The sequence below is a fragment of the Poecilia mexicana genome, unplaced genomic scaffold (assembly GCF_051168715.1).
Source record: "Poecilia mexicana isolate PSO_F unplaced genomic scaffold, ASM5116871v1 scaffold_4, whole genome shotgun sequence".
Taxonomy (NCBI): Eukaryota; Metazoa; Chordata; class Actinopteri; order Cyprinodontiformes; family Poeciliidae; genus Poecilia; species Poecilia mexicana.
This window is the reverse complement of record NW_028263373.1, coordinates 5161813-5305991: the sequence shown is the minus strand read 5'-3', so window position 1 is coordinate 5305991 and position 144179 is coordinate 5161813. Positions and strand designations below refer to the sequence as shown.

At 37.3% G+C, this 144179-nt stretch overlaps 3 protein-coding genes and 1 non-coding gene across 4 annotated transcripts; 2 read left to right on the top strand and 2 right to left on the bottom strand.

The window, feature by feature from the left end:
* Nucleotides 1-302: 302 nt before the first annotated feature.
* cunh1orf52 (chromosome unknown C1orf52 homolog) lies at nt 303-2865 on the bottom strand. The gene is made up of 3 exons (XM_015008564.2): nt 2415-2865; nt 1250-1460; nt 303-1101 (listed from the first exon to the last, which is right to left on the bottom strand). The coding sequence occupies exons 1-3, from the start codon at nt 2697-2699 to the stop codon at nt 944-946; spliced, it is 654 nt and encodes a 217-aa protein (XP_014864050.1). The 5' UTR covers nt 2700-2865; the 3' UTR covers nt 303-943.
* A 758-nt stretch (nt 2866-3623) lies between these two features.
* On the bottom strand, nt 3624-3696 carry trnak-cuu (transfer RNA lysine (anticodon CUU)). Its single transcript has one exon. It is a non-coding gene; the product is annotated as a tRNA-Lys (tRNA).
* A 21940-nt stretch (nt 3697-25636) lies between these two features.
* col24a1 (collagen type XXIV alpha 1) lies at nt 25637-111155 on the top strand. The gene is made up of 60 exons (XM_088004846.1): nt 25637-26225; nt 34811-34881; nt 38350-39716; nt 45108-45161; nt 47032-47085; nt 50850-50903; nt 53436-53489; nt 55881-55925; nt 56568-56621; nt 56898-56942; nt 58746-58799; nt 66094-66138; nt 66647-66700; nt 67246-67290; nt 69108-69161; nt 69355-69399; nt 69850-69903; nt 70414-70467; nt 71954-72007; nt 74389-74442; nt 74523-74576; nt 75252-75296; nt 75398-75451; nt 77046-77090; nt 80051-80104; nt 81259-81312; nt 83278-83331; nt 83604-83657; nt 85244-85297; nt 85534-85578; nt 85823-85867; nt 90887-90940; nt 91560-91613; nt 91740-91793; nt 92006-92059; nt 95176-95229; nt 95743-95850; nt 96515-96568; nt 97045-97152; nt 97335-97388; nt 97584-97637; nt 97763-97819; nt 98321-98374; nt 98902-98955; nt 99052-99105; nt 99640-99693; nt 100301-100408; nt 103165-103272; nt 103390-103497; nt 104979-105032; nt 105116-105178; nt 105567-105620; nt 105752-105787; nt 106513-106548; nt 106792-106818; nt 107260-107319; nt 107577-107748; nt 108697-108806; nt 108960-109190; nt 109844-111155. Exons 1-60 carry the CDS (start codon nt 26173-26175, stop codon nt 109988-109990), a joined length of 5157 nt encoding a protein of 1718 aa, XP_087860972.1. The 5' UTR covers nt 25637-26172; the 3' UTR covers nt 109991-111155.
* Nucleotides 111156-112738: 1583 nt separating this feature from the next.
* znhit6 (zinc finger HIT-type containing 6) lies at nt 112739-141343 on the top strand. Its single transcript, XM_014967234.2, has 10 exons — nt 112739-112946; nt 113274-113339; nt 114813-114919; nt 115494-115579; nt 116422-116525; nt 130431-130499; nt 130620-130700; nt 132532-132612; nt 138402-138526; nt 140725-141343. The coding sequence occupies exons 1-10, from the start codon at nt 112831-112833 to the stop codon at nt 141162-141164; spliced, it is 1275 nt and encodes a 424-aa protein (XP_014822720.2). The 5' UTR covers nt 112739-112830; the 3' UTR covers nt 141165-141343.
* Nucleotides 141344-144179: the final 2836 nt, after the last annotated feature.

Genomic DNA, 144179 nt, shown 5'->3' with positions numbered 1-144179 from the left:
TTAGGCTTGAAAAATATTATAGGATTTTCACATAATGTCCTGTGTTCATAAGAATTGTTGAAGAGGAAGAGCTTTAGTGAAGTCGTTTCATCACTGGGCTGTTTGCCAAATGGTATCATGATGCATCCAGATGTTCTTTTAAAAAAATGTTTTTTTCAAAACATATTTCACTAAAAATTCTTCTGCCATCACTGTACAGGTATTCACTAGTTTCCAAACTCGGCACAGGTATGGCAGGAGTTTATAAAGCAGCTCAAGTGCGCCACCAGGTGCTCAAATGCAGAAAGAATAGGTTTAAAAACTGATATTATTAAATTTATTCCCATTTAAACATTTGAAGAAGAGTCACAATACAATACTGAAAAAACACTCATGATAGAAACGACTAAGTACAAATAAAGCCAAATAATCAAACACCACAGTTATGTTACATAAAATACTGGAGGCAGACTGTCAGCATGCCTTTAAATTCAAATATTTGAGCTTTTTTTTGGTTTTATTCTTGCTGCTTAGAGCAACAATGTATTCATCTGCTTTACGGTCAAGTCAAATGAACTCAAATTGCGTGTGTAAAAGTAAGTCTTCAGTCCCTTCCTTTTGTAATATTTATAAAGCTATATCCAGAGAATTTGATATTCTGTAGTTACATTTTGAAAATCAGGAGCAAACTGTAAATTATTACATTTTTAAACAAAAAGTCTCAAATCAGGTTTTATTCTAGACATTTTAACTTCTCATACATACTCCTCAGTGACAGGAAACCTAATTAAAACATCTGAAAACAAAACCAACAGTTCTTAAAAAGCAAGACATCAGACATCACACCAGATAAACACTAACAAACACTAACAGTATTTTTGCAGGACTCTACTTTCTTGTCCAAAATGATGACATCTGTGAATGTTCTGTGGTGACATATTTAAATCATAAAGCGCTTTGTGCTTCACTCCACCTTTTGCCTGAGAATTCTTTTCTCTTCTTCTACAAAGTTCTTGTCAGAAGTGGCTTGACCCAAATCCCTCTTCCTTTTCTCCTTCTGCTGAAACGTCTCCACTCGTCGTTTCTTGGCAGACATCGAGGACTGTTGAGACTCCTCCTCGTCTTGTAGGCAGATTGGAAGGAAAAACGGGAAAAGAAAAGTTTGAATTCGCATCAACGACAAACTTAGAATGTTGCAAATGAGGTTTTATGTCAGAGTGTTCCAGGAAATCATGAAAAGTGGAAATGAATGTCATCCTGCAGGACTCACCTGAGTCAGAGGGCTGTTCTTCTGCAGGTAAGAACCGGGCTTTGCCAGAATAAGCTTTGGGCGCGTCGTCACCGTTGTCCTCATACACACTGGACCATTTTATGGCCATGTCCATTCCTGGTGGAGGCCCTTTCTTCCTCTCTGGCTCTGGAGCATAGGTCTCTGGAGGCGGCACTGCATTTGTCTTCCATGGCTTAAATTCTCTTGCAGGCTTCAGGAAAAAAAAAAGCACACAAGGAGGAAAAGGTTAAAAAAATTGTAAGCTGAAACTTCAACACATGTCCTATCAGTGCTGTTACTGTACAAGACGAGATTTGTTGCAATAAAGCTGCAGCATGAAGAAGGAGCCTTAGAAAAAGCTATAATAAGACAAAATGGTAAATCGGTGGTGTCTCTTCTGAAAAAAAAAAAATTCTCAGAAAGTATAAAGTAACTACAACATAGCAGTGACCATGAAAAGTTTCATTTCAGTTGGAACAGACTAGTTGAAGATTTCATGGACCTTGGGAAACAGAGGACATTAAGGTTCTGCTTACAAAGTCACAATGACGTTTCCAGTACAAGAGTGAAGATATGTGGCAGCATAAATGCTTATCAGACAATATTTACTTCAGGCTTTCAGCCTCTACAGTTTACCTTGACCTTCAAATGGCGAGTTCTTAAATGAAATAAAATGTACTGTTGCAATATTACTCTTTATGCAGCCCTAAATGACATTTAATAATTGATATAGTTTGTATTCACACCCCTTTAAGAATTTTGTTACACTGCAACCACAAATCTCAGTGAATTTTATTTGGAGTTTAGTTGATAGAAATAGCTCAGTCAGATTCAGTACAGTAGAAACCTTAAAATTGTTTTTAATTTTTGATGCATTTTCTCATTTGAGTCTATGTCTGGAATTTGATTTCTAACAAATATGCTCTCATCTAAACCATTCTATTGTACCGCTGAATGTCTTCTGGAGCCATAACTTCTCTCTTGCCATTTTTTAAATGACACTGTCTAAAAATAATAATAAAAAACAGAACATAGAATATTAGCAAATAACAAACACAATACAGTATTATATAGAATTTCATTACATTGGCTGTAACATTTCTAATTTCTCCTCCCCCACTTATTTTATATTATAGAATTTTAAATTATAGCTTTCTATTTTTACCTCTTCAGGGGGTTTGACAGTCAGGCTGTCCCAGTCTATCTCCTTGTTCAGTGGGTTGTAAAGGAAAGTGGGCTTGGACACGGAGCTGAACAGCTCGTCGGGCCTTGGTAAAGCAGCTCCACCGGCAGTCCGCTTGGCGGTGGACTGCGCCCCGCTCCCCTCAGCTTCTGTCCCCGCTTTCTTCTTTCGACTGTCTCCCTCCTCGTCCGAGTCGCTGCTGCTGTCGCTCAAATCGTCGTAACTCGAGAAGAACCCCAAGGAGCCCGATTTATTGTCATCTGTCATTTTGTACGTGTTACTAGTTTTAAACGAGGAACAGTCTTTTAAAGTTTCACAGCCAGTGGGTCGAGGAAAAACTGGCTTAAGTGTGCTTAGCTTGAGACGCTGCTCTGTAGACTACTCCATTTTGAAAGAGCCTCCAAAACAGTCGTAAAGTATTTCGTCACTGTCGTGCAGCAGTCGTAAAGAGGAAAGGGACGGACATTTAACTTAAAATCAGAGGTGTCGAAAGTACATTCTCTACGTAAGTAGAAGTACTTTTATTTGTATGAAAATACATTCGACTAAAAGTAAAAGTACAGGGTGAACTATTTTACAAGTTTCTCTAAATTATTCTAAAACTCTAAAAATGACACATAAGCTGGTTTGATATGGAAGTAAATATTTATTAAATATTCCATAGCTGGTTCTCAGAAAAAATGTACATTTTGAAAACTTAAAATATCTTCAGGCCCTCATTATAAAATATAAATATAAATTACAATTCAAAAATTTTTATCGTAAGACTATTTTAAGGATAGACTATGGATAAAACATATACGGCTATACATGCTTTATTAGACGAATCTGTTCTTTATTAGAGGGTTGAGAGTTAGGATTGTTTGTTTGTTTGTTTGTTTGTTTGTTTTTTTGCAGTTACTTACTCTTAGACTGGAAGCTGTCAAATCTGGCAACCCTGAACGGCTCAATTTTTGTTTGTTTTTTTATGAGCGTGAGGCGCATGCGCCCATAGACGTGAGCGCCCACCACTGTGCTTTCTGCAGTGGTGAGCATGTTGACGGTTAGCTGCGCGTCTCCGGAGAAAATGACGGCTTTTAAAATAACACATTTATCTTGAAATGTACTAAGCAAAAGGCATATAAGCATGTTTTGAGTGTAACTGAAAATGCATGAGAATTTCTTTTTTCTTCTCAAAGCGTCGAAAAAGTCCGCCCAACGTGGGGCTCGAACCCACGACCCTGAGATTAAGAGTCTCATGCTCTACCGACTGAGCTAGCCGGGCTGACGTGTCTGCAGAAAATTTGTTGCGTTCTTGTCACACTTAAGTCCGAATTGGATTTTGCAGAAGTTTTTTCTGAGAGAGCGCATGGTAATCAGAATTCCAGTACCACCAAAATAATACTCCTAATAATTATTCACGTGCAGTTGTTAAACTGTAGTCAAGAAGTCTACCACTTGGTAGATTGGAGAGCAATCTACCAAGTGAACTGAACTTTATGATTCCACATAACCCTTAGACTTAATGAACAATTTTCTTTACAAGGGGGAATACTTTTAAAAAATACAAAAAATAGTTTCGCTAGCGCACTGCCCAGGACTCGAAACGGATACTAATAAGTAAAACGCCTCATAAATAATCAGTAACTGACCTCACCGTTTTCTCCACTCGTACTTGCATTCCACACCAGCATCTTAACACAACATAAGACGATGAGATAACTTTACCACTAGAGGGCAGCATAGTCACACAAATTTATGGAAAAAGTTGTAGGAAAAAAGCAGACTGGTGAGTTTACGATGGCTACAATTTAAAGTAGCTTTTTCCCATATGGTGAATTTGCGTTTTAGGGCCTGGTATTGATAATACAAACCATTTTTTTCTTTGCAAATGGCCACCAAAACTGATGAATGATCAAGAAACTTTTCAACTTAAACACATTGTATATTATATTAAATTTTCACCACAATATACGAAACCTCCTGCTTATTCTTAAATATTAGGACCTCTCTCTTCTTTATGCCCCCTTTTTTGTTAAACATTAGGCATCTCACTGTTTAGGATTTTGTTGCACCATTTGGACAAACGTTGCATTTATCATCCCATTATTGACATTTGAACGTCTTAAGGATCCAGGTACTCTGGACATTAATAAACAGGACAGCATCTATTCATTGGATACAGCAATTCGCTCTTCCTTCTCCACTCTTTTCCCTTACTGTCTGGATGTGAGAAATTCCACATGGAGCTGAAGAGCCACACTCTCTACCTCTCCAACTATTCATAATATCAATATAAGTACACAGTAATTTCTTCAGATTTAGACTTAAAATAGATTTTTTACAATCAAGAACTTTGATTCTAACAGGAAATGAGATAAGAATCATAAAAAATATATCAATAAAAGAATCCAAAAGAAGTATTAATTTTGAAAAATAAAATCTGTTTAAATTAAAATCAAACCGCTCCTATAATTGCTGACCAACGTTTTGCATGTTTCCACTGGTATTTTGAAGATTTATATCTGAAATATCTCTAATGATGAACTTTTAAGACTTTGAGTTATCAAATATTTAGATGCAATTCTATTTATTTTCTTTAGATGCAACTTGACAAATAAATTGATGCATATCTTTTAGCAAGTTAACAAATTACCATGAGCTTAGTATATATTTTTTAAACTGGGTAATTTTCTGGGACAAACTCAGCTGTTAATAGCCTAAGGATTTCCTTCCCATGCAATTCTACCTGTTTCTCATCTCCCTTTAGTCCTCTGTCTGAGTTTTCTCCCATTGAAGTGGATTTCTCCGAATGAATTTCAATTGGGCCAATCAGCAAAAACAAAAAAAAAAGTAAATTGTCTCCAAGTTTCAACCATCTTGTCCAGACTGTTCCTTATAGATGAAATGAATTGGATAAGATGTTTAGCAACCCAGGAACAGCCAAAGGTCAAGCTGGCTACCAGGCGACTTCTTCAACACTACCGTCTGTCGTTTAGTGGCCCTGGGTTTTTCTGTGGAACATAACTCCACATTTTTGTGGAGAACTCACCTGACAACAAAGCAGCCAATGTATTAACACCACTTACTTTCATTGATGCAGTCTGACGATGCCCTAAGAGCAGAGAAAAGGAAGACTGTAGTTTTTCCAGTAGTGTGAAGAAGGTTTCCACTGTGCGTTTTAATGCATGTTATGATATATTTGCTGTGTGAACGTTTAAAACAGTTGGTTATAAGTGTATATAGTGGGGTCTTAAGTATTTTAGCTATTCACCGGTGGCTAAGCCATGAGAATACCACTGTGCTGTTTCCACTAAAAGCTGCTTGGCATTGTCAGAGGGAATTTGGCAAGAACTTCAGGGGTACAAACACATTTTTGCTCCTCAAACAAGGAATATATTTTTCTTACAAATGTGGCACTTTTTAACAGTTTTTTAATGCTTTAAGTTTAATGGTAGAAAGAGGAAATATTCCTTTATAAATACTTATAAATTTTAACCAGTTCTTTTACTGGTTATTTAAGAACCTGTATGTCAAGTTTATTCCAGGTGGAGAAAAGAAAAAAGTTGTGAATGAATTAACAGTAATACATTGAAAACAACAAAACAACTTTTATGGATAAATAACATCCACACAGAACTGTTTCAGCTGTGCTTTTCTCTAAATTATAGATATATATTCTCTTTTTCTCTGTTGTTAATTTGGGTTAAGCATTTTCTATGAGAGAAATTACCAGAGACGTTTATTGTTTTAGATGTTTTAACTGCTTCACCTGCAAATATTTAAAATTTCTGAGCATATTCTACATGTTAATCATTGTGATCCTGTTTATGGTTTACGTAATTAAGCCCAAAATTACCATCTTGAAGCTGCCTAACAACACCTGGAGGATAAAAAAAGTGGCTTGGTGATGTACTCATAAAACCCAGATGTTCCCTGTAATCTATATCTTTATTCGTAACCATCTGTAACTTTAGGATCAGCAATTGAAGAAGTACATTTAAATATTTTCATTCCTATGCACAATTTAATTTAAACTTACTTAAAGATTAAAGAGATAATAAAAGTACTGGCAACATCTGGTTGATGCAACTGACCTTTCACACCAGACAGAAGATGACAAAGGTGCAAGAATCATGACCAACAACAGGTTAATGGAGAGAACAGACGCATCCCATCATGGTCTATATTCAGTTCACTGGGGAAGAGAGCAAAAAAGACTCATCTGTTTGGATGTAGAGATAAGATATTCCTGTTAAAACATGTAATGTCACATCTATAAATGCTGCTTTTATTCTTGCTTCTGCAGACTTTGCGTAAGCTACCTTTCTTTAGCTTCAACATGTTTCTGATCCTCCTTTCTCCCTCTTCCTTTTTTCAGTTTCCTTTGATTGCATTTCATTCCTCAGCCTCCTGTTTTTGTACCCTGCAGACACACCAGATCTCACATAGACTCCAGCATTGTGTTTTTGCTGGTCATCTAATACTGCTCCATGCAATTTCAAACCGGAGAGGTGGCATTCCTTGGCTCATTACATTAACTACAGGCTCTGCAAGCACCACGGCCTGTTGGGGCTCGTGGCTGGAGGCCGGAACAGGATCCAAACGGTTTGGATAAAGGAAGGAAAATTCAGAAAGTAAAGGAAAAAAAAGAAGGCAAAAGGAAAGGTGATGGTGGACTGTGAGAAGGTGTGAGACATCTGGGTCAAGCGGAGAGTCAGTGGGTGTCTGGGGTGGTAGTTGGGGGTGTTCATCCCCTTCACGTGTTCAGTGGTGTCCTGCAGCGTACACGGCTCTGGACTAAACACACACACAACTCAACCTTTTGCCCTTTCTGATGCTTTGATTTTCTCTATAGCCTTTTTGCTCTCAGACCCTGCAGCTCGTGGAAGATTATTTTGTCCAAATGTGCAGTTTTAAGTGGATGACTGAGATATTGAGAGAATTGTGAGTGACAGCTTCTTTCACCCTCAAAGCTTTACATCTCTGGGTGAATGTCAGAATGATAAATGTGATAGTATGAGGTAACCACACAGTCAGCGTTTGATTGCCTCCAAGCTCAGCTACTTGGAAACACGCAGTTGAAAACTCCACACAAACAGACAATTCCAACTAAACCTCAAACTTACAAATATTTACCCTATCAGCTGCATCCACAGCTTGTAAACATATAGATATAAATATTCACAAAATAATTCTTCATTGCGAGAGCTTTTGTCAATAATGCTTTCTTGTGGTTTTGCTGCATGAAATGTCAAATACACGGTTGCTTTTGCAGGATATATCTTGGCTTTCAACTTTCCTATTTGAAGGGCATATCTAATTATTTTTAAGCCTTTTCCTTCAGTTGTGTTCAGACATGTGGCGCGATAGTTGTAGTAATTTAAATGTCCAAAATTGAGAAATATGTCAAAATGTGTGAAGGAAAACATAAAAAGAGTTTATTTTTACTGTCTTTATGATTTATTTGTTAGATTGGAATTTTTTAAGGCAATGTATAATTTGCTGTTTCTAACTTATGTAATATGTTTTCATGTGTCAGTGATTACAGATGGAAATTAGCTTTGAGACCTGGAATCTGACATAAAATATATTTTCCTTTGAGATTAATGTTCATATACATGGTCCCTGTTAGGGATAAACTAATTGAACAAACAATCTCATGATATTGGACAGCAAAATCTAAAGTTCCTGAAGCGTGCTGAGAGCTAAAGAATGACACGTAGACGACCCTAAAGAAAAGCAGATGTCAAAGTCTCCAGAGAGATTTATATGCAGAGCAGCAGGTTGGTGACCTTGCAAACCAAAGGAAGAGGAGCTTAAATTTTTCACAGATTATCTGACTCAGATCATATTGCCACAACATAGACGGTTCTAACTAATATGTAAAAACATATATTTTGTAAAAGTTACATGTCAGGATCAGAGTTCTCTGAATCTATGCAGGAGTGAATGAATGCTTGTGACAACAACAACAAAAAACCTTGGAGCATTCAAGCAAAGGTTGGAATTGTCCTCCATTCTGCTACTCTGATGTGCATGAAGCAGCTCACTATCATCCAATAAGCTTCTCAACAGGCTACTTTACATTAGAGAGCTATGAAGTCTCACTTTTTCCCACATTCCCACTTTTACTAATGAGAGTTTTGTTGCTCTTCGGTGGCTTTGCATTCTTCAGGTACATTAGCAGATGTTTGTTCAACTAACTGATAAAGCATAAAAAATTAGAAATGATGGTAAAATGACAGATTTTCTATTGCTATCAACTTTATGCTCACAAACAACACCCATGGTGGCCTCTGAGGTCTGGTAAACATCCGTTTGTAGCCATAACATGAAATGTGTCAACTTCCCTCAGGTTTTATTTTATTTGCTTAATTCTAACATTCCAATTGTTTTATAAGTCTTTGGAAAAAAGTGTTTCTAACACCATTCATGGTGTTTTAGGAGAAGTCCAGCCTCTTGTCCTGTTTACTTCCATGGAGATTACACATGTTTCCAGGGGAGCTGATGTTTGGGTCTGTACTGTGTAATAAAACACAACATATCCATTTGACATGTCCACATTTCAAAAGAGTTATTAAAGAAAAGCCTCTGTTTTGTTGTATGTATAGTATGTATTATATTTGGCTTTCAATGTTTGCAACATGTCCTGGAAAGTACTGGCGATTGATTGTTACCTTAACTAATTATTACCTTACATCCCTTCCTTGTTTTGCTACAAACTATTACATTTTTAGGGACATTAACAGATACACTTGATCACAGAGAATAACCTCAAAGAAGACATCCAGACAGGATGTACAGCAGAGAGAAAAGCACAAAAGTGCTCTGCAAAGCACTGAGGTCACCAAATGGAAAAGCCTCCCTGTCTGCGTGTTCTGCACATGTCACAGAAGAATGCTTTGAGCTGCAGCCAGTAACAGCTACTTTTCAACTGCATCATTTAAATAGCCCCATTAGGATCTTTCTGCCAATTACATCCCCAAGATAAAGAGGATTTTTTTATAAAGTGTAGATAGAAGGTTATCATGTAAAAATGTTCTTGTCAGTGTAGGTTTGTGGTTTGTTTCTTTTACATTATGGAACTTTTTGTTTTTTTTTCCTTGTTTTTCCTCAGAGCTGGTGATTTTAATGCCAGGTACAGGAAAAATGTTTAATTTTTCCTTTTAGAAAGAGAGACAACAAGAGCTGTCAAAGCCTTGTTGGTTTGAGTAGAGGTTTAAAAAGCTTACTGTAACAAGATTTATGACATTTTCTAACTTTAAGCAAAAAATGTTTTCTTTATTATTATATTTTATATACTAAGTTGTTCCTAGGCTGGAAACATCATCAGCTGTCAATGAGGAAGGTGAATCTTGGCCAGATTAACATGATATCAAAAGGGAACACAGAGAGAAATGAGACAATAGGACTGCGAGGAAGCAAGAGTACCCAGAGAAAAGCCACTCATCCAAATGGAGAACACATAAACGCTACACATTAAGAGTCTGCCTAGAATTTGAAACCAGGTTGAGACATAAATGTTTGTTGAGAATTGGAGCATTAATCTGTCCAGCCACAGGTTCCCAAAATGTCAGAAATATTGTCTCAGTTACGCTTTTCTTTCTGCCATGGTCATAAACTTTGGTTTCTGTGTCTGTGATTGTGCCAGTGTTGTCTGGCTGGAGGTGTAATGTGTGACTAGGCATGTAGAAAAGGATCTGGTGAGACATCTCACACCTTGGGGGCGTCATAATGGGGGATTGACAACTGGTTGATAAACAGAGTCCACCTGGCTGAGAGCTGAAGCCCTTCGCACAGTCATGGTTTACAGATCAAAGGAGCAAATCCCTTCAGCCAATCGCATACTCCACATCCTACGCCTTCTCCTCTCTAAACTCCTCAAATGCTTCAACTCTCAAAGTGTTTGACAGTTTGCAAAATCCTCTCAATGAAACACTTCTCACCCTTGCTCCATTGGACGCCTGTAGTACCTGTTTCGCCTGATTCCAATGGCGAACCCTGAAACCCCGATTGTGGGATTTTCCAACTCATTAGCTCTGCTCAGTCAAGTGGAGCCGGCTGCAGATTCCTTCCAGCCCAGGTTCATCAACATGGCCTGTGGCTCCCGCTGCGAGGCGATAAGAGAAAGGAAGGTCCAGCCATTAGACACTGCTGCGATTTTGTTTGGTGTGAAATCAGATGAGAAGGGGGAGGACGAGGCTAGAAGATGGGAGTGCTAATCAGAGGTCGCAGATGGGTTGGGATGCGGTCGGATGTGGGCAGCAATGCAGCACCTCGCCTTAATGCGGTGCAGAGTATTAGCACAGCTTAGCAATGTAGTTACAGGAGTGTTAACGCCTGTCAGTTACATGGCTATTGGTCTTTGCAACAGGTGTCTGTTTGACCTGATGCTCTCTCAGGATTTGTTTACACAAAATCGCTGTCTGGAAGCTGCTGATATTTTTGGATTGTTGATTGGGGAAAAGTTTCATATTTGGATGGCATTGTGTTGAAATCATCAAAACACATTGAATCCAGTGTAGATGTCATACCAGGGTGGATTTAGCATGATCTTCTTTGCCTCAGTATCTGCATAAAACACAAAGTCCATCTCTGTTGAACTTTGCAAACACAATATGATATAATATGATTTTTTTTTCTAACATCTGCCTGTGCATGCGTAGAACAAACCTGCAGCATTTCATTGTGTGCATGTGGGCTGGGGATGTTCCTGAATAGTTCCACTGGTTTCAAGGAGTATCAGATATTTTAATCACTGAGGAAGTGCAAACAAGCAGCTGGATCACTACAAAAATCCTATCACTTCCCTGAAAACCAGCTTAGTGTAACTGGAGCCTTGGTTTTCTCGGTTTTCCTTTATGGTTCTCAAGATGTTTAGCCAAAGCATTCATAGCATGATTGGTAATATAATGTAACTTTCTCTCAGGAATCAGACAGAAATCCTGAATATTCTACCACTAATGATCTAACTTTCCAATACATTTGTTGTATATATGCTAAATAAATATTGGGGCGGCAAAATAGGGTGCTTTCACAAGGTTCTTGATTTTTAACAATAAAACTTACTGTAAATACATCCACTCTGTCCAGATATGAGTGCCTTATAAAATAATTGTTAGAACCGCAAACTTCAATGAGATGCTAACATGATATTGAAAATCATGGAAGTAAACAGTTACATGAGATATAGTCAAATTTCAGCCATCAGAAGAAACGTTGGCGTCTGAGTCAGGTGTTGGAGTGACATTCCCCTTACACCCTTGTAAAAGCTGTCGTTGGTGATTTTACAGAAGAACTATGGATTCAATACATTTAAATAACAAACAACTTTTTATAAACTGTCTGATGCTGTGAGAACTTTGGTGGAACCAACTGCACCTTGTCATAAAAACAAAAACAAACCATCAACTTTCTACTACTTCCTGTCGCCTTCTTTGTTGTGTTTGCCTGCAGTAATATCCAGCCGTTGATTATGTGTGATGCAAAAAGAGTTTTTCCATTGTAGTTTTGCGAAAAACATCTATTTTGAAAAACCATCTCACAAAAAACATTTTATCAAAAAACATGAGCTTTTTCTAAACTGGCACGTTTCCATTCAGCAAATTTATTTTCTGCATTTTAATTTGCGCTATTTTATGGCTAATAGAAATGAGGTTACTGTCATGGTTAAATGTGAATCCAAACCTCATGTCTCAAATCTTCTCTAAAAGGTCTTATTCCAGCGTCAGCCTCTATTTAGCTCCTTTCACCTTCCCTTAAACTCTTACCGTCTTCTTGGAACTAAGCACTTTCCATTTAAAGTTAAACAAGTTTACGTTTTTGTAAGATCAATGTTTTAAATCTGCAGGACAGAAGTGAGTCAGCCCAGCCTCTTTAGTTAGAATTTGTTAAAGCTCTTGAGCTTTTAAAGGACTTGCTGAGAGAAACTTGGCAAATATCTCTGAAAAGACTTTGTCCAGCAATGTGTTACTGCAAACCTGACCGATCAGTAAGTGCTAAACTCTAAGTAGTATCTGGATTAGATTCCAGGACTCATTAGTTAAACTATCTTCATTTGAATGTTTATCCAAAATTACCAAATAAAAAAGATTTAAATGGTATTTAACAAATGTATGGCTCCTTGTGGAAGAAGCTCGTGATTTTCTTTTTTTTTCTTGGTTAAAGCCTTTGTTGTTCATGTATTTTCTACTTTTTCTGGATGTTTTTGTTATAAATGACAAAAGGGACTTTACATGGTCTCTTAAAAGAAGCAGATTAGGTACAGATGAGTCAGGCTGGAGTCAGAGTACCTCAAATGATAATGTCATATTATCTAACTCTGGAACATAATGATGATCCTCTAGGCAAAGAGCAACATTGTGAACAAGTCGACTCTAGGCAGGATGCATAATGGTGTAATCCTGAAGAGCTTGCTCTCTCTGTGTGTGCGAAGAGTTATTTATTTTTTATTTGTTCCTACTGAGCCTCACAAGGAACATTGAGAAAACGCATAAAAAAGTAAACTCACGCTTGCAAAATCATGCAAATCTTCACAATATCGAGTTGCCTTTGCTTGATGTGTTACTTTGGTCTGCAATTCTATTTTGACACGGTTATCACCAAGGCGAAGTTTACGTTTTGAAGAACTAAAGATATGATACCAAATCAGCTACTTATGGTGACATGCACCTAATTAATTAGTCTAATTAGGTGAAACATCTCAACAGAAAACACAGCACAGACCTTAGTAACACCTGCTAAACTGTCCTGATTGCTGCAGATGGGCCTTAATGAATCCAACCAAAACTCCGACGTCAGAGTAGAGTTTGCATTGAATGAGTCTTTGTGTGCTAAAAACTCTCTTGAGATTTCACTCACTCTTATGAAAACAGCATCTTCTGCCAACCACTGATTTAATGTGTTTATAGTTTAGGCCAAGCTCAAAATAAAAATCTATAAATTTCACTCATGGGTGTGTGTTCTCCATTGCTGTGGTTGTATTATACGTCTCGTAATTTACCATAATTACATGTTAAACATTTTTGCGTGATCTTGTAAAAAACTTGCTAAACTTTTGCAGGATCTTGTGAAAGCAAAGTCAGGATGTTTTTTTCTCTCCCCTTGTGACTCAGTTCCTTTTCTCACTCCTGAAACCTGCAGGTTTGGCTAACCGGTTGTACTAACTGGACCCTAGAAGCAAATCTGAATGTTACAGAAGTCTTTATGCACTTAAGGTATATTTCACAAAGATTACTACAAGATTACTACACTTTCATACTCAAGGGATGTAAATGGTGCTGGATGGTTGAAAGGCAGAGGAATACCAATTGGAACTAAAGGTGAGAAGAAAAAGGAAATGTTGAGTGTTGACATGAATGCAGTAATGTCTGTTAAGTGTTCAGTACATAACCCAATATGTCTTATTGCTGATTAATATGTTCCATTACAGATTCTCAATTTGAGTCTGGTCTATTCTTTAACTAGGCCATTCGGATAAATGAACACACACTGATCAAAATTGCTCCGTTATAGGTCCAGTTGCCATGTGGTTTCCATTACGTATCTCTGAAGCTCTTCTTGGCTGGTCTGTAATTTTAGAAGGACAACCATGCTCTTTTTATTTTTGAATTGTGTATTGATCTGTGCTTCATGAGACATTTAGTGCTTAGGGTGTTGCTTTAACATAAGTTAAATGTTTGTAAATTAACTTCACACTGTTAATGAGCGACAGGGATAAAATACGGTTGAATTATTCTGAAGCAAAAAAAAAAAAAGTCCTTGAAAATGGGCTACAGTCATGAAAACACAGACAGATAGAGGTGGGTCATCTTGTTCTATTTAGGCTGATTCCCTACAATTTAGCTCGGTGTTTTCCAGAAGAGAATCCACTACATGTGGCGAACCACCAGCAGGCAGTGTGCAACATGCAGGACAGAGGATAGTTAGATACCTTCTCTGCCACAGGCGGCTCATTAGAGGATAATTATTCACAGATCCCCATTGTCTAAACAAAAATGTCTCTTTCCTCCCTGAAATTACTGTTTGACTTTGTACTTCACCTTGGGGCTGTCCTTATTTTTAAGTATGACTCTGTTCTGGACTTTTTGTATATTTTCTTAGTTTAGAGGAAACTGGGTTTGTCAGCGTGGAGAAAATTAAGTCTTTTTCATTACTTTGTTTTATCTCTGGTATTTTGGCTAAATACTCTGACTAACACAAGACAATTGTCAGGTGACATGACATTTCTTGTGGAAATTTAAAAAATGTTCTAAGTTGGTTTTTAATGCATTTTTTTAAACAACCCCTTGTTGCCACTTTTAACATACAAAGTTTCTACCAGTGAACACTTTCAGGGGAAACTCATCCCTTTCCTTTGCTCAGTCAGTCTCATTACATAATACGTCTACATCTGATCTGCACACTGTTGTGGCTTTTCAGTATTTGGGTTTCCAGTATCCAGCAGAGCCAGTCAACTAAAAACAGTGCAGAAGTCATGACATTGTTGAACACAGGCCAGTCTCAGTCTGGTGCACTTGTACAAATTATTATTTTTTATTATATTCCTAACAGGATGTGTGACAAGGAAGAAAACAACGTTCATGTTGTTTAACAATCGATGTTATTTTAAAACCTAAGGTACATGTAAGAGCAAGAGACTGATGTGAAAAGTTATTTACTTCATGCTCCAGTTTTGGTTTTGTTTAATGTCGTGTATAATATTTTTATTTAACAGATTCAGCAAATAATTTGATGAAAATATTAGCAGAAGTCCTCTTGATCGTCACCATTCCCATATTTATCAACTTCCTTTAACCATCTAGAATGATATATTTTCATCATTTAACATACTCTAACTAATTAACTACGGAAGAAAATACTAAATAGTGTGTTTAATATGTCCCTTTAATTTTGCTAGGAAGCTTTATAGTGTAAGAAACCTTTGAGTTGTTTTAGATGTTGGCATGCATGTTGGTCCAAAGTGTCATTCTTGGTGGGTGTTCCTTCAGTAATGAGGTTCTCTCAAATAAAATCCCTGTTCTTGTAAAACAGACCTCAGTAATCAAACAAGATTGTTTTAATTAAAGACATATTTGCACAGATTAAAAGACAGAATTTCAGATTTGAAAAGAAAAATGCCACTTTGTAATTCTGAAGAACAAAGCGGTTTTCCATGTGCAATTTAGGGAGTGTGGCGACTTTAATCATGATTTCATTCTCAAATTGTATTTGACAATCAGAGTAAGCATTTGCTAAGTAGAAAGACTGCAAACGTCTTTATAGAGTTTGGTGGAAAGCATAATCAAAAGCCGTATGCCTAGCCAAAAATGTGCAACACCAGCGTTATTCCTAATTCTTTGTGTAGAAACAAGCATTTACTTAAGTTAGGAAAACATCAGAAAGATTGGGGAATGACATACAAAATGCAAAACATAAATAATTATCAACAAAAATTATTTGTTATTTAATTAATTTGTGAGGATGATGATGTACTTAAGCAAAGAGAAGGGACTTTCAAAAGTTATTTTTAAGAAATCTATACCAAGAAACTGATAGGCTCAGTGAACAGTTTGGGTCTCAGTCTGATTAAAAACTCATAGACCGTGACGGGGCTGTAGACTGTTTTTTAGACCAGGACACTGAGCTGGGAAGTGAGTATTCATGAGATAACGGATCATGATAGAAAGAAACAGATTCTGGAAACGTAGATAAAATCAGCTTCCTCCTTAGGGTTCACTCAGCCTTAGTGATAGGCTCGAGGTGGATACTTGGACTACAGCCTTTGTAGCTCCATTAAAGAAAAGTCAGTCTAGATGGTTTGAGGATCTGAACAGAATGCCTCCAAAACGGAATTGGATGATTGTTTTAGGACATATCCTACAGGAAGAAAATCATGAGTTATGTCCAGAACCCTGAAAAGGTGTTGGGATCCTCCATAATAAGCAATGAATGGTTCAATGGAGAGGTGAGATAATCTAAAATATATTTTCTTTGGATGCAACACAATCACTGTTGAGGCAATTCTTAAACTCCCATCTTTTTATCCTAGAGTTGACATTGATCATTGCTCTTCTTGCTTTTGTAAAACTTACACGAGCCCAGGCGCCTACACATATGAGGTCATGATTGTGAAGTGTTTCGTTCCCAGGCAGTCGCACCAAAGCTGGCTGTAACCATAGCAGCAAACACATGAGGTAGTGGAGATTGTCCATGACTGACTGTTGCTTGGCTTTTTATCTTGAGCTCTGGCTGACAGGTGGTTCAGCTTTGGTCCGTCAGCCTGCAGGGAAGGAAAGTCGGAGCTATTTTTGTCTTGGTGACAACAGACTTTGACATGGGGCAGTTGATGGATGAGTGATAGTCTGATTGTGGAAAGCATTTAGCCAGACCTGGTCATCTCCTTCTACAATGGACCTGAAGCTCCACTTCCTTCCCCTCTCGCTCCGTGTTGCACCTCAGTTGAGACTGGGAACAATTTCGGGGGCATTTGTTTTTAATCTTTATAGGAACACTTTATTTTTTGTGTTCTCCCATGAAACAAAAGGACTGTCTGCTTTCCATTTGTTTTTTGGTTTGAAGTGTTGGTAACACTTTATTTGAAGGGGGCTGAATAAGGCTGACATGACACTGTCATAAAAAACCTGTCATGAACATGAATAAGCCTTCATGAATATTTATGAATGTTGTCATAAAGCGTCATTCGGTAAATTATGACACTTTTAATACAAAGTTGACATTATTCAAAATGTCTTTGTTATGACATCTTGACATTAACCAAGAAATCATTACTGATGTAAATTTGTTATAAAAGTATTACTGATTGCACTTTATAAATGAGGTAACTTTATGTTATTAAAGGTAAAGTTTAAACAGTGATGATTTATTGGTTAATGTCAAGTTGTCATAACAAAGACATTTTGAATAATGTCAACTTTGTATTAAAAGTGTCATAATTTACCGAATGACGCTTTATGACAACAGTCATAAATATTCATGAAGGCTTATTCATGTTCATGACATGTGTTATGTCATGTTTATGACAGTGTCATGACAGTCTTATTCACCCCCCTTCAAATAAAGTGTTACCAAAGTGTTCAACAATTACATTTTCAGTTTCTAACTGCTAAGTAAGGCTGTAGTTTTTGCTGCAGGTAAAAAAGTGGAGGCGATCTAAAGATAGGAAGATCAGCTACATTTCCTTTAAGTGCCAAAAAAATCAATCACAACATGAAAACTGCATGTTTCTCACCATGTTTTTCTTTTTTTTTATTTTGGCATCTTGAACATCTTTTAGCAAGGCTTCTTGAGAGCAAGCAGCTTGTAAAACCCAGAAGGAGTTTTGCTAACCTCACGTTTCCTGTGGTAAAAGGATGATGGTTCATTTGCAAGTAGCAACCAAGCAACTAAGTTCCATGTCTGAAGATTGATTTTTTTTTCTTCAAAATAAATGGAGAATCACCTTCTGCTAAAATGAATAATTACATGATGAATAATAGACATAATGACATCCAGACTGACAGAGTGGGCTGGATGGGCGTTGACCTCTGATGTGAAGCAGCTCTGGGGTCAGAGCAGACATGCAAAATATTTCTGTCTCCCTTAAAGTGAGGGAATGGCAGCAGTAAGTTGATGTGAAGACCTGTTTCTCTGACCAGGGAGGATGTATTGCCAGTAACAACAAGGTTACTGCCCTGCACCACTCCATCTGCAGTCTTACGCTGTCACTCTCATATTTGCACCATCCCCTCTAACGTATTCTACATGGATTAAACTCAGAGCAGCAAACACAGCAAGGGTATAGATGTTAGAAAAGTGACGTCAGAATACCAGTAAATGTGTCATTTATGGTCTAGTGCCCCATTTACCGAACCAAGAAAGGGATGTGTTCCTAACAACTTCCCTGATAAAACCTCTGTGGTGAAGTTGCAGTGGTTTGTTATTGTTGTGGCATTAGATCAGCATCCACATGCAAATCCTGGTAAAGCATCAGTGGTTAATCCACAGTATGAGTCTGCAAACTCCAAAGGGAGTTATCCAGCGGTGCAACCTAATTACTCACAGACTGGTCTTGGTATTTTTCCAAGCAATTTAATGCAACATTTCTGGTCCTACTACAGCTTTGGATGCAACCAAAAAGATCTCACCAAGGAACAAAAACAAAAAATCCCCAATCTCCTTACCAGCAAACACAAAGCCATTATCACATAGCATTTGCTCTATAGAAAAGTGATCAGCTATGACAGCAAGCTCCTTGATTATTCAAGAAATATTCAGAAAAATTATATAATCTATGAGAGGTTATTGTGTGTTTAAGGAAAGCTTTGCCAAACTGTTTGACTATATCAAGCATATATCTTGCCTAAATGCTGGAAATGGCTTTGGAGGGAATGTATACACATAGGAATAAAATGCAAAAATTATGCAAAGTGTGATAACACCTGCCACAAACACTACATGGACACATGGTTGATGAGCAGGAACCCATAAAATGATTCGTCTTTGACCCTCTGAGGCTTTATCATCACTTTATCATTGCATAAAGATTAGCATCACCAGCCCTGGCATCACTTCACACATAGAAAAAGACATGGGATTAGGCCAAAATTGCAAGGAGACTATTAGTATCACTGAGATATGAGTCAACCTGCCTTTCAACCTGCTCTCTCAACCCTCCGCTTCTAAAAAAAAAAAAATTAAATAGGATTTTGTTTGAAGCACATTGTAGTAAGCAAGCATAAAGCCAGTCTCTGTTCCAGGGCCAGCTCCTTTGAGACCTCACGCCAGACAGAGGATGAGCCCCAGAGATGAAAGTGAGGTCAAGGTGGCTTTTTTTTCTTCTTCTTCTTCTTCTCTGGCTACTCCTCTCTTCCTTTCAAAGTGGGAGAAGGCAAAGCTTTAGAAAATGTTAGATAGATGAGTGTTGATAAAATTGATCTTAGCCATTCTTGGTGAAGTGCAGAAACACCAGACTTTCCTAATTACAAGTGAGAATCATGTTTCCTGTCAAATTAGATCAGTTTTACAAAATCCAGACCATAACAAAGAGACAGAAAAAGCAACACTGATAAGCAAAACAAGTTTCTTTATCTGTTTAATGGCCACACAACAAATTTTGAAGACTTGTGTAAATAAACACCCAAAACTTAGATCTGGTGAAAAAATGATTTCTAATAAATATTCTGGAGTTCATGACAAAAATAGAAGGATAGAGTGACCTTACATTAAAAATATTAAGAGTTTCTTGCAAAATAATTCAGAGTCTTAGGTATTTCCTAAGCATGTCATGTTGCAAGCTTGGTGACATGCTTAATTACAGCTGAAGGTTGATTGGGATACGACTACAGCAGCTTTAAAACATATTGCAATATAAGTGTCTGTGAACAAACTATTACCCGTTGGAACCATCCAGCTCAGTTCACATCATTTACTGTTCAATACATTTTATTTCAGGCCTCTTTGTCTGCTGTGAAGTGTCTGCATGTGGCTCAGAAAACCACCATCAAACAAGACAAGATCTGTGGCTGGATGTTAGGGTGTTGGTTTTGCTGTCCAGTCTGAAATGCTTTGCAAGCCTCTAATTGGTTTTCATCAAACGTTACCCTGCATTTAGCTCCATTTATCTCTCAGTAAACCCTTACCAGCCTCACTGTCCCTGCTAAAGAAAATTATAACCACCACATTATACTGTCAATAAACTGAACTTGACTTTCTCTCAAAAATGGTTTCATACTTTCATGAAGGTTCAATTTGTGGGTGACACAATTAATATTGGCTCTTTCAAGAGATCCTTTCTAGTTTTAAACATGATTTTATTGGGTTTGTTTAGGGATCTCTGAATAAAAGTGGCTGAATACAAATGCACCCTGCGGTTTTCCTGTTTTTATCTTTAAAAAACTTTTATAATACTTTTTCCACAATTTATTTTGGTCAGTCATCTAAAATCTCAGTTTAACACATATAGGTTAGTTGTTGTAATGTGAGTAATGAGATAAAATTAAGGGAATTAATAGCTTTGCAAAGCACCATACAGAAAGTTTGGTGTCTGATTTAAAGGAAGACTCCAGAAATTGAAGAAACTGAAAGGAGATCGAGGATTTAAAACTGGACAGAAACCAGGTTTAGGTAAAACATACTTGACAGCAACTTGGAACCACTTGTGTACCTTTATTTAAGGGCTACGAGAGGAAAATCTCTGATCTAATGAGCCAATAAACTCAGAGGACTGGTGGAGATCGTATGACAGAATTTCTCAGCAGCCGCGGCACAAAAACTAATCAAGATAAAACAGGAATTAACTCCTAATACAAAGAGTTCCTTGAGAAAAAAACAACTCCTATGGGTCAGTGATTCACCCATCAATACCACGATGACCCAAAGCAAACGGACAATCCTGCATGAAGCTGCCGAAGGATTAGGTGGTTCAAAGAAAGCACAAACTCAAAACTCAAGAACATTATCATCACCTGTAGAGCGACCTGAAGACGGAAGCCTGCAGGTGTTTCTCATCCAGTTTCAGGAAGCTTTGGAATATTTGCCAGAAATAATTGAACAAAGATTTAGCTATGCAAAGCCTGTACAGACCTAACCAAGACAGCTGGAAGCTGATGTACAACGCAAATCCAAATTCATGAGAGCGCTCCACAGAGCAACTTCCTGCCCGGGTTCCTCTGAAACAAAACATTTGCTTAGCTCAGAGAATGCATACTTTTTCTTTTCACACTACACATGGGAAAGCCGAAGGAATTCCACTTTAGGTGAGGGCCGGTGACGCAAAAGTGGAAACGAGGCAGGGAAAATAAATTAATTACATCTACTGTAATGGAAAAACAAGGTTTGACTTTTATCGCTCCTGATTTTAATTTCTTGTGTGTCAGGCATTTATTTTTGTTGGAGGCGTGATGAAATTCATGTGCAGACACGGCTCTGGTTTCCTGCAGACGCTAATTGATGTTGTAGAAAAGACTCACTTATTAAACATCCAACGTGAGCCGGGCTAATTTATGGAGCCGTGTGCATATGATTTGGGTTGCGCTCGGATTCCTCTGGTTTTTAAAAGTTGACAAATGAGCTTGTTTTTGTGGGCTGAGGGCCGACTTCCACTCAGCATGTGCAAAACTAATTACACATACACAAACGTTTCTTCTGCTTCAGCCGCACAGTACGTTTTGGAAAGCAGTCTCTTTCTGGTGAACTCCTTCCAATAAAGAAAGATTGTAAAAGATGTTTACACTTAAACAAGTAAAGAGTTTACATAAAGTAAGTGAAAATTGAGTTATGATTTTTAATGAAGCGTAAGCTAACTTGGAGTTGTTTCTTGAAGCCAGAACTGTCAAAAAATCGTTACGACTAAAGTAAAAGACGCCTTTCCAGTGGACGCCATGTGTGTTCCTCATCTGTGCCCTCCTGACCCCAGTGGCAGCCTTCACTTTCCCTGCATGCCTCCACACTTTCTCCCTGCCTGAACACCCCCTTCGCCCTGCACTCCCCCGGCCCCTCTCTCCCCACTTTCCCATGATCCCTTCAAAGCACTGCTGCCCACCACACACACACACACACTCACTGCATCTCGCTCACACACGTGCCCTTAGATAGAACATTGTTTCAGCTATCCGGCGCTCCATGTTTCACCATCTGTTAAGCACTCCCCCAGCTGTTGCCCACTCTCTCCTTTGCTGGGGAAAATAAGAGCCTTACAAGGCGGTGACACGCACACAGGACAGAAATTACACATGGCCCTGTCTGCTAATTAGAGACAAAGGCAGGTTCAGGATCTTGTCTGTCTGCAGGTAGTCAGCATTTAAAGAGACACATGCTGCATTTAAGGCAGACGCTGAAAAGATGTTGTGTTTATGAGGAACACTTAAAGTGCCGTTGCAAACATAATTCAAATTTGAAAGTTGCAGTGTGTAGATTTTATAAATAATATTAAGGATTTTAATATATTTGTTAAAACTGTCACTATTTTGTTACAGTACAATAAGACTAATAATCTGTGAGTAAAAATCAAGCTCCTCTTCCTCCTCCCTGTGGTCCTACTGCCATCTGCAGAAATGTGACACTCCTGATCAGAAACAACCAATCAGAGCCAGGAGGAGGGACTTAGCGCTGTCAATCAATAAGTAGTAACACCTGGTTGTTCAAAAAAGTGCAGTTTAACTGTAATTTCCATACAGTTAAAAATCCAACTCATCGTTGAATTGAAAACATGAGTTTTTTTTTAAATTGACATGCTTCCATTTAGGACATTTATTTTCACTATTTCAGTTTGTGCAATAGAAACGCAGCTACTCTGCTCTGTCACATAAAATTGTGAGTTAAATACATTGAATTTAAAAGAGAATGTGAAAAAGCTGATGGGCTATGAATACTGGAAAGCGTTTTAAATCCACTGTGTGTGCTGCGTTTTGTTCAAAAGGCAAAACACAACCAAAAAAGGCTACCAATTCTTCCCCCACTTTACAACTGACAGAGTCTCTTTTCATCCTGACTCTTCCTTTGTCTTAACACTGCTTGGATAATTCACCAATGAGGTTGAAAGTCATGATGCTCCTGAAATGTACAAGCTGTGGCTTAATTTGAAATGTTATTCTGAAAGACAGGACGGACTCCTTCCAGGACTTTTGGATCAAGGCCCTCCAATAGGAAGCTCTGAAGCTGAAAGTGTTGAAAGAACAGGAATTTGCTTGTAGGGATATGTACTCACATCTGGTGGGACAGAGGCCTCAACCAAGCCGTGTCCAAAAGCACAAATCATTTCATTCTCGTTTTCATAAGTCTAACTCTAGCACTCTGCCAGTAAATGCAACATTTAATGAAAAAAACAATAAATATGGAAAGATCTGTTTTTAAAATGCAACTGATGTCAGAGCTGTTTATTATTTCATAATATCTTTCTGTTCTTAGGATGTTTGCTGTGGCATTTGATCATCTCGGTGTGCAGACCACATGCTGAGAGAGCAGCATGTGATCAGAGGGATGTCTGGACATTGGGCACTTAGTGAGGCAATGGCTCTGCAATGTGACTCACATTTAATTACAGATCGTTGTCTGGTCACCTAACAGGAAACACCTCTGAGACTCCAGGAGGAAGACACCAGACGTCCCAGGAGGATCAGCATTAACTCATCTGCTTTTGCAGCTTCATCACGAGAGAAAAATGAGACGAGAGCTGATTGTGATTATCTGTCACTGTTTGGGTCCTGATGCTCGGCGCACGCCGAACTGATTAGCATGCATCTGGACACAAGGCGAAAAGAAGCAATTCGTCCTGAAAAGTTTGCTTTTAAACTAAGGATTTTATTTTTTTCCCCTCTGAAAACATTTTAGAATATAATAAAAACGTTTTACAAGTGGCCATATGGGAATCTGTAACTTTATCAAAGGTCTATTAATGTAGTCCACATTGTTGCTTCTTGCTCTTTTTTTGCATCCCAGAGTCATGGTTTCCCAGCAATGCAGACCGACATCTGCTCAGAATATTGTTACCCCCAGACAGGTAGATGGCAAAGAGCGCAACCTGTGCACATCTTCTTTTCTAGGAGACCATCTTCTTTGATGAATTTGATAGATTGACCCAAAGCAGAAGACGTTTAAACATCTCTGCTTCGGTTGCTGACAACATAAAAGCTTTTAATAACCTCATGGTTTATGCAGACGGTACGTTAGCCTGACAATTCTGTGTCAGCCTGACCTTTTATGGATTTGGTCATTAAATCTACTTATTCTTTTTGTTGTAACCAAAGTGGAAAACCGTGTGAGTTCCATCTGGCACCAGAATCGGACACTGTAACATCCCACCCACCTCCTGAACCGCAAACCATATGGACCGTCTCTCAGTCCGGGCCGAAGTGAACGAAGTGTCGGCCGTCCAGCGGAGGATGCTGAGTTGTGTTTGATGTGTGTGTGGGGGGTGATGGGCTGGAGGTCGGATCTCCTCTGGGGACTTACAGAGCTGTGTTTGGCTGGAATTAGAACCTGTTTGGGCAAATCTGCAGCAGAGAGTGGTTTGCAGTGATGTGAAAAGGAAACAAAAAGGAATTATTTCAAAAATGCATCAATACCAGCAGAGATGTGTTATGGCAACATTAAAATGCAATCACTAAATGTCTGCAGCAGGAGCTGTGAGAAGATCCAAACTCCTCGAACTAGGTTGCCTTGAAAAATCATTTACTTTGTGATATTTCAACCACAAACATTTATTTCTTTTATTGGGATTTTATGTGACCAAACTAGCACATAAAAAGATGTGTGGTCAAACAGAAACTAACTGGCAGGTTGTGGATAAAGTTATGGAGAAATTTAAATCATCATCTCAAAGTTCAATCAATAATCTGAAAATGGAACGAGTTTGGCACAAGCACACACTCACCCAGACTTGGCGGCCCACCTGAGTTGGCAGTGTGTGCAGCAGAGCATTAGCAGTAATTCTCTAACTATAAATCTGTCCTCTGAAAAAAACCGTTGCAAGAAGAAGAGTTATTGTGAGTTACTGTATCGTTAAATGAGAACAAAGTTAAACTTTACAACTTATATGAGCAGAAAGCTAACACTGCACACACAACAAATTCTGCAGAGTTAAATCAACACTATGCCGAGTCTGTTTCGTCCTATCAGAATTGGTGTTAATTTAACACTTGCAGAGTTATTTCAAAAATAGTTTGAGTAGTTATTGACACTGCACATGAATCTGACCTCCTCTCCATGGTGAAGCATGGTAGTGGCTGCATCATGAGGTGGATGTTTACCTTCTGCAGAGACAGGGAAGTGTGGTTATGGATTGTTCTGTTTCTGAAAGAAATGGAATCTACAGTATGGCCTCTATTTTTATTTTTGTCTTATTGTTACAACTCATGTCAGTATTTGTTAGGTTGTAAAAAAGAACATTTATGTCTTTTGACACTAACTCAAAAACTGACAGGGTTTTCAATCAGCACCATTTGTGCTAGACAAATGTGTGCATGTAGCATATTAAAGAACTTCATCTTCAAACGTTACAGTTAGATGTTGAATCATCCCCAGTCCTCCCTACAAAGTGTTAGATTGCTTATTACATTATCAGGGGTTGTTAATAAAGATCCTCATTTATTGTCTGCGTGAGTCAGACACGAGTGTTCCCTGAAAGTTGACTCTACTCTTTGCAATTTGCACAAACAGCGGAAGCGCACTAACCGCGTTTTAATGTTACAGTAGATTAATGAAGACATCAGACATCCAAAGAGCACAAGCCAAAACTCTACGCGTGATGTCACGGAGAAGTCTGATGAAACCCAACACCACCAGCTGGTTTAGAGTTGTGATGGGGTGAATGCGGGTGCACTCGCATCGCTGCAAGTCGAGGCACATAGCTGGAACCAGCGCCTGGAGGAGAAGACGCACACAAGTCCGTCTCATGTTGTGGTGATAGACCAAACCGAAGACATTATCTGCATCCGTCAGAGCAACCGCGTCGATCCAGCCACAGATCTACTTGCTGTCAAAGCCGCTTCCGTTTTTTATCCTCCCCCAAGTTTGCTGTTGTTGCGCGTCTTCACTTTGGATAGCAACAGCCAGATTATCCTCCTGCGCGCCGCAGAGCGCACTAGGTTGTTTTTGGACTTTTTGAAAAGGGGGAGACATCTCACCTCAGGAGTGCGGTGCGATGAAGAATTTCTGAGGGCTTCTCCGTCCATTTAAACGCTTCCCTTTGAGCGTTTCCGAAGGGTCAGCCCATGTGCAGGCATCCCATTGAGTGTGATTCTATTTTCGCCCAGATCTCTGCTTCCTGGACAAATGCATACAAATGCATTTAGGAGCCCAACGGACAAGGAGTGGACACGTTTCCGCGGCTGCAACGTAAGTTTCAAAGTACAGCAATGCATTTCCCTGCCTGTTTGCACATTTTACTGCAGCAGGTCCAGGTTTCTGATTAAAGAACACTGATCTGTAAAAAAGGTGCCATTCTCATCTTACTTTATTTTTAAAATTAATTTATGATTTTTTTTTTCTGTAACTACATTGCCATCCCCATTTGGAGCTGATAACTGCATTTCTGTTGTAATTGCATTTGAACTTTAAACGATTTGGAAACCTTTTTGTCACATAATATTTCATACTTGACTACAGAAATCCAGGACCTGCATAATCTGTGAGAAACTGTGGAGTTGTGTAAAGTTGGAATTAAACGCAGAGGCTGGAGCAGAAAGATGAATGAGCACGCCTTGGGAGGAATTAAAAATATTTCTAGCATGGGGATAAATCATTTGGGTGGTGAGTGTTTGAGGTCGAAAGAGTTTCATTTTGGCAGCCTAACAACTAAAATTCCTCATGGAAGTGTGTTTCGCATGTAAGGTTTTGTTGTCCTGTTACATGCAGCTGCCACTCTAGAATATCAGGACTGTGTTGGAGCAAAACGGGCATTAAGCAGCAAATTTAATGTCCTTTATTTGAAGTTAGTCCAAACTGTCTTGGAAATCTCTTCCAGATAACATCTGAAAAAGGAAGATGAGATCAAAAAGGCCTCTGTTCCGCTCCGAGACACCCAAGTTTTTTCTTAATAATTAAGAGTAAAAATGAGCAACCTGATCTGACTGGGACTGACTGTGTGGCTCCTGAAACCCCCCTCTGTTGGAGGCATTGCTCCTCCACTACTACTGGCAACATTTTAACAATATACAGCCTTCCCTAAGTGATGAGCAAGTGTTTGCTCATCACTTAGGGAAACACTTGCTTATAAGTAAATTGAGTCTTTATATGTCTGTGGGACATATAATGTGCTTTTCAAAACAATTAATGACTTTTGAACACCTTGTTTTGTATGTTACAACCAGAAACTTCAATATATTTTAGTGACATTTTACATGATTGGCCAAAATCAATTAGCACCAAAGTATGAAGTGGAAGGAACATTATAGATATTAAATGTTTTTTGCAATACACATTTAAAAAGTCAATGGAAATTTCCAAATATTGCCAGAGTTTTTGTTGTGCTTTGCTAGCAAATGAAGCTCTGCTCCAGTTTTAACCCCTAACTGGTTTTCTTCCATGATTGTCCTGCATTTGGCTCCATCAGTCGTCTCATAACCTTTGACCAACTGCCCTCTTCCAACTAGAGAAAAGTTGTTCCCACAGCATGCTGCCACCACCCTCGTGTTTCATTGTGGGGATTGGTTGTCAAGTGTGTAGTTTTCCACCACAACTCGTGCGCCACATGTTGGTAACATGGTTCAAGTTTGATCTAATCAGATCACATTCTTCCGCATATTTGCTGTGTCCCCTGCATGGTTTGTCGTAAGCCATAAATGGGTCTCCTTATGGATTTTCTTCAAAGCTAAATTTACATTTTTCATGCAGTCATAAACACCGGATTTGTGGAGTGAATGACTGGTTTGTCAGGTGAGGTGAATGAGTGTGTCTTGGTGATTTATTGTTTTTAAAAGCAACAGAGTATAGGAGGTTAAGTTCAAATGCATATCGCACTCTTTTGATTTTTATTCATTCTGGCTTGTCTCAATAAAATACAGTTGTTATAATGTCACAAATCTCACAGACTGAAGAATTCAGAGGTTTTGAAAACCTTTCCACTGAGAACCGTGACTGTCACTTCACCCAACTTCCCACAACAAGCCTATGAAGCTGTTGTAAAGTGTAACAACAGTTGTATCATAACTAATATAATCTTTTCTATTTTTAGTCTGATTCTGGAAGGTCGTTGCAGGGTTTTCTATTTGTAAAATCCAGGTCTGATCCCAGAAGTACCATTTGTAGGAATGAAAATTAGTGCTGGATTGAAAATCAGGTGACATATTACATAATACTTAAGAGGAAGTTTTTCATTACATTGGTGCTCATTTGGTGACTCTGACACATTTACTGTTTGACTTTCCTGGAAAGTCAAACTTTCCTGGAAAGTCAAACAGTAACGTGATTTTTTTGTACATTATGTAACCACCAATAATCCTGCCGTATTATTTAATGCAAATACTGGAAACAAGATGTAGTGGACTTGTTAAGTCACTGCTGATTTGGAAAACAAATAGTCATTAACGGTTGTGATTTTTGGGAAGTATTGTGTGTGGTACTCTGAAAGTTTTTCCACCTTTTATTGCACAGATTAGTGTGTGTGTGAGTTAATCTTTTTCCGCCGTCCTAACATCTGGAACTGGAAAGAAGGCAAACCAATAAAGAGTGGTAGTTTACTCACAGCTCTTTGTCTGCTTACTTTCTTGTGGACTAAGTCAATCTTTGCTGTGGCCAGTGCTGACCTTTTGACTTCAGCTGAAAGGAAATTACATGCTAGCTCTTGAAAATCACTCTAATATTTGCATTTATTCAGCATCTTTTTGAATTAAAAGTCCTTCATTTTTCATGCCCTGCAGCCTTGACATGTTGCAAATATTAAAATTTTTGCTGGCTGTCATTTGGAAAAGCTCATTTAGTTCTTTCATAATGAAGTCGCTCAGATAAGAAGACAGATACTGAAGCTGAAACGCAGGCAGCAGGAAAGAGATGCTGGCTGCAGATCAGTTAGTTCTTCATCTCTTGGAAAGTTAGCAAAACATGCAGCAGCAAACACCTCGTTAGCATGAGACGTAAATGGACTTCCTGTTGAGTTAGCATCAAAACGGAGAAACTTACCGGTTTTAAAGATAAAACCAGTTCCTGTTTGACCTGTTCAAAAACTTTTACTAGTTCAGTGTTCATTTTCAAATTGAATGCGTTTTGTATTCACTACTGAATTCTCTGAAAATGTCAAGATGCTAACTTAGATTTAATAATCACAATTCATGACTCAATCTCTGTCACAGCACCATAGTTGACACCAGATTTTTACATACTCTGTATAAAAAGACACATGACCAGAATAGTCATTTGTCTATTTTAAGATTTTAATATGACTCAATAACATCTACGTTAATTTTCCTGTTTGGTAAAATTGTGCTGAAATTGTCCGGCTTTAGTTAAGTCCTTTGGTTACCCATCCACAAGCTTCTCATTAATTTGTTGTAATTTTGTCCCATTCCTCTTGAAAGTAATTGAGTCAGGTTTGTAGACCTGCAAATTCATAAAAAATGTTAAAAGCAAAAGCAAGTAGGCAAGTTATTATGTGAATCTGAAACATCTGAAATCATTGGAAAGACGGCAAAGTCAATCCAAAACTCTGTTGAGACAGGATAACGGTGGAGCTTCACCTCTTTGACAGCTACTAAATAAAATCTGAGATGGTTTTATTGTGACCACTACAAAACATTGACATTGTTGTCTTTTAGCCATTTTGTTGTAACTACTGTGATGCTGTGATTAAAGTCATTATCCATTTAGAAGATCCATTTGCATCCATTGTTCAACATCCTGGCTGATAGCTTAATATAATGCTTTATTATTTCCACATTATGTTCTTTTCTCATCATGTGATCTATTATGTGAAGTGCACCGGTCCATCCTGTTGCAAAAAACCCTCACATCATGCTGCTGGAAGTGCTGTAACTCACACTTGAGATGGTGTTCTCATGCTGCAAAGCTTTCCCTTTCTTTTCACTCATTACGTGAAATGACTCATGGTCATTACAACCAAACACTTTATTTATAGTCTCATTAGATCACATGTCTCCAGAAATTAGGCTATATTCTCCTGAGTAGATTTCTAAATTGTAATCTGACTTTTTTATGTTGCGTCAGAATATTGGCGTCTTTTTCTCTGGTTGTGATTTCAGCTCATGTCAGCCAGGGACTTATTTCGCTCTCTTACCATCTTCAGCTGACATCTCTACAAGATCTTTTGCTTTCAATCAAAATGCATGTTTTGTACCTAAACAGGTTCAGGTAAGAGACATTCCCTGTCTCCTTCCTGAACAGTATGATGTCTGGTGTTAATACTTGCACATAATTGCCAGCAGCACCTACAGTCAACTGGAAATGTTTTAGTTTAAATGTCAGTTAATTAAATGAACTAATCCATGCCCGACAAATCCATGATGCCGTAATCTGAGTTTATCAAAATAGTTTGAAGGCATCATAAACTTAAATGTTTTTCTTCTAATTTATGTCAGAGTCAGAATCATAAGCTACCAACTGTATGTCTGAGTTACTGTTTTTTCCTTCTGTTGTCAAGTTCATAAACCAGAGGCAGAGCTTTTACACTGGGTCTAAGGCGAAGCTTCATAAACCTTAATCACATAATGACTGTAACGATGTGGATCGCCTCAGCTGCTGGGATGATTTTTGCTAAAATAAATAAATAAATAAAAATGCCACACAGCAAAGTGGGTTGAATTTTGGTCAATCAAGCATCATGATATTCAGGTACTGAGTAAGAACAAGCAGAAGTTCATCTTGTGTCCAAAACCCCCAATTAGTAGAATAATACAACGGGATCAATTACTACTTAATGACTTTAATGTCTTAAAGCTGCTTGGGGTAAATCAACAGCTTCACATACTTTGTTTCTCATTAGCAGATTCATTTGATAGGCAACCTGCCAAATCACTAACAGGCTCTGAAGTTGGCATCCTGACTGAAATCTCTGATTAATGCAAGTAAATTAATGAACCTGGAGCTTGGCCCGTTTCTCTCCTGAATGAATCATTGTTAGAGATCCAAGCTAATTCTGAAATGGGGACAGTCGAGGTCTGTCACTGCTGGAATGGGAGTTTAAAGTTGTGATTATTTATAGTCTTGACATGACACCCACTCCCCACATATTGGTATTTCCCTCAGTCAACAGAGCTCTGTTTGGGGAGCTTTGTGCTGCGTTCAGCAGCCAGCTCCATTAACTGCAAGGCGCTGGGTAGCATTCTTCACTGTACTGCCAGGAATTACTTTCTATGCAAAGTAAGAACAGGAACAAGGATTCTAGGCACATAAGACAAAAAAACTGCTTTGTCATGTCCTGGCGACGGTTATGGAGGATGTCCAACACCTTGTCTGCATGTGTTCCTGTACTTGTGCTGAAACAATGACCCAAGCTGTTTGATGTAGTGATTTAAAATCCACAAAATGGAGCTTGTGTAAGAGATAATACTAAGAGAATCTGAATCACTATCAGATGCCCCATACATCTCAAATGTAATGGTAAATCTTATATTTAGCATTTCTCTTCTTTTGCCAAAGTTTAACTGGAAGCAGCTACTTTTGTCCCTTTAAAAGTTGATCCCATCACTTCAACAGATGAATTATTGTAATCATCCGCCCCAAGTTCGGTTTTCTTCATTGCATTTTCTGGCTCTCCGTTCCCGACTGTGGAATGTCACACGACCTCTCTGAATGGGGAACAGGTGACAGTACAGCTTCCCACTTCTTGACTTGAAGCCAGTCTCTGTGTTGTTCCACTAGATTTCCTGTTGTCTTCTTCTCTTTTTTCCTTGTTATTTTCTGACTTTGCTTGTATTTTTTCTTTTCCCTCCAGTCCACAGAGCCACATAGAGCTGAAAAAACAAACAATGGTGTCTGTCTGTCTTGACAGGACACTGGAAGCGGTTTTTTGCTCGTCACTTTGAAAGGGAGATGCCTGTAGAAGGTCATGCTGTTTTGTGGATAACAATCTCCTGTGATTTACAGAGTAACAAAAAGTCTTGGTTGACAAAGTTCCCTTCAGTCGTGCAGAGACACATTTTAAAACAGCGAGACTACTGTCTCTTCATGTCCTGCAAACATCCGTCACACTGTCAGCTGGAAAATTATGACTAGTTATTATAACTACTTTAACTTGTGAAAGCAGCTGTTGCTGGAGACATGATTGATCTGGTTGCAATGTGAAGAATATATTTTAAAGTGTTTTTGGTGGTTTGCATTTGACACAGTGTGAGGAAGGAGTCCCCAAGTCCAGATGCATCTTTGTTCTAAAAATGTCTGAATTCTCTCACCAGCATTCATTCAGCGCTGCGATATGCTGGTGATGAGCAGTTTGTCTGATCCAGGTGTGTTTGAGCAGAGATGCATTTGGGGACCCATGATGTAGAGTATTATGTAAAAATATTTTTTATTGTTTCATGTTTTCTGAAATGCTACTGGAGTTTTTCCCTTTTTTTTCTTGATCATTTTTACTCTTATTTTGAAATACGGATGTAGGTCTTGAATTTTTGCCCAGTTGTGTTGACGGTCAGCTAGTAAATGCTCAACAGCAGGCTTGTTAAAAAGCATATTAAAAGGCAATTTTCATTCTATTTGATATTTTTATGTCACAAATGTCAGACTTTGTAGTCCCAGAAAATTTCAGATTTTTTTTTTCTCAGAGATTTCTGACTTGACAATGCCTGCTGTAAATATAGTAAGTCCACGCCTGGAAAAAAACATTTTCTTGGAGATGTACAACTTTTTGACATCAGAGACTATCTAAGTTTTTTCTCATAAATATATAATATATCTTTTAATTTGTTTGTCTTTCAGGGTGGATGTTTACTCCCCTGTGGCTATTCTCTTTCATCTATAGCAGCTCTGATATTCTGCATACAGTTGAGGAAAATGGCTATCCAAACCAGTTCTTGAGTTCTTTTAAACAGAACCAGTTCTTGTCTCAACCATCCCAGATTTATTTTATTGATTTAGTTTGAATGTGGAAGCAGGATTACTGACCCTGAAAGCAAAAATCTACCACGCTCAAAATGAGTTGCTTTTACTCGTTGTGTATCCTTTTCTTCTGGGTAACAACCTGCAGGGAATAGGTTTTGTTTTCAACAAGTCACATCTCTGTTGGAATTAAAGCTCGTTTATCTTTTAAAATCTTCACACATTCTCCACGGTTCCTTTCACCACAGCTGTCTCACTAACAAATAGACTCATGCATTATTCATACTAAAGGATTAATTACATTTCTGTGTCAGTACAGATGCTTTCCCCGAGGTATTTAGTGTTCAGATGAGTGTCTTCATGTAGACAGTAAAAGGCAGTGTAGCTTAACAGAAACAGAAAGTCTTGTGCTCCCCTGAAAGGCATCTTAAAGTTTAAAAAGCAAAGTGTTTTTTACAACCTTAATTTTAAGGGCCAGTTAAACATTTGTCCTATTAATTTTTAGTTCTGTTTTTTTTCTCTTTGATGTCTTTTTTTCAATTAAAAGCTCTAAGTGTGCAATAAACAATAAGAACTTTGTAGGAAGAGACCATTTTAGCCTGGAAACAATAAAACATGAGGCAGTGATGTTCGCTGTATGGCTCCCAGCTGCATATTCTAACATAAACATGTCAAATTTAAATGCCTACAGAGAAGATGGGTTACTTTTTAAGAAATGCAAGTTACTTTTTGTCACTTTTGGTCAATCTTTCATTTCTTTTGCATACAACTATGGATTCTGGGATGTAGTTTTTGTCAATAATATGGAGATAATAAAAATGAAGAGCGAGAGTGCAGTGATGTCACATTATGCTACTTTGTACTGAAGTTCTCAGTTTTACTTGACAACCAGCTCTGTTCTCTAATTGTGTCAGACATGTTAGTTTCTGTAAGAAATGCTTTTATAAGTCCTGTTTGATCAGCACTAAAAAACATTCCCGTATCGCCTGCTTCCAATACAATTGGGTTTTGATTTCTTTTATTGTTGATTTTAAGTTTCAAGGCATGCGTGCCATCTATTTTCTTTAGCATTTGCCAGTTTTTTTTGTTACTTTTTCATCTAAACTTAACTTTTTAATTTGCCAGCGTCTAATACTTTTTAAAAATCTGAACACTTTCTTATTTAGACTATGGTTTCACATTAAGAGATGTTTAATTTGCGTACCGTGATCATAAAACAAAGTTATGTAAGGAAAACATTTTAAACGGAAATGACTGGTCTGTTAAAAATTGGAAATTAAATATGTCAACAGCATGACGTATTTAATGCTTTCTTTACTTACAATAAAAGTCTACAAGAACTGCAAAATGAGCAAAATTGAATATCTCAGAATGAAACTTTATTTAATATGTAAGTGGAAGTGGCTGCCATTAATTGCAGATTATCCTGAGATTTAAAAAAACAGCTTTGTTGTTTGCTATCTACATTTTCTATTAATTGCTGTAAGTGTCATTCTTTCTTGCAAACTGAATGAATGACAGACTTCAAGACATAGAAGTCTGTCATAGAAATTATGGCTTTTCATTATTGCTTTTGAAATAATAGCGGCTTCATATTAAACACCTCTTTATTGTGATACTAGCTAACTTGTAGCTTTCTTCTCTCAGTATCAGCATCTGCACCAAAGAGTGCATTTATTAGTGCACATTTGACAACAGGAATTTTCTTAGACCAGATTTGTTTTCTTGTGGCCCAAGAAAACAAATCTGGTTTTCTTCTTTGCTTCAGTCGATTTACAGAAGGTCCAGAGTTATACAACGATCCTTATATAAAATCTTCCAATATTTGGAGTTTTATTCAATAACTGGTGCATTTTTGCATATATATATATAGAACATGTAATTTTTTTTTATCATGCTAGTCTATAATAGTTGCATCTTATTATTTGCTCTTGTAGGTGGAAGTTTCTCCTGCTCCTGTCAGTATGCTCAGCAGTACCCTCTGCAGAAGACAACTACTCTGCTCCAGGTAAAACACCTCAGGCCCAGAGCTTATTATACAGTTACAAATGTGGTATTTAGGGAGTTACATTAAAGAAAATAAAAATCCACAGGACCACTTCCTGTCATTTTTATTACCGGTATTTATGGCAAACATAACTAACTTGCTTGTGCTTTTGGTTAGTGATTTTTCTCCACCCATATAATGACTATTATTGTTAATTTTCTTCAGACATAGCAAAACTATCTCAAAAATTATCCTATTTTCATGAGATTTTATTGAAATGATTGTTCACTGAAAGGAGAGGGGATTTAGATTTACAAAAAAATTTGCATTTTATTCATTAATTTTAGTAACTGGATTTGGTAATTGTATAAGTAAAATGATAAGTTGGATGTAAGAGAAGTCTCAGCTTGTCAAATCTTTCCATTTGTGTTCAGTCTTTACTGCTCCTCTCACTGACTTACTAGAATGCCTCAAGGGTTCAGAGTTTTCCATCTTGCATTGTCAATTTTCCACATATCTACTGTAAATCAGATGATCCCACGCCAGGAAAAATCAATCCATCATAATGCAGGGTGGAGGAATGCACACAGAGAAGAGGCAGTCTTGAAATCTGAGACAGGTTAATTGGGATCTTGTCTGAAGTTGCCAACAGGATAAGAATGTGTTAATATCTCACCTGGTTAAATAAAGGTTTAAAAATAAGACCTGATTTGTGGTGTGACAAACTTCTCTGTCTGTGCTGTGGGACATTTTCCCATGTGAAACATTGTTCCCTGTGTCTCTCTTCTGTTTATTGTACTTTCTCTGTTTTGTGTCTTCCCCTACTGCTGAAGCACTGCAGCTCAAACTGAGTTATTTTCTGCCCTTATCAAACACAGAGGACAAACACAGTTCCTTCAAAAGTAGGGGCAGCCCTTGAACGTTTCCTGATACTTCGAAATAAAATATTATATAACCAAAACCCTTCAGAAGGCACTTAGTCATTATCTGTGCATTTCTGCACCGTATATACAGTTCTGGAAGTTCTCAGAGGTTTGTTAGAAACTGTTCTTTTAAAAGCAGCATCACGAAGACCAGGGATAAAATGAATACACCATTGCCATGATGAAACATGGTGGTGGAAATGCTTGAAGTTGATTGGAAGATTGAATCTGACTTGAAGTTATGTAATGAGTTGTTGCATTCATGGTAAAAACGCACGATTCCTCTACTTCTAGGTTAACAGGTTACAGTTATATCATAGTCATATCACACCGAAAACGAGCAGTCTTATTTGTTACAAACTGTAATAAAGATATCCAAAGAGAGCTGTCATGTAGAACAAACCTTGCAAGGCTAGGAAGTAGAAGATTTTAAAGGCACCAGGAAGCAAACTTGTGGCAGAGGTCTATGAAAACCACAGAGTAGCTGCCAAGACACTAATGAAGTGAGGAATTGCAGTGTTCAGGGTGACAATCACAGCTCTGCCCAGGAATAAGCGAGGCAGCAGACCAAGAAAAACTCCACTTCTGAAGAGGGAAAACTTCAAGCCGGGTGAAGTATGCTATCTAATGGCACATAACATCCTTCTCCATGTTGTCTTCCAAAATAACCATTACTATATTATTATTAAACTTAATGAAGAACTTCCATCAGAAGTTTATGTCATTGACTGCCTTGCACAAAGTTCTGACTTGAATCCAACTAAAAAATCTGTGGGAACTAAAAGCGAAAGGCCAGGCCAGAAAGCCGTCAAATGTGAAGGAAATTGGAGATTTTGCCAAAGAAGTATGGGCTGGGATTCTTCAGGAGATATCCTGAAAACTACGACAAACTACTACAGGCCGTAATCCAGCAAAAACATAAATACCTAAAGGCATCATGGGACTAAAATGTTCTCTGTATTCTCATTCCCTCACGCTGAGTTTCTGTGTCAAACACACCTGACCAGCATACAGAGACTCCAACGATCCATCAGTTACACCTTACACTTGGTGCATCTGTTGTTGCTCATATTGGCTCTTTAGACTTAACATTGGAATTTATTATATTTATTTCTGAGGCAATGTTTAGTTTAACTTGAATTATGGTGCATCGTGGTTCCAGTGTGAGATCCGTGTATTGTTCTTTTCTCGGTGCCAAAACTGAACAGCAAACCTGTCATTTCGTTTTGCTTTTTGGGGCTTTTGCCAAACTGTGTCTCACCTTTGACATATTTAGCATAAATTCTCCCTACATTTGAAGTAGAAAAAGAATAAACAAGTAGTTTTTCTTATACATATCTGATTACAGATTGTTTTAATAAACTTTAAAGGCTGGTTCTTTGAATCCTTGTGCTGTCTCATGCATTCCAAAGTCTTGCCATTCATCTGGACTGCAGCTGCGTTCATCCTGTTGAGGAAAAGCAGAAATGGGATCACGAGTGTCTGTGAGACGCTGTATTAACAGCACTGTGGTTGATCAGCATCCAGATACATAATCTTAGATCCTGAATCACCTGTTAGCACTGTGTAAAAATAATATTGGCCAATGTCTTTAAATGGTAACAGAATGAACAAGACTTGTTGCCAATGTTTGGCAAGAACCAGTATTTAGTATTTATAAAACCAATACAATTGCTTAAGATCTCACTAATTTATTTAAAACAAAAACAACGATTATTCCAACTAATGCAAAAAGAATGTAAAAAATTGAGATAATTGAGAACAATTTTGAATTTATTCCAGAGTAATTAGAAAAAAATAAAATAGAATAAACATCTGCTAAATGTTGTTTTTACATCATTATTGTTCAGAAACTCATCCTTGTTTTCCATTCTGGTTATAAAAGCTAATGTTGCAGTCAAAATCAGTTGCTTAGTAACATACTTATTGTAACTTCAGGTTTGAATTGCCATAATGACTGTACTTTATTGTAATTGCACTGTCCATGATTTGGGAACATTTCCAGTCAGATGTGTCCAACTACTTTCATAGACATGTTTATTAAAAGATTTGGTGATTGAAAGTAATGTGACAGGAAATGGAGGAAGAAATTCCCATCATGGTCCTTTGATTTTTATTATTTGAGGTATTTAGTGTTATTAGAGTTGGCTCTGATTCTTTTCCTTTGAATTAACTTTTGAAATTAGGAATACTAAGTATTAGCAGTTGCATAAACATGTCTTTATAAAATCTTGGGATACCGCCACAACATTGTTTCCACACAGTACCGTTATTAAAAATGCACCTTAAATAAAAATAATTTTAAAAAAAAGTACCACAAACAGGATGGATTACAAAACACAGACAGTGTCACCTAATGAAGTTTATTCTGCAAAGATCTTCAGAACACAGCATGTCTGGCACTTCAATTAGAGGCTGCAAAGACTTCCTTTATTATTTTCTTCTTTAATTTGCATGGAGTCTCATGGAAAAAAAATAAAATCATCTGCTGAGGAATTATTAATTATGAAAGCTTTAAGCAGAGTCTGGTCAAATAAATCTTACCAATTTCTTTTCTTCCCAACAGGAGTGGATATTCTCCATCAACTGGGCCTTACGAATCAAAGCAGAACAGACGATCCCTACCAGAGGACAGACTCGCCTCACACCACTCACACCGATGTCCCTCTGCCGTCGAATATCCCAGTTCCTGGCTATGGGGTGACTTTCGACGCAAATTCCCTCTATGAGATCCCAGCAAGCAGTCTGTTCCATTCAGAGTTTGGAGTTGAGTTTTCTTTAGTGATTAGCCTGAGCTCCTGGCGAGCCAACAATGCTTTTGTTTTTAGTGTTAAAGATGGCAGGGACAGACTGCGTTTTGGCGTTCAGCTGCTGCCACAAAAGGTAGTAGTCCACACTGCAGAGAAGTCCTCCAGCTACTTCACCCACAACTGGCAGGACGGACAGCAGCATGCTTTTGCTATTGGTGTTCGAGCGCATTCAGTGTCCTTCTACGAGGACTGTGGAGCGGTGCAGCAGCGAGAGCAGACCTTGGGGAGGTCACAGAGATTGGGAGAACCTGGCAATCTCTTTACTTTGGGTAGGATGAACTCAAAGGCAGCTCAGTTTCTTGGTCAAGTCTGCCAGCTAGATATTTATCCCTCAGCTCAAGCTGCTGCACACTACTGCAAATACCTTAAAAAACAATGCCGGCTGGCCGACACTTATCGATCACCTTTGTCACATTCTAGTTTGGATTTTGAGGCTAATGACCATCCTTCTTACCCTTCGACAATGTCCACTTTTGGAATAGCAGCTACACACCACGCTTCTAATAAATTTACAACAGCTGACAAACTGTTAGCAAGTAGTCAAGTTGACACACAGTCTTCAACTCTGAGCCCAGTGACACAACTACATCCACGGGAACAAAGCCACATTTTCACACTGAAACCGTCAACCTTCTCAACCCCGATTTTGCTTGAGCCCAACAGCCCCACACATACAACTCTGAGCGGGCAAACATCGGACATTGCTCACAGTAGATGGATCACCACTTCAGAAAGCGAGTTGGCTAAACAGAGTCAACCCAGGGTAGAATTGGATCATTCGGAGAACAGTACAGAGGAAGAGAGCATTTCAGAAGATCTACGTGTTTTTGAAGCTTCTCCAACTGTTGCTTTTCCAGTCCGGCGAAGTCGGGGGAAAGAAGGACTCAGGAACCCCTTCAGGGACTCTGGCCTCAGGCATCAACAGACTCATCAAGCTCTGGAGTCTCATTTGAAAGCCAATGGCACTACTTTGTACAGGGAAAACCAGGTGGACACTGCAGAACACCATGGCAGCTATGAAGACACAGACTATGGAGGATATGATTATGGATATGAGGAACCAAACATCTTTTATGAGTATGAAGATGGTTTAAATGGTCCCAAAGGAGAGCCAGGTCCTCCGGTAAGTGAATGAATGTGTGATTTATAACTTTTGGGATTTTGTAGAGTTTGGTTTTACCTCTTCATTGAGCACAAAATGCAAGGAAACCTAAATTGGTTTAAGACCATCAAATTCTTATTGTAATACGACTTTCTAAAATAAATAAAAGGATACATTAAAGATTTTTAACTATCATAGTGCAGTTCTTAAAATGTGAGGAAACTCAAAGCAGTTGTCATTTTTCATGTGTAATAGCACTTAGGATTTGCAACTATGATTTGATGTGATCACCACCTAACCGTACTGATATTTATGACTAACATTAGAATAAATCTCACAAAAATACAATGGCTTGTTATGTAGTTGTAGGATGAACTGACAGCTCTGGCAGAAAAGATTTGCTCTTTGTAGAGGATTATTATGCTACTGACTGGGTAGTTTAATAATGTTCTCAAATCAGTTTTTCTGGAGTTGATCTTAGCCCCGGGGGAACCTTGAGGACTCGTTTAAAGTTGTCTCTCCAGAGGAAATAAACGTTCCAGAAGGCACCATAATCTCTATTAAATTGGATTACCCCTGTGATTTGAGTGGTATAAAATTAGATCTTTTCTGAAGTCTCAAATTCCACTTCCCAAAGACCAGTCCCTCAACTTTTAGATGAATCCCAAGCACAACATGTTTGATCTTGGGTCTTGCTAATGTTATTGTAGTTATTTGAGACAGGTGTATTTAAGCAGATATGAATCTAACAGCTGGAGTACATCAACGCTGATGTCTGGAGTTTCAGACCCCTGGCCAAGACTCAACTTAATTTGCCTCTTTGCCACTCCTTCAGTCTTTAGCAGGCGTTTTGCTTGACGATGGGACTATAGGTATCAAAGCCAATTTAGCATAATTGTGTTGCCCGTGGAAGAGCACTCTGGTCCTCGTTTTTATCTCAAGCACACCCTTTGTTCCATATGTTACTAAAGGTAGAGCTACAGTTGAAGCCAGAAATGTATTTTTACATACATCCAAATAAAAAGATGCACACATTTGTTCCTTGCTGTCTCTAAAGGATTGATGTCAGGGACTGTAGCCACTTTGTTCATATTTTTAGAGTTATTGTCCATTTGGAGGACCCATTTGAGCCCATGCTTTAACTTCCTGGTTGATGTCGTTTGATATTGTTTCAGTATTTCCAAGAAATGGTCTTTTATCATGATGGTGTCTATTTTATGAAGTGTACCAGCATAACAGCAAAGAAGCCCCACAACATGATCCTGCCACCTCCATGCTTCATCATTTGGATGAAGGTTTACCAGCAACCCTCTCTTTTCCAAATGTAATGAGGGTCATCATTGTCAAACAGTTTCACTTTAGTGTCTTTAAACTGCAAACATGTCTTCAAAAATGAAGGCCTTTGTCCCTTCAGGTGACCAGACGTATTATTTGAAAGTATGGCTGCACAGTAGGAGGACAATATTATGTTGTGTGGTACCGTTTCTGAAAATTGCGATAGCAGTTTTAAATGTAACATACTCACATTTTTCTGACGCTTTGCCAACACTTTGCTTTTATATCATTACACTCTTATGTAATTTAGCATCTCAGTGACTAAATATATATTCTGCATCAAGTATGGGCATTAAGGGCAGAGTCCATCCTGCATTCATGCATTCAAATTATTATACTGATTTGAATGCACGAAACTTAAATGCAGCTCTATTGAGAAGCATAGTTTAAATCAATGTTACCTGAAATGTTCCTTAGAGGATTTAAGTGATATTGACCCCAGTTCTTGTATGATTTTCCTTTAATTGTATCTTGTATGTCTTAGCTACTCAGACAGTTTAGCTGCAGGCATGTTTTGAATGTTGTGTTAGCTGAAGGTCAGCGGTTTCCTCTGCATGATCAGCTTGAAAGTGTGCTGAAGTAGAAGCATTTATACTTATTAAAATTAAGACTCCTTATGACAGGTTTGGAAAATTCTGATTTAATTAATTGTTTTAAAGCTGTAAGGAACAAAAACAAACCAAAACATAGAGTTCAAAAGTCAGAATTCTTAACTATTTTGAACCTCCATATAGCAGTAAACACCTGCTACTTATAATTGTGTTCTGGTCTTTTAGCGTTCCTTCTAAAGCACAGAAGAAATATTTAAATGGACATAAGTGATCTGAATAAAGGGCCAATCAGAATACGCCTATGTCTTGTAGACGCCACAGTTGGAATCTAATCAGCTTGATTGGAATGATCTGTAATCCAAACGAGTGATGTGGTTTATGCTGATTGATCATTTGAGCAGCATGCATGTAAACACGTGTTTTGACTGTGGCAAACTGACCTGACTGCAGATATGTACCACATGACTTTGGTGGACAGAGGTTCAGCAGCCACACTTGGAGGCAAGACAGAACTTTGAAGGATGTTCATTTCCTCACGCTCTGTCAGGTGACACAGGAAAACCAACAGCATGTGCTGCTTAGCTTAATTATGGAGAGCAGTAATGTCTCAGCTGTAACTAGAACCTGGTGTGGGTCCATTCTGGGCACTCAGAAGACACAGAACGAACACACTACTCAGTTTGTTTTTATGTTCAGCACAGACAGAACTACAACTACTTCCTCTGTGTTTTCTTAGGGAAGTTTTACAACTCGGTGCATGTCAGTGATTCTGTTCTTAGTAAAGCCTGGTGCATGTTAACACTCATCATGATCGGATTAACTGATTTTGTACCCATATAAATGATACATTTGGACGATTTAATCTGAGTACATTCCAGTTCAATCAAGGAATCTTGCAGACATAGTTACAGATTGCCTTCTTCCTGTGACCTGTATATTTTCCTCGTAATGTTTATGTTGTCCTGACAAACTCTTGTGTTCTGTTTTAGATCTGTAAATTTCAGGATTTCTCCTCACAGAATAGAGTTCCTTCCTCCTTCCCATATAGTAAAAATATAAGGATTACTGTCATTTTATCTTTGAGACATTTCTGATTTTTATTTTATTTTTTAAAGACTTTTATAGTATCATTTTGGGATGTGTTTGGTGTGGTCTTACAGCTGCAAATAGTAGTTTTCTATGATTATTTAGTAACTGGTCTTGTTTGTTTAAATTTTTTTTTTTGACTAGTCCTGACTCAGGATTTCAGGCAAACTAAATAGAGAGAAACCGGTTTCCTACATGTGCTTTCAGTTCTGCAGCAGTGATTTTTTGTCTTGGAGGCTCGCCTTTTCTTGTTCCAACAGCTTTTTAGTCTGTGGGAAGAATTTGACCTTGTGGTTTCTGGGATATTAATGACCATCTAATACAATTTCCTTTCACATAATGATCACAGTCATTTTTTTCAGACTTTCAATTCTAGTAACTTGCACTTTCGTAGCAATTTTTAAATGTTATACTTATGGAATTTGACAGTATTTCTGATGTAAATTTTGAATTTTGTTTCTGAGACTTCTTTGGGTCCATAAGTCCAATTTGGACCCAGTTAAGAGTCTTAGTAGTTGCTAGCTCACTGAGAAGCTAGCAACTACTTAGTCATAATCAATGAAAAACTCTTAATAGACTTTAGGAAACTAGATTGAATTTATTGCTTTCCACACCTGTAAATAATAATAAAACATAAATCTGCATGTACCATAGTATTTTTGTTATCTCTCCTTAGAAATGAAAGTCCAACAAATTTGAAGATTTAATAGATCCAAAATGAAACAGAATCAAATAGTTATGTTTTGACCATGTGAGAGTGTCTGTTTCTCTGGCCTTGTGTAGGCGTGGTGAAGATTCACTGTTTCCATTTCTCTGTATGTGGGAGTTTGGAGGAACAAACAGCTGTTTCTTTGCTGATGTCCCCTTAGTGATCATTCACCACTCTGACTAATATTGTGAATGCACAAGTGGAACTTGTTGGATTCACTAGCTTGGGCAAAACTTTTAATATCAATTTAAGGTTGAAAGTATAGCATATAGAACATCATTGACACATTGTTTTCCCCTTTTTTCTCTTTCTCTACATTATATTGTGGATGTACTACATTAGAACAACAACATTTTTGTTGTTCAAAGTCCCAAACGTCTACATCAGGAAGGAGCTGGGGAAATTCTTTTGAACTACCAAAAGTAACATGAAGAGTATAAATATGACTTCATGTACACGCCTTGTAAAGATAACCTTTTTTACCTTTTGTTGTGCTTTAACCACAAATATTAATGTATTTAACATGGATTTTATGGGATAGACCAGCATAAGTTAGTACATAATTGTGAGGTGGAATGAAAAGATGCATTGTTTTCACCTTTTGTTACACAATAAAATCTAAACGTATTTCTGCAAACTATTTTGCAGAAATACTCTCAGCTGATCTTTTTCTACCAGCTTTGAACTTCTTAGCACTTAATTATAATTCCATATTTTGAGGCAAAATAGCTTCTGTCCAATTGAGCAGAGAGCTGCTGTGAGCTTCAGATTTTACAGATTCTCAGTTGGATTTTGTTCTGGGCTATGATTGGATCATTTTAACATCTTAACATGTCTTCAACTAAACGGTTGTTGTCCTGCTAAACTCGACCCCAGTCACTCCTGAGGTTCTCACAGAACAACTTTCTTTGTACATGAATTAAATTTCTTTGTGTTTGATCTGTCAAAAACAGTCAAAATAAAATACACTGATGTGAAAGTTGTAAGGTGACAAAAAGTTCATCTTAACATTCACTGAACTTTTTTGAACAAATCCATTTTTAGAAATGTGGATGCAGACATCAGCGTTGGGTACGTAGGTATATGATACTTTTGTAGATCTTGTACTTTTGTAAGGATAGAAGAAAATAATTTAAATGTTTTTTTTTTCTTAGCCTGTTTTTACTTATTTATTGTAAGTTTAAATGTGAAATCTTTTGGTAATTATAATCAGTGATGAACACGTAGGACGTCAAATGTTCTGAACTGACTAAACTTTTGTTGGCAGGTAACAATCCGTTGTCGTAGTTACAAAGACACATACATAATGAAATAAGTTTAAAATGTTAAGATAAAAACAAATTATATATGTCTCATTCTTTAAAATGTAATAATTCTCATTATTTTATTAAACATTTTCAGTGTAGCGTTTATAGGAACTTAACTGGTGGGCTTCATGTCAACAAGACAAGTGCTGCTTACAAAAAGTTATTTTAATCTTACTTTCTCATTACTGTCTACCTTACTTACAGTTTAAAAATAAATCAAGTCTCTTTTGAGCCAAAGAATCCTTGCATAAGTGTGGAACATGCTCATCACAGAGGAGTCCTGGGCTGCAGGACTACATGTTATCGCTTGCCGTTAACACACACCGTCTCATCTTTCTTTCTTTTCCCGCTCACTCCCTTTTTCTATTGATGTTTCTTTCCAACTGTCTCGATCTTTCCCTATCCCTGTGTCTCCCGGGTTTAGGGTCCTCCTGGTCCTCCTGGTTTACCTGGTCCTCCGGGAAAGAGAGGTTCAAGGGTGAGTCACTCATGCATACATGATGGCAAAGTGCCAACAATGTGTAAAGTGGATGTAATTCATCACACAGGGTGAAGCTTACTGGCATCCAGATATGCAAGATTTTTTTTTCCATCATTATGCAATCAAATATTTTAAAGGTGGATTCTGTATTTCTGTCTCTAGGTAGTTTATATGAACACAAAAGCAATACATTACAAAAAAGCATAAGTGTTGGATTAAATGTGGAGCAATTTAAATGTTTTACTGTAAACAGAATTATTGCATTTCTTTCTGAGGATAATGTTGCAGTTTTCCTGACCTGAGGGTTGCACACTGATTTAGTGCAGACTTTTCTGGTATTTTGAATTGCAGCAGTCTGCTGAGCTGATTTGGAGCTGACCAATCAGATCAGTCAGAGCAGATGCATGTGTGTGTTTTTTTTAAATTTTTTTTAATTTGGTGAGGAGGGGCTGTTTCTTCCAGCTGCTTATTTTACAGGAAAACATGTAAACACATGGAAGCAAATAACAATATATAAGGCTCAAACCCTACTATCCAAAAGCATGTAGCACTATATTTCAAGAGTTTAACATATTATTTGTAAAACTGGCCTTAACCTGAAAAAAACAGCAGCTACTTTTATTAGATAGAGTTGCCGACACATGCTTCTGTTGTTGACTGTAGTTAGGAAGCTTCGTAATAATAATTCACATAACTCAGGAAACATTGAACTACTGCTGAGCTTCGACATTAAAACAACTACACTGTACCAGCTGCAGCCAGCAGCTGCATTTAAACTACATACATCTTCACTCTGATCTTCAGACTTCTCTTTAAGCATCTGCCAAGGCTGTCATGATGCAATGCTGCAATAACGCCGTGAGCCCCGAGGAACTTCTGGGAAGCAAACACAACACAGTGTGTTGAATGGATAGGTTACGTGGAACCGTAAATGTCTATTAATAAAGATCACTTCTGGTTGTTGCTCTTCATCAAATAGTATCTTCTTCATGGATCATTTATCAGAAGGAATTTTCTGTAAATCTCTGCACTGTATAAGCATCTCTGTAATGCTGTTTAAAAAGCATAAAAGGCTTGAAGGGAGAGAGGCTGACAGACAGGAAAGCATGTCTACTTCTTAAAAAGAATAAATAACTTGGCTCCTATAAAGCCTGCCCTGAGCCCCAAAGGCTGCATCATAAAGTAAAACCAGAGTGTAGCTTGACATCATTCTGTAGTGAAAAGCTATTAAGTGTGTTGTGGCTGACTCTCTGATGTCTGATTGTAAAAATGATCCTGGTTTGAGCTGATGAATCACAGCATACCACTTGATGTAGGCCTTTGCGATGAGGAGCAGACAAGTTATACTTTACCTTTAATTAGTCAAAACTGGATTGTATAAGTTATTGTCTAAAATTTACTGGATTGGTCTGCAGAACTATTTTAATTCTTGTTCTAGTTCTTATAATTTAGTTTCGATAATCTTTGTGTTTTGGGACGTGCTCTTGTACATAGACATGCACAGATCAGAATGTGGTTTTCCTTCAAGAGCTGTTGGAATATATAAGAACAGCAATGAAGAGCAATCTGTTCTTGTTTATGTTGGGAGGAGAGTTAACCTCACTCTACTGTGTGAGATAACAGTTGTGGTAAAACAGAGTTTAACTATTATTTTAAAACAAAAATAAAGTTGAGCATGTTATAGCAGTGTGTATGTGTGTACACACAGAAATGTAGCCAATATTTACAAACAGACGGAGGCTGAAATCATAAGGCGATGAAACAGAACAACTGAGCTGCACTCTGTACAACCTTCCTGGTGTCTGCTTTATATCTTACTCTCTCTCACCCTGATATGTTATATTTTTTTCTTTCGATTTTGGTCTAGGGTCCAACTGGTCCTCATGGAAAACCTGGACAACCTGGACCACCGGGGCCAAAGGTGAGAACTGCCCTGGAGAGAGAGAGAGAGAGCAAGAGAGAAAGTGTGAGAGAGAGAGAGATTGCTGCTTCACTAAACATGTGAAAACATGAATAAGCCTGAAATTTTATCCACTACAGTGAGGTATTCATACAATACAAAGTAAAATATACGTCATAAATGTAAAAAAATTAACGGTGTTTTACTGTAAATCATGTCAACCACTACAAGAAATACACAGGACAATAGTTTTTGTGAAAGCCTTTGTCCAAAGAGCTCACAAATGTCAGAGCAAGGCTGATGCAGAATCAAGGAAATTTATTGCATGAAAAGGTGAGGATTTGAGTTTTTCTGTGTGTTTATTTTTGGTTTCTATCTAGTAAGTGTCCATGTTGATTGTCCCCAGGTGTATCTCGTTTAGTGATTGCCCTCTGTCTATTTAATGCCACCTGTGCCTCGGGGTCCTAGTTATTTGTTTGTTGTGTCTTCTGGTTTTGGCCATCACAGTAGAACCGTACCTGTCCTGTGATGGCGTCAGCTCTTGGTTGTGGTCTGTTTATTATGTTCAGTTGCTACCAGTAGCCTAGCTTTCTGTTCATTGTGCTGCCTGCTCGTTGGACTCTTTGAGCTATTTACTCATCATTAAGCCATCATTCATCTCCAACCTGGGTCTTCAGTGTTCTCTGCATATCATGACAGAAAAAAAAAAGAGCCTAAACAAGATGATCACTGTGCAAAAAATACAACCCTAATTTTCTCACTGTCTGATATTAAATCAGGCTAAAGGTTTCTGTTTTCAGTCTGTATGGATTAACAATATCCTTTCTGTCAGCTAAATGTCAAAACATTTAGAGAAAATTGGGGTCAGAAGTTCACAAGCATTTCTTTATTATTGGATATAATTTCCTGTATGAATTATGTCAAACATTTTGGCGAGTTTCCTCAAGCTTTCACCATAAACACTTCCAGGATGCACCCAAGAGACGGTGAGGATCAAGCTGCTCCATCGAAGCACCGAGTCTGCATCAGGGAGATGACGTTCTGATACAGGGAAACATCCTGGAACTGCATTTCAGATGCACATCTCTTAAATTTACCACATCAATCTCTGAGGATTTCTGTATCTTTGTGTCACAAATGTTTGACTTTATAATCTCAGAAACATACAAACATTACAGTACAAGTTACTGTAGCTTGATGCCTCATTTGTTTTGAGTGTTTTCCTGCTACAACACAGCAGATTATCAGTGATTATCGGTCTTCTGCAACACTTGACGTAAAGCAATTATTAGAATAAGGTGTACTAGAGCAGATCCATCTACAATATGAAGAACAGTGGTCCCAATGATAAGACCAATGGTTCTTTAGACCATATTGTGGTGATGTCAGAGGCTCATTAAACTGTCTCATAAATCCTTCACTCTAACAAAAATGTAGACACAGTTTTTATTGTAGTGCAAATGACTTCAATTATGGAAACTGATGAGATCAACATGCTGCTCTCTGAGGAGAAGAGGTTGTGTGCAAGTGGAATTAACCCAGGCGCAGCCAGATGTTGCTAGCAGCTGAGATAATCAGGCAATGTGTCGTCATTGTGCGACGGGAAAGAAGAAAAACTTTGTTGATGAAATAGATTATAAACCATCAAGAAGGCAGGGGGTCTAGACCTGATCGTGGGTTTTGTGTGGTTTGCCACAACGCATAATGTCAGTTTCAGCTTTTAAGCCACACAGCTTATAAAATAAATAGGAAGAACAAAAGCAGGAAACATGTCTGGTAAGTTTTCTTCCAGTGTGGGACAGATATGCTGGTAGAAGTATGTAAGGATGTGGGCAGCCTCAAGCAGATGTTTGTGGTAGCAGTTTTCCTAGATGGCTGCCACAGCGAGGCTGCGCCGTGTAATCACCGGCATACAAAGCAAGCCATGCTGCAGGCAGAGAAATAAAAGATCAGTAGGTCTTCCACTCTAACACTGATAAACAGATTTATCTTAACTTTTAGTCTTAACCCTCCTGTTATGTTGACGGTCAAATTGACCTGTTTTAAAGTTTAAAATTTAAAAAAAAACTGTTGGAAGTATTTTTTTGCATGAAACTTTTATATTTGTCTTAATAGGTGCACTCTACATATAAATTGGACATTTATTCATTTTACACATTTGCAACCCCCCCTGCGTCTACATATGACATAAATGCTGTCCAGGTCAATTAGACAAGTTGAAGGGTAAAAAAGATCAGAAAATGTCCAATTCTATATGTTTCCTTGCAGCTATGAACCATATTTCACCACACACACACACCTACACACACACACACAAGCCCATTTTCTCCCTACTCTCTTTACTTCACTATGAACTGCGAGAAAGCAGGTGTTCATATAACTTTTGACGGGAACATTTTCTGTTTCTGTGGACAAACTCCACCCACACTGAGTGACACTCAGCAGAAGTGGGGAAAACATAAATACTCTCTGCATGACTCATTTGTATTGATTCTAATCAGCGAGTCAATTTGACCCAGAACAGTATGTGTGTCTCAAGTTCAATTATAAAGATCACCCCTTGAAAAAAATAAAATAAAAATCAAAATGTAATATAACAATTTTTACAAAAGATCAATTTCAAGGAAATTATAGTTTTTTTGTGTCTAGGTTTTTTTTCTCCCATTTTTTATGTCCAAATGAGCAAATGAGTAAATTGTCGTCATTGATCCTTTATTTGTGAGAAATAAAAAAACATCATTGCACAAATATTGATTGGAGTTAATACTCAGATACAAAAATGTTTTGGAGGACTTTTTTGGTTTCTGACACTATTGCATGATTAAACACTTCCTGGGTCAAAATGACAAAAGGACATAACGTCAAAATGACCCAGGAACTTTATTGCTGTACTACCAGGAGGGTTAAATGCAGCATAGATTAAAAAGTAGGAACTATTGCATGTTTTAGATCCTGTAAAATAAAACAGCGGCGCTAGATGGTTTTCTTCTGAATCTTTTTGATTCACTAGGCAAACTTGGCTCAGCTTCACTCAGTTATTGTCCAACACTCTTCCACCTGCTGACTAGCTGTTCCTGCCAGCTATACGCCCACATTTATGAAGACAAATAAAAAGTTTGTCTAATACCGTAGTGACTAGTTGATGAGTCAGTCTAACTCCCTGGAACTCAGGCAATAAAGGGAATAAGAGAGAGTTTGATTCGGTTAGAGAGACTATCACTCACTGAAATATATTGTGAACATGAGGAGTTGGCTGACTGCATGATTTGTTCAAACAGTCCACTTTATACTTAAAAGAGCCTGTCAGTGGGCTTCACGCATTGCTGACTGTTGTTCAAACAGGACAGAGTTTTAGTTTTTGGGTTGTATGCCTCGCTGGAAGAATGTCAAACTGTGGTAACATGATTCTCAAAATCTGGTTGATGTTAAATTGTTCTTGTGGAAATTCTGAGCCGTGGAAGGAAATATGTTTAAAAGGTAGGGGGTCTAATAAACGTGGAGTAAATAAGCACAGGTATTTCAGAGCAGGCATGGAACACCTGGTAGATGTCAGAACATTTCTTTATAGCTTTGGAAACATTGTGAGATAAGCTACGATAACTTGGTTCATGTCACTATGTTAAGTGTTAAAATTTTGTTGAATAAGAGAGCAAATCTTTTTACATAAATTTGCAGTAGTTGGAGTTTTATAATGTGTGTGAAGGTCAAAAATGCTCCTTTGGTCTTCAACTGTTTCCCACTGTTCCTGAAAACCAGCTGACATTGTCACCATTTTTCTGTTCCAGGGTTCAAAAGGAGACCCAGGTCTCTCTCCAGGCCAAGCTTCGCCAGGGCAAAAGGTAAAACAATATGTGATGAATATTAAGAGTAAACACATTTGTTGACACAAAGGTGAACAAAAACAAACAACCGAATCAATAACTTTGCCAGAAAAAGACCCAGACCTGAATCTGACTTAAAATCCTGACCAGAGAAAGAATCGTAACATTTTTTTCAAAGAACACTGGATCATTATTCCAAGTCAAGATGTGGCATACTCATGCAGTCCTATCTATTATTAGTTCAAGTATATGTGTACAACATTATTTTATTTACAACCCCAAACGATTTAAATGGCTTCGATGATCAGACCACCAAGGTCCCTGCCTTTAGTCATCGCTTTGGTCGCTCCCACAAGTAAAATGGTGCGTACTTGTCAAGGCCATTGTCAGACCCCAAAGCGCTTCACACTACATTCAGTTATTCACCCATTCGTGCACATCTTGCACAAGGACATAACGTCAGAGGCAGACAGACAATCCACCGATTGAGGGACGAACTGCCACCACTATCGTCGCCACCGTCCCACTAGTGATGGATGAGCCCGTTTCCTTTTTGGACTGTGCCTGTCTGATCTCCGTGGGTAAAAACTCAGTCATAAGGTTCTCTCCAGTGTGTCCAATCTCCACGCACGGCGTCACCCCAGCTCTTCTCCGGAGGACGGTGACCCACGTCCAGGCGAGGGAACACTGCTCTATAAAGAGTTAGCAGGCTGCATTTTGTCTGATCCGTCACCTCCAACCTGTTTGCCGCGGGTGAACCCAGACAACAGTTAACTGCTTTCCTCTTTGGATCATTCTGTCACCCAGTTTCAACATTACTTATATGAACTTTAACTAATCCATTTTCATAACCAAAACACGCTTACCCTACAGTATAATGCAAGGTAAACTTTTTAAGAAGCCAACACAGTCTGACACAAACAGCAAATGTTTATTTATGACACATTGCTTCATGTAAAGTATTTACTTTGTTTGATGCTTTACTATTTCAAGTTTAATTTTTTTGTGTGTGTTTTCTCATTTTTATAAGAACTTCTTATTCCCTCATTTAACATTTCTGAATCATGCTGCTAACACTGATCTGTGTGACGTCACCACAGCTGTTTTCTCTTATTGCGTCGCTCCATCCTCGTTTCATTTTCGTCCAAACGCCATGAAAGTAATGATTTTCCTGAGCAGCACGGCTAAGTGTCTTGATCTAATTACATGCATCCTGATTCCATCGAGTTCATCACTTTCTGTACTCAACAGAAAAAGAAAAAAAAATTACCAGAAGTTATTTTGCCTTGCAATATTTTCTTGATAGCAAGGCAATAAAGTTGAATTAGTTACAAACAAAATTTTAGTGCTGTATTTATGAGGCGTCATTGCAATGTCATATTAATGAGTTATTTCAAAAATAAAACTCTGAATATTGAAATATTAACATGGTACATATTCTGCCTCTGTTTGCACCGAAGAAGTGTTTTTAAGTGTTTTTAATAAAATCATGCAAAACCCTCTGGACTCTGCTTGGAGTTCCCATTGACCGCTGTGTGCAATGCTAGGCGACAGTTAGAGACGAATGGATCACTCAAGCTACTGCTGCTTTAAAGTGCTAGTCATGCTGTTATCTCATTTTAGACTGGGCCTTTCACCTCTTCGACTATTAGGAACCAAAAAACATTCTTCTTTCTCATAATGACTGACTGTATTGACAATGTCTTTCTTATCTCCATGGTTGTAGACTTCTCTCTTATTATTTTAACAGCCAAAATCATTCCCAGTTTGTTACTCTGATGAGAAGCAGCAAGGTTTAAACAGATGGAGAAACGCTGTCTTTAGTGTTATTTGCTATTTTTTTCACAGCATTTTTTTTTTTATTTTACTAGTGAGTAGTGCATTTTACTCTTTTAGCATTTAAGTAGATTGTGATTTTAAAAAAAGTGCTTGAATTAATTTGGTGGCAGTACTTATGTCATCAAATATACAACTTTATACAAGACAAATCTAACTAACTGCTCTCTCACAATGAACATTCAGGGGAATTTATACACAAAGGCTTGTCTGCAAGAAACAAGGAGCGAAAGACTAAAACCAACAATGACAAAACCAAGGCGACTATTCCAAATCAACAAACGATCCCTACAACACACATGTGAAAACTAAAACATCCTAACATCAAAAATGTTTCTCAATGGCTGAACTGGTAGTTTCTCCAGAGTCGTGTCCCCTGCTCCCAGCAGCCTGATGGATTGCTCCACTTCCTGGTGTTACGTCATAACCGGTCCTCTCCTACAGCCACTAAATTAAATCTCAGCAAAATAATAAATATAGCGATTAGCAACCTAAACATATCTCAGTTGTTTACTAAATGTGTGCACCCATATTAGCAAACATCTTAAAGCAGTATTACAGAAAAAGTGAAATTATAAATAGCTGTACTGCATAAAAGAGACATTTAAATAAATACTAACATAACTGAAGGAACCTCCACTGTTGGCTTAATTTTTACTTAGTTTTTAATGTATTTGTTAACTTTTTGTGATTTGTCTGTGTTTGTGTCATTAGGGTGACAGAGGTCCACCTGGTACACCTGGGCCGAAAGGATTTCCAGGACCGCCGGTAGGAATAAATGTGTCTGGTTTTCTGGTTGTGTTGCCTTGCTATCAAGGCAACAAAAACAGCCTTTGAATCAGTAGGAAACTTTGTGCTTGCATTTGAGGTTTAGTTGGAATTATACAATTTTAAAGGTGTATATTGTTATATCATGAAAACCTAATTTTATTAGTCTTACCTCTTCAAAAGTGTTCATACCAATTAAATTTGTCCACATTACAGCCACATTCTGGTGTATTTTATTAAGACAAGTTACACCAACAAATTATTGTACACATTTTGTGAAGTGAAAGTGAAATGATACATGATTTTACATTTTTTAAATAAAATTCAGAAAAGTGTGGAGTACTTTTGTTTACATCTCTAAACATTAGAATCAAAACCAGCTTTATTTTGCCAAGTTTGCCATTCTATCAGCACTCTGAGCATCACCAGCAGTTTTTTCTTTCTTGTAAAAATGTAGATATGCATTGTTTTTACAAAAGAAGAAGAGAATCCAAAGCAAACCAGCAGGATCATTAAGACCAAGGAGCACACCTGACAGACCAGGGATAAAGCTATGGAGAAGTTCAAAACAAGATCACAAGTTTTAAGGAGATCCTTTCATCCAAAAATGGAAAAAAGTATAGCACAATTTCAAATCTATAAAAACATAGGTGATTAGTAATGTCCTCCACAAATCAGGCATTTATGAAAGAGAACTTTAAGGAAATGTGTTGTTTGTTAGCCAAAATGAGACGAGACAAACATGTGGAAGATGGAAGGAGCTAAATGCAAACTGATGCACAAAGAAAACCTGATGGAAGCTACGAGAGCTTCGACAAAGATGGAGTTTATGTATATGTCTTCAAAAGGTCTAGTCAAAGTTTAGGTATTTTCCTGTGGCATAGCAAAATGTGATCATTTCAAATGATCACATTGCAAGGCACAATTTCTTAAATTATTTTATTTAGAATCAATCAATCAAATTTTATTTGTATAGCACATTTCAGCAGCAAGGCATTTCGAAGTGCTTTACATAATTAAAATAAAAACAGCATGTGACATTGAATAAACAGTGAGACAGAGATTTAGAAAAAAAAAGATTAAAAAAGATAAAAACATTAAAACCCGCGCCCCGTTAAGGACTTCAGTTAAACAAAGATTAGAAGATTGTTGCTGTAGTTTTTGTCTTCATCACTAAAATATATTTACCTCAAAACAAAAAAAACGTAGATTAATTGTGCATTTTTAACTTCCTTGACTTTTTATGTACCGTATCCAGTTTTTGGTAACACATAGCAATGAATCCCTGGTTACCGTAGTTGTGTTTGTGTTGCTTTGGAGCAGGCATTTATTACGTTGAACTGCTTGGACTTGTTTGCACATTGCCAAAGTTTAAGTTACGCATGTTTCAGTTGATAAGTAGTCAGCATTTTATTTTGACCAGATCTCGTCACAAGAACTTAGGCATTTTACTTGTGTCAACATGCATTAGTTAACTCAGATTGTTATGTGAGTGTGGTCAGTGTTTGGCTTGAATGGGTTTGGTGATGACATTGTTTTTGGCTGGGATCACCTAACTTCAGATCGGTTCTGATCGTGATGACAGCTGTGTTGTGATAGTGGGCTGTTGTGCCGCTCACAGTCCTTCCAGTGCAGCTGTTTCAGTAATCTACTACTGATACTTTTATATGTTCCCTCTCAACATAGTTTACATTAACTTTGACCCCTAGGAGACCACACTGGTGTTTACCCTCATTAAACCTAATATACCTATCACACTCACTGTGTCATATCAGGTCATTTCAGAGGAAATGACTGGCTCTGTGCTCATTTCACCCTTGTGCGTTTTTAATTCAGTGTGAAAGTTCATGTGTCACAAAATCTGAAGCAGTTCATGAGAAGTTGCTGTTATCACTCCAGAAATAAAATGACCATTGGGGAATTTTTTGTTGGTCAACAATTACGTCCAAAAAAATAAATAAAATAAAAATAAAAAAAATAAAAAATAGCATAGACTATAAATTAGACGAGCATTTGAAAACGGGTTATGATTTTTTTTATTGTCTGTACAAAACCTGGCGAAATGGACAGAAAATATACATATAGGGACTTGACTGGCATCAATACTTATGATTCAAAAATATCTTGACAAGGAAGTTATTTATTTGGTAGTTTTTTTATTTATTATTTATTTCTTTTATCTATACTGGAAATTAATTATGTTTAATATTATTTTAGTTTATTTTCTATAATTTTGTACAAATTTTGGCATTTTCTGTAATGTTTTCTTGACTTATGTCATATATATACTCCCGTGTTGCATAAACAAATATCCACAAACTGTTGAGGTTCTTTTGATGTTTTCCTTTTTAAAATTATGCTAAACATATTTTTCTTGTTCCAATTCTGAAGGGTCTTAAGGGTTATCAAGGTACACCTGGCCCACCAGGGGAACAAGTAAGTAATCATTTTTAATTCAGACTGAATTCCAGTCAGTCCCTTCGGTTTTGTGTGATTCCTGTTCCCTGCATTTCTTCGCACTGATGCACAATTGCTAATTTTCCACAGAAATGGTCAAAAACATTGGGTTTATGTGGCTGCTTACTCCCATCTCCAGGTGGCAGTATTTTCTTACTGATGCCTCATCCTTATTTGATATCAAGTTATAGTTTGTGATGATACTATTTAAGTAAAAATGCATGCAGACACTTATACGTTTGCACCCTCTCAAAACTCAGACAGATTGTGTGAATCTAAGGACATCAGTTTGTACAATGCAGTCAGTGTTTTCTTTTTTCCTCAGTTTAAACCCCACTCTTCCTTGCTGGAAACACCTCCCAGGTTGTCAAAATGCTAACAAATGAGGTTAGTTTAAAAAAAAAAAAAAGACAGTAAGAGAGGGCGGGTCGGGTTGGAGCTCTGCAGGAAGCAACAGTTAGCAGACGGGGTTGTTTGGACTGAACAGTGTGTGTTTTATTCTTGCAGACAGCAGCAGCAGAAGCCTGTGTTTCTCCTCTTTCAGTTCATCCGTTCCACCTGATCTCATGCATTCGTTCATTCACGTTCTCTCTCTTGTTCTCACTCTTTTTCCTACTGAAGGGCATACCGGGACCTCCTGGGGAGTCTGGAGCTGCAGGTTACCCTGGCAGGCAGGTGCAGTGAAAAACACAAGAAACGTTTCTCCATGAATCCATTTTACAGTAAAACTTCCCTGATATCATCTGCTCTGCTTTTCTCTACACTCATTACACTCTCAGTTGATTTTAATTTAAATTATTTGAATGCCAATATACTCTCAGGTTTTCATCCAGCTGACAATAGCAATCTTTTGTCTAAGTGTGTATTAAGTTAGAATGACATTTTCTGATAATGAGCATGCCTGTTCTTCAAAAATGTGTCTTGTTGATCAAAACCTTGTTTTTCTTTTAGGGCTTAGCTGGGCCACAAGGTAGCCCCGGACCTAAAGGTGTCCGCGTAAGTAGCTTTCCTCTCCTGTTCTGCCCTCTTTTCTTCTACAGCTTTGGATTAAACACTTCATTTCCTGAAAGGATCAAGACGGTGTCAGGTGCTTAACTTTGCTCCATAGAGAAAGATCAGGATAAGACTCGCATTTTCATCATACCGCCTTAGGGGAGTCCTCATGTGAGGCCTAGTGTGACATCGGGTTGTCACTTTGAAGCCTCACCTGTTCTTCTAACTGTAGTTCATTCTTCACAGAAGAATGCCCCCATCACAAAAAACAAGAAAATCAAGGGAGGAGAAGAGGATGGAGGAAAAATAGATTAGAGAAAGTCTGAAAGCAGACAGAGGGGATGACTAAAAGAGCTGGTGAGAGAAAGGGACTTTATGTGGAAAACTGCAACTGGGAGAAAGAGGATAGCTGGGATTACAGTGTCAGGCTGAGGTTGGCATGGAGAAAAGGACAGAAAGAGCTTTGATAAGGCTGAAGTGTAGGAGAAAGAGACGTGGCGAGTTAGAAACACACTGACATATGCATGAAAAGAACAAAGATGATACAGAACATTTCTGTGCAGCAGTTTCTCAAATCATTGTATTTCTGCTTTCAATGACGTATTAATTTCCTTTTCTGAAGCTTTTTGTTTACAGTACATTGCAAAAGTATTCATACCTCTTAAACTTTTTGTAACAGACCAACACAATGTACCATGTCACTGTAAAGTGGAAGGAACGTGGCAAATGCATGCACACCTGAAGATCTGAAAAGTGTGGAGTGCATTTATATTAGGTTCTCTAAATAATATTCTGTGCAACATATTACCTTCACAAGCTTCCTTACTTATAAATATAGTCTATATTTGTGTAATTGTGTGTTTTTCTGACTTCCCACTCATAAAGCATCAACAAGCAAACCTTTCATAGACGTGCAACACAGGAGACATACCCCAAAAGACTTGCAGCTTTGATTCCAAAAAAAAAAAAAGGTTTTATAAAGTATAGATTCAAGGGTGCTAACCACACTTCTTAGATTTTTACTTGTTAAAGAAATCTACAATTTCCATGTCTGCTCATGATTCTTTGTGACTTTGTGTTTAGCCGTCACCAAGAATCCCAATGAAACAATAACTGTTTTTTGTTGTAAGGTGAAAAGCTGTGCTCCAGTGATGTGGGTGCTTTCACAAAACACTTTATGATCATATGAGTCACTGTTGGCTGCATTGTATCCTAACTTTGAAGCTTTACGTATTGCACAGTCATCATGATGTGTTTCTAATGACTAATCTGAGGACCATCGGGTTTAACGGGCTCATGGTCCGTTAAACTAAATTATGTAAAAACAAAAGCTCTGGAGGAAAGTATTCTTGCTTTATTCCTTTTCCCTTTAACAAAGAAATAAAAGAGTGTTTTGGGAAACAGTCCTGAAGTGCTTTGGAGATGAAACGTTACAGATCATATAAAGGCTTCCCAATACATGTTTCGGAGGACTTCCACGAAGACACAGTTCAAATGTAACTGTGTCACTTTCTCAGAACAACTGTCCCTGTCACAGATATTTTTGGCACTATTTCATGGTTTAAAAATGACTTCCAAAAGCTCACTTTTTGGCTAGTATTAGCCAACAGCTGTAAAGCCAGAATTGTATTGCTTTTACAGAATCATTCAGTTTTAATTGAAAGAATGTGCTTTGTTAATATAAAACAGGTTTATTTTATATCTGCAATAAAAAAGTTTAGTTTGAATTTTTTTCCCAATTAAATATTGTTTAAAAGTATTCATATAATGTGTCCCAATGTTATGATATGGAATTGTTCTTTTTAGGGTTTCATTGGGCCTCCTGGCGTTGCTGGACCACCAGGGCTGGAAGGGGAGAAAGTAAGTGTATTATGTTTTTAGTAGTTCATGTTTCATACGTGCATTAAAATACAAGGTTTTTTTCACAATCTGTCAAGAAATCAGACTAAACGTTTGTCATTTTTTTAAGGTAAATTACTATTATCTAAGTCATTTCCATTTGTTTACAGCCAGAACAATGAGCAATATGTTTTTAGAAGTTGTAGTTATTACTTTTCTACAATTCAGAAAGTGACATGTATTAAAATTACTAAGCAGGTTAATTCACAACATTTTAGATAATTAGAGACACCTGAGGATTTACACCTAAAATAGTCTGCTTTCCTTTGTGACATCATAGAAACAGCTAAACAAATCACCTGATATCAGTAACTCTGGTATAATTTAATATGCCTGATTATTACTATTATTATGATTTAGCAGTACAAACAAAATGGGAATGTTCTGTTCAGAAAAGAGACAATGGGAGTGCAACATTAAAAGAAATAAGGACATAAAAAAACCCAGATTGCACTTTTGCAAATGCTTTCAGATGTTCTTAACATTTGGGGCCATATCTTTTGGTCTTCTGACAGTGAAATGGATGGGCGGGGGGGTTTGTTTTGTTTTTAACAACCATCGTTACATTTGGCAGAAAAGTACAAAAAGTCCAGAGAAAAAAGAAAATGTAGAAAAAAAATTTGCTTGAAGCTTGAAGAGATGAGTGTGAGCAGTTTTGAAAAATGATTATTGGATCTTGACAAGTAGGGGCAGTGGTTATGAAAGTAATGTGTTCTTCTGTTGATACCTTGGTATGATACTCGATCAGCTGGCCTTAATCACAGGGGATGAGGGATATGCTAGAAACCAGCATATTCAAAGGACCACATGAAGGACTAGCTGCTACTTTGATGTAGCTGGGCTGGAGCTTGTTCATGTAAAGTTCTGACAGCGAGAAGCTTGAAGCTTGAACCTACACTCTGCACCAGCATTCTGAAAAACCTGTTTGATCCGTACGGAACAGAACTCCAAACTTTCTGAAAAGCTTGTGGAAGAATACACTAAACTTCTGAATTTAAGGAAAGTTAAAAGAATATCTGTCACTTTTTTATTTTGGCATTTAGGGAATATGAATGATTTTGGTAATACTAACTGACCTAATTCAGGAGATTTTTTATTCTGATTTAATGTCAGACAGTAAAAAAACCAGAAGGTGTACTTTTTTATGTGTAAATATCTGCTTATAACTGTGTCAGAGTTTTTCTGCAAAACGTACCTTATTTTCCGGACTATAAGCCGCTACTTTTTCCCCACACTTTAAGCCAGGGGTGTCAAACTCAATTTCACCGAGGGCCACTTCAGCATATTGGCCCCCCTCAACGGGCCACATTGACGGTACAAATCAGAAGTGCATCCCTGCTAAAACACCCCAGACAAAAGGTTGACTTCCCTCATTCAGCTCTGTAGAGGCTTATAATGAGTCAATGGTCCAGGTGTGTTAGAGAAGGAATGCATCTAAAGTTGCAGATGGTAGCTCTGGAAAACTAGACTTGGGCACCCCTAGCATAAATGTATAAAAATACAATGTTAAAAATAAAAACACCAACCACATATTGTTAAATAACTGATTTTATGTATTGAAGTTTTAAATATTACATTTGAGATTCCTTGGATGTAAAATTACTGCTCAGTTTAAAAATTACAATATTTAAATCAGTGTTTAAAGGTAAGCAAACAAATAATAAAAACAAGTCACATGGGGAGACATTATAGACTTTACGCAAAGATTTAGTCTCAGAGGCAACTGAAACCAATTAATTAAAAAAATCCTTTCTGATTATCATCTCATGGTCTCTGAACTAAATGCGTCTTTCTGACCGGGAGCGTGTTGAAGATTATGGACCGGACGCTCTGGAGCGTCTGGTTCGGAAGCGCATTACAAACCTTGACCAGAGAAAACTAAAGAGAATGCAACGTTATGTTAATCCATTTGAGTAGCCGGTAGTTTATCTTGAGGAAATAAATGACGATCCAAAAGTTAATTAGACTGTAACATGCGTATTCCGCTGCTCAACCACTGCGGACGTGGTTCCGCCACTGCGAAGACTTAGAAACCGCTGGGAGAAACTCATCCAGCGGATTTAACAAATGGAGCCTTCTTGGTGCACGTTACAAAGAAGAGCGGCGCTCTGGAGGAGCTGCAGACGTAACATCTGTCCTTTTCGGAGAAGCGAAACCACAAAAAAAAAAAAAAAAAAAAAAAAAAAAAAAATCCTGGTAAAAGGGCAGACCGGACCGCGCAGAGTAAAACACTCACAGACAGAGTTCAGTTGATCTGTTTGGATCAGACAGATCCAACTGACGGATGAATTAGCACAGATTTTTCTGCAGATGGGAACCAGGAGGAAGTGCGTTCAGACCCCAGCGGGTGAAGTGATGCTAATTTAAGTGAAGTCGCTAAATTTAATTTATTAAAAGTTATTGGGGTGGTTTTTGTCACTACGAGAAAAACGAAGATACATTTATCTGCTTAATTTGTGATGGGATCTGGACTCACGGTGAATATTAACTAAACCGCATAAAATGCGACTAAATAGCCGATGTTAATATGATTGTAATTTCACGGATAAAAATAGTACATGACCGATTTTTTTTAATGTTGTCGGTCAAGATAACGTCTAGCGCGACCTGCCGCCCTGACACCAACTCACACATCTTCATTCACAGTCTTACTTGTAAATCGAGTTTTTCTTTTCTTGGACGTTTTGATGTTAGCTTGTCGATGTCTCAGTTTCATTCGCTGGGAAAATCAATTAGCAGCTTGAGGTGACTCTGCTGCTCTCTAGTGGCGAGAAGCCGTAATGTTGGCTGGTAACAATCGGAAAGCATTGTGGGAGATGTAGTTTGTAGTCAATTCGTGCTCAAAACGTATTTTAAGTGAATCATCGGCCTATAAAATGCTGGGGGACCACATGTGGGCCGCGGACCTTGAGTTTGACACAGGTGCATTACGCCATAGAACTGCCAATTGGTAATTGAAGTAAAGTAGCTTCGATTTCAAAAATGCCTACATTGAAGTCCATTGGCAAATGAACCATCACGAAAGAGGAAGGCTCTTGTTGTCTCACTGCACCCCAAGAGATGCAAAACCTACAAAATCCACTTCTGTCTGGTTTTGAACCAGAGACCTTTTGCGTGTAAAGTAAACATGATAACCACTACACTACAGGAACTGAACTTCTCTGCTTTGTTTCAGTTTGAGGTTCCAAAGTTGATGATGTGAGATGCAACGCATGAAAATTTCAACTGAGGCTTGCACTCAGATGCCTGGATTCAGAGTACAGACCATGACACCACAGAGCCCTTGTTGACCTTTAGTAAACACCTGTGATGAATAGAACATACCAAAACTGTTTCTGTCTGGTTTCGAACCAGAGACCCATTGCGTGTAAAGCAAAGGTGATAACCACTACACTACAGGAACTGAACTTCTCTGCTTTGTTTCAGTTTGAGGTTCCAAAGTTGATGATGTGAGATGCAACGCATGAAAATTTCAACTGAGGCTTGCACTCAGATGCCTGGATTCAGAGTACAGACCATGACACCACAGAGCCCTTGTTGACCTTTAGTAAACACCTGTGATGAATAGAACATACCAAAACTGTTTCTGTCTGGTTTCGAACCAGAGACCCATTGCGTGTAAAGCAAAGGTGATAACCACTACACTACAGGAACTGAACTTCTCTGCTTTGTTTCAGTTTGAGGTTCCAAAGTTGATGATGTGAGATGCAACGCATGAAAATTTCAACTGAGGCTTGCACTCAGATACCTGGATTCAGAGTACAGACCATGACACCACAGAGCCCTTGTTGACCTTTAGTAAACACCTGTGATGAATAGAACATACTAAAACTGTTTCTGTCTGGTTTCGAACCAGATACCTTTTGCATGTAAAGCAAAGGTGATAACCACTACACTACAGGAACTCATGTTCTTTGTGGTGTTCCTGGTAGATGATCCAAATTTTGTTAGAGACTCATGTCAACGATGGGCATGGAACAAAGTCAAATACTTAAACCACAGATCCTCTCAGAAAGCACAGTAACTTGGTGAACAAACTCCCAAGCTTATGCTTGTGCCTAATTTCACATTACAGTCCATAAACTAAGCCTGGGATCAAAAAATTTTATTGAAGATGTCATTAGCAGAGACAAATGGTTCTACAGAGACTTGGCTAAATGGCTATAAAATAAAATCAATGCTTACAAATAAAAAATGGTTCAAAAATAAAATTAACACATTAAAATAAAAAATATATCTGAAATACAATCAACACTTGAAAATTAAAAATGGTTCAAAAATAATATCAACACTTGAAAATTAAAAATGGTTCAAAAATAATATCAACACTTCAAACCACAAAATCTCTGTAAAATAAAATATTATGTAAGTTGTTTTGAAAAACATTAGAATATAAGCACTTTTATCAAATCTTCATTGTGGGCAGATCATGTAAGTTCTTCTTAAATCCATGGAAACTCAACAGTCTGTAAGGTAGGTGAGTTAGCTCAACAGGTTAGAGCACCGTGCTGGTAATGCTGAGGTCGTCGGTTCAAACCCCGTATGGGGCAATTCATGTGTGTAAGGTCTTTCAGACAATCAACACTTCAAATTAAATAAGGGTTCAAAAATAGAATCAACACTCTACAATAAAAAAGGTTTCAAAAATAAAATCAACACTCTACAATAAAAAAGGTTTCAAAAATAAAATCAACACTTTACAATTTAAAAAATGGTTAAATAAAATCAACACTTCAAAATAAATAAGGGTTCAAAATTAAAATCAACACTACAATAAAAAAGGTTTCAAAAATAAAATCAACACTTAAAAAAATGGTTCAATATTTATAAATAAAATCAACACTTTACAATTTAAAAATGTGTTTTTGAACCATTAAAAATGGTTCAAAAATAAAATCAACAGTTCAAAATGTATAATGGTAACTGTTTCTGTCTGTTCAGCCCATAAACTAAGCCTGGGATCAAAATTTGTATTGAAGATGTCATTAGCAGAGACAAATGGTTCTACAGAGTCTTGGCTAAATGGCTAAAAAATAAAATCAATACTTACAAATAAAGAATGGTTAGGAAGCAAACCTTTGGTTGAAATGGCCGTTAAATTCAAGTCTCCATTACAGACCACAGAAAACTAAAGAGAATGCAATGTTGTGTTAATCCATTTGAAGAGCCGGTAGTTTATCTTGAGGAAATAAATGACGATGCAAAAGTTAATTAGACTGTAACATCCGCCCTGACACCAACTCACACACATCTTCATTCACAGTCTTACTTGTAAATCGATTTTTCTTTTCTTGGACGTTTTGATGTTAGCTTGTCGATGTCTCAGTTTTATTCGCTGGGAAAATCAATAAGCAGCTTGAGGTGACTGTGCTGCTCTCTAGTGGTGAGAAGCCGTAATATTGGCTGGTAGCAATCGGAATGCATTATGGGAGATGTAGTTTGTAGTCAATTCGTGTTCAAAACCTATTTTAAGTTAATCATCGGCCTATAAAATGCTGGGGGGGCCACATAAAATGACATGGCGGGCCATATATGGCCCACAGGGCTTGAGTTTGACACATGTGCTTTAAACCATGAGGCTTATAGCCCGTTGTAGCCCTGTGGATTTTTCTTCTACCACCAGGGGGCGCTTTAGCAGGAAGTGAATCGTTGGAAGTCAAAATTGTAAATCAAAGAAGAAACTGCTGATTTTCATGTAGAACAAGCACATGCTAGCAGCGAAGAAATTTCTTTAAACTCATACCCGCTCATCACGGGAAGAAGTTCATATGATGAAGTTGAAGACTACAGACCGATAGCCGCTGATCGTAAGCTCGGCGTGAACGAATCCATGGTTGGAGACGCAGGGCTGCGTCTTTAATAGCAGATTTGTTTCCTTGTGAAAAACCGAGTAGGAGATACCAGCGGCTTTTAGCCTGGTGCGGCTTATATATGTATGTTTCCAGTTTAAAAAAAAAAAAAAAACCGTTGTGGGTGCGGCTTACAGTAAGGTGCGCTCTATAGTCCGAAAAATAGGGGCATGTAATCTTGTACATATGCATAATAATAATAGAATAATTGATTTTTTTTTTTTTTTTTTTTTTTTTTTTAGCCGTATCAAGATATTTCAACTTAATCAAGTTAGCAATTTACATACACATTACATAGTAGGGTTTTATTCAAGGTGTTGTTTCTACCTGGAAGTTCAGATTTCCTTCTGGGCCATCGATTGGCTTAAAATGTTCTGATAAAGCCAAAAATTTGGGAGTGATGATGGATCCAGATTTAAACTTTGACAGCCACATCAAATCTATCATAAAAACTGCATATTATCATTTAAAAAATATTTCCAAAATTAGACGACTGATGTCCCTACAAGATTCTGAAAAACTAATTCATGCCTTTGTCTTTAGCAGGCTCGATTACTGTAATGCCATTTTTACTGGATTATCAAAAAAAGCAATAAAACAGCTGCAGCTTCTTCAGAATGCAGCTGCAAGAGTCCTGACTAAAACAAAAAGAGATCAACATATCAGTCCAGTTCTGAGATCGTTGCACTGGCTCCCAGTTGCTAAAAGAATAGAATTTAAAATCTCTTTATTGGTGTATAAAACTCTACACAACAAAACCCCAGATTATATTACGGATCTTCTTCAGCCCTACATACCTCCCAGACCTTTAAGATCAACTGAGTCAAACCTATTAGTCATTCCGAGAGTCAGAACAAAATACGGGGAAGCAGCTTTTAGTTTTTATGCTCCAGCCCTCTGGAATAAGCTTCCGGCTCACTGCAAGTCTGCCCCAACTTTGAGTTTATTTAAAACAAGGTTAAAAACATTTCTATTTGAAGTTGCCTATTCTTGAATTTTTTATTTATTTATTTATTTATTTATTTTTTATTTTATTTTGTTACTTGTCTGATTGGTATTGTTTCTCTGTAAAAGCACTTTGAATTGTCTTTGACTGAAAGGTGCTATATAAATAAAATTGCCTTGCCTTGCCTTGCCTTGCCTTGTTCTAAGCTGGAAAAACCCCCAGCAAATCCTCACTTGGAAAAGTATGATTTAAAAAAATTGAAAATCCAATATTAGTGTAAATCTACTTTCCAGAGTTGCACATTTATATAATTTTGACTTTTACTAATTTCTTAAATGGATGTCTCTGCAGAAGTGATGTGTTTTCCATCCATCCGTTAATTATACCTGCCCATCCCTGCAGGGTCACGGGGGTCTGGTGTCTTAGAAGGTTTGATTAACTGTTTGTTATTATTTTCTAGGGCATTCCTGGTCTTGTTGGAAAACCTGGGCCAAAAGGAAGACACGTAATACAGTTTGTTTTTGATCTTTTTTTTTGTACTTATCTGTGTTTAGCTGTTTGAGGGTCAGGTGAGTTCTCTCTACATTAGTCTGGGAAATCCAATAGATTGTTGGACTTAAAGTAAACATCCTAGTTGAGCGATTTAGTTCCACAAACATAACCTGTGTTAAAATAAGTTTATTTTGGTACGTACAGGTTTTCTAGGGCTTAAATTGGAAATAATTCCTGGTACATTGTAAAAGGCACAAATGCATTTTCTGGGTTTGGGCTATTAGTGTGTTTTATGTGTATATTTTTAAACAACTAAGCTAAAACAGCTTGTTTTAGTTTAAACTTTCATCTTAAACTTCATCTTGCTCTTAGTGGCGTGTTTGCTAGTCTTTCCCTTATTGCATAGTGGCCAAAAGAAGTGTAGGTCTCATATTTGGGACTGAAACTGTTATTTAAACAAACAAGAGCGGAATAAACAACGTGTATCCTCCTTTGTAAAATATTTTCTGCTTCTTCCACAGGGTGTGGTAGGAGACGTCGGGGAGAGGGGCTCACCTGGTCCAGATGGCAGCCAGGTGAGAATGCTAATCTTTGAAGTACCTGTGGATTGGAATTTAAAAATGTATATATTACAAAATTCAGGTGAAATGAAAAAGTTGCTGTAAACGTAAAATGTTCCTTTAATACTCCATTTACTCTATTGGTTCCCTGCTTAAGTACCCAACATCTGGACTAAACATTATTTCTCCAGTTGGATTCCAACTTTCACTGGACTGGATTCACATTTGTTTAAGAGTCTGTTTGTGCTTTTATCATCTTGTATTGTAGGACACTTTTTATTTTACAAAATGTAGTTTTAAAATAAGCAATGTTAAATTTAAAGTGTGCACACTTATCTTTATGTTTGTTAATGCCCAAGAGGGGTCTGTTTACAGTTGAATGCACAGAACACATTATAACTTATTAAAAGTAATGCATCTTTTTTTGTTTTTGTTCATTGCTCTTAGTGGCAACAAAAATCAAAAGGAAAATACATGATCCAGCAAAATAAATCTTTTGAGATAAATATTATGTTTGTAAAATGTTTCTGAAAATGTCTTGTGCTATAATGTTTTAACAGGGGCCTGTTGGTGGTTCTGGTATTACTGGCTTTCCTGGTTTGAGGGTGAGTCTGATATTTGTCTTGTTTTCTTCACACTGGTACATTTTTATAGTGTAGACTGAAAGACACCACCGGAACCAGAAACTTGCATTGTATAAAAACTTTTATTTTTATTTTTATTTTTATGGTTCAACAGCTAAACTTTCCTGTTTTGGGTCAGTTATGATAAACAGAAAAAGGTTGATTTGCTAGAAACCAAAATTGTAAAAAGATAATGAATGTGTTTTGTATATTTTTCATTAATCTTGTCAAATTTAGGAGCTTACATACACTAAAATTCCTGTGCCAGAATTGTGAAGCTCAATAAGATCAGATCATCTTTGGGCAAAATCTCTAAATCCCTTTCATTCCAATAATTATACGAGTAAAAATGTCAAATCGAATCAATCCGAGAACAAAATCAAAAAACCTTCTGAAGATCCTGGTTGAAGTTGGTGAGAGGGTGACATTAAACACCATAAAACAACTCCTGTACCAACATGGACCGAAAGGCCACTCAGTGAGGAAGAAGCCTGTCTCCAATAGCAACATACAGAACCGTCAATAATTACATTCTGAAAATGCATTCAACCTTAATTTTGGAGACGTGTTCTGGAGTCTGATGGAGCTTGCAAATGAGAGAAAACTAACTCAACTGTGCAGTTTGGGGGTAGCAGCATCATGATGATTTCGTTGTTGCTGCAGGTGATCTTCACAAGAGAGATTGCATCATGAGAAAAGAAAATGAGATAAAAATATTGGGACATCTCTAGACATCAAATTCATGCTCAAGTGGGATCTGTAGAAGTTCCCACTGAGTTAACGATGGGTTAAAATGTACAACAATTAGAATTTAACAAAGGACAGAAAAGGGTTGCAACAAAAATTGGGATTTTGGGATCACCAAATCGTCATAGCGACCATGATCCATGATGTGCGTCATGAAGCTGTTGAGGGTTACGGTTTCCCGCAGGCTGATTGGACAGAAGAAGTCCAGAGTTCTGGAATCATGGGCATGTTTGCTAAGGGACAAAATATTAGTGTGGTTGGTGAGGTTTTATGCATATGCATTTATTTGAATGGATTCCAACTTGTGTACACAATGCCTGTTCTCAGACTAAAAATATCAACATTCTCAACATATTGTAACTATTTGTAGCTCCCTATTTAAGTTAGAATGAGAGACAAATTGTTTTTGTGGCGTCCCTCTCTAACAAGTATTGCTTTCAAAGCTGCACAAGTTGCCAGCTGGTTATGAAGTGCACAGTTAGTGCTAGAATGAGTGGGAGAGCATATTTCAATGATGCATTGCTCTTCGGTAAAGTCCAGATATGTGCCCTCAGGTCACAGAGTTAAGACCAATTCATCAAGGAGATACTGAGATAAGGGAAAGAGGCCAAACTGTTTGACACTGAGAATATAGAGAAGTCACTGGTGAAGTCAGAAACAAACATGTTTATCAGAGATGCCAAAATGGATGGAGGGTTCAGTATCAATGTCATGGCACCGTTTTTATTATTAACAATTGTTGCAGATGTTTTGACAGCATGTTCTCTTCCTTGAGGCACATTGTGGGGGTCCAGCTCCACTTTCTGGTTGTTTTCAATCCAAGCCTTTTGGTTGTTGTAGATGTTTGGGCTGTGAGTAAGGAAGCCCGCATGCTCATCCAAACCAGATGGATACATTTTTAACTCAGCTTATTTCTCTGGGTTCAAAAAATATGTTTGCATTTGTGTAGCCATAAGAGATGAACTAAAAGTTTTGGGTTTTTATCAAAAGCATGTGAATTTAGTTTTCAGAGTTTTTAAAATCCAAATTCTGTTATTTTCTTCTTCCAACAGGGGGATCCAGGCCCAGAGGGACCACGAGGGCTGCCTGGTATGACAGGACCTCAGGTAGCTTTATCTAATAAATATTTAACTTAATGCATGGGTACCAAACGTCCCATTTGGTAAAGATGATGAGATCTAAGACATAAATTTGTACCAAAAAATGTAATATGCAAATGCTAAACAATTACCGCAATGTGAACTTTATTGCTGATTGTTTATTTTCTAACTTTTTTCTTTCTTCTTGTTCTTGCTGCAGGGCCCAGCAGGACACGTCGGCCTGCCCGGATTGAAAGGTGATAAGGTGATTTAAATATTTATATTATTGTTGTGAATATGTGTGTTTTTATTCCACTAGTTCAGTTCATGTAATTACACCAGTTGCAACTACCCTGTTGACAGTTTGATACACAACACAACTTCTACCACAAACTGTGACAAAAAGGCCAGAATAATAAAGACGCAATGAGGGATTGGAGCCACAAACCAAAGCTGATGTCAAAGTGAATTATTTGTCCAGGTCAAAACTTCCAACTTGACGTTTTGCAGCTTTTTGCAATAAGTCGATTATATGTATTCAGATAAATTTGTGGGATGATTAAAGATTGAAATAATCAGAGTTTAAAATCTAGAATATAAAGTGCAGTGTACATATATTCCATGTTAGAATTGTGTTTATTTTTAACCTGTTGTACTGTGATTACTATGACAGGGGAGTGTTGTGTTATATCTTGTGTGATACTGTAAAATCTAGGGTGAAGTGGGTCAAAGGGGTGAGCCAGGAGAGATGGGCTACCAAGGTGACAAGGTAAGAAGTGACAAGTTCTAAAACTGCTTTGAATTTTGTCACTTATGCCAAGATGATTCTTGTGCCTTGCAGTCATGAGTGGTACAGCCCATGTCAGTGCGGTGTGGTATGCTTCTTGATTGTCTGGTGTATTCAGGAGACCCTTTCCACTGCGAGCAGGCGGGGTTAAAGCCAAACGCCTAATGTTGCGTCATATTAATGCGACGACGACAAACATGATGCACTATATCTTGTCCTTTTCACAAGCAGTGATGTTTTTCTGTCCTCCAATCAATGCACTGTGATGTGTGACAGCAGTAGCTCCGCCCTGACCCTACCATTGTTCTACGGACCTAAAGGGGTCCAGGAATGGTGCGGTACAGGTCGGATGTTTGTGGTGGTTTTACTTTAGAAACAGACAAAGTGGTGTACCAACTGCACTGGCCCACATGCAGACTTGCATTCTGCTGTAATGTTGCAATTTCACACAAAGCAAAACCAGTTGAAGATGATTGTATTTGTATGTTTTAGGGTATTGCTGGTCCTCCTGGTCCTGCTGGGCCCAGAGGGAAACCAGGACCACCGGTACGTTCTAGTTCTCCATGGGAAAGATGGTTGTTAGGAAATATGTGTAGTCTGGCAATATTATTATAACTTGGGACAGTTTTTATTGGTTTGCCTTAGATGTGATGATCAAGGTGACATGGCTACAATGATTGTGAGTTTCGAAACAGAAGTTTAATTAAGAGATGTCCTAATTATGATACTGATCCAACTCATTTAACAGTAGATTTTGGTCATACTGAGTCCAAGTCTATTACCTTCTTAAAGCTAATAAATTCAATGCTATGTATGAGCTCCAGCATTTCCACCTACCCAAGATCACTGCATGTCCTGTTCACAGTTAATGTCATTTATTTCATTACCCTATCTAAATAATGTGAGATCCTGTCATTGTGTCAAATAAGCATAAACATGCTGCAATCAGATTAAACAAGACCCTGGTACATTTAGAGACTACAAAACCCACAAATACAGAGCTTTCCAAATTTCATAATAAGTGTTACACATGATCTTTGTCCAACATCTAGTGGTGTTGGTGAAAAGTGTAGCAGTGAGTGAATTAGACAGGGAACAGCAGCCACTTAAAAATATAAAAACATTATATTTTGGGTGAAATCCACTCCTATTCCTTGTGGAAATTCTGTTAAAGATTATTTTATTAACCTCCTAGCACAAGTGCCTAAGCCATATTTTTGACTTTTCAGAAAACAAGAAGAAACTGTTTTTAAGCAAGCCTAACTCAAAGGAAAGATTAGGGAAATATGGATTTTGGACTGTAACAAGTGTTCTGATAGGCTGAGAAGATTGACAATTAGGCAGGGCGACATAGCAGTATAAGAAGGTCAATATTATACTGAGATCTGGCCAAAATATGACTTAGGCAATTATGCGGTGAGGCTAAGGATTTTCCAAATTTATATTATTGTTTTGCAAGCAATAACGTGTGACTGTTAGAAATCGCCCTCAAAAAAAGCAAGAAAATTAATTTGTCTTCATAGGAGAGCAGGTGACGTAATTGTAGAAGTTGAGTTTTGTATGTGATTCCCAAAGCCATGCTGAGAATCTCAGTCTAATCCCTGAGATTGGATCAGGACATCCATGGTTTATTTGTTCACATTATCAGTGTAGCTGTTTATTTAATCACACCTAATCAGAATTATTAGGTGTGATTAGGATGCAAAGTAGGATAGACTAAGACTTTAGAGTGATTACTACAAAGAGGACTTGATGTTCAGCCAGGTTTTGAGAAGATTTAAGGGATTTAGTTCGATGATGGAAACCTCTTTTCTGTTTCTGTGATGAAAACCTTAATCACTTTACTGAATGTGTTTTTACTATCTAACGTTTGTGTCAGTGCAGAAACCCACCGGAGTAATTCAGAGTTCAATTCTGTCTGTTTGTTCTCTAATTTCAGAGAAATATGAATATAGCTGTGCTCCTTATTTACAGCTGAACATTGTCATGTTCAGCTTTATCATGTGTATATTATATATACTTTACTTTAAAGGGTAGAATTGGAGAAATTGGGACACAAGGACCACATGGACCACCAGGACCAGAGGTAGGAATGATATACATGTTTTTTTATATATATACATTAGTGTATAGTTCTGTAAATATGTGATACGTATTAGGTACAACACACTTTAACGTATTAAGTGAGAAATAACAGCAGAACTAAATTCAGACTGTTTTGGGTCCATTGAATTAAATATAGCACTATACTTTTATTTTAATTGTTGGAAAACTGAAAGGATGATGATATAAACAAATTCTAGTAAAAATGTTAAAGGAAATTATTGATATCTTGAAGGTAACTCCTCCACCAGTACTGAGAGTTATTGTTTGAGAGTGTTGTGGTGGTCTTTTTAAACTGAAGAAGCATCAGGCTAAAGATAAAAGTGAGTTCATTTAAAATAAATTGCTGCTTAGTAAGCTTAGAAGCATTGTTGCTATTGTTGCTTCTCTGGGCTCCTGTCAGTCCACACCACAGTGATAGTTTGCTCCATTAGTGTTGGCATAGTTACAAACCCAAAAGGGGAGAAGATGCAAATATTTAACATTTTTTTTCCATGGAAACATTTTTTCATGCTGAAAAAAATGAATAAGAGTTCAGGTTAGGACTAGACAGTGGCACAGTGAAAAATGCTGAATAAAGAGAAATGTATTGTGTGTCTGTCCAAACATTAACAGCTGTAAAAGCATACTGAGTTTGTTAAGTCTTCTCTTTTGAGTGTTGTGGAATTGGAACATAAACAATATATTGATTTTCATGGCTACCCACTATCTGGATTTCACTAGAATGATGATCAAGGGAATTCAGGTTTAATAATACTGGCACCATTCACATGCAAGACAGATGGCATGACAACAAAGGAGAGAGAAAGACAACAAACCTTCACGTTTTGCTTGAAAAGAGAACTCATCTGAAGTTAGCTTCAGCTAAAAGTATCCCATGAAAGAATTTCATGTTAAAATGTAGATTTAAAAGGCAGAGTTCACTCCACATTCAAAATCAAGTTTAAATTTAAAACAAAATCAAAATCTGAACCTAATCCCCATGCTTCAGCTTCTGCAGTTTATTAGTCAGATTATTTTATTGAAAACTGGAGGTTTTAGTTCTGGATAATTAAAAGAGCCAAAGGTTTGTGCACCTGTCAGGTTTTATTTATCTTTTCTATCATTTTATTTTAACTTGATATTGACAGACTGCAAATTATTGAGTAAAGAATGACTGGAGGATTGCACAGGACATTTTTTATAAAAATCTGAAGTTGAAAGACACAAGGCCAAGGAAACTCTTAACTGGTTTCAAAGAAAGAAATCAAATCTGCTGAAATGGATACAAACACCTGACTTATATCCAATATAAATCTTCAAGATTTGAATACAGTTGTGTGGAAGAATGTGCCAAAAGTCACAACTGAGCATTGCAGCTAATTCCTTCATACATCTTGAAGTTGCCAAGAAAGCGACTTGAATATGTAGTTAATACATTTAACTGGATTTAGTACTTATTTGCTTTGTCATTCTATTAATAAATTAATTCTATTTCTGGATTATTTTTACTTTGATTTCTTTGCATGTGTGGATTACTGGGGTTGTTGCTGACATCTGTTTTGATTTTGTGTCATTGGTTCCATTTGAAGCATTTAGACTGAGAAAAATTATGTGTTCAATTCTTATTTTACCCGCTGAACAACTCAACCACTAGAGTGCACCCAAGTGGTGAAGAAATAGTTCTTTAATCAGTCAAAACACACAACAAACCCTGTGCTGTGTCAGCCATTTACAGCATTCAGCAAACTAAGTTAGCAAATCTTCTTAGCGTAGACAGAGCATCTGCATAGCATAGCATGAGAGTCACATCATCGAGCCATTGGCACAACATTTACATAACTCTTACGGATATTTTAAAACGTATGGGATTCATTTACAGTCACTAAGTTACATCACCCATGCCAGAAAAGTTTTTGATCTGGGGATCACATCACACACGGTACAGTGTAAAACACACAAAAGATAATACTATGGAGAGTATTATTCACCGGAAGCTCTATATATCCATGTGTTAAAGGAAAGCAAGCTAGATACACAATGGTGTGACAAAGGCATTACAGCTAGTTTTAATTTATTTTGGGTTATTTTGTTTTACAGTATCTTTGAAATTATGTCAACAAATGCAGCTCTAGATGGAAATTAAACTTTGTGTCACGACAATCCTGCATTAAGGTTTTCAATCTCAGTCAGCTCTATTTGTTTATACATAAACTTTGTAGAAGACTGTTATCAGATTTTGGAAATGCTACTTTTTAATCTGTCAGTGGTCCTAACTAAAACTTACTATTTTTAAATGGAGTATAAATTTGTCCCAAATTGTTTTTAAGAAAGTAGCGATATTACACTAACAGCATCTGTAATCTCTTTAATGCTTTTTGTAAGGGGTTTCCTGGAGACATCGGCGTTCCAGGCCCGAATGGCCCACCTGGACCGAAGGTAGAAACTCTCAAATCATCCACAAATGAAGCATTTACTTCACCTAATTGTTAGTAAAGGCAGGTTCGGTTGTGTTGCAGGGTTTGCAAGGTGCAAGAGGGCTCCAAGGCCCACCAGGGCCAAAAGGAGAACAGGTGAGATTGTTCAACACTTAAACTAGCTCAGATAAGTCATATTGTGTCTGCTCTGCTCCTGTTTCACTGCTCCACAGACATGGAAAATGTTAGACTAAATCCTGATTGATTATGAAGGTAAAAGTCATGTTGGATTTAGATCTGAGAGGAAGACTTTGTTACTGAAAGATCTCAGGGCATGTTCCACCAGGTGAAGTTATAATTTAAAATCGGATGCATATACATTTTTTCCACTCCTGGAAAAGTGAACAGAAGCCTTTGGAAAAAGTACAACACACGCACACACACACACACACTATTTTATGCTGTGTTGAAAGCATTGAGTTGGCCAACAGCTGCCTTACTCAAAAGTAAGTGTTAAACTGAATTTCAGATTTTTTTCATTAGAATTTCTTCCAGTTTGGTTTATTAGGAATTTGTCTTAGGATTTACTAGACGAATATGGAGATTTGCTCTTAGTTCTGTTTACGTTGACTTACAGGAAACAGGCATGACAACTTTATTGCCTGGGCTGGCATCAGTATTGCAGAGCTATTTTTGTTCTCTAAGCTTTACTGCTGGACAAAATAAGTTCCACATTTCTTTATATTATCCAGTGTGCTCAGTTATTCATACCTAAAGATATGCAGCTGTTATAAGTGTTTTGGTTTTAATGGCTGTACTGTGTTTCTGCAGGGTGATGAAGGCCCACTCGGCCCACCTGGCAGCATTGGCCCGACTGTAAGAAGTCTCATCTAAATGTGCAAATACACAAATAATCAGTGTAGGTTTTGGATGATATCAAATAAATAAGCTTCTTTTGATCAACACTTTTTATAAAGGGGAGATCTGGGAGGAAAGGTCATGCAGGTGAACCTGGACCTGAAGGCCTGCCGGTAAGCTTTTATGACACACTTTTTGTTTGTGTGTCATGAAACATTTGTTTTAAAATCTTTGGTTGTGTTATTGATTTAGCATTCTGTGGTTTTTCACCATGAAAGATTCGCCAAGCTACTGGGCAACTGAAGATGACTAATGACAACTTTTAAGTTGTGTCCAAATTTTTATACATTTTATATGAGACTAAGTTCTGGGTGATGTGATTTCCTCTCCCAAACATGAAGTTTATTGTTCGTCAGCCACATCATAACTAATTTAAGTGCATCATTACAAGTCATTGTTTGAAATGCCCATTTGTGTCAAAGATTTAACTCCTAAAGTTTTGCCATGATGTGTCACTATGATGGCAACGTACCAACAACATAAAGCTGCCACCACATATCTATTTGTCACAGTCAGAATCATGAAATTTAAAAATGTCCCTGTTTATCATAACAAATATAACAATGATTATTCTGACATATGATCTGTTTTTATGAATTTCTCTCTGGGATTAATAAAACCTATTGAAATAACACAAAGGTCTATTTCAAAACACTTAAATTTAAGTTCCATTTTGACATCAGGATGTCAAATTTCCCTTAGGGCATTTGCAAAGTATAATCAAGCTTTTAGTGTTCCTTTTGCAGTTATGATTTCTTCCTGTCTGAGTGCTGGGCATATCAGCAGAGGAATCATTTCTCTGTGGTAAAAAGACATTTTACAAGATTCCCTCACCATTGTTTTGCTTTTGTTCTGGGGTTAAAATGGACATTTTGAGTCAAAACTCTCTCACCTCTGGTACACTGAACCGGTCTACTGATTGACTGGACATTTTCCTTATATTGATCTCTTGAAGGAAGGAAGCAGTGAGTTTAAGGTGTTGCTCTAAGATCCCTCTACAGGCTTGGCTCCGCTTAACTCAACTGTTATAAGCTGCTAAAATCTTGCAAAGCCCATCAGCATTTGGGGTCTTGCAAAAATGATGTTGGTGTACGTAAGCATTAAAAGTATTCCACAAGGCAGAGGTGGATTCTGCCTTGTGTCAGTGCTTGGCCTCAAATGTGACACAGCTGGAAGCCAACCAGTTTGGCAAGATGCCACCCAGCTACGCCACAGCTGGAAATGTTTTCCTCACTGCTCACTTCTATATGTCAAACAGATTTTTTTATGTTTCTTCTGGTTGTTTTTTTTATTTCAGAGTAATTTATTGACATTGTCTGTGTTTGTTGTGTTTAATAGGCGAAAACTAATTAATAAGCTTTAAAACTGAATCAGACGAAGTTACATTAATATAGTTAGGTTTTCTCTTCTTAACCTGTCTTTTTGTGGTTATCTTGTGCTTGTTTTGATTTCCATCCATTTAAACACTTAGTCTGTGCTGTAAAGATGGACTTAATTGAGAGGGGAAATTATTTCCTCCATGGTCGTTGTCATGAAATGCATCATGGAACACCAAATTATTCACAGGCCTGTGCAGCCCATGTGTGTGTCCCGTTTTACACTTAATATCCTGCGAGCATACTGCCAAATTAGGAGTGGACTGATTATAGAGATCTCTTTAACTACAGTAGCTAAATAGTAAAATTGTTTGATGTTTTCTCCTTGCAGGGAGAAAAAGGGGACATTGGAGATGTTGGAAAAGTTGGACCACCGGTAAGTCTTTCCCACGCCTCTAATTGCTTGAGTTAAAGTGAAGCTGCTGCGTAAGTTGCAAAACCTTCCAATGTCTTCAAGCTAGCCTCATGAAATTTAATCAGACATCCTGTTACTGTCTCCAAAACTAAATAAATTATTGCAAATCGTATATATGTTTAAGATTTGAGAGTTTTCCAACAAGAACTTTTTCTCTGTCTCTTTTTGTGAAATTTCCACAAACACAGCTACTTTGAACATTGGAAGAAGACCTGTCCCTCCAGTAGGCCCCTTAATGTTAATATTTGCATTCTGAGGATAGTAGAGGCAACCAATTGGGCCAAGCAAGCTGGACTGTGTTGTTGCTGTGCACATATGAGAGGCATTAAGCACTTACTGAACAGAGGGCCCTTTGAAGCCAAACAGGAACCATGGAGCTATGCAGTGAGAAAGAAACTCTTAAGCATATGTTGGCTCTAATGAGTCCCATAACATCACTTTTCAGATAAATAAGATGTGACTGAAACTGAGAAAGGGTTGATGCTTTAATACCACCTGTCTTCACTAAGTGACTCCTTATCTGTAAAATGTCTCGAGTGAAATTTTACCAGGAGCTTGGAACTGTTTTAGAACCACAACACACAAAAGATTCACTATGCAGCATTGTTAAAGTCAACCGTACGTTTGAAAATGTCAGCCTGCGTAGACTTGCACGCTGTAGCACTTCTATGAATCTAACAATAAAGTCCTATTTTATCCACTTTATGCAAACTTTTGTTCGTTTGCCTAGAAGGTTTGAGTTGTTTGGGGAGATATGAATGGCAAGCTTGGACCACAAAAGCAAACTCTGGTCCCGCCTACAAACCTGGGTCTCGGGTGAAGTGAACTCTGATGCGGCTCGAATGCAGATGTGGATGTAAGTGGACCGGAAATCTCTCCAAATGCAGGAAGCAAATCATAGCACAGGGCATTCTGGGTAAATACGCCCTAAATAAGAGTCTGACGCTTGAGAGAGAAGTAGGTGATGGTCTTTTACCAAAACAAAAGAGAATTCCTACAAGTGCTAAAATATGGTACTCCACTCCCTTTTTATTTACATTTTGTGAAGACTTATGTTGTGTTGGATCAGACCACATCAGCTGAAAATGTAACAAATGTTTCAGTTTTGGTCCTCAGTCGAACTGAGTTTGCCAGACTATCAGGTGTGAAAACACCCCAACGCTTAACTGCTGTCATCCACATTAGGCTTTCTAAGCAACCAGACCACCTAACCACAGAACCCCCAGAATCAGTTATACAGATCAGTTTGCCATGTCGCCAACTTTCTGTGTAGATTAAGGGATCTAAGGTCAACCTTGTGCTCTCGTTCCTCCATCTGCAGGCTGTATGTCTTCACCGTCAACTGGTGCTTACATGAATTCAACAGGTTAATCTTTTTATGGTGATGATATATGAGAGGCATTTTATAGCTGCCAGGCTTTTTGGCAAAGCTACAGAATTGCAAAGGGAACAAAGCTTTATAGTGTTTATGATAGCGGCCTGTTTCTTGTCTTCTAGTTTGTTTCATTCTCGGACTCTTTTTTTTTTTTTTTTACAGCTTTCAATGTAAATACACTGAGATACAGGAAAAAACGAAGTGTGATTACCCAGTGAGAAAGTGTGTTCACTGTGTGAACACTATAAATCAAACTCTGCAGTAAAACTTTGTGCAGTGGAAAGAGGCCACTATTGTCAGACTACTGTATTTTTACTCATATTGGTCTGTAATTGTGTCAGCATATGAAATATTACCATAACATCATGAAATGAGTCGAGCCCAGCACCGTCTTGGCTTTGCTCAAGTAGTTTTGGTGCTGTAAACTATAAGAATTGTGGCCCTAACCTTCATTTTATATTACTATAGTTTACATCCAGACTAAACATAGAAATTTGTGGATGTGATCTACCAAGTCTCAGATTTACAGTTTTAACAAACATACTGAAGAATAGCAGCAGAGAGACCGTGCAAGCTGCTGCAGCTCCCAGCATGTCTGTGTAAAGTCACTGATTCAAATGAAACCAGTGCAGAGCTGAATGACTGTCCCTCAAAACTGCAGTGTTTGGAGGAAAATATAAAATTTATAAAGGCAAACAAATTACACTCAATACAACTTAACCCACAGGAACAAAACACGAGTCCAGAGAGGAGAGTTAGAGTTAGTCGACGTCTTCAATAAACTCGTCAGGAGAGGCGAGATGGAAGTTTATGGAGGACTTTTTAGATGTCCTGAGCAAACAGCTGATAAAATATTTAAGATGAAGTGTGCTAGAACATTTTAACAAGTTTGTGAAACCTTGTTGCAAAGAGTCCTTGTCCAAACCTCGTAATGTCTTGTCCGTCTATTTTTCCATTTTACTAGATAAACATTTAAAGCAGCATTCTCATAAATTCTCTAAACATTTCTAACTTTGTTGTAAAATCGTCATTAAGCAGTATCAGATGTGTTGCAAATCAGTTCTGAAGCTGTTATCTTGGTTAGTGAAAAAATGTGTTTACTAGAGCATTTTTTTCTTTCCTGTGTAGCATCACTTCCTTTTACACTTAGCTCTTTATGCTGAAGAAACGTTTTGATTTCCAGCTACACAGGGTTAGGTTGTTAGGTTGTATTTGTCCACAACCTTTTCGAACATTTCTAAAAGTAAAACTAAATTCTAAAAGTTAAACATGAATTTTTAAGTTTTTTTTTAAATAAAATGCTACGTTTTCAGGCTGTGCTTATGATCTTTTCTAATATTTTTAACACTCTCAATCTACTACTTAAACTTCATTTGAGCTGAATGAAACTCACCCAAGACTTACAGAAACATTTCACTGGAAACTGAAACGTCTTGCATTCCCTGCATCATGGCAGCCTGCTAAGCAACCCGTGTTACTTTCTCCTGACGTGTTTGTGTTTAACACGCTTTCGTCTTCTCTCCTTTCCTCTCCTCCTTCTCTCCAGGGTCCAGTTGGCCTAATTGGAATAACTGGGGTGATGGGAGTTCCCGGTGAAAAGGTAAGGAGTGTGTTTCTCTGTCATTAGGCTGTCAGGCAGCATCAGCTGCTCGCCTGTCAGCAACAGACCCCTATAATTAAGCCCATGTCAAAGCAGCCTGGACTAGAGACTCGAACACATGCTTGTGTAAACACTCGACACTCTCACATCCACATCAGTAGCAGCATCGTCAAAGCCGTGTCACCTAGGGTGTTTAAGTTGAACATAAAAATTAAATTTGAAAGTCTTTTCTCTTAAAATACTTAAATTAATCAATCATTCCCAGCTCAACAAGATCCTAATACGTCTTTTCAAGTGTTTTTATTGAATCTCCTAAAGAACACCCACGGTTTTGCCTTCCATCTCCATTGTTCCCTCCCTCTATCCCAACCTGTTTGCCCTGTCTTTCCTATCCAGAAGGCCCGTTTGTCAGAACATGTTCTTGTGTTGAGAAGCCATCTGCTTGTCAGATTCTTGCTTGTCCTCCAACTCCTCTCCCACAAACCTCTGCTCCTGATTCAGTCTGTCAGCACCAGTCGTACCCTGACAGCCTACAAATTATTTTGACATTATGCATAATTTTTTATTCTTTGCCACGCTCTTTGTTTAAAATGTTCAGCTCGCTATGAGGAAGTGTATCAAGAAACAAAGGTGAACTTAATGTGCTGTACAATCATGGATTTTACCCAGTTTGTGAAAATAAAATACATAATGTTTGCAGGTTTACTGCTGGATATTGGCAGATTCTGGTCTTTCTGTCACCTATTTGTGCTCTATTTTAGATAGAAAATCACTGACACATTATCAAAATATTTTTTATATGAATGCCATAAAATGCTTCTATCTTCATCTTACTTAAATATTTATGATTTTTAAAAATTTTTTAGTTATGAAACAATTGATTTGAGCTCTTTTTTAAATAATAAAATGTCTTTACCTAATGGAAAACATACACTTTAAAATGGTTTCAGCAACAAGAAATGAAAATTTAAGTAAAATTGGAATAGGAGTGAATTAAAAAAAAGTGTTTCAATTGAGAAGTCAAAATTTTACAAATTCTCTCAAAAATACACGACATGATCCAGTTTTTCGCTAATTCCATGAACACAGTCAAAGTTGAACAAAAATCGGTTCTCAGAATAATAACCTCATTTCCTTTGGATGTCCTTAACCAGGGAGACCGGGGCCTACCAGGTCCAACAGGTCCTGCCGGAGAGAAGGGACCCACGGTGAGTAAAGTCACAAACGATCTTAAATAAATTTTAATTGGGTTCTCGCAGTGTCAGCCATATTTTATTGAAGTTTTCTAGTTATGTTATCACACTTAAAATTCACCTTTCTCCACAAATGTCAATATTCTAATAGCGGATGTAATTTAAAAAGCTCTAACAATGGGAAAGTGGATTTTTAAATTGGAGATCAGTTACACAACATTTAGCGAAAAACAGGTGGACCGTTTGGTAATTAACTCTATAATAAAAATACTTTACACATATTTTACATTACATTTGTTGCTATTTATCCAGGTTCATCTATGACTATCACAGACATGATATCTTCTGCAGATTGAAAGGTTAGGTCATTTTTTCATGTTGATGCATAGCAGAGCAATAACAGAATGGAACAGACTAATATGCAAATTCTACACTAAAAGGCAAAACAGGATTCAAACACAGAACATTCTTGCTGCCAGGCAACTATGCTAACACATGTTGCACCACATGGCTGCTAGCCATATTTTGCAAGAGTCAAATTGTCAAATTGCTAGTGGAAACATGCAAAAACGTTGCTTAGCAATTATGACAAAGGTGTGATTTGTATGAATGCCAGTTTAGATGTTTACATTGATTATTGAGAAAGCATACATATTTCTACCACATTTAAATTGGATTTTATATTAAAACATGAATCATCTTCTAAATTGAAATTATTCTCTCACTTTCAAAGAATAATTTATTTCTTCAATTCTTCCCCAAAGATCAGATTTCAGAAACATACAGAACATAGTTGTTAAAAAACTTAGATATTTTATTGCTCTAACATGACAAAGTAAATGTGGTATAACATCCTGATGAGAGGAACCTCTTTCTTTTTTTTAAGTTTCCATCGTTTTGAAACCAGAGTTTTTGTCAAAGGAGTAAATCGACCAGATTGTCCCCAGACAGCAGGATTTAATGATAAAGGGACGTCTCTTCATTGATTTGTCTGCGTTCACCATGTTCTTTCATTCTACTGTATTTTTATGGGCGACTCTTTAAAAGTTATGTGGTGGAACATTGAGTTCTGTGCATTCTTCTTGTGCATGAGTATGGCTTTGAAACTGTTGCATCCATTGGATACATATGCATCAGTTTATCTTTTATGACGAGAAGAACTGCCGCTAACTAACAATGGCGTTAATATTTGGTTAATGTGTAAACCTGAAAAGATGACAGTGTTGTCTTCTGCATCCACTTTGATGCATGTAATGGTAAAATGCCTCAGGAAGGAATGTTGTTGGAGATTTTAATGGAACAGAAAAGCCAAGTTTATCAAGTCTGAACGCTGTTTCAGCATCAGCGTTTGCAAAATCTGTATGTTCCTTTAAACACATCCTCACTAAACTTTGACTGGCAAGTTAGTACTGGTAGAGACTTGAAGTGATCATTAAGTGCTTATACTCTATTTTATAAACCTTTTAGTGGATAATATGTTATTTTTACTCTATAAACTCATTCAGTAGAAAAATTGTTGGCATGTATATTATTTTGACTAAGTTCATCCATAGAGAAAAAAGCGTAGAGAATATCTGCTGCTGCCCAGTTTTCTGTCTGCTGCAGAGCTGTGAGTCTGTTGGAGTGCTTGGCCTCGGTCTCTGGGCTTTGGATTAACGCCAGATCTGTGGTTCTGGGCCTTCAGCTCTCATCTCTGTCTGACACAGTGCCGAACAAACTGAATGATAGGTGCATAAACAGAGATTAACTTGATTTAATGTCTCTACATAATTGTGTGTGAAATAAATTTAAAATCATTTTTGTAACAGACTCTGCTTTGACCTACTGCTGACCTACTAAAATCATGGATTTATTCAAAATCTCTAGTGTTGCCTGTATTTATATGAAGCTCACTGTCGTTCACCCATTTAAATAAATGATGCCACAATGTTGCATCTACCTGCCTACATTTCAATTGTTTTTTTTTCTGTTTCCTGTTAGGGTTACCCAGGATCACCAGGAGGTCCTGGAGACATTGGCATGCAGGGTTCACCTGTAAGTATGTTCACAAAATGTCAACATGTATGGCCTTAGTATACAGTATTTAATTGGGGTTTTTTTGCACAGAAAACAAAGTGTGGGACAATAAAGGATATTTCTATTCTATTTATAATGACTGGATAAATAAAAAATAAATAACAAATACAATGGAAATCATCAAATCAGACTGTTTTTATGAAAAAATGTCATTCTTTGTACTTAATTTTAAAATATCTCAAAAGTGTTTTTTTTTTGTTTTTTTTAAAACGTGTTGTTTTGATTTACAGGGCCCTCAGGGACAGAGGGGCAGTCCAGGAATCGCGGGGCCAAAAGGGAGAAGGGTAGGGCCACGTTACTTTTACAAGAAAATGTCTTCAATTTATTGCAGAACCAATTCTTTATATATTGCAGTTGAGTTTATAGCTTTATTTCCATAATAAAACTAAAGCACATACAGTTCCATTTTTTCAGGCTTGACTGTTACACTGGAGGAAAAATTATAACTTCTGATAAATGTATTTTGGCTAAGAGAAAAATTACCCTGAAGAGCAAGACAGAGAGATAATTTATCCCTGAGCGAGGTTTATTTTTTAATTTTAGACTTCTGAGGTAGTAAGGTGATGTGTAAGGTAATATTATGTATAATTCCTGACCACCCATTAAAAAGTTTAAATCATGTGTGACATTGGAATTAACTCGTAAATCTGCTTCAGTTGTATTTGAAATCTTAACATACAAAACAGTTTCCATGTGACAAAGGATTTGTACTTATTCATTTCACTTAACTCAGAAATAATAAGATAAAAAGGAAATGCAAAAAAAAAACAATTTTGAGCTACTGCAGAAATGATAAATGTGTATCTAATTTTTTAGTTCACACAAAAACCTGCTTTTTATCTTTAGTCCTCAAGAGCTGGTTTCCCAGATGAATGAGATTTTCCCTGAACTCAACACACCTGAATCACATAAATGGTTGATTACAGCTTGTGATGAACCTGATTACATCCTGAGAAAGTTACTCAGCTGTGCAGATTCATGGGCGCATGGGAAACATGGAGAACCAGAGCTGTTTGGTTGCCTGCAGTCAACTGCTTACACATGATCCTGGTCTCTGATTTCACATTTACCATAAGAAATATTCATTAGATGGAGAACTTGTCCAACCTCAGGACTTTATTTGTCATCTCACAGAAAGGAGCTTAAATCAAAGGAATGGGATAAAATACATTTTTAGCTGTGTTAAATGAGCAATTTTGGCAAACCTTGATTTACATAGATACTCATAATTCTCTGATCCCAAATGTCATTCAGAAAAGGTTTTGCGGGATTTGTATGTTGAGAAACTTTAAATCTTCATCCCAACAGCATGAAAATTGCTGAATTTCTTTACTTCTTCAACTCTTATTATATATACTATATCAAAACCAACTTAACTTATTACTTATGCACAGGTGTATTTTTAAACTCCTGAATCTGAGGAACATTAAAATAGAATCCTCTTTCCAACTTTTCTAGCATCTAGTAAATATAAATATTTTTTGTTTGTTTGACATGCCTAACCTCAAACAGGAAATGTTTAGTCTGATTTTCTGTACTATCCTGTAATTTTAAGGATAGTTATTTTGTATCACTTGCTAGCTTTTTATATTGACATCTAACGTAAGTAATCACTGATAGAAATACATGGATGTAATGCTGAGACTGAGATATTTTGAGAAATATTTGTAGGACATGTGCGAAATTTCAGACTATAGCAGAAAACAAGATGCTAAGGTTTAGATTTATATGGTTTGAAAGCTGCTGACAATATAACCGATAATAATGAAGCATAGTCCAGAATAATACATCCAAGAAATGATAGAGCTTCCCTTTGTAAAGTAGTGTATCATACTCTTCTTTGAGTGAACCTCATGTTGGTGTGGTGCAGGGGCCCCGGGGTCCAGATGGCGCAACAGGTGAACCAGGACCTGAGGGCACCAAGGTAAACAACGTCCATATTCTTATAAACACAGAGTAAATGTGGAAAAGGAATAAACATGTAGCAATAAATGGGCAGCATTCATGTTATCTGTGGTATTTGTGCCAGGATCATAAGATCATCTTTGGAATTCTTACTTACAGATTTATTTCTTGATTTTCAGCACATTACGATGTATTTATAACTGTTTAGGGAAAAAAAAAAAAAAAGAAAACTCAATAATATTTCTTTGTTTCCAGGGTGAAAAGGGGGAAACTGGCCCAAAAGGAGAACCAGGATTAACAGTAAGTATTTTTTCTAGATATGTTTAAATAAATATACCAGAGTTAGAGGATTGGGTGCTTAAATTATACAGTTCAGAGGAAGACCTACATATACCTATGTAATTTCTTCATCCTTGTTTTCATGCTTGCAAATGCGTCACTGTTCCAGATTTAAACCGAATGTCTTGGTAATGGTTTTGTCGTATTAATGTGATCAACCCTGACCAGATTTAAACTGTTTTTAACTGATTTTGTCTCTTCAAAGGGCAAAGCTGGCGTTCCCGGAGAAAGAGGCCCTCCTGGAAAACCAGTAAGTAAAATCTTTTTCTTTCACAGATTTAATCACCACCTACACATCCCCCATCACTATAGCTACCGTGGAATAACACACTCATAAAGCCCATCTCTCTCCTTTTTTCTTCCAACCTGCAAATCCCAATTTACCATAATTTAAGAGTTTGCTCCAGTCTTGTCATCCAGGAGGAAGTTTTTCATTAAAGAGGATTTGGTTCTGCTTCTGAGCATCCTGACAGATGTAAACAGATCTTCTTTGCTTTGCTTTATATATAAATAACAGCTCATTATCTAGACAGCAGAGATAATATTCCACAATAACCAGATACTGGCTCACACTGCTGATCCACCTCATTTGCTTTTGCTGCTCTCCTTTAAATCCTTCTCTGGAAATATGATTAGAAAGCTGATCAGAGAGACCCTGGAGTCTTTGTCCATTACCATTTATGGAAGGGACTGTGTAAACTTACTCATCCTCTCTCTGCTCTTTGGTTGGTTCTGCTCTGCATCCCTTTTATTTCGTCTGGATTTTGGGTGTCAGTTTGGGTATTTTTGAGCTTTGGAGATGCTTAGCAGTGGTTCTCAGTTCTGAAGGCAAAACCTTGTTGCCACAGTTTAAAAGTCAGAAAAGTAAGAACAAAAATCCTTCCAGCTGCAAAGCATCCCCAAAAAAAAAAACCCCAATGCCTCAACCCAAAAAATTATGACTAAAAATCTACAAAAAGAACAATTTAGAACTAAAGCAATCGGGTTATTCCAGGATGCTGCCACCATGAGGAGCGCAGCTCTGAACACCTGCCAGACTTGCTTTTAACTGTAATCCACAAATTTTTATAATTAAGGCCAGGACCATTTCAAAAGCATAATCTTATCCTGCTCTGTAATTCCAAAAGCAACTCTTCAGTGTGTTGGGATCATGGCTCTGGCTGGAACACCCAGCTGTGTCAGAGTTACACTCATCTGGCCCAAACTTTGGTCTCTGATCAAAGGAAATTTAGTTGGGATGTTTAGGAACAGCCAAAGCTCAAGGACCTCATAGACTGGAAACTTCCACAGCAACAGTTTCACTTTTTACTGTGAAGAGTTTAACATCAGCATGGACTGAGAGGGTGCCAACCAATAAAAACTCCTTCCTCCAAATAGGACATCTTCAGTCAACACGTGTATTTGCAGCCTGTCAAATGGACAAGCCGAATACCCTTTGAAGAAAGACTTACTGGTTGGACAAGACAAAGATGGAGCTTTTTTGGCCACAGCAGCAAGAAGTATTTTTCAAGGAGACTAAATGAAGCTTTCAAACCAAACAATGCAGCAATAACTGTCAAGAAAAGTCGTGGGAGGAATCTGTTTCCCAGCAGTGCTGGGAAACAGATTCTGCACAAAATCTGCACAAAATCATTAATATATTGGTAGATTTCTGTGCCTCAACCGGACATTGATCTCCTATACACACCAAAGGTGCTTCTGGAATAAATAACATTCTGGTATGGCCCGAAGTCCAAACTTATAAAACAATTGATGGACACTACTTAAAACAAGATATAAAACTATTAGTACCATTTCTGAAAAAGTGAAAGTGAAAGATGTTTGCTGATTCACATAAAAGCATGTTGTTTCAAAGACTCCAATGGACTTACAAATCAAACAATGCAACACTAACTTGGTCAACTAACCAAGGATTGGTTGATTACAGCCTTCATACGTACATTTGACTGTTAAAACTTATTGAAGATGCTTGTTGTATTATCAGACCCACAGTTATTATTCATCACTAAATTCCAAAAGGAATATTACATTGAAGATGATTGCTTGTAAACATTCACTGGCGGTGTATTTTTTATGATCAAGGCTGTTTATTGAATATGATTTTGCCTTTGTGTCAATGAATAGCAGTAGTTTAAGACGAACACAAAGAAGTCCACTGTGCTTTCCTCCATACAATAGTGATGCCTAGTCATTGTCTCATTATTAACAAGAAACGTGGGCCACTTTACGATCCCGTTTAATCCCAAAATGCTGAGCAAATCAAACCCAGCCTGCATGGAAACTGAACAATGTTTCCTGTTTGCTTTAGACTGGGGCTTACGTCCTTTTTTGTGTTTTCAACAAAGTGTTAATGGGGAGAAGATGCAGAGACATGGCTTTGGGAGACTTCTGTTTCAGCCTCGAGTGTTTTTATGTTCTAAAACGTATTTTTCCACTCGAGTAGTTTATGGATTATATTTCTTATAAGGTTTTGAAGGAGGTAAAAAGGATAAAAGAGCCAGTTTTCCACAGATGGGAGAAGAAAGCAAACTAAGATCAAACAGAAAACGAGAAACGGAGCCATGTGCACTCTCCAAGCCATTATACTATAATACATCAGCAGTACAATTTATAGCTTATTTTTTATTTATTCCATGGAGTAACTATCAGCTGCATAGTTAGTTTTGCTATGTTTCTGTTGCTTTTATCTACAGTGACAAATTCATTCCTGTACTTTTTCAATCTGGTACCTTTTATGACTTTATGACTTCAAAGGTTGTTTACTCTTCTGCTTTTGGCCAAATGTCCTTACAACCGCACATACATCACATTCAAGCATCTCTCAAAATGTTCAAACCAATGTGCGATTAATATTTGAGATTAGATTGCAAAACTATTATCTGAGCATATCTTTTTTTAGAGTAGCTGCAGATTTACAGTGGCTGCCCAGTATTAGATAAGAAATATCTGCAGCTTATACATAATCGTAAACAACACCACTCTGACAAACGTTTGTGTCATGTGGGTTGGAGACTATAACGTTTGCTCATTTTACTGTGGAGTTATGGCGCCATCTTGTGTCTGATGACGTCTCCTTCAAAACTTAAACTGAGAGGATCTGATTACCTCAGATGTGTGCAAATGTTAGCGGAAAAGGCAACTTTAAGTGAAAGCACTTTTCAGTGGTTTCGGCTTTTATCCAAAACAGTCTCTGCATTTCCATAAGGACTCTTGTTTCTCCACATGTCCAAATTTATTCCCAACACTTTCTCTCTCCTGCATTTTTATGTATTATCTACTCTTTGTTTTACTTTTGTTTTTCTAATAGAACTTCAATCCCAAGAATGCAAATGATGTTGAAATTATTTAAACAATCAGGGAGGTTTTTAGAGTTTCTTCCAATAAGCAAAAATTATGCATTTCAAATTGGAAAGTAATTATGTTAAATGCAAAGTAATTGACATTAACGTTTTAGGATTATATTAGAATTACTTGAGTCATTTTATTAAATACAGCCATTCAGCTATTCGCATACACAGCAATTTCCACAAGCTTAGAGCTTTAACATTTCATGCAGTCAGCAGTTTTGTGCTCAGGTGTGAAGTTCTTTGTTCCATGGATTATATCCTGTCAAAAGAGAGTTTGAGGAATGAGAAGGAAGCCATCATTACTTTGTAATGACAGACTTTAAGTTGCAGCCAAACCAACACCTTGCTACATCTTTAAAAAAAAAAAGAGGAATGCACGAATGAGCCAAGATGGATAAAAATGTCCTTACATCATCTTGCCACGTTATCTCTATGAATAGAAGAAGAAGAATGTAAAAATTTGCCTTGAAGACTAGAAATGCTGCCATTACACAACAATGTAAATGCAAAAATCAAATGATTAAATGTTAAACTAAAAGTGACCCGATTCAGGCCTTCCAATGCATCAAGCTTCTTGTTGTTTTTGATCTCATCCAGATGTAGAGCTGAAAAACTATAAAAGCCGCCTTCCGGTTTACGTATGGCTGTTGAAGATGTAATTACATTAAACCAAGTTCATTGAACTCTGATGTGTCTCTTTATGCTTCTCAATTACTGTAAGATCACAACTGTAGATTTGCATCTCTCAATTTTTTTTCTATTCCATAAACAATATTTAATGTTTATTTAGTATAAATGTTGGTAAAATACACGGTTTTTCAGGGACATGCAGGGCAGGTTTAAAGACTGAAGGTGAAGAGTTGAATGAAGGTCAAAGAAACACGAAGGGCAGTATTAAACTGTCTACCACTTACTCTACATGTCACACATGTTACAGTATGCAACATGTGTGACTGATAAATGTGTAGAATTAAATGTTGATTTTATATAACAAGTGGACATGTGAAATGCCTTTTTTAAAATTATTCCTAAGGATGTATCAAAACCACTAATACCTTATTAAGACGATGTACCTTTTGTTTGAAATGTGCAGGAAGACATGGGGTCGTAACATGTCTTCCAGTCTATATGATGCATTCACCTGCATCATATACACAGTTTGGTCAGATAAATCAGGCTTAACATGATGAAACACTTTTGAGCTCTGCAGTTCTAACACACTATGTACAGTATGCAACATGTGTGACTGATACAAAATCAGTATCAGCTTAAACATTAAAAGAACAAATTGAACTTTGTCTGACTGCATATTTCACTGTGCTGTTTACTCACCGTGTGATAAAAGTTATAACATTGTGTCCTTAGCAGCAAAACACTAAATTTCACACTCTTCCTCCCAATGTACTTCCACTATTCTGGAAGACATTCAATCAGAATGGATGAAAAACCAAACTGAAACTGTTTTGTTCCAGTTTCTCAAAATTTCTCACTTCTTTTCTGTAGAGGATTTAACTATTAAAGGAATCCTTTCATTTATTCCTCATTGATGACCCATTGGAGTAATAGTAATGAAAGAAACTATTGCTTTTCCTGTATTTTTAGCAGCACTATGGTATCACTACTTTTTTCAAATTCTAAATTCTTTGTTTAACCCCTTAACTCTCACCCCACAAACACTTAATGACACATAACTCAATGACCCCCAGATTACACCAGTGTCATTGGGTTACAGGGTCAACCTGACGATGTGTTGATTGGGTTCAACAAATAAACATTATGAGACAGTACAGGATCGTCTGTCCAGATGTGAATTACCCTCTCCATAGCAATGGTCAAAGAGAGTTGTTATTTTCTTTAGTTTGTTTTCTGTGTTCTTGTAATTGAGTGAAAGAATGTGTCGACATGGCTGTGTTTGTTTCCAGGGAAAGTCCGGTATTCCAGGGAACACTGGTGAGAGGGGCCCTCAAGGGGAACCAGTAAGTATCCTCATCTGTGGTAGGAACGCAATTGTTTTGGGAAACTGTAATCAAACGACACACCAACCAAGAAGCTCATCTGTGATACATAATGACAAAATGATGTCTGCTTAAAAGGCTTCTTAAAGTGGAGGTGGGCTGGGTTGGAAGTATTTAATAAACACTCAAGAACCTCTGATGAACATCATTACTAAAAACAAAACTGTTTATGAGGAAGGTTAGTGGTATGATGAATGTTTCTTTATGTCGCTTCCCTGCTTCTTCACACCTGAGTGCTCCCAGACTTTATTGGCTTCATCTTCATTGTTCTTGAATTACCTGGAAACTCACCAAATGCTCAGGGGTATAAAGCATGTCAAACAATCAGACAAAGGCAGGTTTTAAGATGGGAGCATTCGGAAAAGCTAGAGGCTCTGGTAATGTAATGAGTCTTATCTTGTTTTTGGACAATGTTCAGCATCTTTATCCAAGGAATTCTCAAAACTCAAGCTGCTTTTCTCAGATAACTTCTTATTAATTCAAACTGTGTTCCTTTATCATCACAAAGGGAAAATTTTTATTCATTATCAAAAACATCTATGAAGTATCAATTGACCATTTTTTTATTGGTTGTTCTTAGGGACCTAAAGGACCAACTGGGGAGTCTGGATCCAATGGAGAGCAGGGACCTGAAGTACTTAAACAGCTTTTTATGACAAATAGTTTGTCTTTTACTTGGCATTGACTTCAAATTCAGCACTGTTGTTCCTCCCTAAACATTTTTGTGCACTTCCTTCCTCTTCTTGTGTATTTCTTTCAGGGTGTTCCAGGTGTAGAGGGAGGACCAGGTGCCATCGGAGAGCCAGGGTTAAAGGTTAGCAAAACATCGAAACATTTTTACATCTTTTTAACTGTAAAAGCTGCAATCATAAATGTGTAAACGTAAGGTTGTTCCAGGAAACACTGTTGAAAGTTTAAAAAAAAGATTAGGCTTTTTAATGACCATGAATGTTATGAACGCTGACACATTTATATTTAGTGTTTGATGAGCAGACAGTCATGTTTTGTCTCTTGCGTTTACTGTAGGGGGATGTTGGACTTCCAGGACCTGAAGGGGAACAGGGACAGGAGGGAATCAGAGTGAGTGATTAAAAATGATGCATTTGATGTTTTCCCTTCATGTGTCTTCAGATCATGCTTAATATTCTGTGTATGAAATGTTCATACACATGCTTTGTTTTTTTTTTCTTGTTTTTTTTTAAAGACACCAGTAAGGAACCGGTATTGTTTCTCAAATCCAGCAGGGGGAGACTTAACCGCCTGCCAGCAAAAAAACAACTTTCCATTTCTAATTTCATAAACGATGTCTGTTAACATCTTTTTCATTATCTTGTGATGCTAATCAAAAATGTTAGACAAGGTTTACAACAGCTCTAACACAGATGCTGACTATAGGGCTTCAGTCCCTTAACTAACAGTTCATCATATGTTATCCATATGTTATCGTGACATAGAAAAGTATTTTCTTAGGACTGTTGTTTTTCCACGGTGGAGTGATTTGGAGTTATAGCAAAGCTATAAAACTTAAGAGATTTTATAACAAATACTGAATAGATAATATAACATTTTATGTGGATGCTTTTTAATTCATGCTGTCACGGGTACATACCAATAAATTACACTCCTGAAAAGGCACTTTATTCCATTAATCTAATATTAAATGTTCCATGCAGCATACATCTCTGCAGCTGTTTTGGATACATATGTGTGACTTGACTGTTGAAGTTGCTCTCCATGCCTTATTAATGTGTCCTAAAGCCTTCAAAGGTCTTTGCTTCACAATTCTCGCTGATCACACTTTTTTTTTTCCGCTCAGCTTTCTATTATTATTATTATTATTATTATTATTATTATTATTATTATTATTATTATTATTATTATTATTATTAATTCATATAGTAAATTCTGAACAACTTCAAAACAATGACCTTTTAGGGCTTAACCTTCTAATGGAGTGTGTTGATGACTGTCTGCTGATTAGGTACTTAATTTTTTATTGATGTAACATTTAACCCCAGAACTATTCAAACCTGTGAAAGATTTAAATGTAAAATGACCAGACACGATTTAACCTCATAGCCATGTTTCTGGACTGTGGGAGGAAGCCATAGTGCCCATGGAGAAACTCTGTGTAGAAAGACCCCAGGCTGGGATTCAGACCCAGAGCCTGTATTCTGCCCGGCAACAGCGCTGTCACCTGCCCCAGAACATACAACCATTGATGTTGATTGTTCTGTAGTCATTACATCCAACTCAAATGCTTTCCTAAAAACCCATGGTTAATGTGACAGTAATGCCTGTGATGTGTGTAAACATCTGACCGTAACTGTGCTTTGACACTTTAGTCCTGTTTTCTCTTCATGTGTTTTGACTGCCCTGCAGTGTTTTTTCTCATTCCCAGTCCTCAGCCCCCCTGACCTCCTTAGGTACCTCCTTCTGCCACACACTTGTCTTGAGTAAAGTGATTAACAGGCTTCTGCAGCACTTGATGGCATGCAGAGGAGACCATGCATTCATTCGAATCAGGTGTTCTGGAACAGAGACACGTTTAAAATATGCAGCTCGGAGTGGCCCAAATTGAGAAACACTGCAGTAAAGCGCTGGTGTCCAGCTCCAGTACTCAGGGTCCGATGTCCTGCCAATTTCCAACACAGCTCACTCAAATGCTCCAACTACCTTCTCAGCATGTCATAGTGTGCTGCAGAGGCCAGCTAACAAGCCATTATTTGATCCAGGTGTGTGAAACCAGGGAAGGAGCTAAAACATGCAGGACACCTGCTCTTGAGGACTGACTCTGGACACCACTGCATTAAAGTGGCAGTGGGTAGCTTTTACAAATATATATATATATATATATATATATATATATATATATATATATATATATATATATATATATGTGTGTGTGTGTGTGTAATTTTATTTTCTGTATTAGATAAAACTGCTTCACAGCTGGATAAAACTGTAGATAAAACAGTATGAGACAGATAATCTGTGAGAAGATGGAGCTTCTCCACCTGCTCATTGAGCTACTATTGCCATCTGCAAAAATGCACAGCTGTCAGCCAAAAACAACCAATCAGAGCCAGGACATCAACACTGCTCAATGTACTAATGGTGGAAAACTGACTTACTGTTCTAGGAAAATTATTTATCCACTGACACTGGTGGCCATGCTAACTAGTGTTAGCATTCATGGTGAGCTATGTAGCTGAGATCAAGGGGAATGGATGAGCATGAGAATGATTGACAGCACTAAGACCCTCCTCCTGGCTCTGATTGGTTGCTTCTGACTGAGTGGTGTATTTCTGCCGAGAAGACAGAGGAGCTCAATATGCTGCAGCTTTAAAGAAATGAAAATTATAGATATTAAATTAATTCAGATCTTTATCTGTGCCAAGCAAAATTATATGCGCAGTAAAACAATAAATAAAAAGAAAGCACAAATTATACTGAGGTGACAATCAAAGTCATCTGAGAACAGTTCTTCTAGTTAAAGTATGTATTATGAAATCTTAATTCTGTCCTAGTCTTCCTTTTCTCTCTCTGCTCTTCCACCTTTCAAGCTACTGTTGAATAAATGCCACTAGCAGAGTATAAACCTTTAGCATCTACAACAATCTAAGATCAGGAGTTCGTGACTCTGACCACAGTCACATAAAATCTGCTCCAGACTCACTGAGACACCGAGTGCTTTCTTTCCTTGTGTGTCCCAGACAGCTGCAGTTGTTCACCACAGAGACGTCCTTGTGCAGATTGTGCGGTGAATGTCTCATTGCTGACTCACTAATGGACTGAACATCTTAAATGAAGTTTTTACAATGCACATAAATAAAGTTCAAGTGCTGTGATGTTCAAAACGCTGTGCTGAGACTCTGTGGACATGATATGTCAAAGTGCCACAGAAAGCGAAGATGTTTTATGTCACAATTTATCTAAAGTCACTGAATCTTTAGTTATAAATGACAGTTTTGGTGAACAGTTCATTTCTTCTAAAGACAGCTTTGGTACTGTTCACAATCATTAAGTTATTGTTGTGGTGTTTACTATGTTAATTGTTCCTCTGAAATACACATTTAGTAGAAAACATGCTTCTATAAATAGACTTTTTTATTTTTCTTGCATCGTCTCTGATTTAGCCGGTAGACCTCTTCAAGAAAAACACGTTTTTGTTTCAAACTGTAATTCACTGACAGGGTCCACCTGGCCCCCCAGGGGAAGATGGCCCTCAGGGCAAAGATGGAGCGAAGGTAAGAACAGAAAACCTTTTTTAATGACTTTTTAAAATGTTTTCAATAAATTTGAGAGTTTAGATTAAAGTCTTCAAGCTAAACCTGTTTAGATTTGGAAAAATAATCAATTTAATTCCAAATCTTCCAAGAGAGATTCAAAATCTCATAACAAAATGAATATTCAGGTGTTTCTGTAGCTTTTTGTTTGATTTCTACTTTAATTTTGAATGGAGTCAGTTGGAGCACGAGACAGGGTTACAAGACTCCTACACATGCCCGAAAAGTTTGGAGAAGTATAAGATTTGATTAATACATTTTCCAGGTTTTCATAAGTATGAAAAAAGAAAATATGAATAAATGTTTGAACTTCCAAAGCCATCCATCCCTCCATCCAAAAATAGGCTAAAAACAACAAAGTATTCTGGAAAGTTGAGTTTGGAAAATATGGGATTTCTGCATGAACAACATGAATCTTACTCATCACCTCATCCACCCGGGGTGTGAGTTTCATTCTTTCTCTGAATCTTTCAGGGTGATCCTGGAGAGCGTGGCCCTTTGGGGGAGCCTGGGGACAAAGGACTTGAAGGAGATCCAGGGCCCCAAGGACCAGCAGGAATACCTGGGAAACAGGGATTTCGCGCAAGTCATTTTTTTATCTTCCAAAATTTACTCTCAGATTTTAAGAAAACATATAAATCATGCTGATAGTTATTCATGGCAGATGAAGCTGGGCAGTGGCACTGTGGCCTTCCAGTCAGAAGGTTCTGGGCTTGAATCCCAGCTTTAGGTTGATTTTTGTCAGCACTGGAGATGAGCATCAGCACTCTCCTGACTCTGGATCAGCAGACAGATTTAATGGATGGATAGTTTCATTTGTTCCATAACAAAGATGTAGTACTTTAACAGTGGTGTGTAAAAAATGGCAGCTTACAGTTTGAAACACGATGCAGCTAAGTCTTGTGTTTTGAGGACAAAGACTTTTATATTCATGCACTCATGAATTCTGGTGTTCTGCCACTAAAGCATCAAGGTCATTATAAAGCAATACAAGATGTGATGTGGTTTATATAGTGTCAAAAAGTACAGCAGTCAAGATAATAATAATACAGACACAACTGTTTTCAGTAAATGCAACCAGATTACATCTTTGATTAACTTTTTGGTTGTTTTCTAAAACAAATCCTTCCGAGTGACTAAATTATAAAATTCTCTCAGGCAGTTAAGTCAGGGGTTGGCATTCAGCAGTCCAGTCAGTTGTGCCACTAAGCATAAAAACATGTTATATTTCATGTTGTTCTGATAGGGCCCAGAAGGAAAACTTGGCCCTCCAGGGAACAGAGGACGCCACGGAAAGAAGGTTAGGATCTTCCATATTTAAAAGTACCTTTTAAAAATGTACCTTATTGTTACCCTAAGAAATAATAATCTATAGAGCGGGTTGTGGATTTGTGCATCAGTAGTTGAGATGTCTTTCACCCCAAAGCAGGACTTTTGGATAATGTCTCCACCAGTTTCCATCCTGATATTTAAACTGATATAAACTGATATTTTGTCCTTCTTCTGCTTCTCTTCAGAGTCCAGTTTTTGAGTATTTTACTTGATTTACTGTTTTATATGCACATTTTTTTCTCTCCCATTGAATGCTTGTTCCCTTGTTGTTGTTGTTTTTTAAAAAAAAAAAACAGTTTGAAATAAATAAATAATATGACCGAACCCCACATCACTACTTCTTCCCCTGATCAAAATGTCTAAGCTGAAGGTCTTTCTGTCTCCGATTTATTCTATCCTGTGCCATTTTTTCCAACCATCCCCTGATCTTTTGGATCTTTGCAGGGAGAGAGGGGCCCTCCAGGTCTTCCTGGTGAGATTGGCTCTCGAGGGGACATCGGCCAACCGGGCGAGGCAGGGCCGAAAGGGGCTCGGGGAACTCGAGGCCCTCCTGTTAGTTCCCATTTGTTCTGCTTTTCCTTTTGCTTTGGATTTCCTTAAAATCAAACTAAAACTACTGTAGATGGAAACAATGTCAGTGAATATGAGTTGAACGCTAAATAAGTGAGTCACTATAATGTTTAAGTAAAATAAAACAAAAGCTTCATGTAGTTACTTTATTATTTTTTTCTCAGGGTCAACCAGGAGTCCTGGGGCTTGAGGGACAACCAGGACTGTCAGGATATCCAGTGAGTTTTTCATGCGTTTTATATTAAAAACACTTCAAAAATACTACATGATCAGAGTCATAAGGATATTTTTGAGTTGAGAACACCAGTCCGCAAATTAGAGAACATATTAATGATAAAATATCACATTTGATTTACATAGGGCAGCCATTTATGTTTATTATGTATAGATAAGACAACTTTTGTCTTTCATAGGGACACCCTGGCAAACCTGGGCCCATTGGACCACCAGGACCCAAAGGTGAAAAGGTAATACGATCTAAATTAGTGATCCAAATTAAAATACTTCCAAAGAATTTAAACATGTTTAAGTGTGAAAATGTATTGACTTGAGTTGTTGCATAAATTGTGACTTTGACTGTGATGCATCCCAGGGCTATCCAGGCGAGGACAATAAGACTCCAGGACCACCAGGGCCCTTAGGTGAACCAGTAGGTCTTGCTTTCCTTCAAACTCTGCTTTTTATGCAATCTTTTCTCTGTCATATAAAAAAAACAATGTTTTTATTTTTCATAAAAACACTTATACTTTAGGAAAGCTGCAGTGTTCTCTTTTTATTTTCCTTGCAATGCATTTATTTCCTTTGCATTAGTTGTTATACTGAGATCTACTGTTGGCTGTGGCAAAAATAATCCAAAATAAGTTCAAGTATGTACAAAAAGGGAATTATGTGACATTGGAAAACAATCTGTTTTCATCACAAAAAATAAGACTATAACAACCTCACTCTGCAATCTATAAATGACAAGCTTGTTTTTAGGATTTACAGTGCAGAGTATGATCATTAAAGTGAGAGTCGCTTCTTTGACGAAGCTGAACAAGTTCTGTATGTTGGACTGACAAGTAACTATGTTCAAGTAGGATTGCAGCCAAGGAGAATCAAGCCAATGTATTGCACATGTTTTCATGTAGCTGCATGATTGTCTACTCAGGGGCCTGCAGGAGAGCGTGGGGAGCGCGGGGAGCCAGGAGATGAAGGATACAAGGTTGGTAAAACCACAAAAACAATGCGATGTGTTACAGTACAGGGCAAGGCTACAGCAAATGCTAATTTTTCTTTGTTTTCTTTGAGGGGTTTAGACATTTATATGTAACCTGTAAGTGAAGTGAGAAACTGTGTTCACTGATTTCAAACACTGATTCTTTCTTTGTTTGTGCTGCTTTCATGTGATCTCATATTAAGATTAATCTAACTAATAATGTATTATTTTCTAAGGAATGATTTGCAATAATATTTTTAGTGAAAAGTTGACATACAAATATAAATATCTTTTCACATTGTTTTACTAAAATTTCCTAAAGTTACTAAAAATGTGACCACGGTTGCCTTAATGTGTTATTAGATAAAAACATAAATAACAATTACACAGTACTGTTTACTCTAATGACATTGTGGCTGAGGGCATTAAACATGCAGCAACATTCCTTCCCTCCAGAAAAATTAGTATCTAGTTTGCGTATTTAAAGGTGATCAGAAAAGCATACGATCATGTCTCAAATATCGATGTTCCAGGGTCATGTTGGTGTGATTGGACCTCGTGGCAGAATTGGACCACCCGGCCCACCGGTGAGTCAACAGACTCTAAAATATTGCATTAACACAACTTTGATAAGGATAATAATTTTTATTGGTTGTATGTGTTTATATTTTTGCATGGTGAAGGGTCTACCTGGCCAGCCTGGAGAACCAGGAGTTAAAGGAGAAAAGGGGCCTCCTGTGAGTCACTGCACTCATTTTGCCTGCACATTTAAAGTGCAACATATGTAACTTAAAAACAACTTGAAAACAAGATCAAAAAGTGTCCAGACTCTCAATTCAGAGAGATGTTCTAAGTTACACACTGATATCAGGCAAGCAACTAGGTAAATACAGTTTGTCGTCGCCACTTATTTACCTGTTGTTTTCTCTGCTTGGCTTCGGTTCAGTCTCTTTTTGTGAGGTACACAAAAAGCAACATCTGCTGCCTTCTGTTAGAAACGTTCATCATTTGGTCTGACATGAAAACACTGGAGACTTTTTCTGGTTTCCTGTTTATGCCTGTTTCAAATTAAAAGCTTTGGTAAACCATACCATGTTTGTATCCTCTGAAGCTATAAATAGCTTTTTTTAATGCATTTGTCTTTCTGGATATGGAAGTGTGATATTGCTGTGTAATTTTTTAGTATTATTTTTTTATTATTGTTTTATGATTTGAAAATAATCAACTTGACACAATGACTTGTTTACAGACACTTACGTTTCACACTTTAGGGCTCAGCTGGAAAGAAGGGAGTGAGGGGTCTGAATGGAGCCCCTGGTGCTGAAGTGAGTGATTGTCTGCCTTAGACAGAAACTACTGCAACATTTTTTTTACTACTGCGTAAATTTCATATATTTATTAATAAAAAAAACAACTTTGTCAGCTGAAAAAGACACATACTATTTCATTTTACTCTGCACTGTTCGGCAATCGAAAGAAGCATGGCTTCTGAAGAGACTGTGGCTTGAGTGAAAAATATTTATTTTTAATAGGAAATTAACAAAACCAAGCTTTCAAGCTTCACAATGTTAACTAATGAAGCTTTTTAACCAAATGATAAAATAAGGATACCTAGTCCCATTCACTTTGGAACAAAATTAAAAATTTTATTTTAGGTTTTCAAATTTAGCTTTGGAGTCTTCATACAACAAAAATATCACTTATTTTTTTTTATGTTAATTTAATCTCATGACTCCAGACACAATTATGTGTCCCAGTGTAAGAGGAAATAAAAAACTGTTGTAACAAGAATGCATTTGGGATCATCAATGTCAATGTTGGCATGTACAGATGACCTTCAGCCTTAAAATGACCATAATTTAATCTCCTTTTGGGATCAATAAAGTATTTTTGAATTAGAATTTTTAAATAAGAGATGTTGTCATTCTCCAGGGTCCAACTGGTTTACCTGGACTCACGGGACCGAAAGGTTATCTAGGTCCAGATGGTCTTCCAGGACTGACTGGCTTACCAGGTCTGCCAGGAAAACCAGGGCGACAGGTAACAGCTGCATTGCACTGCAGAAGATTGTAGCTGTTTGGTTGTGATTAAAGCTTTCCGAGGTACAACGAGGGTTTAGCCTTCAGAATACACAAATCTAGAAAGTACAGATGTTGGAGATAACTTCTGACAAACCCAAATGTATGTTGTCACAATCTGAAGGTTTTATAGTCTTACAAGACTGCAGCTCTATATATGCAAAACTTGAACTTTGGTACTTTAGAAGCGGTATGTTTTTAGCCATGTTTCAGAAAAGGAAAGGCTAAAGATTTTTTGAATGGTCAGTCATAAACAACAATGCGGAAAAAACACTGAAAAGAGTTGGAAAAATTTGGATCTCACATCCAAACAGTTGGAGTTGAAAACCTTGATCTTTGCTGACACACTTAAGCCTTCTTTAATGTGTTAGCAAATGTTAGCCAGCATGAAATTAAGTATTTAAAAAGCTAATTTTGTAAAGAACTTTCAGTATTGATTTTATTATAGTTGGCAAATAAACAATTAACCTACTTAGAAAGATAAATATTCACAAAAACTACAATTCCTTTTCTGTCTGTGGCATTAAAACTTAATTTCAAGTTGTAACAAATCTATGTTCTCCTCTGGAGGATCAGGTGATCGGTATGAAAATCCACATACAGGCACCATATTAGTTGTTTATATTCACTTAAAATGATTTATTTTACTAATCTTCGAAACTTTTTTCACATTCATATCTTGGTCAGTTTATATTTATTTCGGTTTTATTTTTATTTGTTTGTAGTATTTTATTTTTGCCACTTTTACCTTTAATCATTTTTTTTTATTATAACATTATTTCCGTTTATTTCAATCATTCTTTGTTCAGCACTTTGGTCAGTACTGTTTCTAAAGTGCTTCATAAATGAACTTGGCTTTGCTTGGCTTGTTTGATTTTATTGGTCTCACCTGATTGTAGCACTGTGGGTTTATTTAAACATGTCAGGAGCCAAACTGGAGAATTTTATACAGGCTTGGAAAGTCAAGTTCCCTTGTGTGAATTTCGTTTACACAACATCGTATAACAATCAAGTGTGACTAATTCAGGAATCTCTTACTTTAATTATCTCACAGAGTGATGCAGATATTGCATTTTAAGTCATCTATTTTGGACAGGAATGTGTCATTTCTTCACATAAACTATCCAATCAGTGTAATTTTGTTGGTGTTTTATTCTATTTTCTAAATTTACCAATGTGATGCCATAAACCTCAGCCAAAGGAACGCAGATGGCCGAACCTAAGAGTAGTTTTAATGTGCAAAAACATTGCATTGCATGTTAAAAATGTTATGACATGTAATTTAAGTTGAAGTAATATAAGACTGACTTGCCAACCTCCACAACAACATTGTAAAATTATCACCCAGTTCCACGCAGGAGCCTCTGCTGAGCAGTTCCCATTTTTTAATGACCCAGTGTGTATTCAAAACCAGATATGCATTGATTTCCAAACAGCCCATAATGCCTGGAGCCTCTATACTCAAGAGGGTTTTGCATGTTCACATGTGTTTTAATGGCCGCTGCCGGAACTGTGGGAATTTTCCTTAGCGTGGGATTTTGCCCAACTCTACATCCAACAGTAAATCAATCATCTTAGTTCTCCACAACATTTTCCATAGCTCCTGTACGCACCATGCATATGTGTGAGAGAGTTGCTGCTCCATCCTCATTAAATCTCAAGAAGTTGAAAGATTACAAAAAAAAAAAACTTTAACTCCTTTTTGGGTTTCATGACAGCTCTGCAATTACCGTCTGGTTCTCAACTTGTCAGCTCGTCTAAAAGAGACTGAAGAATAGAAGCCATATCTGGGATGACAGCGAGCTCCGTGTGTTTTCTAATGAGTCGTTCCATTTTGCTTCACCACGCAGCAAATGGAGCAGAAAACCACCATACACTACAAAGGAACAACTGTTACTGTTATAACATTTTTGAAGGAAAGGGGAAAATACTTGGTTTTGGTATTCATTAAGCTTTACTAGCTTTTATGGTGAAGCAGAATTAGACAGTAAGTCATTGACTGCTGGTAGAGTTTGTGGCACCCTTAAAACTCAAGAAACAGCCTAATCAGAAAGTCACATAACTTTGGTATTTTCTCTCATATCTAACAAAACCCCCTACATCAGGACATTTCCTTGCTGTTGTATTGTTACCTTCTTTGTTGCATCTAGCTGTGAAGCAGAAGAAGAAAGATACTTATCGAAAACATGGGTGGAAATTATTTTTGTGTTCATAACATTTAATACAACAATACTTTTTGTTTTTGATCACATATTTAACATTAATTTGCTACTTTATTAGTTTACAGTCTCTTAAAATTAAGAGACACATTTCTGATAACTGGTTATGTTGTTGCAGCTGATCAAAACGATGATCTTTAACGTTTGTTCTTATTGTCAAATATCATGCAAAGAAAAAATTCTATATAACCAATAGTTTCTCCACAGTTTTCCCCACATTTAAGAATTATCACTCGGCGTGTTTTAAAGATATTTCTGCCTGTATTTATTTATAAGTCAGACCAAATTGCTGTTGGTTCCAAAATACTAAAGCTTTTGCCTAAAGAGAGGTTGTGTGGAAATGTATCTTCTACTGAAAGTTGGTGATCAAGAAGGAGCAAATGTTACTGATTTCAAAATGTTTTTCCAACCAAGATTCTTACCTTACATTCAGATGTCGTTCTTCAAGTTGCCACAAGCAACCAGCATTTTCTTGATTACACTTCTTGTTCACCTGCAGGGTCAGCGAGGCTCGTTGGGCCCAGAGGGCCCTGCTGGGCGTCCAGGTCCCAGGGGAGAAATTGGACTTCCTGGAGCACCTGGAGAGAGCGGACCACCTGGTCAGAAGGTGAGAAAAACTAAGACGGGAGGACAAGCTCAATTAACTGAAGTTGGTGTTTCACGTTAAATTATTATTATTATTTTTAATAAACTTGTAAATAAATGACACTTCATAATAATTTAGGGGGAACTTGGCCTGCTTGGAGACAGGGGAGCTCCTGGATCCAAAGGCGTAGAGGGATCGACAGGTGACCAAGGCAAGAAAGGTGATCCAGGACCTAAAGGACAAGCAGTGAGTGGAAACTCCACTTAAATAAGACCCAAAGCTGTACACAGAACCCCAAATGTTCCTTCCAAGGATGCTGTGCAGTTTAGAAACTTTAATATGAAAATCTACCTTTTGATTGATTTTTACCTTCATCTGATTTGCATATTTTATCACCTTTTCCCCTGATGTGTATTTAAATTTCTCTAATTGTTATTCAAATATCAAGAATATGCATTTCTGCCTAAAGATTCAAAAGATAATAGCAAATTAAGAACTTAAGTGAGTAGCTAAATGGGGGTTACACTTTAATTTATGATGCAACAAAATAAAATGTATATTCCAAGAAGACTAAAAGAAAAAATAGAAAATGTCTAAATAATAGATACACTCTAGGACACAAACAAATGGTTGATAAGAATTGCAATATACTGAAAGATGAAAGCATGAAGCACAGTGTCTCTGGGGAGCTGGAACCAAATGGGACAGAAAAGAGAAGCGGGTTCAATCATATTAAATATGAAAAGGAATCGTTGCACGAAGCAGATGGAAAAATGATTATAAAATAAAGTTATTTGGGCTACATGACAGAAAGACGCACAACACAAACTAAAACCAAGCAGAATCTCACAAAAAGTAAAGGACACATGAAAACTGATCTGAATAAAAACATAACAGCATAATCCACCAACCGTACCACATTAATCTGGATAACTGATACCATCCTTGGAATGTTCTTGTTGAGCAGGATTATAAATCGGTTTCTTTCCTAAACTTCTCTCCAAATATAACTTCAGGCTATATGTAACTGATATGTATTTAGTCAAAATATCTGTGCCTGATGCTTTTCCAGCCTGGATAGAGCAACAAATTATTGGGGCGAGAACTAAAATGGAAACATTCCATCTGAAAAGTTATGTAAGAGCAGCGTGCTCCAGTGTCCTGAGAAAAAGAGTTGCTCCACTTTACTTATGCAACAAAAAGAGAGAGAATGAGAGAAAGGAAACAGAACTCAGTCCCCCCAAACCTCCCTCTTTCTGCTCGTTATCTCCACTGACATTTCTAAAACAGAGGGGGGTGGTTACCCCTGGGTCAGATTCCTTTACACTTCTCAGTGAATGCAGTTTCCCAGCCAAAGACGCTGGTTTGAAAACGGAGCTCTCCAAAGGATGTGAAAGACTGGCTCTACAAACATGCCACTAGAAACACCTGGGAAGCAGACACAGAGACACAGACACAGAAAAGGATGCAGACATTCCTCCTGTGTGTGTGTGTGTGTGTGTGTTTCTTGGAAGTTATGTGGAGGGTTGTTGGGGCTACTGTAGATCCAGACACAGAACCAATATCTATTCAAGTTTTTCCAAAATAGACACAAAGGCCATTTTTTGTGGGATATTGAATGCATTGCTTTGGAACGCTTTGAAGCATAACATAAAATCATAAACACTATGCATGTTCTTATTTTTTCATATGGCTTTTTGGGGTCACTGATATCTTTGTCTCTGCAGGGAGATTCTGGAGATTTGGGAATGGTTGGTTTACAAGGCTTTCCTGGGCCAAAAGTAAGAAACATTTAAGTTGTGCAATTATAATGAAGCAAAACATAATATTGATGACATTATTATTCATTTTTGCCTGGGAACAGGGCCCAAATGGTGACTTGGGACTGAGAGGCATCCCAGGCCCTAAAGGGCCTGTAGGTTCTTTGGTAAGTTCAAATAAACTCTAAATGTTGATTTTCTCACATTTGACACATAATATCAATGTTTAATAATAAAAGGTTGTTTTCAGTGCATTTTTAAAACATCAGTGTCATTTCCATTTTGGTGTTATGTTTTTACATTTAATTTTCCTCTTAATATGAGACCTAGTATAGCCGAATATCTACTCTTATATTACTTGCATTGGTATTATCAATCAATCAAATTTTATTTGTATAGCACCTGTCAGCAGCAAGGCGTTTCAAAGTGCTTGTATCACAAAAAAAGGATAATTTTTGGGACATAAATAGGTACAAAAAATACATGCAAATGATTTTTTAAATGAAGGCTAATTATAAAAATATTGTTGTTGTACAAATTTATTTCACCTTCCAGGGATTTGCTGGACCTGTGGGCCCTGAAGGAATGATTGGTCCACTAGGAAAACCTGTAGGTTTGAACTTGCCTAGTGTCATTGCTACACATTTGATTTACCTTTTCATAAAATCAGCTTATTGCAATTTGCTTGATGTTAAAGTGACAGGTTTGTTACAGAGGTTTCTTTTTTTAACATGCTTTAGGGCCCAAGGGGTCCAAAAGGAAGCAATGGTGAAATGGTGAGTATTTTAAGTTTGTGTAGTTTGTGCTATTCAAAATATATTGTTGTTTTGTAAGATGAAGGAGTAGATGGCAAAAAAAAAAAGTATTCAGTTGTAAAGAGACGTAGAAGAAAGCTTCAGTGGTATAACTACTGTACATGACTGGTCAGAAATATAGCTCTTACTTCAAAAATGATGGATCAAGCCTAAGAGTCTCTTGTTTTTCACAAAGCATTTGGCTTCTCATTTTAGACCTCTGGAGATTTTACATGTGCATGAAGAACAGTGACATTGACGCTCCAACATCTTCTGGTTTATGAACAGTTAATTTGTTGTTCCTGAACATTCTGACCAATTTCCACTCATTAGAAGTGAATGTTCCAGGTGATTCAAGCTTGGACACCAGTGTTTGTTCCAACAGTAAAATGGACCTAAACACCTGGTACTAAACTAGTATAGGAAAAATAATAATAAAATAATCACGTGGATATTAACCCCCCTGCTGTCTTAAGAAATGGAATCCTTTGGACCAAACAAATATTTTACGCTGTGTGTGGTTTCACTGACCCTGCGTGCGCTTTTACAAGATTTTTTTGTGCGTGTGTTGTTTCGGGAACTGCTGACGGTCTTGTTTTGAAATTAGGTATTGTCTATGAAAACATAATGAAAGAATAAAATTAATGTACCATTGATAATAATCATGTGTAAATGTAAATTCTTTACACTTCATGGTACACTTTCAGGGGCCTCAAGGACCACATGGAAGTCCAGGACCACAGGTAAGTCTTAACTTCAGTATCAAACAAACACTGTACAGAACGTGTTGCATTTAAATTATCTTAAAAGCTGGACTGACATGCATTAAAAATGTTTAATACTAAAAATCATATTTTTAAGTATTTTGTGTTTTGGGATAAAATCTGTATCTTCTAGTAGTGCCTCTTCACAGAGAATATCTTAGAAACTGATCTGATTGGGACCATTTTTTGCCAATAATTCATGCAGTCTTAATTTTTTTTTAGGGACCACCGGGCCCTCCCGGACCCACAGTAAGTGTTTTGTGCCAGGAATCATGTTTACACAGAGTTTAGTTTGATGGTATGAAATTCTAAATGCTGAAAAAATGTGTAACATGTCTGGAGAGGCAACAACTTTATAACGTTCCCATGTCCTGTTAAAATGTGTTCCTTTTTTCTAGAGTTTTTTCAAAAACGACTAACCAACAAATAATGAATTTCAGAAAATGTTGTAGCACTTGGCAACGTAAATCATTTATCAACTTCTATTATCTTTACTTCCACTGTATCAGATCCTTATTTAATCAAAGACTATCTGTAGTGTTTATAAAAGATTGTCATTGTTAATTCTGCTAAAATTAATAATGTGAGCCTTTATAGATACAAGCCTTCTCCTGTTTTTCTGTAGGATTACAGTAGATAGTGACTGTTATGGTTTGAATGTGTTTAATCATGTTGGTTCTGAATCTACAGAGATACATTTATGATGACTCAGCTCTCCACAGGCAGTCTGACACCGACGTCAGGACAGAGGTAAAGCACATAAAGACTGTTCTCCCTATGTCATAATATCATTGAAGGATAATTTGTTTTAATCATTATATTCAAAAATTGAAGCTTATAGATACTTTATTTTCAGAGGGATATATTTTAGTTTTTGTGATCATGGTGTAAAACCTAAAATTCGGTTGAAGTTCACCTAATACAAATAAATAAGGATGCTGTTTTAAGGAGGTTTTAAATCCTCATTACTCTGTATTTTGACTCCTTTGTTTCCCTTGCATAAGCAGATCTTTCAGAACATTGAAATGAACCTGCCAGACCAGAACGTAGAGATACTGAAGACCCTGCGTTACCTGAGCGGATTGATTGAAAGCATCAAAAAACCTTTTGGCACAAAGGAAAATCCGGCTCGTGTCTGTAAAGACCTCCTGGACTGTCAGCACTTACAACTCAAAGATGGTAAGTTCTCTGAGTCACATGTTGGAGAGGTTAGCCAAATTATACAATACACCAGAATAAGATGGACTGCTATCTAAGCAAATGTGTTTTTAGTCTTGATTGAAACAAACTCAGTGTTTCAGCATTTTGGCAGTTTTCTGGAAGTTTGTTCCAGATTAGTGGTGAATGAAAACTGAAGCTTCTCCTTGTTTAGATCTTATTCTGGGGAAGCAGAGTAGACTTGGACTAGAAGTCCTGACTGGTCTGGGTTAACAGCAGGCCTTTAGGATAAACTAATAGAAGTATTTTAAAATATATTCTCTGACTACAGGGAGTCAGTGGGAGGACTTTAGAACTGAGGTGATCTTTTCTATCTTCCAAATTTTAGTGAGAACGTGAACAGATGCATCCTGGCTCAGCTGCAGATGTCTAATTGATATTTTTAGGCAGACCTGTGGAGACACCACAGTTCAAATAAAGATAAACATGTGGATGAGTTTCTCAAGATCTTTGTGGGGCATTATTGCTTTAATCCTGGAATTTTTTTTCAGCTGATAGAAGGCTGACTTTGTAACTGACTTTATGTGTCTGAAGGCCCAGATACGAGTCCATCACTACACCCAGATTTCAGGTTTGATCAGTAGTTCTAGCTTTAGCTGTGGCCTTGTCTGCAGTGATGTGGTTTTTTTGTGATGAAAAAATAACCTTGATAAATTTGTCTAGGTTCCAATCTTTACCTCTGGTCATGAGAAATTGATCAAAATGGAGAGGCCAAGATCTCAGATACAAGTGACTGTAATTAGGTAGGGTGGCTGTATTTAGCCTTGAAGACTGGGTGAGGAACACAAAGTGCTTCCTTCTTGACATGTTTCCAGGATCCATAATCTTGGATATTCAGACGACACAAAATTTGATGGATGTGAGTGATGCATCTCTGTGTAATTGAACATTTTTTCCATTTTATTTCAGACTGGTTCTGGATTGATCCAAACCTTGGCTGCACTTCTGATGCCTTCAAGGTCTTCTGCAACTTTACTGGAGGTGGACAGACTTGTTTACACCCAGTGGCCTCCAATAAGGTATCAGTGGAGAAGTAAAACACTAAACATGTCAATGCTTTGATCATTAGAAATTAGACTAAATAAATTTTGGTAGCCTGAAAGAGATCTCTTACCATCTCTTATCTTTGTGCTTATGATACTACAGTCATACTTTCTATTCCTTTTTTATAGCTGGAGTTTGACATTGGGAAAGTCCAAATGAAGTTTCTCCATTTATTGAGTTCTGAAGCAAGCCAAAGCATCACATTTCACTGTCTGGGTGATCCAGCCTACAAAACCAAAGACAAATTCAGCTCCTCCGGATCCATGCAAAGAGAAGACGCCAAACCCCGGTTTATTGGTTGGAATAAACATGCATCTAACACACTACTTGAACCACATCTGATTCAGGATGAATGCAAGGTAATGACATGGATAGAAAGCACATTTTAAATAGCAGGATTAGACACACATGGTGTGGTTAGCTTAACTCACTCAGTGAATCTTTTCTTTAAAGAAGAATCATTCAAATGTTTTCTGTAAATCAAATACTACTGGAAAACATTTTAGAGTGAAGTGTTTGTGTTGCACTTGGTAGCTCTGTCTCTTTGCACCAAGAAGGTTTTGGGTTCTAATCATGGAACCCAAAACCCCACAACCACAGCAGTTAGACCTGTCCTGTGGTTCTGAAAAAATAAGAAAGCATGACGTCATAAACTCTTTAATAAAAAATTTAAAAACAACCAAACCTGTGGAGTATATAGCAAAAAAACACAGAAATGGTTAAACAGAAACCAAGAGAAATGACTAACAATCCTTCTATGAAAAAATATCTGAATTAAAGATCTGATCAAAAGTTGGATTTTTCCATGAAAGACTACACCTCTGCCATAAAGTATATGTATTTTTTATTTCAGATGGGTGTTTTTTGCATATTTGAACAAGGGATGCTAATATGTGTGGAGGCTGCTTTATATGAGCTGGGGAAATGGAAAACATTTGGATTTTTGAAGTACTTTAAATCATCTGAACCATAAAAAAACTAAAGATATTAATCACAGTTTTTTTTGTTTCAGATTCAAGATGGCAGCTGGCACCAGTCTCATTTTTTCTTCCACACTCAGGACAGTCGTCAGCTACCTATCATAGACATCCAGGAATTTTCTTCTTCACTGCTTAACCATCAACAACACTTAGAAACTGGTCCTGTCTGCTTCCTCTGACCCCTACATTGTCCTGTAACTAGCTCTCATAAATCACTCACGTCTACAGAAGCTCAAACACGCCTTCCTTTCTAAGAGATGCTGCCTCGGCTACATCAAAGGATGGGTGGTTTTATTGAACAGCATTATTGAGACTTTGGGAGAGTAACAAATTCCAGGTGCTGAGAACTCAAACTTCATGGAGCGTTTGTGCCAGCAAGGAAAAGGAGATCTGTGCTTTCAAATAAATGTGTAAACAACAGTTTGCTTGACATTTTTACAATGCTTAGACTGACTGCATATGGGCTCATATGTTAATCCCTAAACACAGGGAACGCAACAGGCTCTCCATATTCCAAACCTTACACAGAAAGCACACCCAGACCATCCTATGCAGGGGTCAAACCAGAAGGAACGGGCCAGGCTTCTGCACTGGGCACTGTCTAACAAAAGTGTATGCAAGTGCAATAGTGTGTGGATATTATGTAACTGCTTTAAAATGCAAAGTCCCATCTAAGGCAGTATTTTTAATAGCCTTTTTTGTCTTTGGTCTTGCCCAGTTGGACTCTGACATCTTGACCAATGGTGCTCTACCTCTACCTGCTTGTTTGCTTTCTAGACTAGTTTCTATTGTCAAATAGTCCTTATAAATGATGCGTTGTATGTACCGGTTACATCAAGATTTTTTTTTTTTGTGTTATACAAGTACTTATGTTCATTTGGTCATTTCTAATTTATGAACCAATTTTTGATAGACGCAGTTTTGTAGCTTTTTCTCTTTTTGGTAGGTCCAGGAACCTACTGTTGGTGCTGCAACAACAGACAACAAGTCATCAAAAATTACTGTGTATATATTGACGGCATATTTTTATTTTTTATTTATAATCTTTTTTTTTTATTCACATTGCTGTAGCACAGTAAGTTATACTCTCAGATAAACTGTTTGGCCAATCACAGTTCTGTTATTTATGTCTAAAAGGTACATTTGAGAGTTCATTCCTGTGACTGTTCATCAAATACTTTCACATTCAGAGGTTGTTTGCTGACTGGCAGCTATTTTTGGCCAGAGTCAAACAGTCAAAGTAGTCTTAACTTATATTATATTATTAAAAGCGTTCTGTGAAGTTTTTGGAGTATAACAATGGATGGAAATGTGTAAATAAATAAATGGTACATTTTATTCACAGATGGTTTGCTGCTTTTTTTCCTTCTTTTTTTTGAAAAAATGAAAAATATTTGCATGATAATAACTGCCAGTATAAATACCACAGGTTTTAAAGGCATTTCTCAAGTCTGGCAAAATATGGAAAAAATGTGTATCTGTTTTATGGTTTTATTTTCAGTTTTCTGAACATCTAAAACTACAGCTTTCAACCAATATGCAGTAGAAGCTTTTCATTTTAAACAACATGGAAAAGTTACATTTATCAATTTTCCCATCAATCTGTCCATCATCCTTTTATCCACTCATCAATCTATGCACAAATTTGTCCATCCTTAATTAACATCTGAATTTTGAAATATCAAAAATTCATAGTGAACGCTTATATTTATGAAGTGGATAAAAAGGTCTGCAAATTGCCTTTAAGATCTTATGCTTTGTGATGAAAAGCTAAAGAAACCCATGATAAATTCTTTTAGAATATTTCACATTTAGTGTGACCTAGAACCTGGTACAACTGGAAACAAACGGGATTGTGGATAATAATAGATACCACAATTAATTACACCTCACTAAATTGTTACATAATTCTTATAACTTGAGATATGTAAAACTTGTTTCTCTCCATTCAAATGTTGTCACTGCACCCCTGCTGTCACTTAAGGTTCCTCTGATTAACGCAACATAATGTTCAGTTGTTTTATTTGGACAGTTTGTTAGTCATCTCTAACAGGAAAATCTGTAGTTCATCAAAAGGATCTCATTGTCAAAAGGAATCAGTCAGGGGAGGACAGAAAATAATTTCCAAGATCATGGAATACAGTGAACTCAGAACTGTAATGTCACTAAGAACTGGACATTTCTCCAAATTGGATGAAAAGATGAGACAAAAATTCCTCAGCAAGCTGCCAACCGACCTACAGCAATTAAAGAAACTGTTGGAATTTAGGTAGTAAAACAGAAAACAGAAACATAAGTTCTTGTCCAAGGTTGAAGTTTTAGGCAACAATTCCAAATATGTTATGTGTAAAAGCACCATCCACATCATCATCAGAGTGGACAGAGAATGCATTTAAAACCAGAGATTTTGAGCTTTTTTGCAAAGAACAGTACAAAAATATTGTCATAACAAGATGTACTAAGCTGTTGGAGTCCACCTGAATAAGACTAAAGGTTTTAATCAAATCAAAAAGGTCCTCAACAAAGTATTAGCTTAATTGTGTGCACACTAATTCAATCAAGTCATATTACTGATTTTGTTTATGAGTATTATTCTTATTATTTTAACTTATAAGAACAAGTAGTGGCTCAATTTTCTTTGAGACATTTTATTTTCATAAATAGTGATCATCAAAATTCCAGTCATTGGTTGCAAACAAATCAGCGAGAAACAGAGACAATTTATACTGGTAAATCGAGTATCTCAAAGTCTTATTTCACTCCAGTTTTGTTAAAAAGTTGAGTTTTTAAGTCCATTTAGTCCCATTACCAATGAAATCTTCTGAATACTGTTCAAAATACAGGACAACTTTGCTGACTTCAACTTGAGATAGTTGCAGATGCTCCTTGCAGACACAAGGGGGCACCAATGAGCGGAATTTTCAACCGGAACTTGTTTCCACGTGCTGCCTCGAACGGAAGTAGGTTTGTTTTGATGCCGCCAGCAACCTGAACAACGTGTAGTTGCGTTTTTTCTGCTATGTGCTCAATAATTTTGCAGAAAGTACAAAAAATGTCCAACGTGGATGGTCATATCGATAACTACTGCCCAGAGGAGGAGCAGAAAAGGACCAAACGGAAGATGTCTCTCTCAAAGTAAGTAGACAGCTCAGTCGTCACTGCTTGAATTGCCAACTTGTGAATTCTAGCCTGTTTTTATATTTGTTGTACGGGGTTTAAAGTCGTTCCAAAAAGTGGACACACTGTCATATACTTATGTGTTGTTTTTCTCTTTGAGAAAAACAGCTGTAAGAGAAGACTATCGTTTCTCTTACAGCTTTGATTTGAGTTTATATGTTTTGTTTTTTTTTCAATTTATGTTCATTGTCACTCCTTTTTTCCCTCTTATTGGATTGTTTGTTTTTGTTTTATTTCCCTCCAAAATAAGCCTATATATTTTCTAATTTGTTTGCTCTGGTCTAGTTGTGGAGTTTGTGGATCAGAGGAAGCGAAGTATAGATGTCCTGCCTGCCTCTCACACACCTGCAGGTGAGCGGTTTTTCTTTGTATTTAGACTTTTTTTTCTGTCAGTCGCTTGTTTTCTCTTCAAATGTAGACTAAATAGTATTGAAAATATTATTTTGCTTTTTGATAGTCGATGTTTTCAACTCCTCTATTTGTTGTTTTGTCTCTTTAATGCGTCTATGTTAGCTTACCAAGCCTATGTTAAGCTGACATAGTTTAGCTTAACATGTGTACAGGAGATGTACAGCGACATTTCTTGAGAACACATCATAATATGTACAGACTCTGGTGCATTAATTTATTTTTCTTCCATTCTATAGGGTTTTTTGTTTGTTTTGCCATATTTTCCCCCAGTGCTGTTATAATATTGTGAACATGTGTTTCATTTCAGTGGCATAGAAAGACAAAATAAAGAGAAGGTTCGATTACTTTAACAAGAAGGATTCTCAGAAATCCATTTCATTTCCTCATGTTTAGTTCCATGTTTGTTTGTTTTTTTCTCAATGCGCATATTAAGGCATGGTAAGAAGCACTGCAACAGTAACTCAAAAATTATATAAAAAAATAAAATAAAATTCAGCTCAAAGTTCATGTGGGAACAGGTATGTGCTTACAGTTGTTTTTATATGGGTCCCATTTTGTATTGCAAAAAGCAAGTTCTAGATTCTGTATTTTCAGTGCATAGCTGAAGTTAAATCACATGTTTATTGCTTCCTTTATAGTTTGGATGTCACATTTAGCTTGAACGACATATGTAGTTTAATATCATCAGTGAAAAAGAAGGAAAATGTTGCTATGTTTACCATGAAAGAGTCACTGTAGACGTTTCTAACACCAGTCTATAAAAATCCTGCACTTTTTCGTGCAGAAATCTAAAATTTATGACCAACTCCTGGCGGTGTTTTTGTTTTTACTGTCTGAACTTTACTTTGATTCACTTCCAGTAACAACCTGCCAATAGAAATGATTCATACTCTGTTCCTAGATTTCTGGGGATCCTGAAGTATTTATAACCCAACCCTCAAATACAAAATGTCACAGCAGAGGTCATAGCTGGAATTTTTATTTGGCTAAGCGGTCATACCAAATGTTCTGCCCATGCTCATGGATGCCTGTTGGTTTTGGTTGCTGTTCAGTTTTCTTCATTGCGCCGTTTACTAAAGACACGGTCTCTGTTTGACATGAACCAGACACTTGTCTGTCTGTGGAAGTCTGAACACTGTCTGTGTGTGCTAGTCTGCCACTAAATCTGTGGCAGACTAAATCTGCCACAGATTTAGTCTTAACAGATTCAACCAAAGTACCTCTATACTAATTCATTCCATTTTTGTTAATAAAATGCCAAGTAGTAATCCATCTAAGGAAACCACGACACATGCTATAGTTGTCACAGAGGTTTTAGTTGAAGTTTTAAAGTGATATTGCTCGGTTATCATTCTCTTTGTGTGTTTTGTTTAGAATAACTCAACTTTCATGTTCTGTATATTTATTTTCCAGTTTGCTGTGTGTGAAGAAACACAAGGACGACTCCGGGTGCAGTGGTGTTAGGAATAAAACAGCTTTTGTGACTTTGTCACATTTTGACGAAATGACACTTCTCAGTGGTGAGAATCTGCTCTGCAAAATATTTTATAAAGAAACTTTAAGAGAAATATGTACGTAGATAACCTTTCAAAAGTATTTGTACAGCTTGACTAACAACCACATAATCGTAAATTGTAAGGTTCAGTTTTACCCATGTGTTTCTGTTCTTGTACTCACAATTGTGTGTGTGTGCGTGTGTGTGTGTGTGTTTTTGGGAGTGTTTTTCCAACACATTTACTTTATTGTTTTTAAATCTGTCCTTTTTCTCTGTTGTGCCTTCTGTTAGTCTCTGTTCCTGGCAGACTTCTCCACAGGCTGATGCTGCCACCTCTGTTTTTATTGGGGTTTTGTTTTCTTGTGGAAAATGACTTTCATGTTTACACTTCATTAGCACCAGTTTTCAAATCCAATGAAACATATACTTCTCTGTTATAAGCTTTTGATTTTTTTTCTCTACAGTGCAGAATTCAGAAAAACAAAATATAAGAACAACTTTTTTTCCCAACCATTATAATAACTGACTTGTTTGGTACTTGGATTGTATTACATATCTACCCTGATACATTTACTGTTTTCCCTTTGCCTGTAATGTAGACTACAGGTTTCTAGAAGATACTGGCAGATTTGCTGACGGTGCCACCAGAGATGATCTCATCCAGGCTCCACGTACAACTTTGAAAGTAAGTCTGTGATTATGCATTTATTTACCGCCCTTCACTCTTGCTTTTTTATTGGAACGCTATCACACTGAAAATCTTAGTTTAGGATTAGTGTAGGATGTTTGAAAGTTAGGGTTAAAATATTTTCCTGAAATATCTCTGTTTTATTTCACAGAGCTTGAGGCAAATAAATGCTGAGCTTAAACAAACAGTAAATACAGCGTTTTGGGTTGCGGCTGCAACTGAACAGTAAAATAAAGTATCTCACAACAACTCTGTTTTCTATTGCAGTTAAACCCTCAAAAGCATGAAAATGCATGATTAATATGGATTTATCTGTTTTCTGTATATCACATTTTATTCAGATTTATTACATCAATCTAATGTTCAATATTTAATTAACTGTCTATGATTGCACAAACAGTAAACAGTAGGGGTGCACTGATTTCCTTAATTTTGGCAGATCTGGGCTTGGCCGATTTTTACATGAGAACCAATCTTATCCACTGATGTTATCAACGTCGGCAAAGGTCTAAAAATCAACCACTGTGCTTTTCTTTTTTCCTATGAGAGAGGTTTGACTGACAAACCGGCCGACCAGGTCATTTATCCACATTTACAGTTAACAATAGTCACCCCATTGTTGCCAATTCAGCAACTTTCTAGTTATATTGAGCAGTATTTCAGACAAAAATCTGGTATCAGCCAAAATCGGAATTGTTAAGTTGGGCTTTTTAAAAGATCGGTAATTGGCGATCGGCCAGAAAACTACAATCGGTGCACCCTTAAGCTGTGATGAACTCCATGTTAATTGCACTATTTTCCTTATATTGTAACTGGATATTGTATTTCCTGTTGAACAGGCAAAGAAGTTGACCTCCCATGCTAGAAAGATGAACATCACCCTGAGGTTTCTCCCTGTCAGCTTCACAAAGAGCAAAGAAAACTCCACCTGGTTTCTTACAAAGTAAGAAAAACGATCACTAAAAGATAATCAAGCCTATTGTTACACATGATAAATCATCATCACATAGATAAGATGCATTTAGCCAGCAACACAGAGGCAAGCTATTATTTCAGAGTCTACTTTTCTATCCTGTGTACTAATTTCTTCTCTTCAGTTCTTAAATATTTATCTTCTTTTTTTTAAATGAATTGATCTTGTTGTCCAAATCCTGTTGAAACAATTGTGAAATATCAACATAGTGAAGTTTCTCCAGACTGTCTCACGCCGATGTTATGGTATAAAAGAAGAACCAGTTGCTGCTCCTATTGAAAATATAACAGTGGTCATATTCTTGCAGACTTACCTAAACATTAGTATAGACTCAGTCACCCTGATGACATAAAGTCCTGATCCATGTGTTGTTTTGCCACATGATGGCACTCTTGTTAAGTTGTTGGTGCCGACTATGCTTTGATTATGGTGAAGCCCTCTTTTGGGAGCTGCTTTTTCCATGTCTGAAATTTTACACCAGCTGGGGTAATTAAGCAGTCACTGATGTTATTAGTTGCTATTATTTAATTCTTGTAAGCATGCTTGCCCTGTAAAACACATTTATTTGCTTTAAAATACTAGATTGAATTTACTTTCTGCTGACTGTCATTTTAGTGAGCACTGTAAAGGGCAGATGTGAGCTTTAATTACCAGCTTTACCCCGTGTGATGTTGTGAAGACTACGAGATCAAAGACAACAATATATTTCTGTCTTTATGGTTAAATTAAAATGCTTAGAGTTGAGCTGTTTCTTCTCCCAATTCTTTTTTTTATTTCAGAAGTTTGAAGTTATGCTAAAGGTTATCAATGTCACTGTAGGATTTGTCCTTCATACTGATCAGTAATTTTAGATCAGGCATTTGCAGATACTAATCCTGTACAGAATCACAGCTAATACAATTTGTGTGTGTGTGTGTGTGTGTGTGTGTGTGTGTGTGTGTGTGTGTGTGTGTGTGTGTGTGTGTGTGTGTGTGTGTGTGTGTGTGTGCGTGTGTGTGGGGGTGTGTGTGTGTGTGTGTGTGTGTGTGTGTGTGTGTGTGTGTGTGTGTGTGTGTTGCAGCTTTTTTTTGTTAATGTAAATGCTATTATAAAAAATGCTTTGGCTGCAAAAGAAACCCCAGGTTTATTAAATAGACCAAATGTTTGAAGGTGTGCATATGACAATAGGTCTGGATTCTTAAACTACAGCATCACTGGTCGCTTTGAGTGCAGCTGGTATGAATTGTTAGGCAAACACACCAAGAGTCATTAGCTTGAGTCGAGTAAGGAGCTGCCATGTTTGGGATGCTGATGTGATATTTGGGATCGAATCGGAATGCACAATAAATGATAGTGCAAGCAGTGTATTTTAAAATTTGTTTGATTATTTTCTGTTTTTTGCAAAGCTTTGACTTGCAGATTGAAGCTGCATGATATGAGGAAAACACACAGTATGTGGAAGAATTGGTGAATGTTGTTATGACAATGTGATTTAATTACTTTTGTTGAACTGGAATCTGAGGAGGCTTTGGTACCCAGCTGTGATTTAAGATGAACAAATAAGTGTTAAGTGTCATAGCAAACATAAACCCCAATTAGGTTTGTGTATGTTAGGCAGGATGAGGTGGATGCCAAGACCCCTGAAAAGGACCAGTACATTATTTAAGAGAACAACTGTAAGCTGGTGCAGCATAGGATGAGCAGCTCTTCACTTTTGGTGTTTTTCTCCTGTTATTGTCTATATTTTTAGGTGAATGTTCTTTTCGATCCATAAACTCGTGTAATGGTATTTTTGTGATGTCTTCATAGCTTAAATAGAATTGCTGGGTAATTTTAAGCTTGTTTCGTGGAAAGATTCACTTATGTCAAGTTGTAATTCAGTCATTGAGTTTCATTGTTGAGTTCACATTCACAGATTTCTTCATTTCTAACTTCCAAATTTTTTATAGGCCATCCATTGTCTTTCTCACCAGCAGCCATCTACCACTCTTCTTACTGGTTTATTTAAGGCTAAGTCTTTCTACTGTCATCCTCAATTGGGAAAATGGAATAAGAGATGTTATAGAACTTCATCTTAAAGTTTTATATGTCTGGAATATCAAGAATAATCAGAAGTGCCTGTAAAGTGTCTTTCCAGGATATTCTACCCTGCTGTTTTACCTTTTTCCGTCTTTCTTTCTTCAGAATACTGATTCGCTCTTGACTTTTGAAACTTTACTTCAGGGTCTAGTAACAGGTTCCAACTCCATCTGCTCCATATTTTTTCCTAATTCAGTAGATTGATGAATGTGGCAGAAAGTAATTACGGGATCCCCTTGAAGTTTTGGTTTTTCATAAAAGTTTGCCACCAGGAAAATGTTTGAAGGTGCCATAATCACACAAGCAGAAACAAAATAAGCTTAATTACTTTTGTTGAACTGGAATCTGAGGAGGCTTTGGTACCCAGCTGTTTGTTTAGTCTGCTTAATCTCACAATGTCTGACAGAAGTTCTTTTCAACAAGGGTGTTTCATTCACAGGCCAGCAAATGAACATCCAGTCTGGGATGGAAAGGTAGACAATTATTAGCCTGGGATCATGTGAGAATGTGCTTCAGAATGTACCAAGTACATAATATAAGAAGCAGATGTGGGAGCTGTGTGACTGCAGCTGGTTAGCGACATACTCATGCTACGTACCGCCGCTGCCAGAAGAGGATCATTACTGACAAACAGCTGACTGGAGGGCTTTCATGCCTGGCGATGGTGTGTGTATGTGAGTTTGTGTCCTTGATTAAATGTTATATGATGACAATGCAGCTGCTATTTCTTTTGCTTTTTGCCAGCATCTAACTTTAAAAAGATTGTACAAACCATACCGAGATTTACAAAAAGTCACAGACTGGCTCCCAGTTCAGCCTTTTGGAGGATAAGTATATAATCGCTGGCATTTGGCAGAACATTGGGAGTAGTTGTGTTAGGGTGGAATTATGTTTTCTTTTTTTCTGCCTCGGCCTGGCATGGCTGGACATTTTCCTCGTAGACAGCCTGAGTGGACTCGACAACACATTCCAGCAGCAGTAACTGTGGGTAATAACTGAGGATATTTCTATAATAACTTGAGATAATTAGCAATATGAGCTGGTGTGGTTTTTGTGGCTGGCATATTATTTTACTATATATTGGAAATCAGGCCTAATTAACCAGGCTTTGAGGGTCAGAGGAGAATTAATTTTGTTTCCAGTTATTGACAGGTGTTGAAGAACACCACACTGTAAAATTTAGTATTTTGTTGATAGAAGTGGAGGAAAATAGAGCTTTACTCCATTTGAAGATTAACTTTTTTTGCACTCTTTAAAGTATTGAAGTGTCATCACAATATTTTCCTTTTTTTTCCCCCTACAGCTCCACTAAAAAGAAATGATAGCTGTTTTGATTTCAGCTGAAAATTTGTGACAGAAAAGCTCCTATTTACTATCTGTTAAATTGTTTATTTCTTGATTCATTTATTATAAGTACTAAAGTCTGAAGCAGCCTGTTTTCTGTGAACTATCAATAAATATTTAAATCAAAACCAGTACCAGCATCTTACCATGTGGGAGGAGGTTGTCAGTGTTGAGCTTTAATGATGCTTGACGCATCTATCATTACATCATGTCAGCAACCACACCCCTTCGTGTGGACCAAATTTTCCACACCTCTCAAATTTTGTGACTATGTGGACAGTTAAGTTCGGAAAAACATGGTGGACAAGCAGTCTCTCCTGGCGGGGGTTTTCAAAGACAGACATCTTAATGATTCAGCCCATAAAAACAAAAATACCACCAGCACACTCATGGGTGTCACCATGTTTCTAATACAACTGTGTTTGTTTTTTGTTTTGGTCTTGTTTGTTTTAACTTCTATACATGATACAGTTGACATAGGCAGAAAACACTGCCCCCTAGAGTCTGTCTGAATAAAGGCCACACAGTATAAATGCCGCAAAAGTTTTGTTGGCCTGATTCCATGCGATATGTACTTGTGTCAAGCTTAAAAAAGAAAAATGCAGTCTTGCACCTCTTGATTTCTGAATCTTCTTTTTTCTAGAGCAACTTCCACACTGAAGAATGTTGTCAGTCCAACTTGTTAGCACCAAGATGAAGTGCATTCACTCATTGAGATAAGAACACCATTGAACCTGTTCAAGAGTAAAATTAAAAGTCCAGCCACAAACGTATTTTTTGTTACATCCTTAATACATGCATTACATGGTAAAATGCTAAATACAGAGCCAAGTGCAACAAAGGCTTGTATGTTTATGTAGGATCAGGATAACCAGATCAAGATGAAAACAAGTTAACTGTACTTTAGTTTGTAAAGTTCTAAATGACAAAGCAAATGTAAGAATCACATTATCCTGATCCTGCACACTTTCAATAATCATTTTGCAATCCAGTGCATCCTCTCTAAGCCTTATGCCATGCCTAATATGTGGTTGCTAGTGTAATTTGTCAAACTTTCACCAAAGCTCAAGTCAATTTAAAACACATTACATCATTAAATGGACATCTGTTGCCCAAGACACCCTTGTTGGCATTGACATCATGGCATGACTCACTTATTTGCAATGGAAATACCATTATATAAGCCAAGAAAAAACATGAGTACAAAGACTTCACTAGAGTGTCTTACATGTCTTAAATGGCTAGCAAGGTAGTGTGTATGATGGTAAATCTGGCTGTTTGGCATTACTGTCAAGCATAGTGAAAATATCACAGATTTGCAATTATCCCTTGCAGCGGGCAAGCTGTGAAGGCTCACATGCAGATTGTAACAGCCAAACTGTAATTTTGGCACCTCCATTAGACCAATTAATGCAATTTTAGAAAAGCCTTTAGTTTAGTGTTCACATTCATCACAGATTTTATTTTACTTTCATGGCAGCTGAATGATTCAGTCTGATGGATGACTACACAAATTGATTAAAGCGTATAAAATCATATTTCTCCCCCAGATTGGGGCGCTATGAATATTCATCAGCTCACCCTCGTGTGTTACGACCTCTGCTTGCCAAACACTCAGTTGAACTTTAAACAGTGTTCTTAAGCTCCAGCAGACAATATTTTGGCTTTTGTTGGCTGATGCAGGGCAGAGTCTCTTTTAGATGCTGTTGGAGGCAAATCTTACATCAGACTGTCAAACCTAGCCGTTATAATTGGCTTATTGACTACAGTCTGAATGGTGCTCAAACTGAGTTAACCAGGAGTTTTCCTATACTCTGTTTAGCAGATGGAAGTAAACTTTCAGAAGGTTAAATTGAAATAAAAAACTTCCAAACTTGATCATCAGAAATACTTTCTCTTCAGATATCTTTTTTGAACATTGTATAGAATAAGATCATTAACTTCTGGCTCGTTATATTTTCTTGTGCTCCCGGATCCAATGATTCCATGCGTAGAAACAAAAGCCACATAGAGATGACTTTATTCTAACATTTAAAAGTATAAAATCACATTGACAACACAGACACTTCAAACACACTAAAACAGACATTAATTTACCTGAGACAAATAGAAAAGAAGAAGAAAGAAAGGCAAAGACGTCTTTGGAGAGTTGCAGAAGCAAATCAAGTTTGTTCCTCACCTGCACAAATTTTTATAGTAAAGGCATATTCTTCTCTTTAAATTATTCAAATAAGGCATATCTTTGCTCGGACCCTCTTAAACGTTAGAAACTCCCTACAATTTGTTGTCAAGATCAAACACCAGTTGTCACCTTTATCTAAACAAAGTGGAACGGAGCTTCTCCTATACTGGCCTGAACTCATGCTGTTTTATGGCTTTTCACACATCAGTGTGAAGCTGGAACTTCTCCTGATTCTTTACCACACAGACAAAGGGCAGATCAGAAGATTTAGGAGGCAATCTGTTGTAACTACAGGTAACATAAAGGTCAATAGAGCAGAATAAGTTATTAATCCAAAAACTATAATTAGGCTGTTTCAATCAAGACATGTTGTTAATAACTAGGAGAGATCACAAAATAGATTATGTGTTTTACAGATATTCTATACACATTAACAGGAGAAAATCTTGGTATATCTTCAGGAAGCCCACGGCTATAGCAGTGCAGCCAAAGAAATGGCTTGGAATAACCTATGCCACTGTGTCAGCTTTATTAATAATGTAAAGTTTTAAACCACTTCCTATAAGTCAGCAGGGTGTCTGCTTCATAAAAAAAAATAAATAAAAAAAACAATGAAAATTTCGGTCATTTCCCACAACAGATACCTAAATATTCTAAATATTCTTCTTCTCAATATCTATATCATTACATTTTGTACCAATTGGTATTTTTACACCTTTTCTGGAACAGAAGACTCAACAAGGAGTAACTATCTACACTACACCAATGCATAAACATTGGGTCCACACATTGCTTTAATTTCTCCTTTTGCCGTTTGCTTTTTTTTTTTTTTTTTTTTAGCAAAAGTCCTCAAATCCCACCATGTTTTTCTAGTAGCACCCAGTTCCACCAACATCCTGGCATGTGCTTTTGAGAAGAGGAAAGCACAGACTTTCGCATATAGTTCCATTCTTGTTGGATCTGTCCCATCTTTAATCCAGCCAGATGGATTTCAGCTCTTGACTGCCAGATTACCAGTCAGGCATTCTGTTAAAGTGATGATGGCACAAGTGACTCCAATTACTTATTTAATCAACATTGTGTGCTCTTGTTAATGAACTCGTTCATCTTCGTCTGAGTCTGCTTTATTTCTGAGATGGTTTCTGGCACCATCTGTAGTTGGCTCACTAAAGTTTAACAGAATTTGTTCTTAGTTCAACATGCCTAAAAGAACAAAGTTTAAAAAAACATGTCAATGTAATAAAAAACACAATCTCTGATTCTTCTTCTGGTGCAGGTTTCTTCTAATAAGTGTCATTTAATTAGATGTGTTAGAACAGGGTAACAACTAAAACATGCATAAAACTGACCCTTGAGGACAGGAATTTCCAGATCAGGTCCTCTGGATAATCTCCACTAGATGACAAGACCAAAAGCTATAGTCATTGGATTCTAACAGTGTGCATCTTCTCTGTAACACTGGATAAACCTTGTGAGTTCATGGAAAATTACAGCTGATAATCCTCCAAAGTTTTTATAGAGGGCAAGTACTGAGTTGGTGGTTTATTCCCTCTCTGTGACCAATATGCTTTCATGGTATTAGCAAAGAATAACAAAGAAAAATTTCAAAAGATTCACAGGTTTATGTATGAACTTTAAAGTAAATTTTTCAATTTGACCTTTTTCACATCCATCTCACTCTCTTCCGCACATCAAAGATCAGGTTGATGGGTAAACAGACTACGGGGGCAACCCCAGACATCCCTCTGCCCACTGACATGCTCCAACTCTTTCTTGTGGATCCCAAAATGTTCCCAGGCCAGAGGGGATACATAGTCCCTCCAGTGACTTTTGCTTCTTCTCCAGGGTCTCCTCCCATGGGTCATGCCCAAGAGGCACCCTGACACCTTTCTATGCAGAGAAGCAGTAGCTCTACTTTGAGCCACCCTTGGGTTATGGAGCTTCTCATCCTATTGCTAAGAATGAGTTCAGTCAGCCTCCTTGTTTCATGAGGTTTGTGGAATCTGGAGTCTCATTCTTTCAGCTTTGCCCACATTACTGCAGATGAACTCTAGTCTGTCTGTCAATGTCCTGCTCCATCTTACCATCACCCATGAACAAGACTCCAAGTTCTTGTTGACATGTAGAATATCAGTTTCCTGGTAAAATCCTGATTGATGATAACCAATGCCAGTTTCAGTGGTGCTACCAGTTGATTATTATTGCTTGACAGAATATGCAGTAAGCTAACTCCCTCCCACGCACTTCGCAGCATTTTTCATTATGAAAGAATCATGAGAAAATCCCTGTTTGGAGGCTGTATTGGTGGTCTGTAATCAGTCAGTTTGACAGAAGCACTGACCGGTAATTTAGCTTGGGCCTGATTAAGGATGACCTATTACAAGTGTCAAGCAGTGTCATAAATTTTCTGGGAAAGTTGGACTCCTCCTATTACTATCATCTTGTTTTTGTCCCCTTTCACTAATGAGCACTCCCAGAGCTGTTTCCTTTCCTTCTCCCCTCCCTCATTTCAGGATCCAGCTCTAATTACATCATTAACACCTGTAGCTAGATTTGAATTTGCTGTTGAACTGACATCTTTGTTGTGTTTTTCTGACAGGACTGATGATATTGATCACTATGCTATTTCTGGAAAAAAAAAATCTAATATAACTAACTAAGGCCTAGGACTCATAAAAACAAACTGCCAGCTGTCTATTCTTGTCACAAGAGACTCCTAATAATCTTAGCATTAGACTGAGCACATCTGCACTAACACCCACCTGCTGCCAATGTTGAACAAGCTGTGCATTGGTTGCAAACTGATTTGTTGCAAACTGACTGAACTTGGGGAGGATGTTTCCAGCTTTTGCTGGACACTCCAGAATACACTAAAGCCTTCTTTAACGTTGCTGAACTTCTCACCTTCTACTGCAGGAAGCTGTCCTTTCATGCGCAAACATCTTAGAAACTGTTTTCTTGGTTGAGCAATGCCATGATTGAATCCGTTTGCTAACAAGATAATGACGTTAAGCTCATGCACCAGTTTTGAAGCAAACAGTTTTCTAATTAAAGTGATAGGATTTTATTTTAGTCTTCTACTGCTTCGTTTTTATGGCTAACAATCTATTAAAACAAAGTTTTAGAAAATAGGCTTCCTGTTGTAGAATTGATGCATATTTAATCACTGTTCTCATTAATCAAACATTAGCTGTCAGGGAAACAAGTGCAACAAAGCTAGAAAAATACAGTGTTTGTTTTGCTTCCAAAACTTTTGACCATTTTTGTATAAAACGGCCTTACATAACATGTTATGTCAGTGAGGATGGTTTATGATCTGACCTCTGGGTGTAAACTAAAGTTTACTATTCATTGCTTTTCGTTTCCAAAATGATCTATTCCATCATAAACACATTTCACAATACACACATTTAACTCCAGGTTTTTAATGGCCAGCTAGTTTTAGAGATTTGGTGATTAAAAACTGCTTTTTACAGTTCGGAAGTCAGTTAGGAGTGGGTCTCAAAGTCATGTCAGAGTCTTGCACAAGCGTCTAGCATAAAACAGTCGGAGGGTGGAGCTGAGTAGGAGCCAGAGTCAACGGGAGCTCAGGAGATTGAGTGAGGGGAAACAAAAGGGGGAAAACCCAGAGGAGGAAATCAGCCAAAAACATAAAAGAAACATGGATGAGAATATGACTTTTATCATTTATCTGTCTGTTTTTTACATATGGTTTTATTTGATTAGTTATTTATGGAAATATTGGTGACTGTTATGCAGATCTCATGACACTAGTGATTGTTTTTGAAAATAACTTTTCAGAAACAATCAAGCTTATTTGTGCAGCACATTTCAGCAGCAAGGCAGTTCAAAGTGCTTTGCATCATGAAAACATTAAAACACTTGATACACATCATACTGTGAAAACCAGCAAGAGACATTGCATTTTGTCAAGTTCCATTGTTAAAATCAGCAATACACATCAAATATGTTTATCATTCTATCAAGTGTTATCAACGTTGGACTAATGCATCTAAATTGGAAAATTACAGAGCCAGAAGAAATGGGCTATAATTCCCTTGTGTCTCTTTGGAAAGTTAGACATCATTTTTTTTCTTCACATGTTCAGTAGACCTTAAGAGTACACACCTGTTAAAATGTCCAGCTTTTGTTCGAAATAGATGAGGCGATGATAAATGACTGCAAAACATTTTTCAAACATTTTTAATGTGGACCAATATTATCATGGTACTAATGCAGCATATTATTATAATGCTGCCACCGCCATACAGTGGACTCCTTTTTGCAGTCTGGTATTCTCAGATTTTTCTGCGGGACCCTAAAATCTGGCTAGTCACAGATTTTTTTTTTTTTCATAGAGGATATGTTAAATATTTGAAATTCCAAATACCGAAGAGCAGTGCTATTTGACACACTATTGACTGGTGTTTGAAAAGGAGGACCGGCATTTATTTTTCTACCACACTAGTAACCTTGTAAAATTATATTGTTTTATCTTCAGGCAAAGGAAGCAATGAGCAGATGTTAAGAATGTTCACATTTGCAGCCAGTTTATTGCAACTTTAGTTTTACAAATGTCCTTTCTAATTCATTTGGGTCTTTTACAGTTGAATTGTATCGGATAGGGTAAGAATTACTTTTGGGAAAAAAAGGTTTTGAAAGGACGTATCACTGCCTCAATTGATTACATCACAACAACCTAGGATTTTGAAGGGGGTGCTGGGGAGTTGGAGAAGGCCGTAGCTCAGCTAGAGCTTTAACAAAGATTTAAAAAGATCAAGTCTACTTCTTGAACACGTGTGTTGCATTAATGTTAGTTGTTTACATTCTTAAAAGCTTTTTTTTTTACCTTGTAACAATCCATATTCATTCATAAAGACTTAGTTTCTGTTTGAAGAATAATCCCTCTAAAGCAAAAATGTTGTTAAATCCCAGCAGTTTTAGGTAGCAGACAGCTTATTGATAAGAAATGTAGCCCTTTCATCATAATCTCTGCATAGTTCAAAAGCCTTTTTTTTCTGACAGGCATTTTTCCAGTGTGCATGATTGACCTGTTGCACATTTATACCCTAATATTGTATGCCCTGATTTTCCTTAAGAGTTCATATTCTGTGGATGAACTCTGCAGTGTGACCTCTGGAATGCAAACCTGTGTTGTTGAAGCTTCGGTTTTCACTTTTTATGCTGTTTTCTTTCCTTCTTTTTTTTTTTTTTTCCCACCAATGAGTGATGGCGCTTACCCCAGGAATGCATTGTGGCCTTACCTGAAGTGATTGAAAGCTTCTTTGGGCAAGTCCCTTTTCCAAGGAAAGACATAGTTTCCATTTGAGGTAATGACAGAATAATGGTTTCATCACACCTGCTGCTCCACCCCCTGTGTGTATTTGCATGTACAAACATTTACATCTGGAGACTTGCACTCTAGGGTGAAACTCTGCTGAAACAAAGCAAACATCTTTATTCCGGTTACTAAGAAGTGGAAGTCGTTCCATATCTCCTGGAACAGGAAAGGCAGTGCCTTCACCCTCCCCTTGTTTACGCTCCTAACATGCCGACTGCTACTGCTCAGACTCTTATTGCAAACATCTCCCTTTCATTACAACAAAATACTGATAAACACCTTTCATTGAGCATTTTAAACACGCAATCTTTCTCCCTGCCTGTCCAAAAGCCCACTCTGATGGAATGCTGTGTTCTAAATCCATAAATAAATATCAAAGCTATTTAAATGTAAGAGCTCATGAAATATTACTGTTATTTTTCTCCATTATTTTCTATTTAAGGTTTTTTTCTCTGTTCTCCTACACTGTTGCTCTCTGCTTACATTGTATAAGAAATTGCATAAAGATAAAGAGTAGAGCTGGTTTTCCTAGACTGATAACTTTTTATTAATTGACATTTTAGAGGTCCCTATGTCTGATTGAGTGGAATTGGATTCTGACTCTGTGGTACTGCTGTGAGTTTTACTGCTGTAGCTGAAATTGATTGTTGCACTCAGGCGTGTATTCAAATAAACTTGAGTTGAACTGTAACATGTCAAGAAGATGTGCAATTGTGATATTGCTGTTGAATTTTGTGATCCATATTTGGTTGAGATGAGCCTATCGTTACCTAATCATGTTATTTATTTCCAATCAATATAATGTTCCCTTCAGTTTTAAAGCTTTCGCCTGAAGCCAATATCATCTGAATCTAACGTGGACAAGGAATGTAGAGTGTGTCAGATTTGCTAAATATCCTATAAACATGTAAAGTGTAATACTTGGAATATAATGACCTCATAAATAATTCACCTAACCAGCCATTTGATATACACTGAAATATCAAGGACAATTTCAACTCAGTACATTGGAGAACTTTCAATGGAACTGATCAATACATTAATATTGTGAACAAAATAGATGAAAAGAGGTGCACCAGTTATGTTTCCCTTGCTTACTAAATTCACTAGTTGTATTAAGTTTTTCTTTAAAAACTGATTTATATTATGTGATCACTTCTGTTAAGATCCCAATGCTCTACCTGGCAATCCAATGGACATGTCAGCTATCTGAACATTGGCCCTCAACTGACTGCATGGTGTCAACCGTAAAGCCTCATCCAGAGGGGATTATAGTGTAGGACTGTTTTTCAGAATTTTATTTCTGCCCCATTAGTTGCAGTGAAAGAAACTTAAATCTTCTACACAACAAGACATTTTGAAAAAAGAATGCATGCTCTCAATTTAGTAGAAATAGTTTGAGCATGGTCTCTTCCTGTTCCAATATGGCTGCACATCAGGGGACAGAGCAACGTTCATAAAGAGATGGGGAATCAACTTTGGACTAGAATTGCTTGTCAGCCTGATTGGACATCTTTGGGATGATAACTCACCTCACTAATACTTAAAATAAAACACTTTGATTAAGTTTCATTCGGTAACAACATCATCACTGAAGAGTGTAGTTAGAACAACCTGACTGGTGCTTAATATGATGTGTTTGCTGATCAGAAAATAATTGAATTAAGTGTCTGATAGGTTCATAGTTGTTTAGTCGATCATGCTGGTTACCAGCTGCCCTTCCATCCTTAGTAAATATATAAATAGTCTAAATAAAAACTAGATAATTTAATCATTGTGTTATTGGTCTACAGTGTTCCAACTAAAAATGAAAATAAAAGTCAGTGTGCTCTGTGGATTTTCTACTCAGAGATGTTAGAAAATATTTTGCAGGCATGCTTGTTTCACCACTTCACCGATCCAAAAGCAGAATTCTTGGATTCATCTTTAGTAAATAATGGCAGCTTCAAAGACAGCTTATTGATCTCATTTTAGAGTCTTGAACTTGTTTCCAACAGGAGACCACATTTCTCTCCCAACTCAAACAGGGTTGATACCTCTACAAAGTGAGTGTGCAGAAATTTAATGAATAAAAAGAGCTACAAAAACAAATATCTCAGATCAAAAGAAATCTCTAAGCTATGCTCTGAATCTTTCTTAGAGAGTAGTGAAGCCGTAATAACAAGCCCTTGTATGTGGCATGCAATTATACTTTTTCATCTTTCTGAGGTTGTGCTTGATCTCCATCTCATGGATTTCATGCAAGGCCTTGCTCTGTGTACTTTGCCAAAGAAAATGGTTGATGAACCAGCTTCATCTTTAAATATAGTAAATTCTGTGGCTTTGGTCAATCAAGTCCTTGTAGTTATGTTCAGCATATGTAGTAATTGGATTGTCACACAAGAAGAACCTGCTGCTTTATTTGAACCAGAAACATTTAGTCTTTTCAGTCTATGTGGCAAAATAAACTTTCAGTGTTGTCTTTTTTTATATTGACATCTTGTGAATTTGTATGCTATCTGGAGTAGTTTAACATATTATTAAGACATTTTTATTAAAAATAACATAAGCTTATCCCTATCTTGTTGTCAATTGTAAACATTTATAATGTATTTCTTTTTTGGCTGTTGCAGACAACTTGCATATGCTTAGAGGATTTTTTTTCTTAAATACCCTGAAAGCTAAACTCTGTCCATCTTTACATGCTAAAGTGTAGCTCTTAAAGAACTCAACATTTCATGATACACGTGGCATCATGTATATCACATGTATGTCCTGCCATTTTGTACAATTCTGAAACAGAAACAGAAGCTTGTGTTGTCCAGGACAGATTATGGTCTAATCAGTTGAGTACTACAATTTAAATAAGGGAAGTTGCGTTTATATTAACATTTTATGGTAGTTTCACAAAAGCAGGCAACAAGATGAATACTTTTTTAAAATTAATTCATATTTTCTGCATCCTATTTAGGGAAAAGCAATTCCTGTGGCATCTGAAGCTTATATTTCCTCAGAGCAGCTCAGAGTTCAGTCAGAGGAGGTAAGTTATACTTTAAAATGACATATTTCTGGTTTATTTCTCAGATATTATAATACAATAATGCTGATAATATGTCTGTGATTTGATTTGGATACTTTTTTGGCTATTTTTTTCTTCTAGGGTGTCTGACAGCCAGACCTTGATCCAGATCTTGACTGCTTATATTCACCCCACAGAGTCTGATCCTGTAATTCGTCAAAAGTGAGATTTCAGCTTTTCTTTCTTAATTCTTTGGGGGGTTTTTTTACACTAATGAATATTAATTACATGGAATTGCCAATGTTATCAATCAAATTTTCCAACAAAATTTCTACACGACTCAACTGAGCTTAGATTTTTACTTCAAGCAATTTTCCCCTTGATATATATTCTAAATGTCATCTTATTGTGTAAAGTGAATTTGCCATGACAGATGCAAAAGCTTAACAGTGAGATTGCAGGTTTTGAAATGTTACTTTGGCTTGAACAATCCTCAAGCTTCAGCAGAAAATTTATGGAGAAAATGTAATTTAATCAAGATCTGTTCTAATCCAGGTCTTGATTAGAACAGAAAAAGAAAATATACATAAGGAATACAAGAAAAAGCTACCCAAACCAACCCTAGCTCTACCTTGTTAAGTTGTGATTCAACTATGACCAATCACATTGTTTTGGAAAGCTTAGTTCAGTTTCACTAGCCACACCTCAGCATGATTACTAACAGACCCTTAGAGTCAAGAAAACACTGAAATGGAGCCAGTCTGAAAACATGAAGTAGGTTAAAACATCTCAAGAACAGGGCTACATGGCTGCAAGAATCAGAGTACAGTAGAAAATACTTCAGTAATGGAACAAAAGTAACATGTCATGCCCCAGTCTGAAATTCAAGTAGAAATGACCTGAGTAAAATAATCTCTGTTTTGCTTGCATTGAGGCTCAAAAATTTAGAGCTAGGAAGGTGTTAGATTGGTCAAGGTGTTAGAAGAAGGTAAATCGGGTAGCCGTCTAGTAGTAGCAGTGGAAGGAGATGTAAGACCCAAAGGAAGCATGTGTAAAGAAAAAAGAATTGGACCAATAATTGAGCCTTGAGGAACCCCACAAGAAAGAGAGGCTGAGGTGGACAGACACATTTCTGTATTAGCACTAAATGGTCCATCAATTCAATAATAATGAAGCCAATCCAGTGGTACACCTTAAATCCAACTCATTGTTCCAAACAAGAGGTGAGAGTTATGTGTGAAATGCTGCTGTAAGATCTAAAAGTACACAATTCACAAAACTTCCAAAGTTTTTTGCTAAAAGATTTCAATAAAAAAGCTTACCAGCGCTCATATTGGGCAAGGTAAATGTTTAAAACCAAACTGTAAAATCTCCATCATCCTGACAGTGCCCAAAAATAGATTCAATTTGGTACATTTTCCAATATCTATAAAAGGAATGGAGGTTTGAAGATCTATCTAAATTTAGAACAAAGTTAGGGATCAGAGCTATTTTTTATTTTTATTTTTTTTTACCAAAAGATTTACAATTGGAGGTTTGATATATTTGACAGTAATATAATGTCGTGTTCTTTAAACCGTTCAGTCAAAGTTAACTCTTGAAGAGTTGAATAAGGCTTGGACTGTGTTGGTTAGCATTCCCTCTGATGCCGTTCAGGAGGGGCAGGGAGCGAAGCAGAGCAGAGCTTGGAGAAAACATTAAGCAGAAAAGCAACAAAAAAGTTGTTTATGGTAAACTGAGCTTACGATATCTAGCTGAGAGCACAAGTAGTACACTCCAGTGTGTGTAAACCGTCTTTAAGAGGGAAATTCCTTCTTTGTTTGGAAACTGAATTCCCAGCCTTAGAAATATCGGTCAGTGTGTTTAGGTTTCTTCTTTGCGTTGCTCGGTCAACACTTTGTGTTTTTCTCCATTTCTGTGACTATATAAAACAGGTCACATCAGTCTAAATCGTATATTTTTGTTGTTTTTTACTTTTTAGAATAAATCCCAAATAGAGATTTTTTTTTTACAGTTATTTAAGTTTTTGTATGATTGCGAATTTCTGTTTCAGATTGAAGATGTATGTGCATCACCAATTCGAACATGTAAAAGTTTTCATGAAAGCAGAGGGGAGAAAGGCTAACTCTGTGAGGTGAGACTTTTTTTCACTTTTTCTATGTTTTCCTTTATGGTGTACTTAGATTTTTATTTATTTTTTTTATCTTTTTTATCCTTAAGTAGAGATCCACATTTCTTAATCATAATGAAGTATTTCATGCAATTTAGAATGCAGCTACACTTATTTCACTTTTCTAAAAAAGCTTTGAAACTGTTTTTAAGTCATTTCATCTTTGTTGTTTTCAAATAATTCCCGGAGCCTTTTAACGACCACAAAAAACATCCTAGAGTCACAACACTCATCCCACGCCCTGTTCGTGTGGCCGCACTGACCGTTTGATCAATCTTACTAATCTTGAGTGATTTACTCAGTATGCTTGAGATCAAAATAGGCAGTTTATGGACATGATATCACTGCCTTGTAAATTCCAGCAAACCTACGCAGAGCTTTGGCAAGAAGGGTTTAACCGCATCAGGTTCTATTTTCTTGCCTTTTTTTGGTGAGATTCTAGGATGGATGTGCTTTATCTTTATCCGAAATCCACTTCCCTTACATTGTCTCCAAATCTTCCCAGTTTTTGTCTTGCCTCTTCTTTTCTCTTTGTAATATTGTGCAGCTTGATTTCTTGCTTTTTTGAGCAGATTAAAAAAAATGAGAGTGCGTCGATTACGACATCCATTTACCTCACCCAATTTTAGCCTCTTTCTCTGCTTTCCATTTCCGTTTTGTCACAGAGTGACTGATGATCATAAAATGTTCATAACCATTATCCTTGGCCCAAATGAAACGTCATGCAAACTCCCATCCCATTTTTCATCTTTATAATACGCACAGATACTCGCTTCTTTTGTTTGGCCCTGTGGGCTGGGCTGCACTCCTATTTCCAGGCTATAAATTATATTTCCTGACAGCATGGTTAAAAAAAATGATTGAAAGATGAGTGCAGGTATTTGCCAAGATTTAGCACAGGCTGTCAGACTGTCATGTTTTGCTTGCTTGTATTAACACTTCAGAACAAAGTCCTGGTCTTATGCTGCACCTTTACAGTGTTACCGTTATAATAACAGTCATTAAAAGCTCATCTCTACCATGAAAAATTACATGTTGTTTCATTAAATTGCTATGCCAAGCCTATAATATAAAAGCCATGTTTTTATTTCTCGAGAAAACTGTTCTGCATCCTTTGAAGACGATGCAGTTCAGAGTATTTAAGGGATAAAATCCCACCAGCTGGAGGCATGTCCAGCATGAGTCGATATCCTGGCTAGAGATACACACAGTGACTGAAAACTGCTCTAATTTTCCATCCTGTGGTGTAAAGTAGATATGCTTTAAAATATTACTGCCACATTCCCACATGGCTGGCCCATCACACAAACGGCAGCAAAGTAGAAATAAACGGTGGTTATGAATATCCAGTCGGTTTTTCTTAGATGTATGATGCCCACATGTTAAAAAGGATCAGGCAGTGTTTCTTTTAATAAAGGTTTTTGGGGATCCTTTCACGAGATTATCTCAATAGTCTGCTTCAATGTTAGTGTCATCACACCACAGGACATGCCTCGAAAATTAAGGTCTTGGTCTCTGAGTACATTTGCAATCTGTAATCAGTGTTTTTATGTTGCTTTTGGAGTTTTGGCTTCTTTGTCTCTGAGCGGCCTTTTAGCCCGTTCCAGTATGAAACTCATTTCACTATATATAATGACAGCAATTCTTCACAAGATCTTTTGCTTGACAGACTGCAAAACATACTCGTATAGAGAGACACAAGAATGTCACAGTGCAGACAAAGATCGCTATGGATTTCTATAGCTGTTAGCCTTGTTTTTGTCATCAGAGTTGGACAGCAAGTCTGGAAAGAATGCTTAGTGTGTGTCAGGCTAAGTCTACGGTAGAGAGTCATTAAGCGTTATAAATCATTCTTGTCCTTTTTCTTTTTACTTTGGATGACTACAACCCTTTCCTGCCCCACCTTAGTATCTATCAGCAAGCAGTTGAATAACAGCAAATTGAGTTAGTAATGAATATTAATGGGCCACATTACAATGAACATCATGGGAATTACCTTACATTAACTCTGCGTGGTTACATAAGAAGGCTTGGCCACTGATTAGACCTCTAATTTGAAGTTGGGGCGCTGCAGAGTGACATCTCGTCCAAAACAAGTCTAAAACCTTTTACACCCAAATGGGCTAGTTCTTCTTGAAAACTGCTTTCCATGAAGAAAACCCTTAATTTGGCTTGACCTGCTGATTTAATGAAGTCATGGATAGTGGTGGTAACTGCTTCTAGGAGGTTATTCACCACAAAGGGCATGACTGCATGTTGTTGTTGAACGACTTCGAGAAATATCCAAGAAAGAAGTTCTTGTGCTTAACTAAACATAGCTGTGTTAGCAGCATCCTCTTACTGGAAAAGAAGGCAAGCACATCAAGAGTACCATTCACACATTCCTGGATATTTGTTTATGTAATTTTTTTCATGTTTGTTTTTTTTTTATTTTATTTTATTCCACTGCCGTGATCCAGAGGATGCCTTCTCCCTTTTTCCCTGCACTTCTGCTTTTCCTCTCAGCCAGCCAAGCATCCATGCCTCCTGATGTGTCAGATTTACACAAGTTGTTTTTACATTTCTGGCCGAAAAAGGAAACACCTGTCTGTACTTTGTTGTTTTTTTTTGTTTTTTTTGTGTGTTTTTTTTGCTTATGCCAATGCCCTGTGAGACAGGGATGTTTTTGTCCCGTGTAAGCTGAGCCTTCTCTTACATATTTGTGGCCAACCTTTTCCGGAGCTCGCTCATCGGCTGTTGCCCATCTTGCCCCAAAGCTCGTATTTATTTCTGCTTAACAGATGCTTCCTATTCTCTCCTGATATGATGGTGTGGTGTTGTTATTGAAATTGTTCTAAATTTACACGAGAGAATATTCCATTAACCCTTGTGTCTAGAAATGGGGTCCAACCGGCCCCACACACGTAAAACTTGTATCATTTGCCACAATCCTCTATGTTTGCCTCAGTCCTCGCACGCACAAGGGTAAAGTTATGTGTTTAGGTCACACATGAAAAGCATGATTCTGCTTGGATTATTTCTGCTTTCTGTCACTTTCTTCCTGGACATCAGAGAACTAAACCTTTTATAGGTTTGCTTAAAGAGCTGCTGCTTGTAATAAGGATAATATAAAGGCATGAGGACAGGTTTATTGTGCATGTTTGAAAAGCCTGGAAAAAAATGGAATTTTCTCAAGATCATTTTTGGATTTGTAGAAGTATGGAAGGCCCACAGGGAGTTTGGAAAAATACAATCTTGTACAAGACTGTCAGACCTCTTTCAAAATGTGTACAATCTACAAAATAAAAACACGTCCTAAGCTCCCTGTTAATGCTGGAAAGGAGATGTGTAACAACTGAACAGGACCAACCGCTTTGACGTCTTTCAGTCTGGTTTCCGTCCTCACCACACAACTGAGACCGCCCTAGTCTAAGTGTTCAATGATATCCACTTAAAGACAGACTATAGATGAACCACTGCTGAACCTCAGTGCAGCATTGGCACTGTTGGCCATGACATATTATTGAAGCAACTGGAGAGCTGGGTAAGACTCTGGTACAGTAAATACTTGACTGGCTCCAGTCTTACCAAAAGAACAGGGACTTCTTTGTGTTTCTACAGGTAATTCAGTGTTTCTTCAGTCATTACATCTAGAAACTACTGAACAGGCTCAAAATCTGGATGCGGTGATGGACTCAGACCCCAGCCTTCATAGACACATAAAGACAATTGCAAAGTCATCCTTCTGTCACCTGAAGATTTCAGGAATTAAGGACTTGTCCCAGCAAGATCTAGAGAAACACATCCATGTTTCTCTAGAAGTTAGTCGAAGTCATTACTGCAACAGTGTCTTCACAGGCCTCCCAGGCCTGTGAATTGAGAGAAGACACTGTTAATACTGTATTACTCAGTAAATTAGTACACCAAGTTGACCGTGGAAATGGAATTTGTTACAACAACGATCTCCCCCACTTAACACACTTTCTACTCTGGTTACGTGTATTTACATTTTAAACTGGGACATAAGTAGGTTTTTACATGTGCCCTGTCACATGTGGTACCAGCTTGTGAACAACTTTTGATTTGTATTTATTCAGTATAGTAAAAATAATAATAAAAGAAGGGTTGATTTGTTTCTTCCTTTTTATACCCTGTAATCTCTGGGGGGGGGGGGGGTTACAGGGGTTTGAGCAGAACGGTGGAGAAAACAACAAAACCTCCCCATAAGAGAGCATTAGACTCTTCTGTTCATCGAGAGAACATTATATAGACACCAGATGTGTGCATGTTCTTGGCTGAACTGCACAGCTTTGTATGTGGAAGTGGACAGAGGTTTAATAATCTCATTGACACCACAGGGAGGAAAAATCTGCTTTCTTTTATAGTTGTTTACAAACAAGGATGCAGAAAAAAATTTATGACTTTTTTTTTGTATTTATTCGATTTTACCCATAAACTTAATGTCATGGACATAATGGGCGCCTTGTAAGCACATTCTAAGTATAAGTTTCTGCTTTTGCTTGCTATTTTTACTTTTTACACACCGTCTTCCTGAATTGACTCCAAGCAGTGATCTTAAAACTTTATGGTTTTTAATTTTGTTACATGGAAAACAGTGTTATTATTGAGAGATAAACTTCACATTTTTATGTTGTGTTAGCATTGCCACTTTGGCAATTTGACAATTTCCAGGTGTTTTTAAATCTACATCAGCTGTTTGCAGTAATTTGACATGGCCTGTTCAGGGAAGTTGCTTTCTTTTGGAGGGCAGTTTCTTTTAAGCTCTTCTTCCAGTGAAATTTCATTTATGGGCTTGTTCTAACAAAGCTCTTGGACTGACTTTAGAAGTGGGATGTTCCTTGGGTAATTGTGTCTTTGAGCAAAGCAAGCAGGAAGTCCAAAATCTTTTCTATACTTGTACCTTACCTTCAGAAATGTTTACGTGATTAAATAGGCAAACATATAGATAGATATTTATAGCAGGCATGTAGTCAAGACTGGTTTTTCCTAGACTACTTCCTCCAAGACTAAGACCGAGGCTGAGTCATTCATAGCAACATTTTTTGAACAAAAATATAAAAATTAATGTAAAAACATCTAATTACTCTCCCAAAATACCAAAGTATTAATGTAATGAATGTCAAAATAAGCTAATATTTCAAATGCAGTCACATTTTGATACACAATCTCTAAACTGAATTAATGAACTTACATTGTACAAAAGTTTAATTTAGAAAACCAGTAAGAGAGTAATGAAGATTTGTCAAATCAGACTTGGAGTCAACGCCAGTTCTTTCAAGACCAAGACCAAGATGGAGACCGCACCCTCCAAGACAAAGACCAGGAAATAACAGCTCGAGAACGATCACTGATGTATATAATACATCCTAAATTAGAGCATGTCTCCTATTTATCCAGTGAACCGTTTCGTCCTGTGATTTATGAAATTTCTTGACTGAGGGAATCATTGATGTCATCTTCTGCAGATGGTTGCACAAGGGTGGGGAGTGCTGCCCCATGTGCCTTAGTGATGCTGCTAAGTCTTGGCCAAGTACTGCATCTGTCAATATGTGATGCCAGAAAATGATATTCATTTGGCTGTTGAAAATTCAGATCTTAATTATCTATTAATCCTTTGATTATTGTCAGCAATCACTTAAAAAAAGCTGTGCCTTCTGCGTCTTGTGATCATATAATTTACCTAGCATGCTGTAATGATATTGCGTTGTAATCATGTCTTTGCTTTGCTTGATTCTCTCTGTGATCTGACATAGGTACCACGAGTTGGATGTTGAGAAAAGCCTCAGGGATAACCTGAGTTATAAAACAATCATTGAGTATCCTGTACTGCATGTTGTTCTCAGAGATCACTGGAAGGACTACCCACTCAAAGGACCAGGTAACCAAATCCCAAATCATATATTTGATGCAAACTTTGGTTAATGAAAAACAAATTTATCCACAGCTGCATTTGGACTAACACTCAGTGCCAGTTTTTAATAGGATATAGATTTTGATACAGTTAAGTCTAAACAAAGGGAATTTGTACAGTCCAACATGAGTCAAGACCCAGAGCAGTCCCAAAACACCGAACTCTCTCGGCTCTGCCGATTCCAACCCCATTGTATCATGTCCCGCTTTCTCCAGCTGAGGCTCTAAAACACTCTGTTCCCTTATTTTTCTCTATGGTAACGCGTTAACCCAACGGAAATGAGTGTGCTCTGCTCAGGATCATGCACACCAGCTTAACCTCGACAGAAACAGTAGCCAAAGAGAGGATCAAACACAGCTTGCTTATTCGACTGTGACTTCATGAGCTCTGAGAAGGAGAAAACAGGATATCGGTCTTTGTTTCCCCTCATTTTCTGCTCGGTTTCCTCTGCCCCTGAAGTGTTTTAAAGTCTAGAGGTGTCAGTCGCGTGAAAACACTGCTACATTCCATGAAAATGGACGCTCATTGATGGATTTCTTCTCAGGTCTGCACACGGGAACCAAATTGTGTGTAGAGCAGTTCAGTTTTGTGGTTGTAAAGTAGAACACAAGCCTTGTTTCATTACGCTGTCAGAACAAACTGTCCACATGACAAATGAGGTAATTTTAGTCCAAGAGTGTGTTTTCAGTGATAAGCCCCTGGTACCATGTTGTTTCCCTATAAACTTTGCCATAGAAACATCCTGATAATTACCCATGCCAAGCTCAGGGAAGCAGGGCAGGAAGTGATAACACACAGTCAGATACTGTGGCAGACGATAGATTCTTGCTGAGAGACTGGCAGTGTATAAACAGAATTCAACTTGTATCTGTATTCAGCATGTGAAAGCTGGTGTCTGTGAATAAACTGGGTTGAAATGTTGGTATTTTAAGGATCAAAAAGGCAGTAGTGTGCCGATCGATCGGCCACCGATCATAATTGACTGATTTCTGTGAAAAAGTGTGTGATCGGTGATCGTCGATCACTGTCTCTTTTTGCCGATCACCAAAACCGATCACATTTATCTCACTTCGCAGCCTGCATGTGCAGCTCATCTCCTCTTTCCTTCACACTGCGCAAGCGCCCACCAACACATCCTGTCGTGTGAAACTATAATGCTCTGAGAGTGAATGGAGATGTTTGCATGTTGCGGTGGAAAATTACCTCGGGGGTGAAACACGTCAAAATGCATCAACACAACTAATCTAATATGCTATTTAAAAAACAAGCACTTGACGGAGTTTGGCTATATCGAGGCTCAATGCAGGAAAAAAGATCAGTGATCAGCCAGAAAACTGCAATCAGTATACCTCTGATTGTGTCATTATTTTAAAACTATTCATTCTACTTTTTTTTTTTTATTATTGATACATTCTGTTAAAGGGGCAGTAGTACATGTTTTACATGGACATAGTATCATTTTACAGCACAGTAAATTAATTGTCACTTTTAATTGTTATGAAAATGCAATATATATCAAATATGACTTAAAAAACATTTTACTTTTTGATTCAACACCTTGAAATTGGGCTTATGCTGCTTTAAAAACCCCTGATATTTCTGATACTCCGCCTCCAATAAGTTATCACAACATGACTTCTCTATTAATCCGTTAACAGCATTGTTACCAGCGTTGCACTGAGAAGTAGCTTGTATAATGAGCTCAGCAGATTATCAGTTCCACAAGGTGTTTGCTAATTACTGCTGGCTAGTCTGAAGGAGTGGAATGGGGTTCTCTCTATGAGGCAGAAGCTCAGTAGCTTGGAAACTGCAGCTCAAGGGAGCAGCTGCACCTTGAAGGTGGTGCTAGGTCCAACCAGGCGTTTTGGACATTTGCACAGTTGCTATGGGAGAGGAAATAATTTCTGAAACATGAATTAAAGAATCAAGGCAACACTCCAGGTATGTTTTTGATGAGGGAATAGTATTCCAACATGATGTAAAGCTCAAAAAAGTTGATTTTGCATGACACTGCTCCTTTAATTAAACTCCAGTTGTGCTCCATGTTTATGTTCTTTATGGAGATTATTGATCATCTGCACACATGACCAGGCAAGAATCTGTTCTACTGTCTGCAGTTAACATAAGAAACACTGTTATTGAAAAGTTGGCTCATGTCGTTTCAGCTGAACCTGTATCAGCCCGTACAAGTTCTGCAACAAGGTGTGTTTCAGGGGACCAGACAGAGGAAGAGGAAGAGGGGTCCCAAGATTTACAACCAATACAAGGGTCTTGTGCTTCGCAGGAAGCAAACATTCACACAAGAACCCAAGACATAACTCCTGAAACAGAACCACCGCTGCAGAAAAAGGCCAAGAGGGGCACAGGAGAGGAAGAACAAGAGGAAGGAGAGATTGTAGACAGCAGTGATGAAGAGGAGGAAACTGGCAGCAGGGATGAGTGTTTAAGCAACTACCTTCCTGATGATGCCTCGACTTGTAGAGAAAGTGCTGAAGTCACAGTGACCGAGGAGAATCCTGTTAATGAAACAGAATGTGTTCTGACTCATCACATTCAGCTTGGAAATGACTCAGCTGCAGCTTCGGACAGCTGTCAGATGGAGTGATGATAGAGAGGATGCTGTTAAACTTAGTGACGAAGCAGATCTGGCAGGAAGTAACCAAAATATGACTCTATTCGGCTCATTCATACAGACTGTGTTAAGAAGAAAGAACAAATACATTATTAGATCCAGAACCATGTGTTTTAAAATGTTTTCGCAAATAAAATTGTTCTTTGAAGTAATTGTTTTGAAGTCCAAATGTGTTCATGTTCAACTAATAAGCAAGGAAATATACACAGCCATCAAATTTTCTTAGAAATGTTATGTTGTGTCATGAAAGAAGGGGCTAATAAACCTCAAAGAAAGAAAATGCCTATTTATAAAGATTAAAGAGATTCCATTCCGCTTAGCATCCATTAGGTAACATGTCCCTCCTGTTTCTTTTTAAATGAAAACTAAGACAAAATGCCAAAAATAACTCTGTGCTCTTTGAAGTTCCCAGCATCCCCTCTGTGTCCGCTTCGCTAACATAATTAGGCTCCCTTTTCCATTTACTAATAAAAGTTAATGTTGACATGTTCACTTTTCTGACACCTCTGGGTGTCTCCCAGTGTGAATGTGCTTGCCCATGTGGAGCCTGAGCATGTAACCTTTTCTTAGCTAATGCTAGCTTATTATGACAACAGGCTGCCAGTAATGGCCGTCACTGCAGGCCGTCACAGGGGCAGTTTTTATGGACCTGTTTTTAAAACCCCTGCTAACCTCTTTTTGACGTTATCCCCAATGGATGGGGTTCTCTTTGATGTGTGGCCTGAGGTGATGCATTTTCCACCCTTTTGCAGTTGCGGTGTTGACCTCACATCTGTGCGTCCTTGGCCCACAAACTGACTCAGATCCACAGCTTAGGTTGGAAAACACTATAAGACAGAAATGATTACCACAAACCATCAACCTAAACTAAAAGTGTCCGGCTCCAGCCTCGAAGGGCGGGTGCCCTGCAGATTTTATGTTAACACAGCTAAATTGCCTCCTTAAAATGTTACCGAGCTTTGCAGAAGTCTGCCAAACTATCTATTTGATACAGATGTGTTGAAACATGAAGCATGTCCTGGACACCACCTCCACAGTGAAACATGGCAGTGGCAGCATCATGCTGTAGAGATGCATTTATCCACCAGGAACAGGTCAAATGGATCAAGCTAATAAAGCGGCTAAGGGCTCTAGACTGGGGAAAAGAAAAGTTTGTACAAGTGATTGCAATCCTTGAAAATGCTTGAATGTCAATAAGGTGTTTTCAAGGTTTGGAAAGTGTTTTATAATGTATAATGTTCTTGAAACTGTCTGATATTCAATCTGCACAGTCTTGTAATAAACTTTTAGGAGCAAAGACTCCTTAAAGGAAGTCAAGTGATTATGTGGGGTTTAAGCATTTAATTTGAGTATGGAGCTAATTAACCTTAACACAAACTGATTTGTTCCAGGTAATTAATATTTATTATGCCTAATGACTCAATTAGTTATTGATCTGTGAAACTGAAATAAAGGTGGTCTTATGTTATCAAAGTTGGGGGATTCCTTTTGTAGAATTTGTTTTGTTCTCAGGTCAATCAGGTGTACAGGGTATGTGAGAGAATTTTCAAAACATTAAATTGTGTTATATTTTAATATATTTTGTTCCTGCTATGTAGAATAGAATATTATCACAAGACATTGTTAACACCAGTAATAAAGTACATTATTTAGTTCATTTGAATTGAGTTTATCTCCAAAGTAAGTGCTGAGAAAATTTGAAAACTTAGATGGAGAATGTTTGAAAAGTGCTTAAATTTTACTGTGGAAAAAAAAAAAGAGTACCAGCCCTGGTGAACGAAGTCAAGTTTGTCTTTATTATTATTAATAGTCAAAAGTGAAGTGTTATTATTTTCCTTCCACTCCACAATTATATTACATTGTAATTTACTGTCATATAAAATTATCCCCACAATATATTAAGGTTTGTGGTTTTAAAATCAAAATTGCAGAAGGTGGCAAAGTCCACCTTCCTGTAGCTTTGTCTAATAATCCTCCAATAGTGTAAACCCAAATTGTCATTTTTGCTTGAAAGAAGTTATTAAAATATAAGGATTTAGCCGGTTTAGCAGCAGCTTGAAATCAGCCTCGGTCATCTGAAAGAACTGCCTGTCGACACCAGCCACTGCAGCACTGAGTTGGCTGTGGCTTTGCATATATGAAAATAAAGGTATTATATGCAAGATTGTTTCCATGCAATTTTGATTGCTTCTTTTTTCTTTTTTTTTTTTTTTTAAATAGCCCGGCTATAACTATTTTAGATCGCCCTGTACCAGTTCTCACAGCGTCAACTGCTATTTATGAGAAAGTTTCTTCACAAACATTTTATTGGATTATATTTAAAATTTGTTGTCCATCAAGTTTCAAAAAAATTTCTGTAAAAAGTGACTTTTATCTATTTAAAAACTGATGTCATACATCAGCAGCCTGATGAAAGCATAATGTTCTGATCTGTGATGCCTGTATATCTGTTTCTCCATTTTTTACAACTTAGCTGAATTACTGCACACTTTATTTTATCAGATCTTTTAACTTTCTGTGTCCATAAAATGACTCAATGAGACCACACAAATGCAATTTTCTTTTTTTGTTTCTGTTTGCTGTTAAAAGTAATCCAGAGCTGTTTATAGTATTTAGATTATGTAAGTGTTGGAAATAATGTCTCAGTTTAACTTAATTATGCTTTGAACTTTCTGCAATTGGTTTTCACTTAATTTGCCTTAATTTGGTGGTTAAGGCACAATTTCGCAGTGTGCAGAATGGGTTGCTATAAAGGCAGCTACGAGGGTATGAATTTACTTTGGTGGCCTAAACAATAGCTTAATTAAGTAGGGGTAAAAAAACCTAAGTTTCCAAAAAATGGTTAATCCCCAATTTTCACAAATATGAGTCTAAACTAAGAGTCACAGTAAATGTGTGGGAACAAGGTTTACAACTAAACGGAAAATGTCCATGCAGCGTTTTAAGGTTTTAAAAACTATTCAAATGTAGCCTGATGTAAATGATAAT

Coding starts and splice junctions, on each gene's coding strand:
- znhit6 (XM_014967234.2), top strand. CDS start 112,831: ATGTGCTCAATAATTTTGCAGAAAGTACAAAAAATGTCCAACGTGGAT. Junction 114,920..115,493: donor CGAAATGACACTTCTCAGTG/GTGAGAATCTGC, acceptor CCTGTAATGTAG/ACTACAGGTTTCTAGAAGAT. Junction 130,701..132,531: donor GATCCTGTAATTCGTCAAAA/GTGAGATTTCAG, acceptor TTTCTGTTTCAG/ATTGAAGATGTATGTGCATC.
- col24a1 (XM_088004846.1), top strand. CDS start 26,173: ATGCATTTAGGAGCCCAACGGACAAGGAGTGGACACGTTTCCGCGGCT. Junction 96,569..97,044: donor GAGGACGCCACGGAAAGAAG/GTTAGGATCTTC, acceptor GGATCTTTGCAG/GGAGAGAGGGGCCCTCCAGG. Junction 108,807..108,959: donor ACCCAGTGGCCTCCAATAAG/GTATCAGTGGAG, acceptor CCTTTTTTATAG/CTGGAGTTTGACATTGGGAA.
- cunh1orf52 (XM_015008564.2), bottom strand. CDS start 2,699: ATGACAGATGACAATAAATCGGGCTCCTTGGGGTTCTTCTCGAGTTAC. Junction 1,461..2,414: donor CTGTCAAACCCCCTGAAGAG/GTAAAAATAGAA, acceptor TTTTTCCTGAAG/CCTGCAAGAGAATTTAAGCC. Junction 1,102..1,249: donor AGAACAGCCCTCTGACTCAG/GTGAGTCCTGCA, acceptor TCTGCCTACAAG/ACGAGGAGGAGTCTCAACAG.